Below are 126022 nucleotides of genomic sequence, written 5' to 3'. Positions count from 1 at the left end.
AGAAATGGATACCACCTCCAGAAAGATTTAGCCTCAAAGTGTTAACTAGTCCTGGGTCTTAGAAATTTATATTTGAATATGTTCAAATAATTGCACTAGGATTGGTGCTCTTCTTGCTCTATTCCCTAATACTTTTCCTTTCAAAATACAAATCAGCTTTAACCAAACCAACAAACATGTCCTACAATCCTCAAACTCCATCCTAATTAGCAATGTTCAAGAATTTGTCTTTCAGAAATGCCATCACCAAACATTCACTGAGAAGTCTCAGCTCTCAGGCAGGATCAGAGAGGTAGGTCTATTAGGTGGAATGTGCTACTTGGCCCCAGGCCCAGTTTATATTTTCCATCAGCAAGCACTACTTTTGCTTAGGGCGAATATCTTTAAGAATGTCTGTTGAGCTTGCCCTCTGTCAATTTGAAAGAGGTGAATTTTTGTGTGTGTGTCTTTTCCTTTTTAAAAAATTTTAAATAGTATAATCAAATTTTGAGACCCGAAATGGATTTCATTATATAAAGAACGTCACGTTTCATTTTGACATGCATTTACAAAAAAACCCTACTAAATAGTTAAACTCTGTTGGACACCATTATTAGAAAACACTTCAAGTTAATTTAGGCCCCACAAGAGGAGGTTTATTATAAAACTATATAATCTAGGGGGATCCCTGGGTGGCGCAGCGGTTTGACGCCTGCCTTTGGCCCCTGCCTTTGGCCCAGGGTGCAATCCTGGAGACCCGGAATCGAATCCCACGTCGGGCTCCCTGCATGGAGCCTGCTTCTCCCTCTGCCTATGTCTCTGCCTCTCTCTCTCTCTCTCTCTGTGTGTGACTATCATAAATAAATTAAAAAACAAAAAACAACAAAAAAACAAACTATATATAACCTAGGCACAAAAAGGAATGTTTTAAGGAAACCAAGGCAAGGTTTGATGTAGCTCGCCCTAAGAAAGACTACAACCAAATCGTTGAGAGCCCAGATACTATTTTCTTCCCATCCCTGCTTTGTCTGCTTCATTCTTTCTGAGACAGATTCCTTTGCCCCCCAGTCTTCTTGCAGAATATATTTGCCATCCAACCCCTGAGTTAACCCTGTACAGGCTTAGTTGCACAAAGAAACTCAATCTCTCTAGAATATTTTATTCTTCCTTAAATGATATTTTTTAAAAACAGTAAATAGATTCTTTCGGTTCAAAAAGGTACAGTGAAAAGTCTTTGCAGCCTTTTCCCTCTAGCTCCCTATTCTGTTTCTCCAAGGCAACCAATGGTACGTTTGTTCCAGCTCCTTCCAGACCTATTTTATGTATATATGATTAAATACATTTATCTATGTGTCTATCTGTTTAGGTATTTTTTCCCCACTAATGGCAGTATAATATATACACATTTTTACCAAGCAATTTATTCTGGAAACTGTACAGTGTCAGCATTCAGAGAATGCCATAGGATTTGATGTTGTAATGTAATATTTTTCACCAGTTCCCTATTGATCAACATCTAGGTTTTTCCCAATTTTTTTGCTATTACAAATAATGCTGCAGTAAAAACTGGAACACACACACACATTTAAGAGTAATCTTTCTTTTTCTGTGAGCAATCTTTTATGCTTTGTCTATTTTTTTCTATTGGATTATTGATCTTTGTCTTACTGATTTCTAGATATTTATATATTAGAGAAATCAGTGATTTGTCTTCAATATGAATTGCATTTTTTTTTTGTATATCATTTGATTTTTCTAATGATGCTTTTTTGTCTTTGTTCTAATTCTAAAATTTCCCAGGGATGCCTAATTGCATAAAGACACTCACTCTTGATTAATTCACTATGGCTGGGGAGGTGGAGTCTTTTTTTTTTTTTTTTTTTTTGATCCTGGAGTATACTTTTTGAAATGGGGGTAAGAAAACTAAAGCGGAAATTGTGAGTGACGAAGATATCCTAAAAGGAGTCTACTACATTTCAATGTGTATAGAACCTTTTCGAGTTACTGGGGATATGTCTTCTGGCTTTGGGGAAGACAGCTATCAGCTTAGTGAAGTTACATGATCCATAAAATCACCTTTGCTACTGGGTAAGAGAGGATATACAAATTGCTATGGGCATAGAGAAAGGAGCAGTTCATTATGTTTGGAGTATCTCGGAGAAACTTTAAGGGAGAAAAGGAATTTGAGCCAGATTTTTTTTTTTTAAGATTTTATTTATTTATTCATGAGAGATAGAGAGAGGCAGAGACACAGGCAGAGGGAGAAGCAGGCTCCCTGCAAGGAACCTGATGTGGGACTCGATCCCAGGACCCCAGAGTTCACCACCTGAGCCAAAGGCAGACACTTACCACTGAACCACCCAATTGCCCCTTGAGCTGGATTTTGTAAAGACAGAAGTAAATGAAAATGAATGAATGTTAGCCAAGGATTCAACATCATGGAAAGCAGGTTATATTGGGAAATGTATGATTGTCACAAATGCAAGAGTAATGTGATTGTCAAAAAGACTTCAACAGGGATGGTTATAGGATGTAATGGTTCCTTAGTGGTGAATGATATGGAATCTCAGAAGTTAAAAAAAAGCTGGAGCTACCACAATATGCTTCTGGACTGAAGTGTGGCTTCCTGTAAAAAATCCCCCACAAAGACAGAACTGTGGCTGCTATCATTATCCACCAGATTCTCCCAGGCATGAGAAAGCTAACCTTGCCATTCTGCAGTTCTAGTTCTCTTTGGGTTTTTTTGTTTTTGTGTGTGTGTGTGTGCTTAATACTTTCTTTGCCAATCCCATCTCCACCCTTCCCTGTCAACTTTGGAGACTGCCTCATGCCTTCCTACTCACTTATGGAGAAACTGGGTAAAACAAAGATAAATTTCTCAAGAGCATTCCTCAGGGTTTCGAGGCTTGAGGTCTATTTGAAGTCCATTTCTGTAGGATTAGTGTCAGATTTGGACGCATGGGCTGAGAGGCTGGGATTTTATCTTCAAACATATAAAGTAGTGTTTCTTACCAAAGCATGATATGAAATTTTATGCCCTGGGATACTCTCTATGGATAAAGATTTTTGGTCAAGTAAGTTTGGAAATGTACATATTTCCTCTCTTTTATAATGTACAATATCATAGTAAAAACTCTGAGAATTTTTTTTAAAGATCTTACTTATTTATTCATGAGAGACACAGAGAGAGAGTCAGAGACACAGGCAGAGGGAGAAGCAGGCTCCCGGCAGGAAGCCTGTAGTGGGACTCGATCCTAGGACACTGGGATCATGCCCTCAAGCCTAAGGCAGATGCTCAACCGCTGAGTCAGACCCTTAACCAGCTTATCCTAAAAACTCTGAGAATTTAAAGGACAAACTGCGATGAGAAGCCTTCCAGTTTAAAAGAAGCCTTCCAGTTTAAAAGAAATGTAAAATTTATTTACCCTCATTTACATATTTTCTCATTTCTTAAAATTTTGAGTAAAGCTAAAATAAATAGTGGGGGTCTGTGAAGTTTATGAGACACAGTCAGATTTGGGTTTTCATGAAGTTTTCACTCAGCCTGCAGTGCCATCGTTCTCCTTATTTTTTCTAGTTTCAGTTTATTTTTGTTTTTTATTTGCTTGCTTATTTTTTGTTATGTTGTTTGGTTTCTCAGTACTGGGTTGACTTTTTTTCTCCTCATTCTGCCCCCCACCCAGCTTTACTGAGGTACACTTGATAAAATGATATATACTCATGTGTGTACAATGTGATTTAACATATATTGTGAAATGATTAACACATCCATCACCTCAAATGGTTACCTTGTGGGTGCGTGCGTGCGTGCGTGTGTAGAATACTTAAGATCTATTCTCTTAGCAAATTTAAATTCTCAAAAGTTATCTCCTCTTGGTGGATGTTTTTAATATTCTATTCTTTCCCTCAAGATATTTGTTTCCATGTTAAAAAATTTTCTCATTAAAAATTTTTAAGCATAACTTTATGCCTTTTATAGACAATTATACAAAAAATAATTTTTCTTCATGATTGAGTCCACTAATATCTGCAAGTAATAATAACTACCATCTACTGAGTCTTTACTTTTACATGGTTTCATTATTTCAATTAGAAAGTGAATATAATAAATGCATTTGAGAGATGAAAGAACTGAATTTTAGAGAGGCTTTAAGTAATTTTCCCAAAGTCACAGAGCTTGCAGCTCTTGTTGAGCTTGATAAAGCAATCCTGTATAAAGATAAGTCCATCGATATTTTATTTACTTTAGATAACAGCAATATTATTACCCACTATCCAGTTTCCACCAAATTTAAAGTTGAAAAACCTAGGAGTCCAGCATACGTTGGTCCTACTTTCTTTTAGTCAAGTTCTTGCAACAATGCTATTCAAGAGGCGCCTAGGTGGATAAGCTGGTTAAGGGTCTGACTCTTGACAGGTCTTGATCTCTGGGTTGTGAGTTTGGGCCTAGTGTTGGGCTCCACGCAGGGTGTGGAGCTTGAGCTTACAACAACTGCAACAAAACAACAACGCTATTCTAAGTTTAATTGGGAATGAAAACAAGTATTTATCAGCTATTATGTAGAGGAAGAAAAAAATCCTGAGACAGATTTTCTTTGATTTGCCATATGCTCCGTTATAGAATAATGCTCACTCATTCTTTCATTCAGCAAATACCCGTGGAGTGTTTATTTTGTACAAGGCTCTGAGTTTGGCAGTGAGGAATAAAAAATTGAATGGGAGATGGAAACTATCCTTAGAATTGATGAACTACTTGGGGAAATTATAAATATGTAAATAATTATAATTAAGCAGAATGCTCTGAGTCAAAATCAAAGTATAGGAATGTGAAAGCATAGATTATTTTTGATTGGGAGGAAATCATACTTATGTTCTAAACATAAATATAAATATAAACAAGTAGGTTTAGTACTCAGCCATTAAATAGATTAAAGATGGCTTTAGAAAAATAAAACATAAAAGATTTATGATGCACTGGCTATTTTATTTATAAAAATCCAAGACATTTTCTAAAAGAGAAAATTTATTATTTCCTTAAAGGCCAGTCTTTCATACAAAGAAATGACAGTGTTCATCCTATTTAGAATATTAGGTGGTAGGCATTTTGTCATCCTTCAGATTCATCTGGCATTTTAGAGATTTAATATTTTAACTAATTAATTGTAATGTAACCAATTGGAAGATTACAGAGAGCCCGAGTGTGATCAGGAGTAGCAATCTGGTATTGAAGGTACATCAAGATACTCAATCATTCAAAGATTCTTAAATTTCTTCTCTGAAAAGATAGATGATCTTGAATGAGAATGAGCACGATAAACAATCTATTTATCCAATGTCTTAACCGAGGGCTGATGTCTCACCCTTTGAAAGATGTGTTGTGCTTCTCCTATTGGTCTAGAATTTAAACCAATAAGGAAGGAGAACATTTTTATAAATATTCACAAAGGAAGGCTGGCATTGTGAATGTTGAGTAAAAATTGCTTTGTTCTTCATTTGAGTCTGACTTTCAGAATTTTGTAATGTCGATGTTTTCCTTTAATTAGTGTAGTAAGCATTCGTTTTTTTAAAATTCAGGCTGGGTGATGTCTTGGCTTGAAATATGTTTTCCAATGTTAAGACACTTTGTTATTGTTCAGATAAGAAGTGATGAATCTTTAACAATGTTCAAAGAAAATCAAGAATTTTGATGTTTTTATTATCATGAACATATTTCATACGAACAAAATTAATACTAAGTTGCTAGATTTGTTTGAAGTTCATAATTACTAGGGTTCTTTCATTTCTGAGTGGCATGTATCACTGCTATTAGGTCTCTTAATCGCTCTTCACAGGCAGAGTTAATGTTAGGTTCTCGGCAATAGCTATTTGTATCTTGAGTTTCTGGGTACTTCATTAAAATTTTTGCTGTCTTGAAATTTAATAAAAGCACTAATAAAGGTTTTTATATTGTGATTTCTTTATGGAGACCAATAATACAGAAAATCATACAATTCATATTTTTGGGTCTAGTTGGTTTCATTAGAAAATTTACCATCCTGAGGCTCTCTGCTTAAGTATTTCTGATTCTAAAAAAAAAAGCAACAACAACAAAACCCAAAAAACAAGCCACTAGAATGTCTTCATTGAATGTGAGTAGGTATTCCAGTTAGACCCAGATGAAGATAAAAATCCACTTGAACTTTCTCCAAATTTCCACTTAGTTTAAAGCAATTACTACAACATTGACAGTCTCTTCGACGCAGAGGAATACTTGGTCAGGAGGCTATTTTGCTTTTCTGAAAAACAAGGAAGATGGAATGAAAAGTCATCGCAAGGGGAGTCGGTCAGAGGGAGAAAAAAACGGATCAGCAAAACCACCAGCACCAGAAAGCAAGGGTGAAAAAAACTCGGGTAGCTGCAAACACTGATTTCACGTCAGAACACAGAAACAAACAAACAAACAAAAAACAAAACAAAGAAAGCAGAGTTTAGGAGGAGAAATGGGGCAGGCGTAGGAGGCGGGCTCCTAGCACAGGGATCGCAACGGGGGAAGAACACCTCGTTGCTTTTCCTCGGCGTCTCAAAACCCAAGCTCTCCCTGGAGGGCAAAGGGCGGGGCGTGCAGTTTTGCATTGCAAACAAGTCCCCGTCTCGGGGCTGCCGCCAGCTGGTTCCGACCGCCGTCGGCGGCGCGGGTCGGGGCCCGGTTGGGAGTCCGTCCACCCCTTTGTCTCCGCGCTGCCGGGGGGCCGCTGCGCCCGGGAACCTCCGCGCTCCGCGCCGCGCGCGCAACCGCAGGGTTCGCGCGCCCGCCGCCCCCGCGGTCCCGCAGCCCCGCCCCCCGCCGCCCCCGCAGCCCCGCCCCCGCGGCCCGCACGCCCCGCCCCCCGCCGCCCCGCACGGCCTCGCCGCCCCCGCACGCCCCGCCCGCCCCTTGGCCGGGCGTCCGCAGCCCAGTTAGGCCCGGCTGAGGCGCCCCCGCTCGCCGCGCGCCCTCCCAACTTGCCGCCGGGACCCGCGCGCAGGCGGCCTCCCCCGCCTCGACTAGTACCGAGTACGACCTTGTGTTTCTGTTTTTGGTTTTCTGGTTCGGGAGCGTGTAGAGGGCCGGAAGCGGCTGCGGCTTCCCGCGCCCTTTACTCGGGCAAATACTTGGGGCCCCTTGCGGATCGCGTTCACGGGCTCTAAGCAGCTGCCCCCCCCCCCCCCCCCCGCAGCCGGACACGTTGAAACGGGCTTGCTCCTCCCAGGGGCCGCCCCGCCACGGAGGGGGAAGCGCGGGAGTTCGGGCGAGCGCTTCAGGGCTAGGGGGGCGCCGGGGGGGCGGAGGGAGCACCGGGAGCGCCCGCGGGCCCGGTCCCCGGAGCCACCCCGCGGGGCGGGCCGACGCGCCATGGCGGAGCTCGGGGACGAACCAGAGGTCGCGGCGGAGGGCGGCAAGCCGCCCGCGCGACGTGGCAGCCATTTCCTACTCCCCGAGACCCCTCCCCGTTCGGCCGCCCCCCGCCCCCCCGCGGCTGGCTGCTGCCAGGCTGCTCTTCCCGGGCCGGACGGAGAGCGGCAGTGTGTCCCCGCCCGGCCGTCGCCGCGCGTCTCCCTCCCCCGCCCCCCCGCGGCCGCCGCCGCCGCCGCCGCCCGCCCAGCGCCGCGCCGGAGAGCGCAGTGGCGGCGGCGGGAAAGGGCTGCGGATCCGCAGCGCCGCGTCGCGCGCTCGACGACGCGGCCCCGGCCTCGACGGCCTCCCCCCGCTCCCGGAGCAGGTAAAGGCGGCGGGGGGTAGGCAGGGCGGCGGGGCGGCGGGGCAGGACGGACGGGACCCCGGGGCCCCGGGCCGCAGCGGAGGGCCTGGGGCAGCGGCGGGCGGCGCTGCGACTCCAGCCCCAGCGCCCCAACGTGGGGGCCGCGGCCGCGCGGACGGGAGGGAAGTGAGGCGTCGGCGAGAGGCGGGCCCTGGCGCGCGGCCCGCGGCCGGCGGGGGCGGGGGCGGGGGCGGGGGCCGCGGCCGCTTCCCCGGCCCCCGGGTCCCGGGTCCCGGGCGGGCCTCCAGGCCCCAGACACACCCCTCTCGGCCCCGGGGGCTTCTCCTCGGCCGGTTCCCGCCGGCGCGCGACCTCGTGCCCCCGCGAGCGCCCTCGGCGTTTCCCAGGAGGCGCCCTCTGGGAACTTCGGGCCGCCCTCCCGGGCACGTCGTCGTAGCAAAGCCGCGTATTTACTCCTTCCTTCAAAATCCAGACACAGCCTTGCACTCCACGCGTTCCGATTGGGGGATCCTGCGGGCAGGCGGCCCGGGTCGGTGTTGTTTGCGCCTCCGTGACCCTCGTGCGCACCCGCCCCTCCCCCGCCGCAACTTTGATCCTCGCCGGGACCTTCCTTGAACCCTTCGGTCCCCCGGACTCGCTCCGAGATGCCCGTTTGGAAATCCGCCTTCGCCGGGCTCGAGTGAGTCACCTGCCCGGGGGCACCGTTCATGCCTTAGGCGCTAATGGCTTAAAACCGTAAATTGTGTGTGTGTGTGTGTGGTGGCCCCCTCCCCCCTGCCCCCGCCCGAGACCGAGCTGGGGTGACAAAGTGCACATGCCGGGTCACGCCTAGTGGGGCTTTTAAAGAAGCTTCCTTTGGGCAGCAGCCTTGCGAAGTAGGGATCTGGGATCTGCGGCAGGGACAGGTTTGTACACATTCTCGCCATGCAGTGGTTGTAATGTCTCCATGGCACAGTTGCGACTCGAAGGCGGGATTGGCTGGTTTTTCTACTCGACATCTTCGAGCCAATCAGGGCGCGCTGCTTGCCTGGAGACTGGTTAACTCCGGAAAGGTGGGGATTGGTGGAGCGCAGGGAAGAAAATCCTGGCTCCCAACCTGGTCTTGGGGGGTGGGGTGGGCTGGTGGAGAGGAAACGGGGACTGATTTGCGGATGCCTCTCTTCTCTCACTTTTTTCCTTTAATTAAAAAAAAAAAAAAAAAAGGTTATCTTTTCCTCCCGCACATCAGCCTTTTCGTTCCTTTCTTATTATCTCTATTGTCTTCCTCCCAAACATCCAGCTCTCTTTTGTAACTCGTTTTCACCATCCTTCATTTTTCAATGAAAGAATCCTCCTTATACGCTGTGAGATGTAAGCGTCATGTGTTTTGTGTTGTTGATGTAGTCGGCGTGGTTCAGTTTTCTAACGCTGCGCATTTTTAAAGGTCAGAGATTACATCCACGGTTTTTAGTACCGTACCTATGCTAGATAGAGCCGTTATCATTTAAGTGATGATCGTGCCAGGGTGGGGGGTGGGGGGCTGCGGTGGTGGGGACCCTGGGAAGAACAGGGAAGAAATGGCTGCTTTTGTACGGGGAGGCAACAATTCATGAAAAAAAGACTATATCGATTCAAACAAACAAACAAACAAAAAAACAAAAAAGAGAAAAACAAAGCCAGTACAAAATCCCAGGGCGGAAAGAAACCCACCGTACTGATGAATGTTAGTTTGTATACCTGTTGACTTTGATAGCTTTGAGGAGAAGAGTAAAGAGGGCTCAAGTATTGGACTAAATAGAAAAAGTGGGCTTAAGTTACTACAGAAGAATGTTTTTTCTTTATTCAAGTAGGCATAGTAGCTTGTACTCCTCAGAGGCTAAATAAATATCAGTGTAGGTGCATTTTAGATTATTTTATGTACCACTACACAATAAAAAACACAATTCAAAACTCCAAGTAACAGTGATATGCTATTGATTTTAGGATGTATCCTTATTGCAGAATTATAAAAATGTCTTAAAATTGATGATGTGAGGTATATTTTGTCACATAAACATTTTCCATCTATAATGAATAGTTCAATTTGCTTATATAAAACTATACTCGGATTTTTTTTTATATATATATGGAATTTAACATTATTCCATAAACTAAGGTTTATTGAATTTGCTTTTTTTTTTTTAAGATTTATTCATGAGAGAGAGAGAGAGGCAGAGACACAGGCAGAGGGAGAGGCAGGCTCCATGCAGAGTCCGACATGGGACTCCCATCTGGGGGCCTCCAGGATCACCGCCTGGGCCAAAGGCAGGCACCAAACCGCTGAGCCACCCAGGGATCCCCAAATTTACTTTTTTTTTAAAAAAATTTTTTAAAAATTTTTATTTATTTATGATAGGCACACAGTGAGAGAGAGAGAGAGAGAGAGAGAGAGGCAGAGACACAGGCAGAGGGAGAAGCAGGCTCCATGCACTGGGAGCCCGACGTGGGACTCGATCCCGGGTCTCCAGGATCGCGCCCTGGGCCAAAGGCAGGTGCCAAACCGCTGCGCCACCCAGGGATCCCCCCAAATTTACTTTTAAATATCTTCCTACCCACTGTACTCAAGTTTTAAAATATGTTTAGGTAGTCAGACTGTTGGAAGAATCTCAGCCTTGTTCTACATAAATTATTTCAGTAGATACATCTAGATTCAGGCTAACTAATTTGTGCTATCCAAACTTACATAGTTTTGAAAATAAAAAAAAATCTCATTAATTTCCATAAGGGAAGAAGCTAGCTAAGCCAACTAGGTTTTTAGAATTATTAGGGAAATTTGTAGCAGGAGGAACCCACATGTTGCACTTGGCTGAGCACTGGCTGTGGGTGTACCAGTTTCACTAAACATCACTCGACTGATGGTGGACACTATTTTTCTAAACATGGATTGTTCATGTCCTTTGATCATCTACTAGGTATGTTTCTCTTAAAATTTTGAGAATGGTCCAAATACATGGTTATTAGTGTCTTTTTTTCCTGAAAATATTTTTCTCTAGCTTGCTCTTCTACTTTTTGGTTACTTTTATTTGTCAGAAGTTTAAAATGTTCATACATGAATCCATCATTCTTTTCCTTTGTCATTGCTTTCATATTTCCTATTCATAATTTTATTTCAAATTAAAAAATTTCATTGTTCTACAGATGTGATTATTAGTTCTTCCTAATATTTGTAAAATTTGAATTTAGGATAAATTCTAAGCATAAATTCATAATTCCAAGGTGATACCATCTAATCGTTTTTACAAATACTGTTAAATCATCTTACCACTCTTAAAAACTTTAATCTTACCTTCTTGTTTTGGAAAGCCTATCTTTTACATATAAATTTTGAGAGGACTTTCTGGACTCTTGATTTTTTAAAATAGTTCCTCAGTCTTTTTTTTTTTTTTTTTTTAGTTCCTCAGTCTTTTATAGGATTTTTGTGCTTGTACCATTTAATTTTATTGTTACTTTCATAATATGCATTAGTTTGTTTTTTAGTAGGCTCCATGCTGGGAGCTGACTAAATGTGAAGCTTGAGCTCTCAACCCTGAGATCAAGATGTGAGCTGAGATCAAGAGTCAGTTGCTTAACCAGTGGAGCCACGCAGAGACCCCATCATAAAATGCATTAGTATTTAGAGAGAATTTCCCCACGTTACTTAAAAAAATTTTTTTTTATACATCCTTTATCTATTAAACTTAAGAATTAGTTTGGGAAACTGACATGAATAATATTTACTTTTTTGGTTCTGAAGCAGGGCATTTTTTTTTTTTTTTTTAAGTGGAGCCCAACACCGGGCTTGAACTCTCAAGCATGAGATCCAGACCTGTGCTGATGACAAGTCAGTAGCCTAACTAGTTGAGCCACCCAGGCGCCTTGAAGCAGGGCATCTTTTTTAATTTTTTTAAATTTTAAAATTTTTAATTTATTCAGAGGCAGAGAGAGGCAGGCAGGCAGATAGGCAGAGGAGACACAGGCAGAGGGAGAAGCAGGCTCTATGCTGGGAGCCTGATGTGGGACTTGATCCGGGGTCTCCAGGATCACACCCCAGGCTGCAGGTGGTGCTAAACCGCTGCGCCACCGGGGCTGCCCAGGGCATCTTTTTTTAAAAAAAAAAATTCTGTGTTTGAATTTTATTTCTCCTGCCTGCAGTGTTTTACTGTTTTCTCTGTCCTCCTCCCCCCTAACCTTTGAACCTTTGGTATATTTCCAGTATACACTTAACTGCTATGCTGCGCTCCTTCCTCCTCCTAGTAACTGAGCTTCACTGAATCTTCCTTTTGTTTCCTGCTAACACTGGTCCCAACCTAATTATTTTAGGTTTACATGTATTAAATAAATATTGGCATGAATAAAGGAGGTATTTTACTTTTAAAAATATTTCTCTCTGTTATCTGTATTCTGGTAATTCTCTATCTCCAACCCAAAGCTCTTTTCTTGATAAATGTACTCATGTATCATCTATCTTCATGACATGTCCATTTGTACGCTCCCCACAGGTACTTCAAACTAAGCATATCCCAAACTGTAGTCATTAACAACTTTATTCTCCCACCCTCAAACCAAAAATAGAGAATAATAGGCTGTTTCTTTTCAGTCTTTCTAGGGGAAGATTAAATGAGATAATGCATGTGTGATAAGAATTCAGTAAGTAGTAGACATTGCTAATAATAACTTGGCAGAAACGTGGGCTATTTCTTGTCCTCTCTTTTTGCTTTCACATTCTCATTGATCACTGAGCCCTGTTGGATTCTTTCTTCTTAATAGTTCTTGAATCTCTGCCTTTTCCCTGTCCCTAAGGTTACCTACCATCCTGCTCAAGGTTAGCATCCTCTCTCACGTGGATTGCTGCAATTGCCTCCTAAGTGGTTATTCTTGCTTTCCAGTCTTGCCTTCCAGTCCTCCTCCCTTACTCCCCGCATTGTAGCCAGAGAGATCTATCTGGCACATTAACTTCCTTGCTAAAAACCTTTTTTTGTGGCTTTTCATTATTTTTGGATAAAGGCTGAACTTCTTTATTTGGCATTCAGGATCCTCCTGATCTGGCTTTCTTTCTTTTTTTAAAAAAAATTTTTTTTTTAAAGATTTATTTATTTATGATAGACATAGAGAGAGAGAGAGGCAGAGGGAGGGAGAAGCAGGCTCCATGCCGGGAGCCTGATGTGGGACTCGATCCCGGGGCTCCAGGATCACTCCCTGGGCCAAAGGCAGGTGCCAAATCACTGAGCCACCAAGGGATCCCCTGATCTGGCTTTCTATTTCTCTCTTCATCTTCATCCTCTCTTACTTTCTCCCTTTGTCTTTAGTGTGCTCTTCATATTCAGTTACTTGGATTTCTTCTTTAAGATGCCAAGTTTGTTAAATCTAGTCCTGAGAACAGGAGCTTCTCTCTGTCTGGAATGCCTTCTCTAATTCTCTGTTTCCCTTCTCTTGGGATTTGTTATCTCATACTTGTCTTTCAGGTGTCAGTCAAGGTGATAGCTCTACGGGGAAGCTTTTTTTGATATCTCAAGGCTTGGTTTCATGATCATTCCATGTCTTCTGTTTGTTTCCCTAGCCAACTCTGTATTATCACATTATAGTAGTTTGCTTATCTGTTCTCTCACCATGTAGTAGTTAGGATGTAATGAAAAAGGTGAATTGACTGTCTTAAAAAATGATGTGATTTGCATAGAGGGAATTTACTTATTTCGGAGTTTACCTAGTAGGGAAGGGAAGGAGACACTATATCTGATAGATGAAAGTTTTCTACGTTAGGAAACGCATACTAGGTAGGCCCTTTTATAGCTTCGATGAAATCTTTACATAAAAATCTTCACATAAAATTTCTTTTTTTATTTTTAAGATTTTATTTATTCATGAGAGACACAGAGAGAGAGAGAGAGGCAGAGACACAGGCAGAGGAGAAGCAGGCTCCATGCAGGGAGCCTGACATGGGACTCGATCTGCGGTCTCCAGGATCAGGCCCTGGGCTGAAGGCGGCACTAAACCGCTGAGCCAACTGGGCTGCCCCTACGGAAAATTTCTATATGTTCAGTTTCTCGTTAGGACTTTTTGGATTGCAAGTAATAGAGATACAGTTTGAAATCGCCTATAGAGGGAAAAGTTACTGGTTTAATAACCACATAACAGAAATTGTATGGTTAGAGATGGCCGTGAGGGCTAAGGTAGGAACTTACCCATTGTCCTTCTTATACTTAAAATCTGCATACTGGTGCCATTTCTCCTATGATGGATATACTTCACATGGTGGGACCTGGTTCCTTCTTGCATAGGCTTATCTATTTAGAGCCTTATGTCTGAGGTTTTAGTAGATTTGGCCACATGTCCATCTCTTGACCAATTTCTGTAGCCGAAGAGATGAGGTGCTCTGCTTAGTCTAGTGTAGATAATGTTATGTGCTCATTTATGTGTCAGGAGTCTGCTAGCAGACCCCTGGTGGAGTAGGGTAGGTGGAGTTCTGGGCAGACACAAAGAATATTCATTATAATTCTTAACCATTCTTCTGATTATAAATTTATTTTCCTAGGTACTTTATTGTGAGAAAGAGATATTCAGTATTACATACGTGAGTATTCCAGGTACTGTAATGGAAAGTCTAATATTTTAAGAACTAATTTGGGTTTTTGGTTTGTGCTGCAATGTAACAAATACTTATTGAAGTCTTATTTGCCAAATAACATGCTACCTGGGAGATGTGTACTGACTAGTAGTCTAAACAAGTAAATACAGAGGTGTTAAGATAGAGGTATATCTAGGATGCAGCGGGAGCGGTGTCTAAGTCAGACTTTAGGATAGTGGAAAACTCTTCTGAAGGAAAGTTAATTAAGCCAAGAAATATGAGTTGGGTGGGATGTTATAGAGGGACTTTTGGACAGAACATCTGTGAAGCACAGAAATGTGAAGTGTCCTATATTGTTTGGGAAACAAATAATTAAATACAGAAATAATAAGAGAGTTCTGAGGAGGAATAGAGAAAGAGGAAACTAGGGGTACATAAGGGACCAGATCATAGAAGTCCTTGAGTGCTTTATCAAGGAGTTGGAACTTGATCTTGAAAGCTGTAGAGCCACTGAGGGATTTTAAGCTGGAGCTCTCAGACTTGAAGTGCCTATGTAATATCCAAGTGATTATGTCTGTCAGGCAGTTAAGTATGTTGGCGTTCTTTGCTGGAGTCTTAGTTACAGGTATTGAAACCATGGGGTTAGATGGGCCTAGAAAAAGCTGGTGGAGCAGAAAATTGGGGACAGAGTCTAGGGGAACAGTGGTATTGAAAGAATAAGCAAAAGGGAAGGAATCAATGGAGACTGAAAGGGCAGCCAGAGAAAAACCAGAGAAAAAGCTACAGGAGGAAAATTGCTTTGGATTAAGAGGTCAACAAGAAGTGGGAATTTGAAACAACAAATGTAAATTATTATTACTTTTTAAAAGATTTTATTGATTTATTCATGAGGGACACAGAGAGAGGGGCAGAGACACAGGCAGAGGGAGAAGCAGGTTGCATGCAGGGAGCCCGATGTGGGACTTGATCCCAGGTCTCTGGGATCATGCCCTGAGCCGAAGGGAGATGCTTAACTGCTGAGTCACCCAGGCGTCCCTAAATTATTATTTAAAAAAACTATATGCAGAGATTATTAGGAATTTGGTTAGTCTGAGTTAACCTGATGTTATCAATTCTGAGTGCATTGAGAAAATCAGATTTGTCTTTTCTTTTTATTTTAAGATTTTATTTTTAAGTAATCTCTACACCCAGCGTGGGGTTTGAACTCACTGAGATCAAGACTGGCATGCTCTACTGACTGAGCTAGCCAGGTGGCCTGAGAATACCAAATTTCTAAACAGTTTTTCCAATGGAAGAATTTGAACTTTTTAGAATTAGACTTTTTAGACTTTTTAGAACTAGACTTTAGGAAGGAAAAGATGGAGACTTTTGTGGTAGGTGATGGTTCATAGGAAAGAAGTGGTTGAGTAGGAGATGGATTATAGTATATGTATAAATTCTAGTAGATAATAGAGTATTTTGCATGTAGTCTCTGAAGCTATAAAGATCCAGTACATCTATTCTATCACAGGATGCAGAGTTGGTAATTGATTATGTAGTTATAACTAAATGTAGTTCACTTCTCAGGATTTCTATTTGTGATTTTCTTTCCTGTTCTATTTCTGACTCCAGTTCTCTTAGTGAGCATTTTTTTTCTTTGCTAAACACCTCTTATTTTTTTTCCCTTTGTGATTAAACTTAACCCTTATATATAGTTTTATTTAAAAAAATCCGTAAACATATACCATAAAATTTACTGTCTTAACCATTTTTAGATGAACAGTACAGTACTGTTAACTGTATGTACGTTATTATTACAATAAATCTCTAGAACATTTTCTTCCTGTAGAACTGAAACTATTCCTGCCGAACAACTCTGCTTTTCTCCCTTTTCTGCCCATGGCAACTATCATGCTACTTGCTGTTTCTAAGAGTTTCATTACTTTAGATACTTTATATAAGTGGAATCATACAGTATTTGTATTTTTGTGACTGGCCTATTTCACTTAGCATAATGTCCTCAAAGCTTATCCATGAAGGATTTCCTTTTTTGAGGCTACGTAATATTCCATCACGTTTGTTTGTATATACACCATGGTTTTTTTTTTTGTTTTGTTTTAAGATTTATTTATTTATTCATGAGAGAGACAGAGAGAGAGAGAGACAGAGAGAAATAGGCAGAGGGAGAAGCAGGCTCCTTGCAGGGAGCCCAATGCAGGACTCGATCCTGGATCCTGGTGTCACGACCTGACCGGAAGGCAAGTGCCCAACCACTGAGCCACCCAGGCATCGCACACCATGTATTCTTTATCCATTTTTCTGTTAGGGAACATTTACATTGCATGGACATTTTTAGTTGCTTGCACTCTTGGCTATTGTGAATAATGCTGTGGTGAACATGATTGTGCAAATATTTTGTGGGGATCTTGTTTTTATTTCTTTTTGATGTATACTCCAAAGTGAGATTGGTGGATCATAATCTATTTTTGATTTTTGAGGAAACTCCTATATTGTTTTCCATAGTAGCTACACATTTTATTTATTTAATTTTATTTAAAAAATTTTAATTCCAATATAGTTAACAGTGTTAAATTAGTTTCAAGTATACAATATAGTAATTCAGTCTATATATTACTCAGCAGCTGCCCATTTTACATTACCATTAACAATACACAAGGGTTTAAATTTCTTCCCATTTATTACCAACACCTCCCCCCCGCCTTTTTTTTTTGTTAGTGACTATCCTAACAGATGTGAGGTGATATCTCATTATGGATTTTTGTTTGTTTGTTTTTAAAGATTTTATTTATTCATGAGAGAGAGAGGCTGAGACACAAGCAGAGGGGGAGAAGCAGGCTCCATGCAAGGAGCCCAATGTAAGACTCAATCCCAGGACTCCGATCTCCAGACTCTGGATCATGCCCTTAGCCAAAGGCAGCCACTCAACCGCTGAGCCACCCAGGCATCCCACCCATGTTTTCTTCTAGAGTTTTATGGTTTCAGGTCTTATGTTTAGGTCTGTAACCCATTTTGAGTTAATTTTTGTATATGGTGTCATGTAAGGGTCCAAGTTCATTGTTTTGCATGTGAATATCCAATTTTCCAAGCAACCGTTTGTTGAAAAAACGATCCTCTCCACATTGTATAGCCTTGGCATCCTTGTCAAAGATTACTTGACTCTAGGGGTGCCTGGGTGGCTCAGTTGGTTAAGCAACTGACTTTTGGTTTCAGCTCAGGTCATGATCTCAGGGTCACTAAATCGAGTTCTGCGTCAGGCTCCATGCCCAGCGTGGAGTCTGCTTGGGACTTTTTCTGTTTTCCTCTCTCACCCCTTTGGCCACTTCCCTGGCTGTTGTTCGCTAGCTCTCTGTTTCCCTGTCTCTCTCTCTCTCTCTTTCAAATAAAGAAAGAAACAAAGAAAGAAAAAGAAAGAAAGAAAGATTAATGTGACTGTATATGTCAGGATTTATTTCTGGGCTCTATATTCTAGTGCAGCCGTTCTGTTTCTTTATGCCAGTGCCATACTGTTTTGATGACTGTAGTTTTGTTAATATGTTTTGAAATCAAGAAGTGTGAAGCCTCTAGCTCTGTTTTAATTTCTCAAGGTTGTCTTGTTTGTTCAAGGTCCTTTTCTTTCTTTCTTTCTTTCTTTCTTTCTTTCTTTCTTTCTTTCTTTCTTTCTTTCTTTCTTTCTTTTTTTTTTTAAGATTTTATTTATTTATTCATGAGAGACACAGAGAGAAAGAGGCAGAGACATAGGCAGAGAGGGAAGCAGGCTTCATGCAGGGAGCCTGATATGGGACTTGATCTTGGGACTCAGGATCACGCCCTGGGCTGAAGGCAGGCACTCAACCTCTGAGCCACCTAGGTGTCCCATGGGTCCTTTTCTTCATTTAAAAAATTAATTTTCTAACTAGGTTCCACACCCAATATAAGGCTTAAACTTAGAACCCTGAGATCAAGAGTCATAGGGTCCCCTGGCTGAGCCAGCTAGGAGCCCCTCCTTCAGTTTTATACTTTAAGATTTCTTCTTTCAGTTTCTTTCTTAGAGTGTGATTGAATTTTTCTTCTCAGGTCACATACGGATAGATAACCAGGTATAATCTTTACTCTGCTTTATGAAAACTTGTCATATTTGATTTAGAAATTCCAAATAAAGGGTTGGTATATTATTTAAAGGTTTTATTTATTTAAATGAGAGTGAGAGAGAGAGAGAGAGAGAGAGAGAATGCGTGCGAGAGTGCGCACATGAGAAGGGGGGAGGAGCAGAGGGAGAAGGGAGGCCAACTCAGACCTCAATCCCAGGACTCTGGGATCATGACCTGAGCTGAAGGCAGGTCTTAACAGATTGAGCCACCCGGTTCCCACAAGGGTTGGTATTTGGATTAAAAAAGGATTTTTTTTACTTTGTAAACAAACTGGTTTACTTGAAGCATAGTACATTTTAAAAACTTTGGCAAAAAACTTAAGCATATATAACAGAATAGTACTCATTGAACTCATATACACTTACCTCCTAGATTCAATAATTGTTAATAATTTTGCCACATTTACTTTACATATGTGTATGTATAAATTTCCTGAGCCACTTAAAAATAAAGTGAAATTTATTTTTTGGTTTTTCTTTTTTGAGTATTATAAGTGTATATTTTGGGCTTTGCTAAATTTCATTTAAGGATTTAATTTGAAATTTGCTCTTTTAAAAAAATTACAAGAAGGCATATTATCTTTAGTGTATATCTTCCAGGAAAAGGGTATTCTCTGATATAGCTATAAAACCATTATTATTCCTACCAAAATTATCAGTAATTCTCTAATATAATATTCATACCATAGTCCTATTTCTCCATTTGTTCCCAAAACAGGTTTTACTTTTTTTTTTTTAATTTACTTTTTTTAGGAGTGAAGGGGCAAAGGGAGAGGGGATAGGAAGAATCCTAAGCAGGGTCTATGGCCTGCATTCATCCTGATTCAGGGCTTGATCTTATGACCCTGAGATCATGACCTGAGCCAAAATCAAGAGTTGGATGCTTAACTGACTGAGCCACTGAGGCACCCCATTTATTTATTTATTTATTTATTTATTTATTCATTCATTCATTCATTCATTCATTCATTCATTCATTCATACCAGTTCAAATCAAGACCTACCTATTGCACTTCGTTATATCTTGAGTTTTTTTTTAATATGAAACTGCCTCTTATCTATCTTTTCACCACCCTCCCTCTCTTACTCCATGATACAGATTTGTTAGTTCTGTTGAGAATGTTGGACGTTTTTTATTTACTCATGATATAGTATAACTTGTTACTCTATTCCCTATATTTTCTATAAACTGGGTGTTAGGCGGTGCCTGGGTGGCTCAGTCAGTTAAGTTTCAGACTCTTGACTTGGGCTCAGGTCATGATCTCAGGGTCAGGAGATCAAGTCCTTCCTTGGGCTCTGTGCTGAGCATGGAGCCTGCTTAGGATTCTCTCTCCCTCTCCCTCTGCCCCTTCCCCCCCCCCAAAAAAAAACCCTTATTTATTTATTTATTTATTTATTTATTTATTTATTCATTCATTCATTCATTCATTCATTCTTTTTTTTTTTTTTCCAAAAAAAAATTTAATTGGGAGTTAGATCTAAAGGTGTTTCAGATTCAGGTTAAAGATTTTTGGAAGAGTACTTTATTTAGTTATGCTGTGTATGCATGTTGTTTCATATTAAGAGCACATAATTAGTTTTCCCATCATTCTGATGCTCTGTTTGATCATTACCCGATTATTTTATTGTAAAGGTATCTTTTTGTGGGTCGCCTGGGTGGTTCAGTGGTTGAGCATTGCTTCAGCTCAGGGCGTCATCCTGGGGTCCTGGGATCAAGTCCCACATTGGGCTCGTCTCAGGGAGCCTGCTTCTCCCTCTGCCTGTGTCTCTGCCTCTCTCTCTGTGTCTCTTATCTTAAAAAAAAAAATCTTAAAAAAAAAGTTATCTTTTTGCATCTAGTAAGTCCTCTGCGGTGGCACTTTGGCACCAGGTAATCTCTATCAACCTTAAACCTAATGGTGATTTTAGCCTTCATTGATTGCTGATTCTTGTTCAGTTACTTGTAATAAATATTAACATTCTATTGTTCCTTTTACATTCCTTTTGCATAGTCATCTTCCATGAAGAAGTTTCCCTCATTAGTTAGGGCTACTTTGTTACCTTGAAATAATGTTTTACCTGAAGAATAAATGCTTAGTTTTTTCTTTTAATATAACTATTTTCCACAGTGTAATAGTTACTTCCAGTGGTGGCAAATGAGGTTGATCTTTTTTTTTCTTTTTGCTTTTGTGTCTTTCTCTGTGGAATATTATATGTATTTATACGTATTACATGTTTTGAACTTTGATTTCATTTAGGATTATAGTTTGACATAAACTTAAATTTGCCTTTAGTATATACATAAAATATTTTATTTATTTTGGCAGTAAAGAAGACATGTTGGATAACAGGAAGAGCTATAGAGTTTGCAGATATCAACTGTGGCCTTAATAAGCAAGCACGTTAGTAGCATCAATGCCAGACAGATGGTAAGTATTGTTAAAGTCACAGAGTATGAATATTTTACACATAGGTTTTCAAGCATTTTTATTTGAGTGATTAAAAAAATCTCTTGGAAACTGTAGTCACAAATTTTGTTACTAAAATTTCTTTTTTTTTTTTTTTAAGATTTTATTTATTTATTTATGAGAGACACAGAGAAAGAGAGGCAGAGACACAGGCAGAGGGAGAAGCAGGCTTTATGCAGGAAGCCTGATGTGGGACTCTATCCTGGGACTTCAGGATCACACCCTGGGCCGAAGGCAGGCACTAAACCACTGAGCCACCCAGGGATCCCCCATGTTACTAGAATTTCTCAAAGAGCTTGTGATTGTGTAAAACAAGTGTATTATAGTCCTGGATTTCTCCTTTAATGTGTGCTTTAGTTTCTCTGCTTCTAAAATGCTTCTTCATATTTTACATATTCACCATCTGTAAATATTTGTGCACCTATTTTATGTGTGGGACTACGGCCAACTGCCAGATTGGAGTATATATCATAATCTGTGTTATTAAGGAATATGGCTAATGGGGGAAATCAACACATATAGAAGAAAATATGTTGGTAAAAGCAACAAGGCTCTAAAATAATGAAGCAAGACTAGTTCTGGCAGTAAGTAACGAAGGATTATAAGAAGTGTTGAAGAATTCAGAGAATAACACCTTCCTGGATTCTTTGGCCAAAAGTTGTATATTGTTTAACAACTAGCTTTTTTTTTTTTTTAAGATTTTATTTATTTTTTCATAGAGATGCAGAGAGAGAGGCAGAGACACAGGCAGAGGGAGAAGCAGGCTCCATGCAGAGAGCCTGACGTGGGACTCGATCCCGGGTCTCCAGGATCACGCCCTGGGCTGCAGGCGGCGCTAAACCACTGCGCCACCCGGGCTGCCCCACAACTAGCTTTTTCCCTTAAGAATATGTCTCAGAGATCTTTCTGGTTTCTCCACACATCTGGTTTCTTCATTCTATCTTAAACTTTTTAATAGCTGCCTAGTATCCTAAAGGGTGATCTTTTACTATAATTTATTGAGCTATACTGTTACCTATTGATATTTAGGATGTTCAATGATTAATTATAATAGTTCTTATGCCACATAGCTACATTTTAAGATTATTGGTTACCTTAATTTGATTATATTTTCTATAAATACTGTCTTTTTTAGTGACACACCCTTTGGTATCTTGATGTGATTTAGTATTTTATCCTTATCACAGTGGTAGCCTTAAAATCATTTTGTAGGTAACTTAATCCCCAGTAAAGATGGATTGATTGGTTTTGGTAGCATTTGCTTCTGAAAGAGATGTTTTTCTTTTTTTTTAAGATTTATTTGAGAGAGTGAGAGCGAGCAAGAGAGTGCACAAGTGGGAAGGGCAGAGGAAGAGGGAGCAGTAGGGGAGAGCCCTATGTTAGGGTCGATCCCTGGACCCTGGGGATCATGACCTGGGGATCATGACCTGAGTTGAAGGCAAACGCTTAACCGACTGAGCCATCCAAGTGCCCCTGAAAGAGATTTTCTTGATCTTGTTTGGGATAATGCCATGGTTAATTCCTATGATTTCAAATTATATGTTCCTTCTAGAGAGATTTTTTTTTTTTTTTGAGAGATATTTTTTTAAAAAATATTTATTTATTTATTATTTATGATAGACATAGAGATAGAGAGGCAGAGACACAGGAGGAGGGAGAAGCAGGCTCCATGCCAGGAACCCGACGCGGGACTCGATCACGGGACTCCAGGATCACGCCCTGGGCCAAAGGCAGGCGCTAAACCACTGAGCCACCCAGGGATCCCCTAGAGAGATATTTTTTATTTTTCTTTCTCTTTTGATGGTTTTAGGAACTAAAGTACTACTTTTCTTTTTTTTGGAACTAAAGTATTACTAATAAATTTGATTGTTAGTATTGATTTTCCTAGGCTTATTCTTTCTAGATAGTTGATATTGTGTATTAAATAGAATATCTTTCTTGACTGTTATAGAAATGTATTAATTTCTGATATTTTTCTATAAGGTAAGTTATCTAAAATTAGTAGTCCTTATATAAATATAGCAGAGTTACTCATAAAATGACATGGGAAATTTTTTAGTGTTAATATTGTGTTGATGATATAGTTTTCAATAGGAAGGTGTCTTTTTTTTGAAGTGGTTATTGGTATATTTACATTAATGGCAGTACTGACCACTGCCATACCACTGTTAGAGTTCGTGTTCACTTTGTTACTTTTATAAATTTCATGTAACCTGGATTTTTTTTTTTTTAAGATTTAAAAGAACATCTATCTTTATCTGTTAAAAACAAAACAAAACATGGAATTGATAAGACTTCTGCTAACCATGCTAGAATATTTTGATGATAGTCAATGAGCAAGCATGTATTGGTTAGGTTCTCTGTCAAGTAAAATTAAATAATAAAGGTAGAAGAGCTTGGAAAATGTGTATATGAAATTTATGTATTCATGGTCTCATTATTAACAGAAATTTATATTATTTGCTTTTAGGTTCTTCATTTGAGCCAGTTCTTTCACATTTCTCCATAATATATCAAACCTTACTTACCCATCCTTATTTCCCATATCCTTTTAGAATACACTCTCTCTAGGTCAGGTATGTATATGAAGAAGCTACATAATCTTGTTTACACTAGTGTATTAATAAGGCTCTCTTTATTGAAAAAGGAAGATGCATAAGTTCAGTTGATCCAATAACTGAACGTTACTCAAGTGAGTAAATGGAATTGAAATAATCTGGATATATAAAGTAAAACTGGTACTTGAGTGGTAGTATGTTTTATAGAGATTCTTCACTATACTAAATATTGGTTGGACACTTAAGCCACCTACATGTTTAGGTCTTTTTCCATATAAATAGACACAATGGAAAAAGTTAGAAGGGATTTATGGTTTGCCATCTGGAGGAAGTATAGAGGAAGTCTAAGATTCAGCTTTGATAATAGTGATTGTTATTTTTTTTCCCCTGATTGTTAAAGCATCTTTATATTAGAGGTTATTTGGAAAATACAAAAGTAGTATATAAAAACAGTAGTATGTTAAAAATAAAGTTACCTGTAATCCCACTACCCAGAGATTTCTTTTCCAGTCTAATATTACAGTTAATCTAACCTAATCCCATTTGGGTGTCTGTATAAATTATATGGAGTGTTGTGTCTTGCTTTCTTTTCTAACATTGTCTTAAAAAAGAAAAACCTCTCAAATATTCAAGATACAGTCTTTAATTAAGACTATAAAATTCCATCTTAGGAATCTAAAGGGATATTTTGTTTAGCAGAGTCTAACAAATCTGAGTTCAATCCAGTTTTGCTACTTAAGACCTTTAAGGTTTTTAAAAAATATTTTATTTATTTATTCATGAGAGACACACAGAGAGAGAGAGAGAGGCAGAGACATAGGCAGAAGCTGAGGGAGAAGAAGGCTCCATGCAGGAAGCCTGATGCGGGACTTGATTCCAGGTCTCTAGGATCACGCCCTGGGCTGAAGGCAGACATTAACTGCTGAACCACCCAGGCGTCCCAAGAGCTTTAAGTTTGATACTTCCCTTTTCTGGTCTCTAGTTTTCTTATTTGCAAAATAGGTATAATATTACTTACTTGATCTTAACATTCTAGCTGGCATATGTTAAGTATTTAATAAATAATACTTACTATGATCAGAAATTATTTTATCATTCCTTTCTTATACTACTTATTTTTAAATTTTTCTTTGTAAAAAATTACTATATTTTGAACATTTCTATATATTTATTTATATATGTAAATCTGATTATTTTTTATGATAAATTCCTAAAAGTGGAATTGTTGGATGAAAGAATATAAGTACAGTTGACCCTTGAACAACACAGGTTTAAACTACCTGAGATCCACTCACATGCAGATTCCTTCCTTCCTGCCTTCCTGCCTTCCTGCCTTCCTGCCTTCCTGCCTTCGCTCCTTCCTTCCTAAAGGAAATAAATAAAATCAAAGAAAGGAAAGAAAGGATTTTATTTATTTATTCATGAGAGACACAGAAAAAGAGGCAGAGACACAGGCGGAGGGAGAAGCAGACTCCCTCTGGGGAACCTGATGTGGGACTCAATCCCAAGATTTTGGGATTGTGACTTGAGCCGAAGGCAGGCACTCAACCACTGAACCACCCAGATGCCCCTCACATACAGATTTCTTACAGTACAGTACTGTAAATGTATTTTCTCCTCTTTATATTTTTCTTAACATTTTCTTTTCTCTAGCTTACTTTATTGTAACAGAACAGTGTCTAATACATTTATAAAATTTGTATTAATTGACTTTATATTCTAGCTTCCAGTCAACAATAGGCTATTAGTAGTTAAGTTAAAAACTGTCTGTGGATTTTTGATTCTATGGATGATCGGTGCTCTTAATACCTCCTTCACCATTGTTCAGAGGTCAGCTGTAATTTAAGGTTTCTTGATACATAGTGTCACTATGCTTTCTAGAAAGATTATACTAGTTTATTGTCATTATAATGTTTGAGAATTCCTATTTCACTATAGCCTTGCCAACAATGGCTATTCTTATTTTAAAAATTATTTTTTATCTATTAGGCAACTTAATTATTTTTGACATAACAGTAAAAAAGAAAAAGAAAAAGAATGGGCGTGGAGCCTAATGGGCTTGAACTCAGGATCCTGTGATCAAGACCTGAACTGAGATTGAGTCAGACTTTTTTTTTTTTTTTCCAAGATTTTCATTCATCCATTCATGAGAGACACAGAGAGGCAGAGACATGGGGAGAGGAAGAAGCAGGCTCCTTGTAGGGAGCCCGATGTGGGACTTGATCCGGGGACTCCAGGATCACGCCCTGAGTCAAAGGCAGATGCTCAATCGCCCAGCCACCGAGGTGTCCCAAAAGTCAGACATTTAACTGACTGAGCCACTCAGGCACCCCAGTAATATTCTTTTAATTCCATTTTATTAATGGGGTTAAACTTAAAATTTTTTTTAGTATCACTATTTTGTTTTAGAATTCTGTACCTATTGCTTTCCTGTTTTTATTTCTTTTTTCTTACCTTAATCCTTCATTTATCTAGCAGAAATTTATTTAGTGCTACTATGTGCTAGACATTGTTTTGGTATTAGTATATAATTTTGGTACTTATTATTTAATTTAGTGAGGGCAATGCAGGAGTGAACAGAATTGCCAAAAACCTTTGTCTTCTTTTTGTTTTTATTTTTTTATTTTTAAAAATATTTATTTATTCATGAGACACAGAGAGGCAGAGACACAGGCAGAGGGAGAAGCAAGATCCATGCAGGGAGCCTGATGTGGGACTCGATCCTGGGACTCCAGTATCACGCCCTGGGCCAAAGGCAGACGCTAAACCACTGAGCCACCCAGGGATCCCACCAAACCTTTGTCTTCAAAGAGTTTACTTTCTAGTGTCAGGGTAAACAGATTTTAAACAAAATAAACATCAAAATTATAGAATGATAATTTCTTTGGAGAAAAAAAATAATGAAAGGGAGATGGAGAGAACGTATATGTGCAGTTTTACATTAGATGGTTAGGGGAAACCTCTCTGCAAAGGTGCCATAAGTAAAGTCTTGTAAGGAGTGAGTCATTAAGGTATCTGTGGAGAGTACATTTTAGGCTATGAATTAAATATAAGGACAGTGAAGCAGGAGAATACTGGGTGAATTTAAGAAAGAACAAGAGGGAGAGTAGCAAGAAAGGATTTGAAAGAGTTATTAGGGAACCAGACTGTTTACTATCTTAACTAGGCCATTTTAAGAACTTTGATTTTTACTCTATATGAAATGCAGAGGTTCTGGAGGCTTTAAAGCAAACCTTTGACTTAGGTTTGAGATGTCTATTTAGATACACAAAGTGGAGATATTTAGTGGGTAGTTTGATGTGTGTCTGAGGTCAGGGAAGAGGTGCAGCTTGGGGATGTAAATTATTAGCATTTTGTTAATGTTTAAAACCATAAGACTAGGTGAGGTCACCAAAGAAGTGGGAAAAGGAGAACCTAGGGCTAAGCCCTGGAACACAACATTTTCCCAAGTTGAATAGTAAGAAAATTCTGATAGTGGCCCTGTTCTTAGAAGGTAATGTCCTTAGGGTGTTCTTTGAGGGAGGGATTTACGAGCTGTGTAAATACTGCTGATAGGTCTAGACCTTTAGATTTAATTTTTAAATTTCTAACTGCTAGTGGAGAGAAAAGCAGTCCAGCACTCTTACTAAATTACCTGGGTAATCTAAAGGATAATCTGTAGATTCTTTTGGATTTTATATGCACTCAGTTGTATTGCCTGTGAATAATGATAGTTCTATTTCTTTTTTTCCAATCCTTAACTTTTATTTCCGTTGCAAGTCTTAACATGCTGGCTGTGATCTCTGGTACAATGTAGTACTGTAGAATAGAAATGGTGATGGCAGTCATTTTGTCTTATTTCTGATTACAGAGAGTAAACTTAGCATTTCATAATTACGTATGATGGGTTTGTATGTGTGTGTGTGTGTGTGTGTGTTTTGTAAATGCCTTTCTTTATTCCCTTCTGTTTCTAGTGTGTGTAGAGTTTTTATCATGAGTGGATGTTGACTTTTTTCAAATAGTTTTTCTGCATATATTGAATTGATTATATGATTTTTCTTTATTTTGGTAATGTCAGGTACTGCATTGGTTAATTTTCAAATATTATTTTAATATTTTATTTATTTATTCATGAGAGACAGAGAGAGAGAGAGAGAGGCAGAGACATAGGTGGAGGGATAAGCAGGCTCCATGCAGGAAGCCCGATGTGGGACTCGATCCTGGGACTCCAGGATCACGCCCTGAGTCAAAGGCAGGTACTCAACTGCTGAGCCACCCAGGTGTCCCAATTTTCAAATATTAAAACAACTTTATAATCAAAAAATAAATTCAAGTTATGATATATTATTTTTATAAGTAACCAATACAATTTTTGGATTTTTTAATAACATATCATAATTTATATATTCCTGCTCTAATATTTTGCTTGGGAGTTTTACATCTATTTTCATGAGTGAAATAAGCCTGTAATTTTTTTCTTTTAATATCCTTGTAAGGTTTTGGTATCTGGGTTGGGTTGACCTCATAAAATGAGTTGTGAAATGTTTTTTCTTTTAACTAGTCTCTGAAAGAGTTTATGTAAGGTTGGTATTAGAGATTACTTAGTGGAATTTACTTATGAAGCCACCTAGACCCTAGGGTTTTCTTTATGGGAAGGCTTTAAATTATAGATTCTATTTCTTTAATAGATAAAGGACTAACATCTTATTATTTCAGATGTGGTATGATGTGCATTTTTAAAAAATGTGTATTCCATTTAAAGTTTAAAATTTATTGGCATAAAATTTTTCATTTTATCTCTTTTAAATGTGTGGATTTCATAATGATGTTCCCTTTTTATTTGTGATTGGTAATTTGTGTCTTCTCTCACATTTTTTAGTCACTCTTGCCAAGGATTTGTTATTTTTAATAGTTTTTTTTTTTTAAACTACTTTAAGTTTCAAAGAACCATCTTTTGATGTTGTTGATACCCTTTACTATGTATTTGTTTTCTATTTTGTATTTGCTGTTTGTTATTTCCTTTCTAATTTCTTTGGGGTGATTCACTGTTTTTTTTTTTCCCCTAACTGCTTATTGAATGCTTAGATAGTTGATTTTTCAGCCTTTCTTTTTTTCTAATATATGTTTTTGTATGCATCTTTTTCTGTGCATGACTTTAGTTGTATCTCACAGTTTGGATATATTTATTTGGTTAAAATATTTTCTATTACTATTAATTACTTTATTTTAAAATTTTTCATTATTTTTAATAAAAGATTTTATTTATCTGGAGAGCACTTGTGGAGGAGGGAAGGGCAAAGGGAGAGGGAGGGACAAGCAGACTCAGAACTGAGTGCAGAGCCGGACCTGAGGTTCGACCACACAAACCCTGAAATCACCATCTGACCCGAAATCAAGAGTTAGATGCCTAACTGACTGAGCCACTCAGGCTCCCCTTAATTATATATTAAATTGATGTTAGCATTTCACTAATATAGTAGAATTCTTCTTTGACTCAAGTATAGAAGTATATTTCTTAATTTTCAGACAATTGTGTTTTCTACTTATAGTTTAGATACTATTTCTTAGTAGAATTCCATGTGTACTTGAAAATAAAGTGTATTCTGTGGTTATTGGGTCCAGTGTTATATAGATACTAAGCTAAGTTATTTATGACATGGCTCAGGTCTTTGTGTCCTTATTGTTCGCCCTTCTTTTTTTCTCTGTTTTGTTGGGGGTGACCCTTTTTCTAATAGTTAATGGAGAGAGCAGTTTTACAAATTGAATACAAACTTAGAATTGTAGAATTACTACATCTTCCTGGTGAATTTTTTTTTTTTTTTCTTTTTTTTCTTTTTCTTTTTTTTCTCCTGGTGAATTTTATCATTGCCTTTTATCATTTACATGTACATCAATGGTGATTTAGGTAAGAGCAGTTTTTACTTTTTTTGGGAAAACTGTTGATTTATTTTTAAAGATTTTATTAACTTATTGAGGCAGAAAGAGCACGAGCAATAGGGAGGGGCAGAGGGAGAGGGAGAAGCAGGCTCCCTGCTGAGCAAGGAGCCTGTCCTGGGGCTCGATCCCTGGGGATCTTGACCTGAGCCACCCAAGCTCCCTTTTGGAAAATAATTTAATATCTAACATAAAAAGAACAACATAAATCATAACCAGGGAAAAATCAGAGCCTTTCTGGGCTTCTTTTTCACTTATTTTAATTTAGAATGGCTTGTACTTAGAAATGAATATGAGAGAAGGTACCAGAAATTTTTGATTGCTTAAGATCTCTAAAACTATATTTTTCCCTTAAAAGATGTTTTTAAAATTCAAGTATAATTAACATACAGTATTATATTAGTTTCAGGTATATAATATAATGATTCAATAATTCTTTTTTTTAAAAAAGATTTTATTTATTTATTCATGAGAGACACAGAGAGAGAGGCAGAGACATAGGCAGAGGGAGAAGCAGGCTCCATGCAGGGAGCCCAGTGTGGGACTCAATCCCGGGGACTCCAGGACCACACTCTGAGCTGAAGGCAGACGCTCAACCGCTGAGCCACACAGGCGTCCCAGTTTGTTCCTTTTTATTGCTAACTAGTAGTTCATGGAATGGAAATATCATAATTTGTTTAACCCATTCACCCATTGAAGGACAGTTGAATTGTTCTCTAATTTTTAACTATAATGAATAAAGCTGGTATAAACTTAGTGTATAGGTTTTTGGGTGAACATATTTTTCATTTCTCTTAGGTAAATAATATCTAGACATGCAATTGCTGAATTGTTGTATGATGTTGCTTGTTTAGTTTTTAAAAGAAACTGCCAAACTTTTTCCAAAGTGGCTGTACTATTTTATGTTCCCAGCAGAGCATATGAATCATCTAGTTTCTCGTTATCCTTGCCAGCATTTTGTGTGGTCGTTAGTTTTTATGATAGCTACTTTGATAGATGTGGAAGTAATATCATATTGTACATAGTTTTTTTTTTTAAATTTTATTTATTTATGATAGTCACACAGAGAGAGAGAGAGGCAGAGAAAGAGGCAGAGGGAGAAGCAGGCTCCCTGCACCGGGACCCCGATGTGGGATTCGATCCCAGGTCTCCAGGAGCGCGCCCCGGGCCAAAGGCAGGCGCCAAACTGCTGCGCCACCCAGGGATCCCATATTGTACATAGTTTTAATTTGTATTTAATACCTAATGATTTTGAACATCTTTTATGTACCTGTTTGTCATTTGTATATCCTTTTGGAGTTTCGCTTTTTGCGCATATTCTTATTGAATTGTTTGGTTCTTACTGTGGAGTTTTGATAAGTTCTTTATATATTGCAGATATTAGTCCTTTGTTGGATATATGGTATGCAGATATTTTCTTTAGTCTGTAACTTGTCTTTTCATGTTCTTAACAAGATCTTTCACAAAGCAAAATGTTTAATTTTGATGAAGTACAGTTTATCTGTTTTTCCTTTTATGGATCATACTTGTAGTATTTTTGTTTAGCTCTAGGTCCTGGAGATTTTCTCCTGTTTTTTTTTTTTTTTCTAAGATGTTTATAGTTTTATGGACTTAATACGTTCTTGATCCATTTTGAGTTAATTTTTCTACAAAGTACAAGACTGAGGTCAAGGTTTATTTTTTTTAAGCTGTGGATGTTCACTGCTGCAGTTTCATTTGTTGAAAAGACTATCTTTTCTCCGTTAAATTGCTTTTGCAATTTTGGCAAAAGTCAGTTGGGCATATTTATGTTGGTTTATTTCTGGTATATTCTGTTCTGTTTCCAGATCTATAATCTGTTTCCAGATCTATATGTCTGTTCCTCTACTGATACCATACAGTCTTGTTTAGTATAGTGACATAACAAATCTTGAAATTGAAGTTGACGATTCCTCTCTTTCAAAATCGTTTTAGTTATTCTAGTTCCCTTGTCTTTCCATTTAATTTTAGAATAATCTTGTCCATATCCAGAGAAAATCTTGCTGGGGTTTTGATAGGAGTACTGTTTGTCAATTTGGGGAAAACTATGTTTACTATGTTCAGTCTTCTAGTCCACGAACATGCTGTGCCTTTTCATTTATTTAGATCTTTGATTTCTTTCATCAGTGTTGTATAGTTTTCAGCATACAAGGTTCTGTAGTGATAACCCTTTATTCATTCCTGATACTGGTAATATGTGTCTTCTCTCTTTTGTCAGTTGTGTTAGATGTTTGTCATTTTTATTTTTAAAGAACTATTAGTTTGTTTCACTGATTCTTCTTTTTTGCTTTTCTGTTTTCAGTTTCATTTGGTCCTGCTCTTGTCTTTGTTATTCCCTTCCTTTTGTTAGCTTTGGATTGGTTTTGCTTTTCTTTTTCTTGGTAATTGTGGTGAGGGCTTAGATTATTGATTTGAGACTTTTTCTCTTGTTGTATGCATTTGGGTATAAATTTGCTATAAATTTCCACCATTGCTGCTTTAGCTGTGTCCTGTAAATTGTGATATGGTATATTTTCATTCATTTCAATGTATTTTTAAATTTTTCTTGAGACTTTCTTTTTGACTCATGGATTATTTAGTATATTGCATAAGTTTCAATGTTTGGAGCTTTATCGGTTATCTTTCTGTTAATTGATTTCTAGTTTGATTCCATTCTGGTCAGAGAATACATTATATGATTTCGCTTCTTTTAAGTTTGTTGGGATTTGTTTTAAAGCCTAGGATATGGTCTTTTTCTGGTACCTATTTGGTGGGCACTTGAAAATAATGTATTCTGCTGCTGTTGGGTAGAGTGTTCTATAAAGGTTGATTATTCTTAATTGATGGTATTACTGTGTTTTATATTCTTGTTTATCTTCTTTGTTTATCAATTCTATCAATTGTTGAGAACGGGGGTTTGAAATTTCTAGAATTGTCAATTTGTTTCTCATTTCAATTCTGTCAGCTTCTGCTTCACTTATTTAGTAGCTCTTTTGTTTGGTACACACACACACACATTTAGGGTTGCTGTGTCCTCTTGGTGCTCTGTCCCTTATGATTACATAATGTCCTTCTCTGTCTCTGGCATTTTTTTTTCCTCCTCCAAATTCTACTTTACGTGCTATTAATAGAGAAAGGTATAATTTAATTTAAATTAATTTAAATTTAAATAGGCACATGTGGCTGGTGGCTGCCATATTGACAGTGCAGTTCTGGAAGATGGAGAGAGCTATGACACAGTAAATTTAATTAAAAGGTAAATTTTATAGTATGGGTGTTAAGGGCAATGGGTGGTTAGAGGAAAAGGAGATTGGGGCAGAGGGAGTGGGGGACATGATTTTAAATTGGATAATCAAGGAAGAAATCATTGATTGTGACACTTGAATAAAGGTTTGAAGGATTCTGGGGGAGAGTATATCAAAGGCCAGCAGGGAGGTGGGCCACTGTAAGAATTTGAGCTTTCACTGAGTGACATAGAGAAGACTTTGATTCTTTCTGACTTGTGTGTTGTTGTATGTATGTATGTTGTATGTTGTTGTACATAGATCATTCTGGCTCATGTGTTGAAAATAGACTGCAGGAGACAAGAGTTGGAAGCAGAAAAAGCATTTAGGCCCCTGGAATATGAGTGAATGAGAACAGTTGCCAGACCAAATGGTTAGAGCAGATTTTGGGGAGATTATCAGACATTTCTTTTGGGATATGTTAAATTTGAAATGTTTATTAGATACATCTAAGTGGAGAAAAGCAAGTAGACTATCTGAGGTTCTCTAGATCAATGAGTCCCTGCCCTTGTGGAGCTTACTTATACTGTACTTGAATATGGGTAGTAAATACAATAAAAACAAATAAAACATATACCGTGTTAGAAGATAAGACTTCTGAGAAAATTCAAGTAAGGGAAGAAGGATAAGTGGTGTTGGAGACTGGCTTCTGGAGTGGGTGACATTTGAGTAATGATAGCAAGGTGTTGAGGAAATAGACTTTATACCTGAGAGAGCAGTAGTTTAGGAAGAGGGAGCCAAATGTAAAGTTTCCCATGGGGGAGTGTGGCTGGTGTGTTTGAAGAACAAGGAGGTAAGGTGTGGCTAGAATGACACTGAGCAAGGGAAAGAGGTTTAGGGATGACAGTACAGAAGTAACACATGTCTGGGTTATAGGCCATTTTAAGGGTTCTGCGTGAGATGGGAAGTCAGTAGATAGTTAAACAGAAGATACATGTGATCTGACCTATAGTTTATAACTGAGTCACTCTGATCGCTGTGCCTACATATAGAGAGAGACTGAAGGGAGATTGATTTGGGAACTTAATTCAGGCGACAGGCTGTGGTAGCAGTGAGATAGTGAGGTAAGGTCATATTCTGGATACATTTTGAGGGTTGCATTGACAAAATTTGTTTAGTGGTTGGATGTGGGATGAGAGGAGTTAGGAATTATTCTGAGATTTTTGAGTTGAGCATTTGGAAGAACAGAGCTGCATTAATTGAGATGGGAAAGACTGGGAAGAGCGGATGTGGAGGAGGTGATCAGGAGCTCAGTTTTGGACATGTTAAGTTTATGATGCCTATTAGACATCCAAATGTATGTGCTCAGTAGGCATTGTCATTTATGAATACTGTTTTTAAAAATGAAATAATGACATTGAAACAGTGTGCTCACTGTTGTGAAAATTCATTTTATTTGTTAATATCTTAATCTTTTAACATGTTCAATCCTGGCAAAACTTGAATATTTTGGAGAAAGTGTAAGAGGTTGTCTTACTGCTTTTTGGCTTTGCTATCAGAGTTGATGGTACTTCCGTAGTGTTAAATAAAGATGTCATTCCGATCTTAGAAATGGAAATACAACTATATAGTCTGAGTGTTTTTACTTGCTTTCTATTTTAGGTCCTATTACTGCTGGATTGTACAAGATATTTAACCGTGTTTTCTTTGAGGTATGACTTAAATATCAAACATCTTAAATAAGAAAAGGGGAACATTTTAGTTTTGGAAGTCAGAATGCCAAGGAGAAAGAAAAATCTTGGGGGAAATCCTTTTCGGAAGACTGCAAGCTCTCAGGAAGTTGTATCCAGTGTGGCTAGTCGTGAGGAGCCACCCACTACTCTTCCTTCCATGTGTGAGACAAAAGTTGATCGGGAGGAACTCTTCACCAGTATCTCAGAGATGTTTTCTGATCTGGACCCCGATGTAGTGTATTTGATGCTTTCTGAATGTGATTTCAAAGGTGAGAAAAAGTTTAGTTTGAACCCTTTGCATAGTATAAGAAGCCTTCATGTACTTTACTGCCAGTAGTAATATAGAAAAACAACTGCCATATTTCTCTTTTGTTAATTTATCGAGCACCTGCTATGGGCAAGGTACTAAGTTGGTATTGTGTTATGAGAAGAAAGCAGTTTTTTCTGCTCTCAAGAAATACACAGTTCTAGGTGTAAGATATATGTATAGATACTACATTATGTGTTTTATTTCTTTTTATCTTCCCTCTAGAACAGGTTGGCACTATTAACATTTTGGACCAGATGATTCCTTGTTGTGAGTGGCTTTCCTGTGAATCATAGGATGTTTAGCAGCATCCCTGGCCTATACTCTCTAGTTGACAGTAGCAACCTTCAGTAGCCTGTTGTGGCAATTAAAAATGTGTCCACCTATTGTCATATGTCCCTGGGGGACCAGAATCATCCCCAATTGAGGACTGCTGTCTTAAGATGTAAGCTCCATAAAAACAGATTTTATAAAGTTTTTACTGCTGTATCCCCAGTCCCTAAAATAACAAATGATTCATACAGGACCTCAGTAAATATTTATTGAGTGAAAAGATCATTGTAATTGTGGGAATGAGAGCTGATTAGAAGTTGATATTATAGAGTAGTGTTTCACAATACTGGCTTTGGAGTCAGGAAACTTGGGTTAGATTTCCAGTTCCGCTACTTAACCTCTCTGGGTCTGTTTTCTTATCTTTAATGAGAAAAATAGTAGTATGTACCTCATAGGACTTTTTTTGGTAAGAACTGAGGGATTTTTTTGTTTTTTTTTGGTTAAGTTTTCAATTTAGTATTATTAATAACATAATAAATTGATTAGAAGTATGTTGACAGACAAACTTTCAAAGTTGACTGAGTAAATTAAATATTGATGCTTAGTGTTACTATTGGCCATGATTAGTATAAGATAAAATTTTTCTAGATTGGAGAAGTTTTGCTAATGCATGAAAATTCATTTTTATTCATTACATGGACTGTGAGGAGAATATATTAACTATCCTGTTATGTGTGCAAAAAAACAGTTTTCAGCAGTCCACATTATGCTCAAAAATGATACTGTATAGTTTTATGTATGACTTTTTTTTATGTACTACTTTTTTATTTCCTGTTGTTGAGGTGTTTAAAATTTGTTTCACATATACTAACCTAGTAATGAGGAACGACAAGAAAAATATATTACCCTTACATCCTAACAGAAAACATTTTTCTTTTCCAGGATCTTCTCTACACCTTATTTATAAATACTGATATTTTGAGTAGTCTGAATAAATAGTGTTAATGAAACTACATATTCTGCTTTTTAAACCTAACATAAGCATTTTTTTCAGTGTTGCTGTGATCTTTGTATTTATTTTTAATAGCTTTCTAATATCCCACTTAATTGTGCTCTGATTTTTAAATTATATATAAGTTTTTCATGAATAATTAATACAGCAGAGGACATCTTGGTACAAATCATCTTTCCCTTCTTTTGGCTTTTTTTCTTAGTTCCAACGTTTTATTTTCGTATGTCACAAGGTAAGAACAGTTTTCAGTTCTTGGAAACATACCCGTAAATTGCCTACCAGAGAGGTGTGCCCTTTCAGCATTTAGTATTAAAGATTTTAATAGGAATAAAATTTTGCTTTTTCCTTTTTTTTTCCTTTAAATAAACAAGGTTATTGAGCATTTTTGTAGATGGTTGTTTATTGATTTTTATGTTCTTGTGTGAATTGTTTATTCATGTATTTTTTGTTTTATATCATTGGTTTAATTTTTTCCAACACTCTGTGTAAAGACTTTTCTTTTGTGATATATATATATATACATACATATATATATATATATATATATATATATACATATCATGATCTTTTGCTTATTTTTACTTAATACTGTTTTTTATTATATACATGTTAATTTTTTTGGGTTGATCTTGGGGTTTTTCTATTATATAAATTTTCTTCATAGAAATACTTATGTTTGCTTGTGTGCTTGCTTCCTCCCCGCCCCCCCCCCCCCCCCCCCCCCAAGTATAGGGCTTCTAACCTTTGTACTATTGCTATAATCTCCTAACTGGTATCTTTGCCAGGCTTGTCCCTCCAATCCTTCTTTGTTTTTCTTCTTAAGGGAACATTAATTGGGTGCTTACTAGGTGCCAGTCCTTGTGCACAGCACATTTTCATGGATTATCTCATTTAATCCTCACAACAACCCTATGAGGTAGGTACTTTTATTATCCCCATATTGCACATGAGAAAATCAAGGCTTTGGAAAGTTCAGTAATTTGTTCAAAGGGTCATAGCCAGCAAGTAGGGATTGAAGTTTGGTTTTCTGAGTCCAGACCAGAGCTGTTACTCCTGTGCTGTGCTTCCTTTCCCTATTTATTTTCCTTAAAACAAAACAAAGCACAGAAATAAGCAAAACTCCAAACTTCAAATGCCTAACAATTCTAATTCTGTATTTGTGTTAGGACAGAAAGAGCTCAGCATTGGAGTCAGACATACCAGTCCTGGCTCTGTCACTTAATATATGTGTGACTTGGGTTAAGTTAATGTACTTTTCGAACTTCATTTTCTTCATCTATTTGCTAGAAATACTATACCTCACAGTATTATTTGAGGGCTCTTTGAGGTGATACATACAAAGTGCCTAGCTCAAATTTGGTGACAGGTAGTTTCCCTAGAAGGTAAAATTGGTATGTCCTACCATGACATATAGCACTCTTGCCAGTTCCACTTGCTCTTTTTTCCAGTTTTGTCTCCTTTTATTACCATACTACTGTGTACACACATTCCAACCAACTTCTCTTAATACCTTAAACATGCTTTGTGTTTTCAAGATTGGCTTTCCCTTTCCCTTCTTTGTCTGACAAGTTTCTTCTTAATCTTCAAGTCCCAGATCACATATTACCCTATGTGGAATCTTCCTTATTCTCTTATAAGGCTGCTATGGCATTTGTGTATTACTAAAAGTATGCATTATTTAATCTATATTATATTATAATGTAATTGTCTTCTAATTTAATTATCTTTAATTGCCTCTGTTAGACTGCAAAAAATCCCGTAAGTGTAGTAAAAACTATGTCTTATTTACTTTGAACAAAGTATGTCTGAACGTAATACATGCTAATAGCTTTTTTTGGTATTAAATGAAATTCATTGCATAAACTATATAAACAAATCAGATTTACAGGAGAGTACTTAAAAATGCTTAATTTTTAAAAAGATGGGCAATAGCTAAATTTTGAATAAATTAACGGATTTTTGGGTCTTTTAAAAGATTTTTAATTTTTATTTTTTGGTGTTTGGGTCTTTATAAGTAACCATAATATATGCAATTATAGATACTTATAGTTTATAGATATTATTCTGTTTTACTTACATTTATCAGGAATTGTCTACTTGGTGGCAGTTTATTATCCTAGTTTATTTATTTATTTCTTTTTAAATTTTATTTATTTATTTATTTATGATAGTCACAGAGAGAGAGAGAGGCAGAGACATAGAGGGAGAAGCAGGCTCCATGCACCGGGAGCCCGATGTGGGATTCGATCCCAGGTCTCCAGGATCGTGGCCTGGGCCAAAGGCAGGCGCCAAACTGCTGCGCCACCCAGGGATCCCTATTATCCTAGTTTATTATAGTTTGTCTGATAGTAACATCATTGCATGACTCCATCATTCAAACTTTACATTGATACAGACTTGTGTATTAGTAAAATGTTAATTAAAAAATGAGTTGAATATTTATAAATTTCTGTATTCCATTCAGTACAAAAAGTATAATTTTTCATGGATTTTATTTACTGTTTTCAATACAACTATTGAATACTATTGAATATTGAATACAAATATTGCTCTTCTTGTACAGTTGAAAATGCAATGGATTGTCTATTAGAATTATCTGCCACTGATGCCAAGGTAGAAGAATCATCTTCAAAAAGCTTTGTTGCCTCCGAGAACCAAGTAAGTGCTGTGGGACGTGAAATAATGGAAAAATATACTCCTGAAGAAGAGAGGGAAGATTCAAAAATGGATTCATTTTTGGACATGCAGCTAACTGAAGACTTGGATTCCTTAATACAGAATGCTTTTGAGAAATTGAACTCTTCTCCTGATGACCAAGTATACTCATTTTTGCCTTTGCAAGGTGTTAATAGTTTTAGTGACCCGAGTGCATTTATAAATTCAGATTCAAGTAATATGACTCCCATTCTTTCTACACAGAATATGGATTTGGACAGTGAAAATTTAGAGAATTCTGCCTCTGCATTAAGTTCAAACACCTTAATTTCACATTCTGTTTCTGATGAGTCCAAAAATTTTATAAAGGATGACGTATTGGCATTGGAAGATCCTCTTCTCAGTAGTTCTTTAAATGTAGCAAATGACACTATGGTGAGTAGTAACAATCTCAGTCAAAGGCAGAAAGAGCTTTTAGAATCTGAGTGTGTTGAGACTCCGTTCTCTCAAGCCCCTGTAGATTTGGATGCCAGTGAACCTCAGGCTCCTTTAAGCCTTACTGCGCAAAATTTGGGGCTTGATTTACTAGGTACAAGTGAGGATCAGAAATCTGCCTCTGTCCCCGATGCATTTGTACCTTCTGAAGAATTCAGTTTCAAACCACATAAACATGCTGAACTTCCGTCAAAGGGGAAAGATGTGAATTACTGTCCTGTACTTACCCCTCTCCCTCTGCTGCTGCCTCCTCCTCCACCTCCACCAATGTGGAATCCAATGATTCCTGCTTTTGACCTCTTTCAAGGAAATCATGGCTTTGTAGCTCCTGTTGTAACCACCGCTACGCACTGGAGACCGGTCAGCTACACGTTTCCCCCTCCAGTTATTTCTCACACTTCCCCAACAAAGGTATGGAGAAATAAAGAGGGAACAAGTGCTTATCAAGTACAAGAAACCCCAGTTTCTCAGGTCGTAAGAAAGAAGACATCATCTTATGTTGGACTAGTTCTTGTTCTCCTCAGAGGGCTTCCAGGATCAGGAAAATCTTTTTTGGCAAGGTATGAGGTTTAATTGAGTTTTTAAAAAGTATAATACTTGAACCTGAACATTTATGATGGAGAATATGAACATGTGAAATCCTTTTGTTTAATAGAGATGTTAGTAACCGCTAAGATCTTTTCTTTTTACTATTTTTTTCTTTGTAGCTAATATCAGCATTCTTTTCTCCAGAAATTTTTATTGAATTCTTTTATCTTAGAATATCATTTTGGGAGATAAGAAAAATTTAAAGATAATTCCAAGATTACGAGCTTCTGAAATCAGTAGAAATAGCTTTATGTGAAAGAGAACTAGTTTGGGAAGAAAAGAAGTTCAACTTTGATTATAGAGTTAAAAAGCCATGACTGATTTTGAATTCAAGGAATAAAATAGACTTGTTTTAGTTCAGTTTTCTTGGGTATCAGACTTCTGCCTAGAGGTTTTCCAGTATGATTTGTCTGGATATTCTTATATTCTTACTTTTAAGTAACAGTACAAGTTCTTTATTTGAATTACGGCTTTGTAAAAATTAGGAGAGGGAATTTAGAAGAAAAATTAATAAAAATAATTCCATTTGTCATTCACAGGACTTTGCAAGAGGATAATCCAAGTGGAATTATTCTTAGTACTGATGATTATTTTTACATAAATGGGCAGTATCAGTTTGATGTAAAGTACCTAGGAGAAGCACACGAGTGGAACCAGAATCGTGGTAAGAATAGACAATAGATTTTGGGTAATACTAAGAGCAATATAAAATATTTGTATTTTGAGAGATACACAGTTTTTAGAAAGTTACAATCCCCTTCATTTTGTTTTAAAAATTTTATTTTTTTAAATTATTTATTCATGAGAGACAGAGACAGAGACAGGCAGAGGGAGAAGCAGGCTCCATGCAGGGAGTCTGATGTGGGACTCAATCCCGGTCTCCAGGATCACGCCCTGGGCCAAAGGCAAGACGCTAAACTGCTGAGCTACCCAGGGATCCCTCCCCTTCATTTTTTTAAAGATTTCATTTACTTGAGAGAGAGAGAGAAATCATGAATGGGTGAGGGGCAGAGGGAGGGAGAAACAGACTTCCCGCTGAGCAGGGGCCCACTCTGGGCTCCATCCCAGGACCCCAGAGGTAGATGCTTAACCAGCTGAGCCAACTAGGTGCCCCCTCATTTAATTGTTAAACTGAATTATTTATTCAACTATATATAACATAAAAAATTATAACAAGTTACATAGCAAGAGGTGAAAGAGGTAGTCTTATTTTTTTTAAAGATTTAATTTTATTTATTTGTTCATGAGATACACACAGAGAGAGGCAGAGACATAGGCAGATAGAGAAGCAGGCTCCCCTTGGAGAGAAGCAGGCTTCTCACAGGGAGCTTGATGGAGGACTCGATCCCAGAACCCCGGGATCATGACCTGAGCCAAAGGCAGACATTCTACCACTGAGCCACCACCCATGTGTCCCAGAGGTAGTCTTATCTCACAGAATTGTTATGAGGATTAAACAAGTTAATTTTTGTAAAATGCTTAGAACATGGCATGGCATGTTTTGGTTTTATTCTTTATTTTTTTAGTTTAATCAATGGAGATGTTGTCAAAAGTGTATCAGATTTTCTATATGGGTCTCAGAATAGTTCAAGATGTCTCCAGTTCTCTGGTGTGCTTTGGTTCCTATTTCCTATAGGAAATATTTCCTGTGTTGCTAATCGCTACTCTTTCCTAGATTGATTTTATTGTTATGGGGGGGGACAGTGGGAGAGTAAAAATAAAAACAGCTCTCCTCAAACTGAAGAGTAGGGAGCTTAACTTAATTAGATTATTTGTTTTTGGAGTGTTGAGTTGTATAAATTCTTTATATGTGTTTGGATACTAACCCTTTATCAGATATGTCCTTTGCAAATACATTCTCTCATTCGGTAGGTTGCCTTTTAATTGTGTAGATTGTTTTCTTTTTCTTTGTTTCTTTCTTTTCTTTCTTTTCTCTCTCCCTCTCTCCCTCTCTCCCCCACCCCCCCTTCCCTCCCTCCCTCCCTTCCTTCCTTCCTTCCTTCCTTCCTTCCTTCCTTCCTTCCTTCCTTCCTTTTGTAGATTGTTTTCTTTGGTGAGCAGACACCTTTTATTTTGATGTAATCCCAATAGTTCATTTTTGCTTTCATTTTTCTTGCCTCAGGAGACCTATCTAGAAAAATGTTGCTACGGTGGATATCAGAGAAATTATTGCTTGTGCTCTTTATGGTTTCAGGTCTCACATAAAGGTTTCTAATCCATTTTGAGGGTTTTTTTGTGTGTGTGTGTATGGTGAAAGAAAGTGGTTTAGTTTCATTCTTTTGCATGTCATCCAGTATTTCCAGCACCATTTGAAGAGATTTTTTTTCTTACTGTATATTCATTTCTTCTTCATTGAAGATTAATTGGCCATATAATTATGAGTTTTATTTACTTATTTATTTTCTGTTCCATTGACCTGTGTTTTTCTTTTTATGCTAGGTCCAGACTATTTTAATTACTATCACTTTGTATTGTAGTTTGAAATTGGAATTGCGATACCTCTAGTTATGTTTCTGTTTTTCAAGATTGCTTGGCTTATTTGAGGTCTTTTATGGTTCCATACAAATTTTAGGATTTTTTGTTTTAGTTCTGTGAAAAATGCTCTTGGTATTTTGATAGGGATTGCATTAAATCTGTAGATTGCTTTGGGTAGTATAGACATTTTAACACTATTTTTCTTCTAGCCCGTGAGCATGGAATACCTTTCCACATTTCTTTGTATCATCTTGAATTTCTTTCATCAGTGTTTTACAGTTTTCAGAGTATAGGTCTTTCACTTCTTTGGCTGAGTTTATTCCTAGATACTGTATTGTTTTTGGTGCAATTATAGATGGGATTGTTTTCTTAATTTTACTTTCTGCTTCATTATTATAGAGTGCAGCATGTTTCTGTACAGTGAATTTGTATTTTGTGACTTTGCTGAATTCAGTTATCAGTTCTGGTAGTTTTTTGGTTTTCTATATATAGTATCTCATGTCATCTGTAGATACTGTGATTTTTACTTCTTCCTTATAATTTGGGTGCCTTTTATTTTTTTTTTATTTCTTGTCTGATTGCTGTGGCCAGGACTTCCAGTAATATGTTGAATAAAAGTGGTGAGAGTGGATATCCTTGTCTTGTTCCTGATCTTAGAGCAAAAGCTCTCAGTTTTTTAGCATTGGATATGATGATGGCTGTGGATTTTTCAAATAAGGCCTTTATTATGTTGAGGTATATTCCATTTAGACCTACTTTGCAGATGACTTTCCTTGTGAATGGTTGTTGTACTTTGTCAAATGCTTCTGCATCTATTGAAATGATCTATGATTTTTATCCTTTCTCTTATTGATGTGATGTTGATTGTTTTGCAAATATTGAACTACTCTGGCAACCCAGGAATGGATTCCACTTTATCGTGGTGTATGATTTTTTAAAAATGTATTGTTGGCCCCCCCCTTTTTTTTAATGTATTGTTGGATTTTGTTGAGGGTTTTTGCATTTATATCCATGAGTGATATTGACTTGTATTTCTCTTTTTTTGTGGTGCTTATCTTATTTCAATATCAGGGTAATGCTTGCCTCATAGAATGAATTAGGAAGTTTTCCTTCCTCTTCTATTTTTTGGAATAGTTTGAGCAGAATGGGTTTTAACTATTCTTTAAATGTGAAGCCATCTGGTCCTTGACTTTTGTTTTTTGGGAATTTTTTGATTAGTGATTCAATTTCATTGCTGATAATTAGTATGTTCAAAATTTCTATTTCTTCTTGCTTTAGTTTTTGTTAGGTAATATGTCTCGAAGAATTTATTCATTTTTTCTAAGTTGTGCAGTTTGTTGACCTGTAGGTTTTCTTTTTTTTTTTTTTAATTAATTTTTATTGGTGTTCAATTTACCAACATACAGAAAAACACCCAGTGCTCATCCCGTCAAGTGTCCACCTCAGTGCCCGTCACCCATTCCCCTCCAATACACCCGCCCTCCTCCCCTTCCACCACCCCTAGTTCGTTTCCCCGAGTTAGGAGTCTTTATGTTCTGTCTCCCTTCCTGATATTTCCCAACATTTCTTTTCCCTTCCTTTATATTCCCTTTCACTATTATTCATATTCCCCAAATGAATGAGAACATACACTGTTTGTCCTTCTCCGATTGACTTATTTCACTCAGCATAATACCCTCCAGTTTCATCCACGTTGAAGCAAATGGTGGGTATTTGTGACCTGTAGGTTTTCATAATCTGAAACAGTTGTTTATATTCTTGTGGTGTTGATTGTTATTTATTTCTCCTCTTCCTTACATGATTTTGTATATTTGGATCCTCTCTTTTTCGATGAGTCTGGCTGGAGGTTTATTAATTTTGTTGATCTTTTCGAAGAACCAGCTCGGGGTTCATTGATCTGTTCTATTATTTTTTTAGTTTCTGTATCATTTATTTCTGTTCTGAACTTGTCATTTCCTCCCTTTTGCTAGGTTTGAGTTTTGTCTCCTTTTTCTAGCTTCTTAGTCTTTGTTATTTTTATTTTTTTTATTTTTATTTATTTTATTTTTTAAATTCTACCATTTTTTTTTAAAGATTCTATTTATTTATTCATGAGAGACAGAGGCAGAGGGAGAAGCAAGCAGGCTCCATGCAGGGAGCTCCATGTGGGACTGGATCCTGGGACTTCAGGGTCAACGCCCTGGGCCAAAGGCAGGTACTAAACCACTGAGCCACCCAGGGATCCCAGTCTTTGTTATTTTTATTTTTATTTTTATTTTTTTTTAAGATTTTTTTTTTATTTATTCATGATAGTCACACAGAGAGAGACAGAGAGGCAGAGACACAGGCAGAGGGAGAGGCAGGCTCCATGTAGGGAGCCCGACGTGGGATTCGATCCCGGGTCTCCAGGATCACGCCCCGGGCCAAAGGCAGGCGCCAAACCGCTGCACCACCCAGGGATCCCTCTTTGTTATTTTTAAATTAGGTTTTTTGCTTTCTTATTATTGAGTTGTAAGAGAGTACAGGGAACTTTTAAAACCCACATAATTTCCTTGTAAGGCTTATTTATTGTGCTTCATTGTTAATTTTGTGAATGGCCTAATTCCTTGGGAAGAAAGGTAGTTTTTTGAGAAAAATCTCTTGTACAACACTATAGTGTTTTCTTTATTTCAGATTAATATGTCTTTTTGCATGTGTTTGTTTATATTTTGTGCTTGTTTGTTTTAAAACTTTATTTTGGAATAATTTTTGATATATGGGTAGGTTGCAAAGGCAATATGGAGTTACTGTATACCTGTCACCCATTTCCCTCTAATGTTAACATCTTATTTAACCATGGTACATTTGTCAAGACTAAGAGATTAACAATGGTGTACTACTGTTAACTAATATTAAACTCCAGACTTTATTTGAATATTAGTTTTTATTTAAAAATTTTTTTTAAATTAATTAATTTTTAAAATAATTTTTGTTTTTAATTGGGCTCCATACCCAACATGGGGCTTGAACTTACAACTCTGGGATTAAGAATTGCATGCTCTACTGACTGAGGCAGCCAGGCACACATGGATATTAGTTTTTCTTTTTTTCTTCCTTCCTTTTTCTTTTTTTAAATATTTTATTTATTTGAGAGAGTGAGTAAGAAAGCACAAACAGGACGAGTGGCAGGCAAAGGGAGAGGGAGGAGCAGGTTCCTTGCTTAGCAGGGGTGTGGGACTCTATCCCAGGAACCTGGGAACCTGACCTGAGCTGAAGGTAGATGTTTAACTGACTGAGCCACCCAGGTGCCCCTGGATATTAGTTTTTCTACTAAGGTTCTTTTCCCATGTGGAATCTTATAGAGGATACCACATTGCTTTTAGCATAGTTGTTTTTTTTTTTTTTTTTTTAATTAATTTTTATTGGTGTTCAATTTACCAACATACAGAAAAACACCCAGTGCTCATCCCGTCAAGTGTCCACCTCCGTGCCCGTCACCCATTCCCCTCCAACACCCGCCCTCCTCCCCTTCCACCACCCCTAGTTCGTTTCCCCGAGTTAGGAGTCTTTATGTTCTGTCTCCCTTCCTGATATTTCCCAACATCTCTTTTCCCTTCCTTTATATTCCCTTTCACTATTATTCATATTCCCCAAATGAATGAGAACATACACTGTTTGTCCTTCTCCGATTGACTTATTTCACTCAGCATAATACCCTCCAGTTCCATCCACGTTGAAGCAAATGGTGGGTATTTGTCGTTTCTAATTGCTGAGTAATATTCCATTGTATACATAAACCACATCTTCTTTATCCATTCATCTTTCGATGGACACCGAGGCTCCTTCCACAGTTTGGCTATCGTGGCCATTGCTGATAGAAACATCGGGGTGCAGGTGTCCCGACGTTTCATTGCATCTGAATCTTTGGGGTAAATCCCCAACAGTGCAATTGCTGGGTCGTAGGGCAGGTCTATTTTTAACTCTTTGAGGAACCTCCACACAGTTTTCCAGAGTGGCTGCACCAGTTCACATTCCCACCAACAGTGCAAGAGGGTTCCCTTTTCTCCGCATCCTCTCCAACATTTGTTGTTTCCTGCCTTGTTAATTTTCCCCATTCTCACTGGTGTGAGGTGGTATCTCATTGTGGTTTTGATTTGTATTTCCCTGATGGCAAGTGATGCAGAGCATTTTCTCATGTGCATGTTGGCCATGTCCATGTCTTCCTCTGTGAGATTTCTCTTCATGTCTTTTGCCCATTTCATGATTGGATTGTTTGTTTCTTTGGTGTTGAGTTTAATAAGTTCTTGATAGATTTTGGAAACTAGCCCTTTATCTGATATGTCATTTGCAAATATCTTCTCCCATTCTGTAGGTTGTCTTTTAGTTTTGTTGACTGTATCCCTTGCTGTGCAAAAGCTTCTTATCTTGATGAAGTCCCAATAGTTCATTTTTGCTTTTGTTTCTTTTGCCTTTGTGGATATATCTTGCAAGAAGTTACTGTGGCCGAGTTCATAAAGGGTGTTGCCTGTGTTCTCTTCTATGATTTTGATGGACTCTTGTCTCACATTTAGATCTCTCATCCATTTTGAGTTTATCTTTGTGTATGGTGAAAGAGAGTGGTCCAGTTTCATTCTTCTGCATGTGGATGTCCAATTTTCCCAGCACCATTTATTGAAGAGACTGTCTTTCTTCCAATGGATAGTCTTTCCTCCTTTATCGAATATTAGATGACCATACATTTCAGGATCCACTTCTGGGTTCTCTATTCTGTTCCATTGATCTATGTGTCTGTTTTTGTGCCAGTACCACACTGTCTTGATGACCACAGCTTTGTAGTACAACCTGAAATCTGGCATTGTGATGCCCCCAGCTATGGTTTTCTTTTTTAAAATTCCCCTGGCTATTCGGGGTCTTTTCTGATTCCACACAAATCTTAAAATAATTTGTTCTAACTCTCTGAAGAAAGTCCATGGTATTTTGATAGGGATTGCATTAAACGTATAAATTGCCCTGGGTAACATTGACATTTTTACAATATTAATTCTGCCAATCCATGAGCATGGAATATTTTTCCATCTCTTTGTGTCTTCCTCAATTTCTTTCAGAAGTGTTCTATAGTTTTTAGGATATAGATCTTTTACCTCTTTGGTTAGGTTTATTCCTAGGTATCTTATGCTTTTGGGTGCAATTGTAAATGGGATTGACTCCTTAATTTCTCTTTCTTCAGTCTCATTGTTAGTGTATAGAAATGCCATTGATTTCTGGGCATTGATTTTGTATCCTGCCACACTACCAAATTGCTGTATGAGTTCTAGCAATCTTGGGGTGGAGGCTTTTGGGTTTTCTATGTAGAGTATCATGTCATTGGCGAAGAGGGAGAGTTTGACTTCTCTTTGCCAATTTGAATGCCTTTAATGTCTTTTTGTTGTCTGATTGCTGAGGCGAGGACTTCCAGAACTATGTTGAACAGCAGTGGTGAGAGTGGACATCCCTGTCTTGTTCCTGATCTTAGGGGAAAGGCTCCCAGTGCTTCCCCATTGAGAATGATATTTGCTGTGGGCTTTTCATAAATGGCCTTTAAGATGTCGAGGAAAGTTCCCTCTATCCCAACACTCTGAAGGGTTTTGATCAGAAATGGATGCTGTATTTTGTCAAATGCTTTCTCTGCATCTAATGAGAGTATCATATGGTTCTTGGTTTTTCGCTTGCTGATATGATGAATCACATTGATTGTTTTACGAGTGTTGAACCAGCCTTGTGTCCCAGGGATAAATCCTACTTGGTCATGGTGAATAATTTTCTTAATGTGTTGTTGGATCCTATTGGCTAGTGTCTTGTTGAGAATTTTTGCATCCATGTTCATCAGGGATATTGGTCTGTAATTCTCCTTTTTGGTGGGGTCTTTATCTGGTTTTGGAATTAAGGTGATGCTGGCCTCGTAGAATGAATTTGGAAGTACTCCATCTCTTTCTATCTTTCCAAACAGCTTTAGTAGAATAGGTATGATTTCTTCTTTAAACGTTTGATAGAATTCCCCTGGGAAGCCATCTGGCCCTGGACTCTTGTGTCTTGGGAGGTTTTTGATGACTGCTTCAATTTCCTCCCTGGTTATTGGCCAGTTCAGGTTTTCTATTTGTTCCTGCTCCAGTTTTGGTAGTTTGTGGCTTTCCAGGAATGCGTCCATTTCTTCTAGATTTCCTAATTTATTGGCGTACAGCTGTTCATAATATGTTTTTAAAATCGTTTGTCTTTCCTTGGTGTTGGTAGTGATCTCTCCTTTCTCATTCATGATTTTATTAATTTGAGTCTTCTCTCTCTTCCTTTTAATAAGGTTGGCTAATGGTTTATCTATCTTATTAATTCTTTCAAAGAACCAACTCCTGGTTCTGTTGATCTGTTCCACAGTTCTTTTGGTCTCGATATCATTGAGTTCTGCTCGAATTTTAATTAACTGTCTTCTTCTGCTGGGGGTGGGGTCTATTTGTTGCTTTTTCTCTAGTTCCTTTATGTGTAAGGTGAGCTTTTGAATTTGAGATCTTTCCAGTTTTTGAATGGATGCTTGTATTGCGATGTATTTCCCCCTCAGGACTGCTTTTGCTACATCCCAAAGATTTTGAACGGTTGTATCTTCATTCTCATTAGTTTCCATGAATCTTTTTAATTCTTCCTTAATTTCCTGGTTGACCTTTTCATCTTTTAGCAGGATGGTCCTTAACCTCCACGTGTTTGTGGTCCTTCCAAACTTCTTGTTGTGATTAAGTTCTAATTTCAAGGCATTATGGTCTGAGAATATACAGGGGACTATCCCGATCTTTTGGTATCGGTTCAGACCCGATTTGTGACCCAGTATGTGGTCTATTCTGGAGAAAGTTCCATGTGCACTTGAGAAGAATGTGTATTCAGTTGAGTTTGGATGTAAAGTTCTGTAGATATCTGTGAAATCCATCTGGTCCAGTGTATCATTTAAAGCTCTCGTTTCTTTGGAGATGTTGTGCTTAGAAGACCTATCGAGGGTAGAAAGAGCTAGATTGAAGTCACCAAGTATAAGTGTATTATTATCAAAGTATTTCTTCAGTTTGGTTATTAATTGGTTTAAATATTTGGCAGCTCCCACATTCGGGGCATATATATTGAGGATTGTTAAGTCCTCTTGTTGGATAGATCCTTTGAGTATGAGGTAGTGTCCCTCTTCATCTCTCACTATAGTCTTTGGGGTAAATTTTAATTTATCTGATATAAGGATGGCAACCCCTGCTTTCTTTTGAGGACCATTTGAATGGTAAATGGTTCTCCAACCTTTTATTTTCAGGTTGTAGGTGTCCTTCTGTCTAAAATGAGTCTCTTGTAGACAGCAAATAGATGGGTCCTGCTTTTTTATCCAGTCTGAAACCCTGCGCCTTTTGATGGGGTCATTAAGCCCGTTCACGTTCAGAGTTACTATTGATAGATATGAGTTTAGTGTCATCATATCTATTCAGTCCTTGTTTTTGTGGATTGTTCCACTGAACTTCTTCTTAAAGGGGAATTTTAAGAGTCCCCCTTAAAATTTCTTGCAGAGCTGGTTTGGAGGTTACATATTCTTTCAGTTCCTGCCTGTCTTGGAAGCTCTTTATCTCTCCTTCCATTTTGAATGAAAGCCTTGCTGGGTAAAGTATTCTTGGTTGCATGTTCTTTTCATTTAGGACCCTGAATATATCCTGCCAGCCCTTTCTGGCCTGCAGGTCTCTGTGGAGAGGTCTGCTGTTACCCTAATATTCCTCCCCATAAAAGTCAGGGACTTTTTTTCTCTTGCTGCTTTAAGGATCTTCTCCTTATCTTTGGAATTTGCAAGCTTCACTATTAAATGTCGAGGTGTTGAACGGTTTTTGTTGATTTTAGGGGGGGATCTCTCTATTTCCTGGATCTGAATGCCTGTTTCCCTTCCCAGATTAGGAAAGTTTTCAGCTAGGATTTGTTCAAATACATATTCTGGCCCTCTGTCCCTTTCGGCGCCCTCAGGAACCCCAATTAAACGTAGGTTTTTCTTCCTCAGGCTGTTATTTATTTCCCTTAATCTATCCTCATGATCTTTTAATTGCTTGTCTCTTTTTTCCTCAGTTTCCCTCTTTGCCATCAACTTGTCTTCTGTGTCACTCACTCGTTCTTCCACCTCGTTAACCCTCGTCGTTAGGACTTCTAGCTTGGATTGCATCTCATTTAATTGATTTTTAATTTCTGCCTGATTGGATCTAAATTCTGCAGTCATGAAATCTCTTGAGTCCTTTATGGTTTTTTCTAGAGCCACCAGTAGCTGTAAAATAGTGCTTCTGAATTGGCTCTCTGACATTGAATTGTAATCCATATTTTGTAACTCTGTTGGAGAGAGGGCTGTTTCTGATTCTTTTTTTTGAGGTGAGGTTTTCCTTCTAGTCATTTTGCTCAGTGCAGAGTGGCCAAAAACAAGTTGTATTGGGAAAAGGAGAAAAAGAGAGAGAAGGAAAGAAAAGAGAAAAAGAAAAAAGAGAAGAAGAAAAAAAGGGGAAAAAGAGAAGAAAAAGAAAAAGAAAGATAGGAGAAAAAAGAAAAAAAAGGGTGGGGGTGGGGGAAGCAATCAGAAATCAAGAAGAAAGAAAAAAAAGCACAAAACAAAACAAAAAAAACAAAAACAAAACAAAACAAAAAAAAACACGGGGGAGTATCTTCCGATTCTGTACACTTTAAGTCCCTTGACTTCCCTTGGAACTGGTCCGTCTCCTTGGTCTTCTGGGGGAGGGACCTGCTGTGCTGATTCTCAGGTGTTAGCACTTGGGGGAGCTGCTCTGCCCCTGCCTGGTGCAGGGCTCGGTGGGGGTTGTTCGCCCCGTGAGGCCCCGGGAGGAAGCCACAGTGGCGGGGGCAGCTCTGGGACCCTGGAGTCAGCTGCCGCAGTAGCTCCGGGGCTCTCCGTCTGCAGGGCCTGGGGGCTCCCGGGTGGGGCCGCTGATCTGCTCAGCTCCAGGCAGGAGCGTCCTTGCTGTCCTGGACCCTCCCAGCCTCTGCCTGTCCCTGGGGGAGGCCGGATCCTGGGCTGTGTCCCGGCGCCCTGTGCTCCGGGGCCTGTGCTGTTGGATTCGCGCTCCCGCCCCGCAGCCCCCTCCGCGGAGCCGCTGCCCGAGCCCCTCCGAGCTGCTCCGGGTCCCGCCGAGCGCTGCAGCCCTTAGGGAGCTCGGCGCATCTCCCGGGGCGCAGTTCCTCTGTTACTGTCCCCGGGAGCCCGAGGGCATCCCCGCCTTTCTGGGGATCCTGCTCCAATTCCCCGGGAGGCCTTTCCCCCGGCAAGGTCGGTGCAGCTCCTGCTCCTCCGGGACGGGGCTCTCCTGTCCTGGGGACACTCGCCCCGGCCTCAGCCCGGCTCCTCGCGGGGCCCCTCCCCCTTGGAGGCCTTTTGTTTATTTCTTTTTCCCCGTCTTCCTACCTTGAGAGAAGCGCGAACTCTTCTCACTGTAGCGTTCCAGCTGGTCTCTCTTTAAATCTCAGGCCGAATTCGTAGATTTTCAGGATGATTGGATGGTTTTCTAGGTAATTTGTTGAGGACAGGTGACTTGGAGACCCTGCTCTGCCGCCATCTTGCCCCTCCCCCCCTAGTTGTTTTTATGATATGATTTTTTTCCCGCATTTATGCTGTTTATATATGTAACACATAAAACTTAGTTTTATAAAAAAAAAAAAAACAAAAAAAAACAAAAAAAAACTTAGTTTTATAATTTTCTCTGATTATAACTTTTTTTTTCTTTTTAAGATTTTATTTATTCATGAGAGACATACGGAGAGAGAGAGGCAGAGACATAGAGGGAGAAGCAGGCTCCATGCAGGAAGCCCGATGCAGGACTTGATCCCAGGACTCTGGGATACACCCTGAGCCAAAGGCAGAGGCTCAACTGCTGAGCCACCCAGATGTCCCTGATTATAACTTTAGTATTTATTACTTATAATCCAATATTTACTGGTACTTTAATTTTTTATATGCTCAAAAGTGATTTTTAGAAGGAGAGTTTGGGGTGCCTGGGTGGCTCAGTTGTTTACACATTTAACTCTTGATTTTGGCTTGGGTTGTGATTTCATGATCGTGGGATCAAGCCTGGCTGGCTTTGGACTCTGAGCTGGGTGTGGAGCCTACTTGGGATTCTCTCTTTCTTTCTCCTATTGTTCCTTCCTCTCTCTTAATAGAAAAAAAGAAGAAGTAGGGTTTTGAGTAAAGTTAGTACATATCTGTGATTTTCAAATTATGGAGACAAGATCAGATTTTTTTTTTAATATTTTATTTATTTATTCATGAGAGACACACAGAGAGAGAGGCAGAGACACAGGCAGAGGGAGAAGCAGGCTCCATGCAGAGAGCCCGATGTGGGACTTGATCCCAGGACTCCAGGATCATGCCCTGGGCCAAAGGCAGGTGCCAAACCGCTGAGCCACCCAGGGATCCCCAAGATCAGATTTTTAAAATTTCAACAGAATATACTTAATACTGTTATAAAGAGTGATTTGTCATTTTCTGTTTGTGTTTTTCAGCAAAAGAAGCATTTGAGAAGAAGGTGTCTCCTATAATAATAGATAATACAAACCTACAGGCATGGGAAATGAAGCCATATGTTTCTTTGGTTTGTACCATAACTTGTCATAAGTCTATAGAAATAAGTTTGAAATTGTTGGGAGATGTTAATTATACAAGTGAATCTCTAGCAAACAATCTTTGGATGGTCTGTAACTGATCTTTCTCTAGTCTTAAGCAAAATAAGAAAAATAGAAATAGTTTTTGCATAAAGCTAAATTTATTCAGTTTTCAAATTAGGAGATTTAGTTTTTAAATCCTGTGATTTCATTTTTGATGTCTTTTATGAAAAAGTAATGGTATTATGATTTTATGTTTGTGTGTATATACATAATAAATTATAATTTTATGTTCGTATGAGTATATATATATGTGTGTGTGTGTGTGTGTGCGCATGTATATGTATGTATATACACAGAAAATATTTTTCCTTATTGCTGTTACTTGGCAGAATCAATATTGGTGGATCTTTGTAGTGACCAAATTTCTTTTGATTTTGCTCTTCTGATAAGTTCAGACTTTTTTCAGCTCTCCAAATTTGCCAAGATTTTTTTTTTTTTTTTTTGCCTTGCTTTGATGTCACCTTTTTCAGGAAGTTAGTATTTTTTAACTTACTAAAAAGCTCTTTCTGTTTTAATGGCACTCTGGTTTACTTCTGTGATACCATTAAATATGCTGCTTTTATCAGTAGGCCATGGGTTGGCTGACTTTTTTCTATAGTGTCAGATAGTAAGTATTTTAGGTTTTTGTGGGCCACATACAGTCTTTGTTGTAGTATCTCCTTTTTCTTATTTTTCTTTTTAAATAATCCTTTAAAGACATAAAAACTATCCTTAGTGCCTAGGCCGTAGAAATACTGGCTGATGGGCTAAATTTGGCTGTAAGCCATCTGTATATTTTTGAGGATAGGTCTGTTGTTTTATTCATCATTGAATCTCCGTGGTATAGCACTGTGCTTTGGCATATAGTAAATATATATTTGTTGAGTTAAAATGGTGAATGAATGAACCTTTTGTGATTATGGGGAATTGTTTATTCCTCCAATATTAGCACATGTCTGGCACATTAAAGCTCAGTTTATGTTTTTTCAGTTAATGAATGTCCTTCTTTTATGTCCTCAGCATATCCAGTCTGTACCTTCTTTGCTGTCTAGTGCACTTGTACTGTTTTGAAGGTGTGACTCTTCATTTTTTGAATAAAATTAATGTCCTTTGAGAGCAAATGAGATTTTACTTCTGTGCGGGGGCAGTAGAGGGAACAAAGACTCAATTTTAGTACATCGGGAATTGAAATTCAGTTTGCTTTCTGGCCTCAGGAGTTCCTGATTTCTAGCCTAACGTATTTATCATGGGTAATATTTTCTCCCTTAACCTTACTTGACTTTTCTGTAAGTTTCCCTTAGCTTCCTGCTGTCATCTTAGAAAGTTCTTTAATATTCATTTTTCTATATAGAAAATAAAGAAGGCTTTGCATTACTGTGTTACTGATTTTTATTTAGCCTTCAGGCTTCCATAATATTTTTCTTATATAATAATTGAAATTATGAAGCTATTTTCCAATATTGATTCCCTTTCTCTCCCCAACTCTATTTAGAAGTATGAAGAACTGCTGCTTATCATAGAATATCAAATTCATTTTTTTCTTCAAAAGGAAGTAGCTATAACAGTTACTGTAGAGAAGAGGATCGCTTTTTGCTCCTTTTGGTAGCAAGATAATGAGAGCTGTGGGGGAGTGGAATAGATTGGCGATAACAGTCTATTACTATCATGACTATCATTTACAAAAGTAGTTAAGTAGTGAGTTGGGGTTAAGTAGCAAGCATTCAGATCTGCTTAGTGGCACCTGGCAAAACTTACTACTTTGCTTTAAATATATATATATAGTTTCCCTTGTGAGCTATTATATAGTTTAACATAAATCACAGTCCTCCCAAGTAATATAACATTATTAAGATTTGCCTATTGATATGGGAGTTGAAAAAGTCTTTATATTCATAGCCCCCCCCCCATGTATGTGTATTCATTTAAAATTAATTTGATCCTAAGAGCTGTAGGGCACTCCTTTAGGTAATTAGAGACCTGGGGTTTTGCCAGCCCCTGAATAAAGTATATAAAATTTGGTACTGAGGTAAGGAGATGAAAGTGAGTAGAGTCATTACCGGATGTTATGTCACTTACCTAGGTTGATTGGGGGCTTTTCTGTCAGAATGACAAAATAGCAATGAATTCTTTGCATCTTGTCGGAAAACTGAGGGGATCAGTAGTGGGAGATGAGGTCAGAGGTGTAATGGTAGTTGGGAGAGATGGTAGGGCACATTATAGGGTTCATTGGCTCATGTAAGAATTTTAGATTTTTACCTTAAATGACATGGAAGTTGTATTCATCTGCTCAGGCTGCCATAGTAAGATACCACAGACTGTGTGTCTTAAACAACAGAAATTTGTTTTCTCGCGGTTCTGGATGCTTGAAGTCCTGGGTCAAGGTCTGACAGGGTTGGTTTCTGGGTGAGAATTGTTTTCCTGGCTTATAGATGGTTGCCTTCTTGCCGTTTTCTCTTATGGTGAATAATGAATTTTGATGTCTCTTTTTATTAGCATACAAATCTTGTCAGATCAGAGTTTTAACCTTATATTCTCATTTAACCTTAATTATCTCCGTAAAGGCCTTATCTCCAAACACAGTCACGTGAGGGGAGTGGGGTTTCAACATACGGGGTTTGAAGGGACATGGCCATTTAGTCCATAACAGGGTTTTGAGCAGAGTAATGACATGACCCAGCTATTAACAGGATTGCTCTAGTGCAGTGTTCAGAATAGACTTGGGGTTTGGGCAGTAGCGAGGACGGAAGCAGGGAGACTAATTAGAAGACTGTAGTGGTAATTAAAGTAAGAAATCCTATGGCTTAGACCAACATGGTGGCAGTGTAGATGACAGTGAATAGTGGTTAGATTCTGGATATATTTTGAAAGTAGAGCCAACTGAATTTCTTACTAGATTGATATGGATGTGAAAGAGAGGAGTTCATTGTGACATACAGGTTGGTTTTTGGCCTGTGTAATTAGAGGTTGTCATGAGCTGAGAATGATAGAGAAGGGTTCAGATGAGATAGTTTTGTGGTGGGTATGGGGTAATGGATTTCCCAAGTTTAGGTTTGAATATGTTAAATTTGTTGAATAGGTCTTTGAATCTTTGAACTTGGAGTTCAGGAGTGAATTCTGAGCTAAAGATACGCATCTCAGAGTTATTACTATATGGGTGATACTCAAAGCCAAGGAATGGGATAATACTACCCAAAGTAGTGAGTATAGATTCGAGTAGAGGATGAAGGATTAAGTCAAGGACTAAGTGGGAAGAGGTCTGGACATAAAAGAAGGACTAGCAAAAAAGAGTGAGAACACCCTTCCAGTGGGACAGGAGATAAAACCAAGAGTGTAGGAAGAAAGTGTCAGGAGAGGGAGTGATGAACTGTGACAAATGCTGCTGAGAGTCAAGTTAGGACTGAGAATTAACCATAGCATTTTTCAGTGTGGAAGTAATTTGTGATCTTGATGGGCAGTTTGAGAGGGATAGCCAATTGGAGTGGGTTGGTTTTTTTTAAAGATTTTTATTTATTTATTAGGGAGAGAGAGAGAGAGAGAGAGAGAGAGAGAGAGAGAGAAGCAGGTTCCTTGCAGGGAGCCTGACGTGGGACTCGATCCTGGGTCTCTAGGATCACGCCCTGAGCTGAAGCTAAACTGCTAAGCCACCGGGGCTGCCCTGGAGTGGGTTTAAGAGAGGTGAGAGGAATTGGAGACAGTGTAGTAATTATTTTGAGACATTTTCCTACAAAAGAGAACAGGAAAATGGGGAGATCACTGGCCAGGGGAAGGAGATTAAGAATAAGGTGGGAGAAATAACTGAATGTGATGAGACTGATTCAAGGAGGGGGTGTGTGGAATTAATGCCACCTCAGAAAGAGGAGCCAGTTGCTAAGCTCAGTTACCCTTGAGGTAGAGAGGAGATGGATCTAGTATACAAGCGTAGGGCATGGCTCTTAGATTATAGCCATATTAGAGGTTTGAAAAATAGAATAAGCTATTATTTAAAATAGGTATTTTTTTTTTTTTTAAGATTTAGTTTATTTATTCATGAGAGACCTGGAGTGAGTGGCAGAGACAGAGGCAGAGGGAGAAGCAGGCTCATGCAGGGAGCCTGATGTGGGACTCAATCCCAGGACCTGGGATCATGCCCTGAGCCAAAGGTAGATGCTAAACCACAGAGTTTCCTAGGTGTCCCTAAAATAGTTTTAAAATTATAAAAGTAGTACATGTATGGTATCCAAATTATAAAAAAGAATGCTAAAAAGTCCTACGGCCTCAAGGTAGATGCTTTTAACAATATTTTTGAGAATCTTTCTAGAAGTTTTCGATACATGTAAAAATGTGTGAATAATTCTTTTTTACCCAAGTGGAAATTCTGTATCCTACTTTCTTAACAGTTTTTATTGGGACCTTTTCTCATTAACACATACAGCATTTTTTAAATTGCTGTATTTGCATTGTATGGTTGTACCTTCATTTATTTAGCCGGTTGCATATTTATAGTCACTGTGTTATCTTCTTTTGCTATAAAGAATAATGGTGAACTAGATATCCTGTGTGTGTGTGAATATGTGTGTGTATTTACACTCTTAAATAATTATTTTAGTAGCCTAGCTTTCTGGAAATTAATTGCTGGGTCAAAGAGATTGTACCTTTTGCCAGTTTAACAAACTCATGACAATTAGATAATCTTTTAGATTCTTTCAGTTTTACGTGCTGTGTGTTTGGAAACAATGCATTTAATTTCATGAAAGTATTATTTTTAAGTACATTTGTCTTTTTTGTATGTAGTCTCAAAAACATAAATATAAAGTCCTTTTCCGGGAACCAGACACGTGGTGGAAATTCAAACCAAAGGAACTTGCGAGGTAAAATTTAAAGACTATCTAACATGTTTTTAATTTTATGGCAGTGATAGAAAGTTCATCTAGATTTTTTCTCCCTATAAATAATGAAACAAAATGGATTAGATTGCAATGTTGTTAACAAATTTTGTATTTCTTGTAGACCTTTTTTTCAATTTATGAAGAGTTTTTGTATCTTTTTGTTCTTAATACTGAGTTAATAGAAAAATTCCAATTGTCTTATATACTCAGTACTTTATTACTAACTAATAGTATAATGTCAATATCTGAAATTAGAACAGACTCTGGGGTTTGGCATACCTGAACCGTGTATTACTGGGAGGAACAAAATCATTGTAGTTGCCTAGTGACTGAGAATACTGAAAGGAAGTGAGAAAACTGTAGGTGGAAAAGGTAACAAATGTCCAGCTGTGCGGGTATTGTACAACCCTCCCCCTTCCTTGCCCTTCTCCCAAAGGTTATACTTTTTAATATGATTGTTTGACTTACATGAAAGTGTTACTTAGCACATGGACACACAATGTATTTTGCTTTGTGCTTTGTATTCCCTTAGGGATAATCCTAACTTGATTTTTTTTTTTCCTAACTTGATTTTGGTTGGTATTTTCTTCTTGGTCATTTTAGCTAATTTCTTTTTTTTTTTTTTTGAAGGTTCTAGTGTAGTTTTATTTATTTAGAACTGTGTAGAGTTGTCATCTTTCTATCATATGTATATTATACAGTAATATTCAAATACCTACACTAACATAACTTACTGACCCATTCTAATACTAAACACAGACTAATTCTATAATAACAATAAAAACAAAGCCAGCGAGTTTATTTTAGAAAGTTTAAATTCAGGACATTATTTCACAATTTGGAAATCTGAGTAATCCAACTTTAAGATGACCTTCTCATTCCTGAAGTTTGCTCTGTCGATGTGTGATTTGGGACTTCCTTTTGTCTCAAGCCATTCCTGCATAAGACGCACTTTGGAGATGGGACCTTGCAATTGTCCTTGCACTGTGCCCTGGTCAGTGTTCTGGACCCAGCCAACCAATCCCAGCTTTTTACCCTCAGTCTGAGTGTACTTGCGGAAAAACACCCCTTGGACCTTCCCAAAAATTTCATAATCCACTGCTATCAGGGTGTCCCCTTCTGCCATGTTCATGCCCACACCCTCCTTGTCCTCCTCTCAGGCATTCGGGACAGCAGGGCCGACCAGCACGCCAACGGTTCCCACTGCAGGGTAGCCTCGGCCCATTTTAGCTAATTTCAATGCTAATGAAAGGACAACCTAACTTTAGTATATTCATTATATTGTGCAACCATCACCCCTATCTTATTAGTGTATATTTCCATCAGCTCAGAAAGAAACCCCATACCAGTTTTTGGTTACTCCCAATTCTCCCTTTCCTTTGGCAACCGCTAGTTTGCTTTTCTGTCTCTACGGATTTGTCTCTTCTGGACATTGCATATAAATGGAGTCATATAATTTGTGGCCTTTTGTGTCTGGATTCTTTCACTTAGCATCATGTTTCAAGGTTCATCCATGTTGGAGCATTTATCAGCACCTCATTCCATTTTATATGTTTTTGATACATTACTAGATTTTTTCCCCCAATATTTTGCTTAGGATTTTTGCCTCTGTATAATTGAGTGAGGTTGACCAGTAGTTTTTTTTTCTTTCTTGCCCTTTCTTGCCTGGCTTTGGTATCATAGTTTTAGGTTGGTAAAAGTAATTGGGAAGTATTTCTTCTTTTTCTCTTTTCTGAGTTTATGTAGGTTTGGATATTTGATAGAACTTACTTAGGAAACCTTGGACCTGGTGTTTTCTTTGTGAGAAGTTTCAGTTGGAGTTTGTCCATTACACCTAAGTTTCCAAATTTATTAAGACTTTATTAAAACAATTATAGTATTCACTTAACCATTTACATCTCTGTTGCATCCATACTTAAGTTCCCCTTTTTAATCTGAATATGTTTATGTGTATCTTCCTTCTTTTTTTCTTGATTATTCTCACCAAAGATCAGATTTTTTTATTAGCTTTTTCAAATAAACATTCCTTTGCTCCTTTGATCTTTCTATTATAAGTTTGTTTTATATTCAGTTCATTTTTGCTTCTTTTTTATTCTACTTTCTTTGCCTTTAAAAAAAAATCTATTTTGCTTTGTTTATTGTTTTTTTTTTTAAAGGTTTTATTTATTTATTCATGAGAGACACAGAGAGAGGTAGAGACATAGCAGAGGGAGAAACAGGCTCCCTGTGAAGAGCCTGATATGGGACTTGATCCCAGGGATCATGCCCCATGCCGACAGACGCTCAACTGCTGAGCCACCCAGGCGTCCCCATTCTGTTATTTTTTATAAGGTTTCACCTGAAGGTTTAGGCTATTTTCTTCTTTTTTTTTTTTTTAAGGTTTTATTTATTTATTCATGAGAGACTCATACAGAGAGAGAGAGAGAGAGAGAGGCAGAGACACAGGCAGAGGGAGAAAAGCAGGCTCCACGCAGGGAGCCTGATGTGGGACTCGATCCTGGGACTCCAGAATCATGCCTTGAGCAGAAGGCAGGCTCTAAACCGCTGTGCCACCCAGGGATCCCCTAGGCTATTTTCTTACTTGAGCATTTGATGCTATAAATTAGATGCTCCTAGAATTTTAATATATAATATTAATATATCATACTTTCTTTTTATCATTTATCCTCTAATTTGCATTATGGTTGATTTTACTTTTTAACCCTTGGGTTATTTAAAACTATGTTTTTAAATTTGTGAACAGATGGTGTTTGAATTTTATTTTTTAAGAGATTCATTTTCAACCTAACTGTAGTAGTTAAGATTTTGCCATTTGTGTGATTCTAATTCTCTGATATTTTAAAAGATATATTTTATGGCCTAGTTCATTGTCATTTTTTATAAATGTTTCATGTTTGCTTGATAAAGATGTATAGTAGTTATATATAAATCATGTTTATTCTGTTGGTTACATCTTCTATAGCTTTACTTTTTAAAAAATTTGCTTGATTAGATTAGTGCTTAAGACAGGAATGAGGAAATCTGTATGAGAAGCATGTGTTGAAACCTCCTTCTATTATGTTGAGTATGTCAGTTTCTTACAAATCTGCCTATTTTCACTTTATGTATCCTGAGGATATTTTTTGATGTGCTTATAAGCTTAAAGTTTTTGTATCTATTTGAACCTTTTATCTTTGGCAAGTGACTTTCTTTTATCCTTAATATTAACTTTTAATATAAAGTAATTTGTCTAATATTAATAGAACTATACCAGTTTCCTTTTAGGATTTGAGTGTTACTTCTTTTTTTCATACTTTTACTTTTCACTTTTCTGTGTCTTTACATTTAGGTGTATCTCTCTTTTTTATTTTTTAATGATTTTATCTATTTATTCATGAGAGACACAGAGAGAGAGAGAGAGGCAGAGACACAGGCAGAGGGAGAAGCAGGCTCCACACAGGGACCCTGATGTGGGACTCGATCCCGGGTCTCCAGGATCATGCCCTGGGCTGCAGGCGGTGCTAAACCACTGAGCCACTGGGCTGCCTTAGGTGTATCTCTTATAACCAATATGACTGGGTTTTGAAAAATCCTCTCTGTCCATCTTTGCCTTTTCATTCCTAAGCTTAATTGTTTTTTGGTTATTCATATAATTGGTCTTGCTTCTTACTGTCTTGCTCTACTTTCTCTTTATCTCACCTTTCCTGTGATTACTTTTCTCCTATCACAGATAACTATATTTGATTTTTCCCCTTTTTATCATGCCTTATTTTGGATTTTTTTCACTGAATGCAGACTTTCTCATTTTTTTCTTTTCTTTTAATTTGGAAATGGTATATGCTATTTTTATCCTTTTAGTGATTACATTAAAACTTTGATCATGCGAACTTTAAAGTCAAACCATTTTCTTAGCCTTCCTTCAAACATTTTAACTCTGATACTTAACCTCCTTTCCAACTTACATGCTATAATTATGATTGTCCAGGATATACAGTGTGTGTTTTCACTCATATAGAGATTGCTTTGTGCTTAACTTTTCTTTTATCATAGATATTTCATCTGGAAATTTCCTTCTGTCTGACATTCATCTTTTAGGATTTTCTTTACAGTGTAGTTCTGATTCATGTCAAACTCCTTTTTTTTTTTTTTTTTTTAAAATCTTAAAATTCTTTTATTGCTTTCCTTCTTGTAAGATACTTTCACTGGGTGTATATATTCTAGATTGACAGTTTCTGTTATTGAAGATAACATTTAATTCTCTTTTGACTTCCATTATTGTTAAGTCAGCTGTAATTCTAATACTTCATTTCTTTGTAGATAACTAGGTATTTTTTCCCTTTAATTTTTGGCTGCTTTTAATATCCTCTCTTCATCTTTCGTGTATGACTACTATTTCAGTACCATGTTTCTAGTGGATTTCTTGTTATGTATCTTGTTTGGAATTTGTTGGGCTTCTGAGATCAGGGGATTGATATCTTCGATCAGTTCTGGAAAATCTGAGCCATTTTTCTTTAAATTGCTTCTGTCTCATGAACTGTCTTTCTGGGACTTGGATTAGATGTATACTACCTTTTTGCTCTGTCCTCTATGTCTATGTCTCTTAACTTCTCTTTCATATTTTCTATCTCTTTGCTTCTCTGTGATCTGAAACCAGACAAGATTGAGGTAGGTAAATATGAAAGCCAGATTTGCCCAGGTGGCAAATACTAATATTAGCCCTGGGATCCAGACATTAAGCCTTGGATCCAACCCAAGGAAAGAATGTTGCAACTGAGATGTTTTCATTAAGACAAGATCCTTGAGGGACTGAAGCATACCATCTGGCCTCTTGGCAGATGCAAATCCACATGAGGTATGAAGGAAAGCACCCCTAGTTTAAGGCCTAAGGATTCTTACATATTAGGTTCAACTAAATATGAGTTCATAAACAAAACCCACAAAGAAGCTACCATGAGTGAGAGCACAAATGTAATAAATTTCATATTAAGACATCCAGAGACTTCAAATACCAGCAATTTTTTTCCTTTGCTTCAACTTAAACTGTATTAAAACATAAGTTTGCTATAATTGACTTGGAATCCAGTTTTATTTTAACAGGAGGGCCCTTTGGAACTCTAGGCTGCCATAGTGGCATAAGTAGAAGACTGTAGCGGGATTTTTTTTACTTACTAGTTAATAATTAGTCTTAAAGTGATGGTCATATTCTTATGAAATGTTTTTTGCAGAGTTTGGGAATAACTTCTTTTAAAGTTATTTGGATCTGCTGGTTTTTTCCAAGTTGATAAATGATTGGAAAAGATTGTGTGGAATTATTAAAGAAATGGTAATTTAAGACCTCTTGAATAAGATGAAATTAGCATCAATAGTATCTATTGTGTTGTAATAAACCAGCTTAGATATTTTTACGTATTAGAAATAATATCATTTTTTTTTTGACATTTCATGTTCCAGTCTTAAAAAAAACTTAATTACCGATATTTCTTCTATTTTTTTCTTTCCCGGAACTTTTAGGCGTAATATTCATGGGGTAAGCAAAGAAAAAATAACAAGAATGTTGGAACATTATCAGCGTTTTGTTTCAGTGCCAATAATTATGAGTTCTTCAGTTCCAGAGAAAATTGAACGTGTTGCGTTGTGTGCATATTCTTGTGAGGACAGAAATACTAGGTAGGTTAAAGTTCCTGTGTACAAAAATTTAGTTTGAAATATAATTTAAAAGAATTAAAAAAAAAGAATAATTTTGGAGCTTGTGAAATCACTGCCAAATAACTTTAAAAATAAAAGTAGATGTATATTATTTATAGAGCTTAGATATAGTTTTACCTACAGCAAGGTGTATATGGTTAGCAAGAGAACTGAAGGTATATATGCAATGACATGGGAGTTTTTACATTGTCCTCAGGGTTTTGTGAGTCCATATTTATACTGTGAATACTCCTGTCTTCTTTATGTAACTGCCTGCTATTCCAGTATATATCTGTTATTGCCTATTGTTATTTTATATATAGTTACATCACTTCTTAATTTCTATAGGTATTTGTAAAAATACTCTTTCAAATTAGTATTATAAAAATTAATTATTAATGGTATACCCTAAGTAATACAAGTCATAGCCTTTTGAAAGTTTGCAGTCCAGCATAGTACTGGTTCTATTAAACATTTGGGATATATGAACAATTAAATAGATAGGTGAGTTAAGGAATAGCCTTAAATATAAGGTAGAAGTCTAAATTGCCCACACTTTTTGTTGATAAGGAATGGTGGTTGAGGCTCCGTTAAAAAGGAGTTGGGAAGAGAAAATTCATAAATGCTCTTTTATTGAAGAGCAGTGTTGCAAAGTGGTTTAGATAGAGCATGCGCTCCTGAGCTATGAGTTTCTGGCTTTGTAATCTTTGACAAATTAGAGAGTGTCTCTATACTCAGCTCTTCATTTCTAAAATGGCAGTAACACTTTGCTCTTAAGAATCCCATAAGGATCATGAATTAATACTCTAACGAGACAGAATAGCATCTGGCATATAGAAAACTCAGTGTTATATGTGATTTCATTGAAGAAGGCTTCATGGGAGAGTTGGGACTTCGAGAACTCCTGGAATAAAGAAAGAAAGGGGCTCAGTTGGTTAAGTGTCTGACTCTTGATTTCTATTCAGGTCCTGATCCCAGGGTTGTGAGATTGAGCCCTGCCTCTGGCTCTGAGCTTAGCTGACTGCTTGAGAATTCTCTCTCCCTTTCCCTTAGTCCCTCCCCCCCCTCTAAAAAGAGAGAAAGGAAGATGAGCTGATAAATTGACTAAGGAAAAAGCACTGAAATTAAAAGTGTAATGATTAGGCAAAAGTGCTTTAAGTCTGAGGTTAACATTGAGGATGGTTTTAAAAAATTTAACAGTTGACATTTCAAAAGACAGCTCTCCTCCCTTTGTCTCATTTCTTTTAGTTGTGCACATCATGTTGACTCTTTGTCACTTTGTAAATGAAGCTTAAGCATTTTCCTCTGTAGCAAATGACAAGTGTTATAAAGACATATATATTAAATACTTTTGAAAGAAATCATGGAGCTGGTGTTCCCTCTAGGAACAAATTTAGATTCTTAACTTTAATATTTAATGCACATGAACACCTTAACTGAAAATCTCATGCTTATTATTTAATTTGAAAAAAGTTTGAGTGCTTCCTACATGCCAAGCATTGTGTTAGGTGTTGGGGTTACAATAAAGTGTTCTAATGTACTAGGTAAAGATCAGATGAGCTTTTGTAATTTAATGTAGTTTATTTATAGAAGTTTTAGAATAAATGTTAAGTGCCTTGTCTTTCAGTTGAATGCTTCTTTAAATCATAATGTTAATGACCACATTAAGAGACTTCCTTATAATACTTTAAAAAAAATCTTACAGCCCAAGAGACAATGAAGATGTTACCTCTGAAAAAGAAGAAAATATTTTATCCTCATCTTTGAAGCATCTAGAGTTAACCGAAGAGAAGAAACTTGAAGTGGCCAAAGAAACTATATTACCTGAGAATGTTACATATCTCTCTAATGGAGATTTAAACAAAGGAAGAACAGAAATAAGTGTTACGAATTCTCAGAATCAGAGTGCTTTTATTCAGGAAGTTTCAGACGTGTATTTTTCTGATTCTGAAAGCAAAGTACAAGCAACAGAAAGTAAAAGAGAAGAGCAAGTAGAACTGGCTTCTGAAAAAGATTATAGTAAAACTGATGCAGATAGTTTTGTAGAGAGAATGTCACCGAGTACTTGCTGTGGTGAAAATAATCAAGAAGACTATGATCTTTCAGATACTGTGCCATTTCAAAATGAAAAATCTTCACCTGGTGAAACATTAGAAGAAAGAGCCACAGTAAGGAAAAAAGCCTTTGGAAAACAAAAAAGCAAGTCAACTTTGGAAAAGTTCCCAAGACATGAGCTATCAAATTTTGTCGGTGACTGGCCAGTTGATAAGACTATTGGTCAGAGGGCCAAAAGGAACCGAAAAACTGAAAAAGCTTCATCTATACAAAGTGACAAAAAATATAATCGCCCTCAGTCACGCAAAGTATTAGATAATACTCTATCTGCAAATATAGATCATATCCAGCAACGAGAATCTCCAAATGAAAGTACAGAGGATGACAAGAAGTCACAGTATGATGATGCTTCAGAATCTTTCAATTCCTGTCAATATGATACGTATAAAGATACTGAAAAACAGTCATTTAACATTGTGGGTGACTGGCCTTCATCTGATTCCTTAGCTCAGAGAGAGCACAGGTCAAGAATGCCAAAGGATGGTTTAAAGGAACCCAACCTAGAATTTGGAACTAATGACAGTATGAATGAAATAGCCTTCTACATAGCACATGAGACCTGTTGTTGGGGCACAAGCCCTGAAGAATTAAAAACCCTGGGTAGCTCCACTCTAGGGAGTTCTGAAACACTACCCAATAAAGTGACCTGTGAGAATAAGACCTGTCCAAGTAAAAAGATTCATAGACAGCACACATCGTCTCTCACTAGTACCAACAGTGGGCCAACTTTTCCTGGAGTAGTAGGACCACAAACTTCAGTTGAATTTCCAGAAGGAAAACCTAATATAGTCCCTGGAATAGAAGAAGGCATGTGTACCCAGACTGAACCACAGGATTTTGCTCTCTTATGGAAAATAGAAAAGAATAAAATTAATGTTTCAGATTCTGTGAGAGTGTTAACAGGACAATTAGATGGATTTAAACCAAAAGCTTTCAATATTAACACAAAGTTAGATGTTCAAGAAACAATTCCATATAGGGTAATGTATGATAAGAGCACGTATGTTGAAGAAAGTGAGCTTACCAGTGCTGATGAATCTGAAAATCTTAATATTCTTTGTAAACTCTTTGGGTCCTTTTCATTAGAAGCCCTAAAGGACTTATATGAGAGGTGTAACAAAGATATTATTTGGGCCACAAGTCTCTTGTTGGATTCTGAAACAAAATTATGTGAGGATACTGAATTTGAGAATATCCAAAAATCATACGATGAAGCACAAATTGGGCCATTTTCTCTGGGATTAAATTTGAAGGAAATTATTAGTCAAAGAGGAACTTTGGAAAATTCTAGTTCTGTGCCAGAATTTAGCCATGGCACTGCTGTTAATAACCCTGATGTACAATCTACCTGTGATTCAGAAGAGGGAAACTCAGAGCAGGCAGAAATAAGAGCTATACCTACTGAAAAACCTGTGTTAATAACAGGTTTATTTCCTAATGCCACTCTAGATCTAAAGAATAATAATGAAGTACTTCCCAGTAGTCAGGTAGAACTTCCAGGTCTATATAACATTAAGCAGTCTTTCCCAGGTACTCTAAAACCAACTCTTGCTAAAGATATGAGTGAAATGGAGAAGAATCTAGAAGCCACGGAGATTGGAAACAGTATACATTCTTCTTTGAATTTGTCTGATATTTTAAACTCTGTATCAAGCACTTCAAATCTTGAATTAAATGAAGAAGTTGACTTTACTGACTCTCTTGAAATAAAGAAAAATGAAAATCTTCCAAAGGATTATATGAGATTTCCAAACACTGAAGAATTTATGAATGAAGATGAACAGGAAATGGAAAAAATTCTAATGGCTGAGAGTACTTTCTCAGCTGAAGTTAGTGAAGAAGATAAAACTGAGATGTTGAATCCCATGCCAGTGATGGCCAAATCACTGACCATAGACTGTCTGGAATTGGCATTACCCCCTGAGCTGGCTTTTCAGCTCAATGAATTATTTGGCCCTGTTGGTATTGATTCAGGTAAAGAAAAAACAGATTACCTATATATATGTGTCTTTGTGTGAATAGGCTACAGATTTAGGGTTCTGACATAATTTTAAAATAATGTCATATGTTAAATGAAAAGGAATTTGTGTTGCCTACCTTATTTTTGACACATTTTTTTTTGTAGAGGATTTTTAAAAATGTAATTTAAAGAAATAGTATTTATATGGAGTTTGTGTTCATCCCATGCATATGTTGAAAGTTTCCTGTGGTATTTACCTCATACTTATTTGCACAGATGAACCTTTTTGAATCTGTGGTGCTCCTCCAGATATGCTTAAGGCAAGATTAATTTCTTAGAACACACTTCTTAAAAAGTCTTGACTAATGGAAATGAATATATACATTTAGACTAATGGACATAAATAACTTAAATATATGAAGAACTGTATATAATTACACATGCCAAGAAGTGTGAAAAAAGTGACATACTACATAAACAAAAATATTCCAAGATATTTAGAACTAGAAACATAGTTAGTAATTAATAATACAAATGGTTATAAGGTGGTTCAGTATGTTTTCTGAAAATGTATAATGAGTAATGATTATATTTTCTTTTTTCTTTTCCCCTCACAAGGGTCTCTAACAGTTGAGGATTGTGTGGTTCATATAGATCTGAATCTGGCTAAAGTGATTCATGAGAAATGGAAAGAATCTATAATGGTTGGTAGGCTTTTTTTTTTTTTTTTTTTGAAGAGCTCCTTTTGTGTTCACCTTTGCTCTTAATAAAATCTGTTGTATGAAAGAAGTTTATTGAATTTTGACTTTGAGAATGAACTTTTACTAGTAAGCAGGTTACTGATATTTTTTTCTCTTTCCAGTATTTTAGATTATTTCCAAACTGGCCAAATTATATAACTAATGATGGAGCTCCATATATTGATTGCCTTTTTTTTAAGAGAAAAATCATAAGTAGTTTTTTTATTCTCTAAAGACTTGTAGTGCTAATTGATTAAATTTCAAAAACATTCTAAAATTACAGCCTAAGAGCTCTATAAGTAGAAAAAATATATTGATGTAGTCATATTTCATACTCTTATCTGATTTTATTGTTTTACTTAGATTTACAAGAATGATAGTTTTACAACGAAAACTTATTTCTAGAGAAAAATAGTATAATCTTGTTTTTTAATATACCCTCCTTTGCCAATCCCCTGTCCTATATTTGTGTTTAGGAGCGACAAAGACAAGAAGAGGTATCCTGTGGCAAGTTTATGCAAGGTAAAGCATATATTTTTTACTTCTGATGTTCTTGTCATGATATTTAAATTTGGTGTATGTGTATGAATTTTAACTCATCATTAAATGTACTTCCAATAAGTATGTTACCCAGGAATTCTGATTTCCAATAAAAATTCTTTTAAAATATTTAACATTTAATATTGACATAAGATTAGAAGAACTGAAAAGCACCTATGATTAACTTTTATGAGTGCAGTGGAAGACCCTAGGTGTACTCTAATACATATAATCAAGGTGTTTCCTTTTTAAGATTTTGCTTTGAAGGAACGAAAACTTGTTCTGGTTTGAGAACAGTAAAATGTTCATTTGATTGTTTGAGAGCATCATTCAGCTGTTACTTGGTTATTCAAAAATTTTATTGATGTTAATTTTATTAGAGCACAAAAGTCAGTTTGCTTTTGGAACATCAGTCAAATTGAAATATTTGATTCCAAGACATCTTAGATAGCATTGTCCTCAGTGATTAGTGCAGGGTGGCAGAGCTGTTAACAGGGGCCTCCTTTTGTGCATGTTTCCTTCACGTGACTCTTTTGTCCACTCCACACCAGGACTCCAGGTTGAAGATTCTTTGGGTATACTTAAGTTGCAGCTTTAAGAGCTAAAGCAGTTTGAGAGCTAGAGGTGCTGAAAGGGTATCAGCGTTATGTGGATGGCAGTATCTGCTGTGTTTCTTCACTCTCTGGGAAAGCAAAGGAATATATCAGAATGTGCGATAGCCCTTAGAGATGCTGAAATACTATACATTAAATCTTGTGTTTATGAATTTATTAGAATGTCCAGTTTTTTCCTTATGTTGAATATCATTTGTTCAATATTTGTTGTGTGCCTCTAATGGGTTATGGATTTGCCAAAATATTGATCCTCTCAGTCCTTGCAGTGGCTGAGCAAGGCTGAGCAGAACTGCTCTAGCTGGTTGCTTCCACCTGGCTGCAGTTCCCTTTGTTTACCAGTGTATGCATGTGTTGTTCTTTCTGTGTCAATCAATGTGGTTTAAAAAAGAGTGGGAAGCATTGAGTTGATTTACAATGATACCCTGCTCATTGTAATATTTCTACTTTTATACATATTTCTTGCTTATAATTATGTGAAGATATCTCTTGAAACATCAGAGTTATATTATAAGCAAGAAATAAAAAAATCATGTTTCTTTGGTCTTTCTGACATAGTTGTAACAGAATGAGTAATGTTTAATTTATATGTTTATGTTGAGGGCCTGATACTATTTGTGCTGCTTTTGTAGATCCTTCCCTGGTTGGGCATATTGGTCTTGATAATCCAGAACAAAAATCATCTCAGAGAACAGGCAAAAAATTACTGAAGACTTTAGCAGCACCTGAAATGCTACCCTTATTGGATCATTGGAACGCTCAAACTAAAAAAGTCTCACTCAGAGAAATAATGTCAGAAGAAATTGCCTTACAGGAAAAACATGATTTGGTATGAGTTAGTATAACTATTAAGCCTTTGTCTCTGACTCTAGGTTGATTGTATGTTTACTTTGTGATTTTCATTTGATTCTGTATTTCAGGAGATTGGGCTGTATATGTTTTTTAACTTTTAGCATTTATCTTTGTAAATTTTTTAATTCTTGAAAAACATGAATGAAATCTTTCATTTAAAGATAACTTTATTAATAAATTAGTAAAAAGAAATGTCTGTCTTGCTATTAAATATCCAACCTCAAAACAATTTTTTTTTTAAGTAGGCTGCGTGGAACCCAATTCAGGGCTTGAACTCATGAGCCTGAGATCAAGACCTGAGTTGGAGACCAAGAGTCGGTTGCTTAACTGACTGAGCCACCCAGGCACCCCAAAACAAAATTTTTAGAGAAAAATTTAAAAACTTATGAATTTGAATTAAAAAATTAAATACTCTTCTTTTTCTAACTTTTCAGTCAAACAGTTCAAACAGAAATTTTATTTTGAACTTTATTTTTGTTCCTTATCCACCATAACAAATTTTGTGAAGGTGTAAGTCAATTTGGTTTCTTTTGCATTACTTCTTAGCCTTTTTTGGAGTTCTGAATGTTAGTATCAGAATTTCAGAATCAAAAAGGAAAAGACCCGGAGGTTATTTAGTCCAATTCTCAAAGAGAAGAAATTATTTGTAGATGGTGATCTTAAACATTTTACTTTCTTACTCATTTGACTACTCAAAGGAGCACCTGTATATTTGGCTGAAATACATAGAATTGGGCCATAGGAAGAATGATGAGATTCCTCCATGTTCATACTTATTTTCCCCAGTTATCTTATTAATTAAATTGGAAATAATGCTACCATTTTACCATTGGAAATAATGCTACTAATGGTAATGCTACTATTACCATGTTTACATAATCCAAGAATAGTCTCTTTGGGTAGGGTCTTACAATGTAGTGTTGTTTCAAATATCCTCTTCATTTATATGCGTAATAAATCAGAGAAATGCATTTTCTTAAAAAAATAAGGAAACTTAGTACTTATGTCCAAATGATGTGACACCTTTTGTTGAAATGCCATTTTTTACTACTGAAACTCTGAAACTTATCTTTGTGGTTTTAATCTGCCTTTTAATCTCTCAGTGTAATAGTGAAGAGATGAGTATCTTTGACTTCCCAACTTAATTCATTTTTTTTCTATCAGTGATTTTTGCTTATTTTTCTATGGGTTAGGTAATAGAAGTTATACTTATTTGGTCCTAAGGATACTTCTCCCTAGGTAGAACTTCAGTAAGAAAATTTCTTGATGCTTTCTTTTCACTCTTTGTCTCCAGAGGAGAAATACACTTTGTATTTTTTTAAGCAAAGGATATAAAATAAACATTAGGCATAATATATGAGTAGAATAATTATAAGATGGTTAAGATTGTAAGTTTTCAGTTTATTGATGAGACCTTAAAATTTGTGGTTTAGAAACTCTTTGACCTTGTAGAGTGCTAGTAAATCTGATCACTGAAGTTTTAGTAAGTTCAGATTATAATGCTTATCATGAAATATCTTTAATTCTTGAGGTGGCTTGTTTCTATTATTTACTCTTGTGACATGTTCAGCTTTACCAGGCTCTTCTACTGGTCAGATTGTCACCTATTGTGGATCCTCTTTTATTGTTTGGTGTTACAAATGATCTAAATATGTTAGGCTTCAAAAGCAACAATTGTTTTATGGTTGTTCTAGATTATTATGATTTTTATATTATTGAGTCACCTTTGAGATTTTATAGGAAGTTATTCTTCAAATATTAGCATCTTTGTAGCAACAAAAATATTATGTACTTATATCACAATGTCAACAAATTGTCTTAGAGTTAGCAATCACTTTAGAAATGTTTACCATAATCCTAGGTTAGAATTCAAAAAGCACATTTTAGGAAAGTTCTTTAGTTTGGCAATTTAAACAGATCCAATCATGACTTGTGAAAAAATAACAATCAGTGACAGTTCTCATGCAATTATTTTGGAGTAAATGTTTGTGAAAATTTTTTAAATTGTGAATTTTAAGATTTTCTGTCAACCTGAATTTGCAACTTATTTGTACGTTGTAGTTTCTGCCCATTGAGGAGAATATGTTTTTGAGGACGTTGTTCACAGCATCACACAGTGTCCATTTTATGAGGACCCATGGGAGAAATTTCTCTCAGGTCTCAGTACCAGAAAAAGCTGTACTTCTCCTGAGCAACTGGTTTGTTTTTATTTTATGGACACTGAGAATCTTTGTTTCCCCCTTTGCTTTGGCCACTAAGAAGCTCAGAACTGAATTTGTGGCCCACCTTTAGCAATTGTACAGGATTTTGTGGCATGCATTTATATACTAATTTTACTTGCTAGCTTTTTCCTATATTCTTACTTTTATTTTCTCCACTCTGACTTCTTCATTTATTTATATCCTGTTTATATGTTTATTTATTTTTATCTTTTTTATGTAATATGACTGTGCTGGGTGTGTATATGTGAGAGTATATATATATATATATATAAATTAACAGCTTCAGATACTTTGCAAAAAATGGGATATAAATAAATAGTGCAAGAATACTTATATTACTAATTTCAGTCTTTAATCAGTGAAGAAAGTCTGTGATTGCTTTTAAATTACTAATCTTTTTGCAACAAAATAACCATGCTTTTGGATCAGCGTAATTAGTTTTATGAATTCTGTCTGAAGGATGATTTTTATCTCTTTTGTTTGTTTTAGAAAAAGGAGGCACTTATGTTTGAAAAAGATTGTGCCACTAAACTAAAGGAGAAGCAGCTCTTTAAGATATTTCCAGCCATTAACCAAAATTTTCTGGTGGACATTTTCAAGGACCACAAGTGAGTGATAGGATTATATGTAGTTTCTATTGTGATGTCATTGAAAGCGTATCATTTTAATTTTTCTGATAATTCATAGAGGTATATTATAAGTCATTTAAATGCAGTGTACATAATATCGGAAGTGAGCAGGTTTGGGCAGTTGGTTCATAGTCTGCTAGTGTGTATGTGCTTGTGTGTGTACCTGTTTGCTTTTGTGTCTATATATAAATATGTATTTCACCAAAAATAGATGGTTTTATATGCTGCTTTTTGTTGGTATTTATTTTTCTAGTCCATACTTAGTAATAGGTTTTTTTTTTTTTTTTAAATAATTTTTTATTTATTTATGATAGTCACACAGAGAGAGAGAGAGAGAGAGAGAGAGAGGCAGAGACACAGGCAGAGGGAGAAGCAGGCTCCATGCACCGGGAGCCCGACGTGGGATTCGATCCCGGGTCTCCAGGATCGCGCCCCGGGCCAAAGGCAGGCGCTAAACCGCTGCACCACCCAGGGATCCCGGTTTTTTTTTTAAGTCCATAGAATATTCCACAGTAATCTTAAAGTGATTTTTAAAAAGATTTATTTTGTTTGTTTGTTTTCCTTTATAATGGTCATCTCTGTTGTAAAAATCCAGAAATAAAATGTATCCCTTCAGCTTTTCCAACTTTTCTTTTTTACAAAAATAAAAAAGGCACATAAAAAACCTTCACTGCTGCCATTCCTATATAGATAGCTGCTTTCCCCCCAGAAGTACCGTAATTTGAATGAACATACTCCTCTTTATGGGCTTCTTGAAACCATGGTGCACTAAGCTTCCTTGAATATACATTTTTGCACACATGTATGAATACTATTGTAGGCTAGTTCCTAAAGTGAAATAGCTGGTTTGGAGTGTATGCATTGAAACTTTTTACAGCTAGGGAAGCCTGGGTGGTTCAGTGAATAAGCGCCTGCCTTCGGCCCAGCACATGATCCTAGAGTCCTGGGATCTGAGTCCCACATCAGGCTCCCTGCATGGAGTCTGCTTCTGTCTCTGCTTGTGTCTGCCTCTCTCTGTCTCATGAATAAATTAAAAAAAAAAAAAAAGAAAATTTTTACAGCTAATGCCAGTTTTCTTTTTTTAAAGGACTTTCTGTATTAATTATATGTACTGATAGTATAACCCATCTAAGTATGTAGAATTCTAAACATGTCACTTATAACCCATCTTGGATAGTATAATCATCTAGGATAAGAATCTTTAAAACTTTGGCCATCCTGATAGGTAAAATATTTCATTGTTGTTTAAATTTAAAATTTCTTGATTATTAGGAAAGTTAAGACTTTTTCATTAATTTCTTTTTCTACTTATTACTTTTTGCCTGTTTTCTCTTTGTTTCTTTGTATTTCTTTTGATATTTGTGAGAACTCACTATATATTATGTGTAGTTGTCTTTGTTGCTATAGGTTATAATTATTTTTCTACACTGATGTTTATCACTTAACTTAGTTTGGTCTTTTCGGGCATATACATGTTTTTATTAACGTGTTTTATCAGAAAATCATTTCCTTTATGGTTTCAAAGTTTAATGTCATTTTAAGAAGTCTCTCCTACCCTAATATTATGAAAATATTTTCTTCAGTATTTTTAATAGTCAAAAAGTTTTAATTTAGCACTTCCCATTTACCCATGAGTTTAAAATTTTCTAAATTATATGTGTATGGTATGAGGTAGAGATTTAACTTGTTTTTCCAAATAATTAACTGGATGAATAGATCATCTTTACTCACTCATACAAAATATAACCACTACTATTTGCTCTTTTCCAAAATACACATTTTTCTTTTAAAGACTTCAGTTCTTTTGAGCTCTATGTTTGGTTCTGGGTTTCCACTATATTGTTTTAATTATCATAGTGGTACAGTGTGTTTGATGTGTGGCATGTTTGGAATACTTCTGGTTTGAATAGTATATATTTCAATCTTACGTGTTTCTTAAATTTGTATTTTAGCGAGAGAGTTTTAAATAGGTGCCTTTTTATAATCGCTTGAGAATCTACTACAGATTTTTTTTTTAGTTTATTAGTGTATTTCTTTTTTTTTATTAGTGTATTTCAATCATAATAGTGGATTTCTAGGATAAAACCTTTACCTTCAGATTTTTGTTTTTGATGGTTTCTTTTAAAAAAAAAAAGTTTATTTATTTAAGTAATCTTTATATTTAACATGGACCTCGAATTCAGGACCCCAAGATCAGGAGTCATATTCTCTACCAATTGAGCCAGCCAGACACCCCTGATTTTTTTTTTTTTTCTTTAAATGCAGGGTAGGAATTAATTTTATGATTTTTGCAGCAGCAATTAAATGAGATTGGTCTATGATTTTCTGTTCTTGGGTTATCTTTGTCAGATTTCGTTTCAGGGTTTTATTTGGCATTAGTCTTAATAAAATAATCTGGAAAGACTGCTATTTTTCCCTATGCTCAAGAAAGTTTAAGTAAATTAGTACTTGGAGGTTCTGGAGTTGTGCCTTTTCAGACAGAAGGTCTTTAGAATCTTTCACTGTCTTTTTAAGGTTATTACTTTGTTTAGATTGTTTTTTTCATGAGCCTTTTCTGGTAGTTTGCTAAAAAATCAATTTTACCTTAATTTTCAAGTTTATTATTGTTATATATAATATACTTTGATAATTAAAAACATTGTTTTGTATTTGGTTGTATCCCTTTTTCCTTTCTGGATGTTTTTTTTTCTCTGTGCTCTGTTTTGCTCTTTATCAGATTAGCCCTTTTAAAAGAACAAGTTCTTGGTTTATTGATCAAAGTCTATATTATGTTCTCTAATCATTTATTTTTGTCTTTAATTTTGATGATTCATTTTCCTTTCTGTTTTTGATAGTTCCTTTTTCTTTCCTTTTTTAAAAAAATATTTATTTATTTGACAGAGAGAAGGGGAGAGAGAGTACAAATAGGGGGAGCTGCAGAGGTAGAGGGAGACACTGGCTCTCCACTGAACAGGGAGCCTGTTGTGGGGCTTTATTCCAGGACCCTGGGATCATGACCTGAGCTGAAGGCAGACACCTAACAGACTGAGCCACCCAGGCCCCCTTTTCCTTTTTCCTAAAATTTGTTGATGTATTTTTAACTCTTTGGTTAGTTTTTTTCCTTTCAGTCTTTAATTTAAACAAATACATTTAAGGGTATGAATTTTTCTTTGTATAGCATTTTTGATATATATAATATTTTGGTTTTGATGAATAAATAATATTTTCATTTTCATTATTTTTCAAATAATCTCTAATTCAAATTGATATTCTCTTTTACCTGAAAGCTTTTATATTCTTTTTTTTTTAAAGAGTGTTTAATTTTCTAAATGGTTTGATGACTTCATGGAGAAAGAGTAAGGATTATTGTTTATTTTGTTTTGTTGTATTGAGGTAGAAGAATGTGACCTGGAAGAGTTCTTTTTAGGATTTACAATTATTACATGAATGTGCCTTTGAAAAAGAATATTCTCTGCTAAGTATGTAGAATTCTAAACATGTCACTTAAATCAAATTTTTAATGGTATTATTCCAATAAATATTTGCCTATTTATTTTTGCTACCTAACCAGCTTTTTTTCTTAGAATTAAGTTTAAAATCTCCCAAGGGGATAGGGATTAGGGGAGTGGCACTGGCATGGCAACTCTCTTTTCTGGGGACCCTGGTGTAAGATGGCCTGATACGAAACAACCCAGAGTTCTGGGACTGAGTGAGTCCCTTCCTGGGGATGCCCAGAATGATGGGAGTCAGCCAGGCCCTTCAAGGTAGGTGGTCAGTTGCCTCCATTTGTTGGCCAGCAGGTGGATAATTTTTTCAGTTAGCAGTAGCTTCACCTTCATCCTGGTAAGAAGGGTAGGGGGTAGGGAGGTTTAGTTACTGATTATATATATGCCTATGGTGTAATTTTCCAGGGCCATCCTCCTCTAACCCCACCAGTGGTGTACACTGCTTTCCAGCCCCATGAGTAAGCAAGCCTGTGATTTTAAGGGCTATTTAGGATAGATAATTGCTGGTAGCTTCTAGCCCCTAGGAACTTCTATTTGTTGAGCATATCTGAGGCAGCAAGATAAGAGGGCTAGTGTGGTAGTCCAAAATGGTTCCTCATCAAGAGTTGTCTTTACTAAATTGAAGAATAGCAAAATATCACAGTACTTTGGTTAACTTTTTATCACATTTCATAAATATTCCTTTGTGGTCAGCTCTTCATTAAGTATACATGTTATGGAAGAGATGAGAAGCATAAATAGCCTGAAATAATGAGCAGTATACAATCATTTATAATTTGCTTTGGAATGAGTACCTTTAGAAATTGAAACATGAGTTTCAAGTCTTTGTCAATTTATAGAATTTGATGTTACATATTATATAGAATCACCATGAAAATATGCCTGAATAATTAGGGGTGAGAGGTAACATAGTGTTTTACTTTTTCTTTTTTATGTCCTTGCTTAGAATTTCTTTGACTAGAACCTTATAGTTTAAATAAAAAGTGAAATTTCAGTGTAAAGATATATTGTCTGTGCTTGATGTTTAAGGAAACTGAAACCATGTGTGAATCTAATAAGAGACCTAAGCAGTGTAGGTGATGAGTTAAAAGTAAGATTTGTTGTAGGTAATCTACCTGGAATAAAAGATCAGGAAATGAATTAATTAACAATATATAACTTTTCGCATTCATTTACAAAAATTAGTTTTTGAGTGCTTATTATTTAATAGTTTCTTTCTGGTCATTCTTGATTTTGAAATACATAAAGAACATATAATGTCAATGTTTAAAACTTAGAAAAAAATAAAACTTAGAAGTAAGCAAATTTTTCATACTCTAAAAATGTTTGAAGGATTGCTTATGTTAATGTTTCCATATAACTTTTATTTTTTTAAGTGACATTATATTTGTAACTCTCTACAGCTATTCATTAGAACACACAGTTCAGTTTCTAAACTGTGTTCTTGAAGGAGACCCTGTAAAAACGGTCGTAGCGCAAGAGTTTGTTCACCTAAATGAGAATGTCACTTCTCATACTACACAGAAGTCTAAGGAGAAAAAGGTATAGAAAAAAAAAGTATAAAGTTACTTATTTTACTATAATGGTAAATCATTGTATATGAAAATATAATTGGTTTATTGATATAATTTGATGATTATTTCTCACATTTTAACCAGATTGGAAATTTAACCACCAATAATATATTTGATTTAGGTTATCTGTTTGCTCAAAATAGTGAATTTATAGTTGGTCATGCTTTTTTCTTCAATATCATTGTGTATGTCAAGCACTTGAATTTCTGTAACTTTTTGTGTATAGGCTCTATTACAGTAGAGTATGAAACTTAATTGAGTAGCAGTGGGGTGGTAATGTGATGGGTTTTAGGGTGTAAATATGTTAAATATGTAGGCAGAAATTTTTAACCATTTGAGAAACTGCTAAACTTTTTCCCCAAAGTGGCTGTAACATGTTCTCACCAGCAATGTATGAGCGTTACAATTTATCCACATTGTCTCTGACCCTTTTTTGAATTCTGATGATAGCCTCCCTAGTGGGTGAAAGTTGTCTTAAGGGTACCCGGGATTTGTTTTAATCAGGTATGTTAAGGAGGAAATTTATTATACTCAATAGATCTCTAGAAACAGGAGGTGTGGCCTGCCACCCAGGACCACGTGCAGAAGCACCAGAGTCAGTGAGGAGACAGAGGGAGGAGAGGGGAAATGTGGGCAAGAGCCTTTTTTGTGGTTTCTGTGGAGAGGAATGGGTGAGGCAGGGCAAGTGGGTTTGGGATTGGCTAGTTTGAACATTCTTGGCAGGCACCAGAGGGTAAAACTGTCCCAGGTTTTCTGCTGTCTGGTGTGGGTGATTAGGCAATGTGAATTGTGGCCCTGAGAGTGAGAACCCCATAAAGGAAGTGGTTCAGACTATGGGCTCTAGATTGGTTTACATAGCAGATGAGTTGTTTGCTATTTCTAGGAATTAGCCAACCTCAGGGTTGAGGGTACTGTCTTTCCAGGGGGTAGCAGGGACCCAGATGTCAAAGCATCAGGAAACAGGAAATAAAAGAAATGGGTTAATAAAGAAGTAGTATCTCATTGTCATTTGGATTTGCGTTTCTCTAATGACTGGTGATGTTGAGCACTTTATCATGTGCTTATTGGTTATTTGTATATCTTCTTTGAAGAAATGTTTGCTTGTAATCTTTGCCCATTAAGACATTTATGTATGTATATATGTATTTATTTATTTATGAGAGACTATGCGCACATGCAAGCAGGAGTCGGGCAGGGGTTTGGGGAGGTGCAGAGGGAAAAAATCTCAAGTGGATTCCCCACTGATTGTGGAGCCCTACTTGGGGCTCCATCTCATGACCCTGAGATCATGACCTGAGCCTAAATCAAGAGTTTGATACTTAACCCACCGAGCCACCTAATTGCCCCTTAAAAATGTATATTCTGGATTTGTAGTTCTTTTTATATTCTAGATACAAGTCCCTTGTCAGATATGTGATTTGCAAAATTGTCTTCCATTCTGAGGGTAGTCTTTTTACTTGTTTGATGAGGTCTTTCATTTGAGGCACAAAAGTTTTAATTTTGATGATGTGCTATTTATCTTTTGTTACTTGTACTTTTGGTGTCATATTTAAGAAACTGCCTTGGGCAGCCCCGGTGGCTCAGCAGTTTAGCGCTGCCTTCAGTCCAGGGTGTGATCCTAGAGACCCAGGATCGAGTCCCACGTCGGGCTCCCTGCATGGATCCTGCTTCTCTCTGCCTCTCTCTGTGTGTCTCTCATGAATAAATAAAATCTTAAAAAAAAAAAAAATGTTGCCTTCTGAGGTCATGAAATTTTTTTTTATGTTGTCTTTTGTTATGTTTTTTGGAGTTTTGTTTTTGTTTTTTTCTAAAATTTTATAATATTAGTGCTTAGATTTAGATCCTTGATCCATTTTGAGTTAATATGGTGTGAGATAGGGGTCCAGGTTCATACTTTTGCATGTGGATATCCAGTTGTCACAGAACTACTTATTACAAAAACTGTTTTTCCCCCTCTGAATTTTCTTTAGCACCCTTGTCAAAAATGAATTGACTGTAAATTTATTGCTAGACTGTCAGTTCTGTTCCATTGATCTGTATGTCTGTCATCATATCAATACCACATTGCCTTATTATTGTAACTTTGTAATAAGTTTTGAAATTAGGAAATATAAGTTTCCAACTATGGTCTTTTCTTAAGATTGTTTTGCTTCTTCTGGTCCCTTTGCAGTTCCGTGTGAATTTAGGATCAGCTTACCAATTTCTATAGAGAAAATGGCTGGATTTTTTTTTTAGCTTGCTTATTTATTTATTTATTTATTTATTTATTTATTTATTTATTTAGTCAGTCAGTCAGTCAGTCAGTCAGTCTAGTCTCCACATGTCTAACATGGGGCTCAAACTCACAACCACAACCCCAAGAAGCGTGTATTTCACTTGGCCCTTGTTAATGGTGTTATAGTAATAAACCACATCACTATGAAATGGATATAGAAATAAATCATGGTTTTATTTTATTTTGAAAGAGAGTAGCTATTTGAGAAAGCATTTCTCATATACTATGTTTTTCTTTTTCAAGAATAAGAAATGAAGCGTCTCTTCCCAGAGAACCGAATGTGATTTGCATTTTTTAGTCTGAACGCCAACAGAGACTAATGCTAGGAAATACTTATGTTCATACTGTTAAGCACTGTGACTTTTCAAAAGTCATAGAAAGCATTTTCATTATCCCCTTCTTGCAAAATCTTTGATTTTTATTAGAGATGCAAACCATATATTCATAGAAATTTAAACATAGGGCAGCCCAGGTAGCTCAGCGGTTTAACGCCACCTTTGGCCTAGGGTGAGATCCTGGAGACCCAGGATCGAGTCCTGTGTCGGGCTCCCTGCGTGGAGCCTGCTTCTTCCTCTGCCTGTGTCTCTGCCTCTCTCTCTCTCTCTGTGTCTCTCATGGATAAGTAAATAAAATCTTAAAAAAAAAAATTAAACATTAATATGAAACAAGCTTGTTATTAAGTACTGGTGAGAATGATATAAGGATGTAAGTCTATGAATATTCTTATGTGAGAGAGAGCCTTGTGTTCTTTCATAAAGTAGATTGAGTATTGGGACGCCTGGGTGGCTCAGTGGTTGAGCGTCTGCCTTTGGCTCAGGGTGTGATCCCTGGTCCAGGGATCGAGTCCAACATCGGACTCCCTGTGAGGAGCCTGCCTCTCCCTCTGCCTATGTCTCTGCCCCTCTCTCTGTGTCTCATGAATAAATAAATAAAATCTTTAAAAAAAATAGATTGGGTATTTTGCAAAAATAAATCAATTGTTATTTACAGGTTTTTTAAAAAGATTTTATTTATTTGAGAGAGAGAACGAACAGGTGGAGGGGCAGAGGGAGAGGGAAAAGCAGACTCCCTACTGAGTGCAGAACCCAACACTGGGCTTGATCCCAGAACCCTGGGATCATGACCTGAGTTGGTCAGCCACTTAACTCACTGAACTACTCAGGCACCCCTATTTATAGATTTTTGACTTTGATAATGAATTAGAAGTATGCGGATACCTTTATTTTACTCCTTAATTCGTGTTTTTTTTTTTTTAATATTTATTTATTCTTGAGAGACACAGAGAGAGAGAGGCAGAGACACAGGCAGAGAGAGAAGCAGGCTCCATGCAAGGAGCCTGATGTGGGACTCAATCCCAGGCCTCCAGGATCGTGCCCTGGGCTGCAAGTGGCACTAAACCGCTGAGCCACTAGGACTGCCCCTTAATTCGTTTTAAACCTCTATAATTCTTGGGGTTAAAGAAAAAGTGTAATGAGTTGAGATTACACAATCAACTATTATATATTAGACCAGTAGTTTTTTTTTTTTTTTTCCCAACCTTTTTGTGACTTTGGGATTTGACTAATAGGAAATTTGAAACAACAAAAAAAAGATCAATTAGTAATGTATGTATTATATAATATATATAATATTAATATAATACTTAGTATATATCAAATGATACCACCTTAAAAATTAAAGTGGCATTTTTTTTAAAGATTGTATTGTAGAGTATATTATAATCTTTGATAATATTTCTATTTTAGTGACAATTTTCAGCTTTTAGGAATTTAACAACCTGTTTAATTTACTTTTAATTAATCATATCAGAAAAGCATGATTTGTTTAGGAAATTTAAGATTATATTTTAGGAGGAATTTTGGGATTGAACTTTCATAAAATGTTCATTAAATTACTTGGTATGGCACCTGATACTTGGAATTTTTTTAAGCTTTTAAGAAAATCCACTTAAATCATAATAATTGATCCCTATTCCCACACCCCAGTGACATGCTAAAAAATACATCAGATTGCTGTTTGCAAGCAGTTTTCTGCAAATAGTACTTTAGAAATGGGATAAATGAAAAACCAAAGTGGATATAGAAGTCACTATATTTTGCTGTTTTTTAAAAACACTGACTTTTAATATTTTAGAAGTCATCTTCAGAAACCTGCAATTTTCTGTTTGGTGGGGAGTATTGAGGCATCATTATTATTTTCATTACTTTGTGTTTTAGAATTACTTTTGCTTGTTTGATTTTAAGGGTCTTTTGGAAAGTTACTTGAATGATAATTTGGAAGGCGGTTACTTGATTGATAATTTTTCAAAAAGCTCAAAAGTCTACTATAGTGGCTGGTTGGTAGTAGTCAGCTGATTGAAAACTGTCCCATAAACCTACTTATGATTTTTAATTTTTACTTTTAGGTATGGACATTGCATGTGCCTTTGTGTTTTATTTTTTTATTATTATTTTTTTAAAATTTTTATTTATTTATGATAGTCACACACACAGAGAGAGAGAGAGAGAGGCAGAGACATAGGCAGAGGGAGAAGCAGGCTCCATGCACCGGGAGCCCGACGTGGGATTCGATCCCGGGTCTCCAGGATTGCGCCCTGGGCCAAAGGCAGGCGCCAAACCGCTGCGCCACCCAGGGATCCCCGTGCCTTTGTGTTTTAAAAAGAATATTATTTAATTATTGATCGTTTTTTAAAACATATAAATTGAAATATACCATTATTACTTTCAGTGACTAGACTCTATAGGTTTACAAACTAAAATTTGGAAAATTTTGCATTAGCTAATTGAGTTTTATTCTTTGAAGATCTTGTGTTTTCTTTTTTGGTTTGATTTTGTGACCTAATTATATTTTGATAATTTTAGAAAACTTTTCAACATCTTCTAAGATAAGAGTGACTAAAGAAGAGGTACCTTATAGCATGAAAAAGTTAATGTAGTTGCTAAGTGCATGACTTACTAGGTAGACTTTGGGAGAGTCTGTTATCTGAGAAGAAAGGTAAAAAATTGTGGACCACAGTTTTCATATACATTTTCTGAAGGAAAAGCCTGTATTTTTTTACTTTATTTGTATTTTATTTATTCTATAACATCTTATAGGCAAAGAAATCGAAAGAGACTGAAGATATACCAAGTGAACCATCTTTCCAGGATTTTGAGTACCCAGAGTATAATGACTACAGGGCAGAGGCTTTTCTGCACCAACAGAAGAGGATGGAATGCTACAGCAAAGCGAAAGAAGCTTATCGGATGGGGAAAAAACACGTTGCCACGTTTTATGCCCAGCAGGTAAAAAGGAAAAGTGATTACTGTTTCTTTCTTTGTCACTTAATGATGTATGAATAGTGTCCTAAAGCAGGTAATACTCTTATTGTACTAGATTAAGTTATCTGGGGAATGTAGCTTATATAAGGGACATAAGATATCCTAATGTATAAGCAATGTAAGGTTCTGAGAATTACCTCTCCTTTGAAATGCTCAATTTCTATGGTTTCTTTTGCATTTATGGCTTACATGAATTACAGTTTATTCTGACAGTCCATATTTTCCTTAGGATAAATTCTGTCAGTACTGCTTCTAAACAGATACAGGTTTTCTGAAGGAAAGACAACAGAATGTTAATCTTGACCATCTCTGGGTAGAATTACAGGGGACTTGTGCTTTCTGTCATATTTGAATATTTAGTAGTGTATCACTTTTATGGTCAGGAAAAGAGTTACATTAATGTCTTTCAAGGAAGTAAAATTTTGACTCAGGCTCATTGGACATGGTATTACAAGAAACTTGTCTGATTTCCTTTTTAGCTTTTGTGGTTCCATAATGGCTTGCTTTTTTGATAGAGGGGAGAAAGGTATCAAACTGGTATAACCCTGTGAGCCCCAGTAACATACCTTGAGGAAAGGCTTCGGGGGTAACCACAAGGTGTTGAAAGGAATGAGACCAGGATTATCAAAAGGTAAACTGATGGATTCCTTCTTGAGATAGGTGATGTTTATTAAGTCTTCCTCTTCAGTGATTTTTAGATCAGAAAATATATTAGAAATGATGATTTAGTATTTTAAGAACTATGTTATTAACTCACTAAAATTCACCTAAATTTTGGTGCATTCTTGCATATTAGCCCATTGCATTATTTAAAATTTTGGATATGTTATTCCCTTTTTTTATTCTACCTTTTATTTGGGGTACTGTTTGTTTCCTTATTGCCTTCTAAGTAGCAAATACCAAAAGTTTTTACTGGTGATCTGTTTATAATAAAAGGGTAGTCTCCATGAGCAGAAGATGAAAGAAGCCAATCACCTTGCTGCTGTGGAGATCTTTGAGAAAGTCAATGCCTCCCTGCTGCCACAGAATGTTTTAGACCTCCATGGGCTGCATGTGGATGAAGCTATAGAACATTTGATGACAGTTTTACAGCAGAAGACTGAAGGTAGGACTGTAGTAATGACAAATTTTTAGTATAGAATATGTATTTGCTTATATTAGTAAACTTGCCAATTCAGGAGAATCTGAATTTGCAGGATATATGTGTCATATTTATAGATGTTTGTATTAGGCTCACTCTTGAAGGGGGACCTTCTTGGAAAAGAATCCTCATTGACATAGTCATTAACATTTTATTTTCCTATTTCATATTTGTTTGTTTCAGAAGTTTTTATTTAAATTCTAGTTAGGTAACTCCCTATTTCAGTTATATTTGTATTCCTTTGCTGTATTTATTAAAGGGAGGGCATGGTATAATCTGAGAATCCTGTGTGACTTAGAAATGGAACCTTTCAGGAATATCCTACATCTCTGTTCAGTAGACATTTATTAAAGCTAATCGATATTTTTTAAAAAGATTTTTTATATATTTATTCACGAGAGATACAGAGAGAGAGAGAGACAGAGACATAGGCAGAGGGAGAAGCAGGCTCCATGCGGGAAGCCTGATATGGGACTTGATCCTGGGACTCTGGGGTCACTCCCTGAGCCAAAGGCAGACGCTCAACTGCTGAGCCACCCAGGCATCCTGAAGCTAATAGATATTTATGAGATGTCAGTTGTTTGATAGGTATTTAATAAAATGCAGAAGTAAATAAGGTGATAGTTTTACAGAATTATTATAGAAGTTAGGCTTTCTGAGTGTTTGTACTATGGAGGTGCTCCCTTCCTCCCTTTTGCTTGTATTTGGTCTTCACAGGTCAAGGAAGGGCCCCTGCTTCTTCTCTACTTCTCTAAGTTCTTATTCCCAGGGCTTTGGGTGAGGATCTTTTTCCATCCAATATCATGTACTTCATATACATTAAAGTATCTTGTTTCTTTTTCATTATCAGATGGTAGCATTTAGAAAAATTCAATCTGTTTTAGTTACTCCAGACTCCAATACTAGAAGTCATCTCCTTTTATCCTTACTAGAGTATTTTTTAATTCTCAGTTGACTTTTTCTTTATCTTCCATTTTATTTTGGAGACATGGAGTCCCATGCTTCGGCTATGACCTCGTAGCTCCATAACCCTGCCCTCTCACTGATAGCTATATTTTTCTGGTTAACTTATACATATATAATATTATATGTATAATATGCATATAGGGAGGCTTTGTACTATACTTTATACAGGTTTATCAATTGAGCATATATCATTTGTAATTAATTAAATACTTGATTAAATATGATTGATATAGAGATTGGGAGTTCATCTGTTTATCATAAAAACCATGTTGAAAAGTTTATAGTAATAGAATAAAACACCTAAGTACCCATGAATCCAAGTAATAACATTTTACCATGTATGCTTTACATTTTATTTTTACTCTTCCCTTTGTATTCTTTTCCAGGTATTTTTAAGATTTTATTTTATTTGCTTTTAAATAATCTTTACACTAATGTGGGGCTTGAACCCACAACCTTGAGGCCAAGAGTTGGCATGCTTTACCAACTGAGCCATTCAGATGCCCCCTTTTTTCCCCAATCATTTTCTCTTTCTTCTCTTTCTAGTGGAAATAAACATCTTTCAGTTTGGTTCCTGCCTAGTTTTTAAAGTACCTTTACTATAGGTAGACTCATCAATAATCAATCTATAGTATTTCTTTTGTGCATTTTAAAAAGTGAATATACGTGGTTTCACACTATATCTTAAACCAAACTTTATTTTTACCCAATATGGTTTTCAGGATATACTCTTGTTGATGGTCTGACTTTATTTATTTATTTATTTACTTATTTATTTACTTATTTATTTATTTATTTAAACATTTTATTTATTCATAGAGACACACACAGAGAGAGAGAGAGAGAGAGAGAGAGAGAGGCAGAGGGAGAAGCAGGCTCCATGCAGGGAGCCTGATGTGGGACTCGATCCCGGGTCTCCAGGATCAAGCCCTGGGCTGGAGGCGGCACTAAACCCACTGAGCTACCAGGGCTGCCCTGGTCTGATTTTTAAAATTGTAACTGCTATATAGTATTCTGTGAGTGCATCGTAATGTATCCATTCCTCTCTCACATTTAGTTATAATGTCACAGTGAACTTTACTTTGCATATCACCATGTATATTCTTATTGCTATCTTTTTCCCTGCCTTTTTGTATTAAAAATTATGAACCCATAGAGAAATTGAAATAATTATAAAGTAAACATTCATATATCCTTTACCTAGATTGATCCCTTGTTAACATTTGGCCACATTTGTTTAATTTCTTTAAAATTGCTTTTTGCTGAGCCATTTGAAAATAAGTTATTAAACATCCTGGTACTTTACCTCTAAATACCTCAACATGTTTATCTCTTGAGAACAAATCCATTCTCCTACATAATCACAGTACCATTGTCACTTTTAAGGTCATTTAACATTGTTAAAATAATATTGTCTAATACGCAGCCCACATTCATTTTCCAGCTGTATGGCAATGTCTTATGTAGTTGTGCCATTTTTTCCTCCTTTAAGGCAGGATCTGGTCAGACATCACATGTTCCAGTTGATTGCCCCATATCCTTCAGGAATATAGAAATTGTTTGGGGTACCTGACTAGCTCAGTCAGTAGAGCATGTGACTCTCGATCTTAGGGTCATGAGTTCGAGCTCCACATTGGGTGTAGAGATTACTTAAAAAAAAAAAGGAACAGTTCCTCTGCCTATTTTTGTCTTCTATGTTGTTGACATTTTTGAAGACTCTCAGCCTCTGGTAGATTGACCTATAGTTTTGTCTGATTCTTTCTTCATGATTAGATTCAGTTAATTTTGTTGGTGAAATTACATAGGTGATGTTGAGTTATCCTTGGTGAACACATCGAGACACACACACACACACACACACACACACATAAATAGTTTGCCCCATTATTGGTGTTAAGTTTGATTTCTTAGCTAAGGTGGAACTCTAGAAATCAAATGGATTTCTCTGTGTAAATGTCCTTTTTCTTTGTAATTAACTAGTAGTTTTTGGCAATTGATACTTGGCAGCTGTGTGAATAATTGTTTTCTTGCAGTATTTCACCTAGTAATATTAGCATCCATTAGTATTTCACCTAGTAATATTAGCATCCATTAGCATCACCAGTAATATTAGATGGTCCTTGAATGAATCAGTTATTATATTGGTGGTTATATAATGGTGTTTTGCAATTTGTGTGCATTTTGTGTTTATTATTGTTATTTTTTTAAAATATTTTATTCATTTATTCATGAGAGAGGCAGAAACACAGGCAGAGGGAGAAGCAAGCTCCCCGCAGGGAGCCCGATGTGGGACTCGATCCCTGGTTTCCAGGATCATGCCCTGGGATGAAGGCAGGCGCTAAACCACTATGCTACCTGGGCTGCCCCATTCTGTATTTATTAGCAGACATTCCTTGATAAAGGATCTCTATCCCCTGGTGTTTTTTTAAATAGAATTTTGGAAACCTTTGAGAAAATCTAGAAAACAGTAATAATAAAGATTAGAAAATTAAAAATCTAAGCAGTTTAAATATATTATTTAATCTGGAGAAAAGAAAACTTATATAGAAGTATTATAAGAGAATATTCTGTCTATAGAGGATGAATAAATAATTTCCTCAATAAAATTTTGATTATCTTCTAGGCATCAAGGATAGAGCAGTTAAAGAAACATGGTCCCTATTTTTATGGAATTTGCTGTCTAGTAAGGTACATGACAGTGAACAAATAGTTACAAAGTAATTAGCATTGCGATACAAAAGTACAGGTTGCCATGTTACATTTAGCATAAACTCCCAAATCTCTATATAGTCTCCTCCTTGCCTACCTCCCCATTCTCATCTTGTATTTTGCTCCTTCTCCTTTTTTTTTTTTTGTTTTGAAAGTTTTAAAAAATTAGAGAGAGCATGCAGGACAGAGGGAGGGGCAGGGGAAGAAGCAGACTCCTCACTGAGTAGAGAACCCAGTGTGGGGCTCAGTCCCAGGACTCTGGGATCATGACCCTAGCCAAAAGCAGATGCTTACCTTAATGAGCCACCCAAGCACCCACTCCTCCTTTTCTGACTACTTACCTACACTGTCATTTCTTGCTGTCCAGGTTCCCCATTAACAGCCTCTTGCAGTTTTGTGTATCCCAGTATTTCTAAAATGCTTATTATATAGTTGATTATTAAAATCTGTCTTTTATGGCCAGGAATTATTGAATCATCATTGTTGAGTTTCATTCATTACCCCCCAAAAATTTCTAAATAAATAAATAAAGGGTAGATATTCTTTTCATTTTATAGATGAGGAAACTAATGACTTAAAAAGTTTAATAAAATGTAAAATAATAAATGTTAGTAAAGATGTGGAGAATTGGAACCCTTTATGTTGCAAGTGGGAATGTAAAATGGTGCGGCCACGGTGGAAAAGGTTGGCATTCCTCAAAAGCTTAAACATAGAGTTACCATATGACCCAGATGTTCTGCTACTAGTTATGTACACCAGACAATTGAAAACATCATTCATTCCTACGTAAACTTGTACATGAATGTTTACAATAGCCTAAAAGTGGAAACAACCAAATGTCCATCCAGCAACTGATGAAAGGACAAAATTTGGTGTATCCATACAATGGAATATTATTCGGTCAGAAAAAGAAATGAAGTAGTGGTTAATATGCTACAACATGGATGAACCTTGTAAACATCTTTGTGAAAGAAACCAGGTACAAAAGGGCCACTTTTTATATGATTATCATTCATGTGAAATGTTCAGAATAGACACACCAATAGAAACAGAAAGTACATTAGTACTTGCTGGGGCTAGAAAGTATGGAATGGGGAGTGACAACTAACAAGTATAGAACTTTTCTGAGATGATAGAATGTTCTGGAATTAGTGTTTATGGTTGCGCAATATTGTGCTATACTAAAAACCACTGAACCATACATTTAAAAAAAATGAACTTTATGGTATATCAGTTGTATTTCAAAAAAAGATTACAAGAAAAAAAAAGTTAAATAACTTGTGTAAGGTGATACTTGGTCAGACCCAAGATACAAACCTGTTCTGAAGCCAGGACTAGCGTTATCTTAGTTGCCACCTGTGGTAGTCTGTAGTTGCTCTCAGTCACCACCAGATGGTAGTATTGTTGAATAGAAATACATGCAGGGGAAATTTGGGGCTCCCCTGTTGCTTTTAGTTATAAAAGATGATTGTCAAACTTGGGGGTGAAAACAAAAATATATCTGACCCTTATGGAATATGCATCACCACTATCTTTGCAATTTTCCTACTTTATAGGGATTTACAGGGAACAGAGGAACAGGTTAAATGGCACCATCAGGATACACTCAACAATATTCAGACTAAAAATAAACGATCCAAATTTTTCAACAAACCATAAGGAAAATCCCAGGGTGGGGGGAGCATTTAGATTAAAAATTACTTCAGAAATATATCAACCAAATGTGGTGTGCCAGCTTGTTTCAACCACGATTTAGGCAAACCACTGTAAAAACATTTTTTTGAGGGAAACTTTTAGCTATTTTTAGAAACATGATATTACGGAACTGTTTTTAAAATACAGCATGGGTGACATTGTGATTTTTTTTTTTTTTTAAAGAGTCCTTTTGGGATCCCTGGGTGGCGCAGTGGTTTAGCGCCTGCCTTTGGCCCAGGGCACGATCCTGGAGACCCAGGATCGAATCCCACGTCGGGCTCCCGGTCCATGGAGCCTGCTTTTCCCTCTGCCTGTGTCTCTGCTTCTCTCTCTCTCTCTGTGTGTGTGACTATCATAAATTAAAAAAAATAAAAAATAAAAAAATAAAGAGTCCTTTTCCTGGGAAATCCCTGGGTGGCTCAGGGGTTGAGCGCCTGCCTGCCTGCCTTTGGCCCAGGGTGTGATACTGGGGTTCCGGGATTGAGTCCCGTGTCGGGCTCACTGCATGGAGCCTGCTTCTACCTCTGCATGTGTTTCTGCCTCTCTCTTTTTCTCTCTCTCTCTTTCTCTCTGTGAATCTCTCATGAATAAATAAATCTTAAAAAAAAAAAGTCCTTATCCTTTTGAAGTAAGTACTAAAATATTTATAAGTGAAATAAATCTGAGCTAGGATTGAAAATGGTTTAAATAGTGTTTCTTTAAGATTTTATTTATTTATTTGAGAGAGAGAGATAGTGGGAGCAGAATAGGATGGAGAGGCAGAGATAGAAGCAGGCTCCCCACTGAGCAGGGAACACAACTTGGGGCTTGATCCTGTGACCCTGGGATCATGACATGAGCCAAAGACAGATGCTTAACCTACTGAGTTATCCAGGAGCCCCTAAATGTTTTTTTTTTTAAGTGATAAATGTTAGGAATAGCCTGAAATTTGGGAACCTTTAAATATACACATTAATTCATTCAACAAACAGCTACTTTATCTCAGGCATGTGATTCAGCTGTGGAACATTTTCAGAGCAGTGAATTTAAAAAGGAGGTGGTATAAATGACTGCCCTCACTGATAAGGGGAGCAGCAGTGAAAGAGTGATGAGAGTGAATTATGGGTAATGACTGCCCTCACTAATAAGGGGAACAGCAGTGTGAAAGAGTGATGAGAGTGAATTATGCGTACTTATAAGATTTGAGGTTTTTTGTTTGTTTAAAGATTTAATTTATTCATGAGAGAGAGAGAAGGAGAGGCAGAGACATAGGCAGAGGGAGCAGCAGGCTCCATGTAGGAAGCCCGATATGGGACCTGATCCAGGGACTCCAGGATCATGCCCTGAGCTAAAGGCAGATGCTCAACCACTGAGCTAGGAGTCCTGTCCTGAGTTTTTTTTTTTTTTTTTTTTTTAAAAAGTAAACCTTCTAATATCACAACCTTAAAGAACAGTATACAAGTAATAATTATATAGAATAAAGATTTTTTACAAAGTGAGTACCCTATGTGGCCAGCACTCAGGAAGAGTTGAATTTTGAACAAAATGTTGCTTAAAGTAATGGATATGGACTAGAGTAGAAATGGGGATCTTAAGCAAAGAAAGAATTACAAATGCAAGAGCAACATACCTCCTAAAGTTCTGGGCTAAACATTACCTGGGAGATACGAGACTTGAAAAAGTATCTGTGGATCTGTAGGAGTCTCAGGGCAACTTAATGAGCAGAATATAGAATATATTATGTGTATATGTATTTTACACTAAAGGTCAAAACTTGTGCTCTTTATAACTGAGGAACACATTTTTTTAAAAGAGATTTTATTTATTCATTCATGAGAGACAGAGAGGTTAGAGACATAGGCAGAGGAGGGACTTGGATGCGGAACTCGATCCCCAGAACCCTGAGATCGTCCCTGAGCCTAAGGCAGACGCTAAACCACAGAGAGCCACCCGGGCATCCCGAGGAACAAGTATTTATTAAATTCATTAAGTCAAGTCTTATTTAACAGTGTTTTTGTTATTTTTTTGCAGCTGTTATCAACTTTTTGGGTTTATACACTTGGTTTATAACTTTGGGTTATAACTTTTCACACGGTCATATCCAAAGCTGGAGCTGTATTCATATAAGAGGCCTAGGCTCATTTGATATTTAAAAAGCATCTCTTTGGAGGAGTTTCTTCTCCCTTCTTTTTTTTAAGTTTTATTTATCTTTTTAGTAATCTCTATATAGGACTTGAACTCACAACACTGAGGTCAAGAGTTACATGCTCTTGACTGAGCCAGCCTGGTGCCCTTGGAAGAGTTTCTTAACAATTGATTATCTCTAACAGTAAGGCTATATCCCATTTTACTGATAAGGAAACAGGCACAGATAGGCTAAGTAACTTGTCCATGGTCATACCACACAGTCATTTGGTGGCAAAGCTGCTATTCAGATTAGACCAAAGCTGGCTGGCTTGAGAGTAATTAAAAAAGGGTCATTGTGAAGATTCTCTGTTAATAAATATAAGTTACTTAAAGCAATGCCTGACTCCAAGTATATAATAATTGTTAGATATCATTAATATTATTATTGTCATTATCATTACTTTAGAGAGAAATTCTGGTAGCACACAGAAACCTCCTTCCCCACAGGGGAAGAAATTTCACTTGTGTTTAGGTGGATGAGTTGCTTTGAGGTTGCCATACTTAAACAGTATAGATGAAACATACATTTAAAAACATCAATTTTGGGGACTTTTTGAATTTATAAGTTTTTAAATCCCCATGAAAGTAGTTTCACGGGGATAGAGTGGCCAGCGGCCTGCAGAGCAACACGCCTAAGTTTTATTGTGTCTACTGCGACACATATCTCACCCATGAATCTCCATCTGTGAGAAAGACACACTGCAGTGGTAGGAAACACAAAGAGAATGTGAAAGACTACTATCAGAAATGGATGGAAGAGCAGACTCAGAGCCTGATCAACAAAACAACTACTGCATTTCAACAAGGAAAGATGCCTCCTACTCCATTTTCTGCTCCTCCTCCTGCAGGGGCAATGATCCCACCTCCCCCCCAGTCTCCCGGGTCCTCCTCGCCCTGGTATGATGCAGGCCTGCCATATTGGGGGCCCTCCCATGATGCCAATGATGGGCCCTCCTCCTCCTTGGATGATGCCAATGGGACCTGCTCCTGGAATGAGGCCACCTATGGGAGGCCACATGCCAATGATGCCTGGGCATGAGACCTCCTGCCCATCCCAAGATGGTGCCCACTTGGCCAGGAATGACTCGACCAGACAGATAAGGAGAGATAGGAACCTCTTTATATTCATTTTATATTACTTGTTCTACTTCATCAGGAGATCATGGTGCTGTGACTCTGGGTGTTTTCTAACAGCATGACAAGGAAGACTGGCTTCCCCTTCCTATCAGAGAATAGTTTTTGCAGGGGAGTAGTGGGACCCAAAAAAAGGCACAAATTTTCATTTGTATTGTGAAATGTGAAAATAAAATTGCCAACTGTTTTAGTTAAAAAAAAAGTAATTTCACATGTGTTTGAGTAAAGTTTGTTTCTATTGAGAACGTAAGATAAATGAATTTTAACTCTTCCAATTCCTGTTATAACAGAATTTAAGCAGAATGGTGGTAAGTCCTATCTCTCTGTGATTACGGGGAGAGGAAACCATAGCCAAGGAGGAGTTGCACGCATCAAACCAGCCGTCATTAAATACCTCACAAGCCATAGCTTCAGGTGAGTATAGATTTCTCTTATTGATCATGGCAATTGCCATACAGATAGTAAACAATAATAGTATGCTCAGATGATTTGTTAAAATAGCCAACTAAATTTAACCATCTGATTTTAGTCACAGATTCATACTTAAATTATGATATAACATTCCCTGATGGATTTATGATGTTCAGAAAACTAGAAATGAAAGAAAAAATGTGTTCCTTTTTGAAGTTACCTGACAAAACTATTTCTATCATAAATTTAAAATCTAACGGAAAGTATGTATAGTTGTATTTCTTTGATAATGTGTTATCTAAAATAATTAGATTATATATCACCAGTGTGTGTGTATGTGTGTGTGTGCACACACACACACCAGTTTAAAGTTACTATTATTCCCTTGTGGATTTTGGAAGACATTGGAGGTTTCTGCTAAAATATGATTATAATTTGGATTTTTAAAACTTTAGCAGAAGTCAGTAGTAATTTATACATCTTCATAAGTCAAGTGCCATTAATGATCTTAGCTGATAAACATGAAATGTCCTTTTTCATTAAGGGATTATAAGTCAGTAACAGGAAATGACAAGAAGAGTCCAAGAATAAAGGTCTGTTGATGGATAGATTCCTTGAGGATGTTTATAATTAGGTACCAACCTCCCCCCAACTTCTAATTTTAGTTAGCGTAGCATATTTTGTTTATGCCATGTAAAAAATGTTGTTTGGCTACATTATAGAAAATGGTAGCATTAATTCTGATCATGAAAACATGACATCTTAGAGTTTCTATTACAAAAGGAGTAGTTCAGGACTAGAACATTATCATGTTAGTATTAATTATCTCTTGTAAAGACCAGTGTTTTTTAATTTCACACTGAGGGACTTGGAAGCATATCATGGCCTGATGAATTAGATTTACTGATTATGTTAGAGATTTCTTTTTAGTGTTCAATGAATAGTAAAATAATTTAATGCAGACATCATCTTACCATTGATACAGCATGCGCTTCTTCAATGAAGGTCAGATTCAGGCTTGAGAGTTTTGAGAAGTCTTAAATAACTTCTAGGTTAGGAGTAACCCCTAGCCTTAGGATTATTTATTTTTACAATGGATTATAAGGTCCATAAGCATAGATAATGGTCCTGGATGATTGACTTAAAAAGGAGAGTACTTTGATAGTAAATATTACATTTAGCAAAGACATTTGGAATTGATTACATGCATGATATATTCCTTAACCAGTTTGAAATTTTTACCTAAAATAACTCTTTTTTTCATTTCTGTAGGTTCTCTGAAATTAAACCAGGGTGCTTGAAAGTCATGCTAAAGTAAAAAAAACAAAACAAAACACATCCTTGATTTAGAGTGTGAAGGTTTGTAGGTTAAAATTAGTTTATTTGTGATAATTTAGTCAATTTCCTGTAAATATGTGTTTATTATTAGAAATGTCCAGTTGTAACAAAAACATTATGATGATGTTTTTCAGAATTCAAGAGAAGTTTAATTTTTTACTGAATCAAATGCCAAATAGGTTGTCTGTTAAAAATATTAAAGAGAATTTTTATTGATTATAAAATGTCTAAGAAAATTATCAGCTGCAATTTTAAAGTTTGAAGTGCTCTGATTCTTTCTCAGAAAATGTTACCTTTATATTAATTGTTGTTTAACATTTAGTAAAATTCTAAAGGCATCTTTGAGAGGTTTTTAAAGTGCTTTGAGACCTGGTTCATGCCCATCAAAGCCTCGTATTAAAAGAAGAAGGAAATCTGACAAAAAACACTTTTGAATACTTTTGATTTCAAAACTAACTACAAAAAACCATTTCATTTTGCCATATTCTACAGGAAGGAAGACATGCTGTTTTGCACTTTCTTCTGTTTTGTATATATCTTGATCTCTTATGTTGCGTGTGTGTGTGCATTTTTTAGGAGGAAAGTTGGAGCCTGAGATTATATTACACTTTTATACTTTCTGTAGACAGAAAAGTTTTTAGAGAAGGAGAAATGATGAGGTATCGACCAAGTATTGGTGTCTTACTGAACTTCTAGAGCTGTGTAAGTGGTTTTCAAGATGATACTAAAGAACTATATTTTATATTTGAGGCATATGATTTCTAAACTGCAGTAGGTCAAAGTCCTATTAATTTAAAACAAATATAGAAAACATTTTTGATATAATCTTTAAAAGAATCTTTACAATTTAAACGTTTTTTACAGTTGTTTTTAAGATGAGCCAACTTTCTGAAAGGAAACTTTCATTGACTTCTTTTTTGTGTGAGCTATAAAAAGTCTTGTTAATATGTCAATTATAATTTCATTTACACGAGTTTAGTGTGGTAAAGTATAATTTTCCAATATGAAACAATGGTTTGAGTAAATTTGACTTTGGATATAGAGAATATTTCCAATATATGTAATTTAACAAATGGTTATGTTGCTTTTTTGATAAGCTTAAAAGTCATTTGGATCAGGAATTGAGTTGTTATTGAAAGAATCCTGAATTACAGAATGGTTTCTCAAAAGAACAGACATTTTAATGAAAATAAAACTCAAAAACACATTTTTACATATCATGAAAGCATGCTTTTAAAAGAGCTGTATCATTAAATTTCCACAAAAATAAAAATGTTTATTATTTAGAAACAGTGAGTGGTATTGAAAAATTATTCTTGTTTGATAATTTGTTAAAAAAATCCAACAGTTTAGCATATGTTTTTTATAATATCTAGAAGAGTTGTATACATTAAAAATAAAGCAGTTCAAGAACTTACTATAAAAATATAGTTAATGAAATAAAATATTTCTATGTATAAATATGATTTAAGAAATGTGAATAACAATGCTAAATCTGAAGTTATTCAAGTGTGTGCAGCTGCATACTCACTTTCCATGTTTTCATATTTCTTCACCCAGTTTTAAAAAGCTTCACTTTTGTGCACTTCAGCTAAATTTATTTCATTGTTATTATAATTATGATTAATGTGGGAGCAATCAAAAAGAACAAGGGATGAGGTATTTTGTGGGCAGAAACCAAATGAAACAAGCTATGTTTTTTGCTGTACCAACCTTAATTTTAGGCTTTATTTTGGTAAATCTAGGGTATTTTTTTCTCTTTTTAAAGATCTTATTTATTTATTCTTGAGACCCACACAGAGAGACAGAGAGAGGCAGAGACACAGGCAGAGGGGGAAGCAGGCTCCATGCAGGGAGCCTGACATGGGACTCGATCCCGGGTCTCCAGTATCAGACCCTGGGCTGAAGGCAGTGCTAAACCACTGAGCCACCCGGGCTGCCCTAGGGTATTTTTTCTTAATCATCATTCATAAATATGTAGGCAAATTTTGAGTATCTCAAGTGTTTTTATGAAGTTATTCAATCCTAAACTGCCTCCTGCCCTACTGACTAGCATAGTTTAAACAACATGTAATTATGAAAGAAACCTTTATAGTTTCTCCTTTCTTGTTTTGCCCATTTCTAAATTCTGTATGCCAAAGGTAAACATAGTTTGGGGATTATCAGATTCTTCTCTTGCTCATTCCAAACCCTATATGTCAGAAGTAGAAATTGTAGGGAGTTATCAGTTATCAAAGTTTTCAGGTATTGGTATATTTGTGCTAATACATGATGACTCGTTAGAATGGCTCTTCACAAGTGTATCAGTGTTCTAAAAGTACACCACTTCTGTAGTTTGGAAGGTCTTGGTAACAATTACATCTTTTCAGTAGTCTTCTCTTCTACCAGGAGAAAAAAAGAGAACTAATGTAGAAACCACAGGGGAAAGGGGGTTGGACTAAGGAGTCTCTCTCTCTCTCTCTCTCTCTCTCTCTTTTTTTTAAAGGAGTCTCTTTAACAGTATTTTCAAATCATCTACTTCCTTCAACATGAGACATGGAAGCATGTTATCTTGGATTTATTGGCTGTTATATATCTCTATTATTTTCAAGTTGAGTTTTTTCCCCCCAATTTATTAGTGTTTCCATACTATTTACAATTCTATGGCCTTTAAATATAGGACATATTATGTAGTAGAAATTCGGACTTACACTTTTAAAGTGTCTTTGGTATTATAACACATTTTGAGAGGAAAAGCTAAACAATTCTGTTGGATCGTTTCCAATCCTTATTTTGGTCTTTCTCTTTTTAAATTCAAGTGTTTTGTGTGCTTAGAAAAAGGAGGTTATAATAGCAAGATTGGTTATTTCTGAGCTGGAAATTGGAAACTCTTGAGACTCAGGAAATTGCTCTGACAATGTTATAACTGCTCTCAATTTAAGAAAATGACAATATGTATTAAAAAAAAAGACACAAAAATAATGTGTGCTGTTTTTCCAAGTGCTTTTTCTAAGTGCTTTTCCATTGTGCAATGAAGTGAAGTTTGGTAATTTTCTGTGTAGTGGTTAAATATTGCTTATTTTTATTTACATAGTAAAAATGTGTGTACAAAAAAAGCGTCATTTCAAAGGTAAAAGTAATTTATGTAGAATGTATGTTAATGGTGCTTATTTTTAAAATGTAATTCAAGTTTACATATTACTTAATGCCTCTACAGAATTTAGTAGAGAAGCAAGGCTGGAATACATGGATATCCCGAAGAGCCTTTTGTAACTTAACATTATCTAATGACAGACTTTATTATTTTCCTTAAAGTTGAGCAGTTGACTTTTATGGTCCAAATGATGAACCTGTTATTAACAAATGATTGAAATTAACCACAAAACTTCTCATTAAAATGTAATATTGCAGCTATCAGTTGGAGAATATATTATAAAATTTTCAGACAGTATATCAGAAATGAAATGTTTTTATTTGTACTATAAAGAAAATGTAATTTTGCTGTTAACTCTGTACTTTTTTATTGAAAATGTTTTATAACTTTGCTTTTAAAATTTCTTATGAAACCATTTGCAAATTACATACTTAATTTAATAAAGAACTTTAGCCACAGTCCAGTGTGAGGAAATCCTTCATTTGATATGGTAGGGTTAGTAGTTTAAGTATTAAAATATGTCTTTTATAAAAAAAGAAAGAAAAGAAAAGAAATGGGCAGCCTGGGTGGCTCAGTGGTTTAGCGCCACCTTCAGCCCAGGGTGTGATCCTGGAGGCCCGGGATTGAGTCCTGCTTCGGGCTCCTTGCATGGAGCCTGCTTCTCCCTCTGCCTTGTCTCTGCCTCTCTCTCTCTCTCTCTCTCTCTGTCTCTCATGAATAATTAAACGAAATCTTTAAAAAAAATATATACACATAAAAGACATTTTTAAATACACGTAAAAAAACTTTGTAATTTCAAGGGAAAGAAGAAGGTCATAAAAATTTTATTTCTGTACCACAGCTTTTATTCTTATTTAAATTATTTTGTTATAGCAAATTGGGATCCACTTTTGAACCAGATAAATGTATTAGCTAGGTTTATCTTTTCACACCTTTGTATCTTTTGACTGATGGCAAAATTAGGAATTGTGGCTCTGAGAAACTCAAGTAATACTTTAATTAATAAATATTAAAGACCTTTGAACTTTATTCACTCCAAAGCAGAATAATTCACTCATTTGGCAAGGACTTAAAAATATCTCTTCAACAAATATTTATTGAGTACTTGTTACTGGGGATACAGTCTGAGATAGAGTTTCTACCTGAAGGTATCTTATAATTCTCATCAACTATCTGTGTATAGTTATTTATACTATGAAACACTTCCATATATGTTATGTTTTAAGGCTCAAGAATATCTTACTACATAAGTGTCTTACAAAGCCTTAGAGAGGTTGACTTAGTTGCATGTTAAGGACAGATAAGACTCGAACCTGAGTTCTCTGACTCCTATGAGAGAGCAATTACATTTTTCATAAGAGTAAGAAAAGAAAAAATACCTTATTATCTCCAACTAAGAGAGATGTGGCTCCACAGTGTATGTCTTTGAAAAACTGCCACTTGTAAATCTGCCTTCCTCCTTCATACAAAGGAAGCTCATATCATGGAGTTTTCCTGATGATAAAGATAAAAGTTTCTTTCTCTCTTAATATAAAATTCCAGAGATAGAGACTCCAGGACTTACGGGCATGCTCTTTTCCATGAAGTTTTTGGAGATCAAGGACTCCTATCATACCCAAGGTGTAGCTTTCAATTCCTAAACCATGGTGTGTGGCTAGAGCTCAAATAATCGCATCTGCATTCTGTTGGTGGAAGGACAAAGACGACAGGAGTGATGGGCAAGTGCCAGTGATCTTTTATAGATGATTTTTGGAAGTTGCCATACAACACTTCCATCTAAGTCTTATTGGTCAAAACTTAGTCATGTGCTCACGTCTAGCAAGAGATGCTGGGAAGTCATCCTAATTCAGTGTATGGTCAGCTACAATTTGGGCGTTCTCCTGGAGGAAAGTGACTGTGTGTTAGGGGAATTCGTAGTTTCTGCCACATCATTTTTGATTGTTGGGTGCAAATAATGTGAAAATCAGTTCCTGCTGCATTCCTTCACCGTATCTTTGTCAGTGATTACCTGTGCTAGGAATAATAAAGAGGAAATCATAGTTGTATTTATTTTGACTTAAATATTCAGATGATACCACTAAGCAACATGACTGTTTAGGTAGGGTAGTGGTTGCTGCAGGTTGGGGTGATTGTAGCAATTTCTTAAAATAAGGCAAAAAGGAAGTTTGCTGCATTGATTGACTCTTCCTTTTATGATGATTTCTCTGTATCGTGTGATGCTGTTGGATAGCGTTTTACCCATAGCTGACCTTTCAGAATTGGAGTCAGTCCTTCACACCCTGCCATTGTTTTCTCAATGAAGTCTTCTTGATAACTAAATCCTTTGTTGTCATTTCAACAGTCTTCACAGCTGCTTCACCAGGAGTGGATTCCATCTCTAAAACCACTTTCTTTGTTCGTCCATAAGAAGCAACTTCTCATCTGTTAAAAGTTTTATGACATTGCAGCAATTCAGTCACATCTTCATGCCCTACTTCTCATTCTCGTTCTCTTGCTGTTTCCACCATAGCTATGGTTACTTTTTCCACTGAGGTCTTGAATCCTTCCATGTCATCCGTGGGAGTTGAATGTCCCAAACTCCTGTTAATGTTGATATTTTGACCTCTTCTCATGAATCAGGAATGTTCTTAATGGCACTGAGAATGGTGAATCCTTTCCAGAAGGCTTTCAGGTCCATCAGAGGAGTTACTATTTATGACAGCTACTGCCTTATGAAATATGTTTCTTAACTAGTAAGACTGGGAAGTCAAAATGACTCCTTGATCTGCAGAATGGATGTTGTGTTAGCAGGCATGAAAACAACAATAATCTTGTCCACCTCCATCAGAGCTCTTGGGTGAACAGGCGCATTATCAATGAGCAGTCATATTTTGAAGGTTATCTTTTCTAAGTAGTAGGTCTGAACTGTGGGCTTAAAATATTTAGTAAACCATGTTATAACAGATGTGCTGTCATTCAGCTTTGTTCCATTTAGAGAGCATAGGGAGAGTAGGCTTAGCATAATTGTTAAGGGCCCTAGGTTTTTGGAATGGTAAACAAAAGTCTCAACTTAAAGACACCAGCTGCATTAGCTGTTAGAAGGCTGTTTTATTTACATCAAAACTCTGTTGTTGAGTGTAGCCACCTTTGTTAAGGGTCTTAACTAGGTCCCCTGGGTAACTTGCTGCAGCTTCTACATCAGCATTGGCTGCTTCACTTGCACTTTGATGTTCCGGAGGCAGCTTCTTTCCCTAAACCTCATGAACCACCCTCTTCCAGCTTCAGACTTTTCTTCTGCAGCTTCCTCACCTCTCTCAGTCTTCATAGAATTGAAGAGTTAGGATCTTTTTCTGGATTGGGCTTTAGCTTAAGGGAATTACATAGTTGGTTTGATCTTCTACAGATCACTCATACTTTCTCCCTATCAGCGCTAAGGCTGTTTCACTCTCTTACCATGTTTACACTGAAGTAGCATTTATACTTTTCCTTCAAGAACTTTCCATTTGCATTCGCAACTTGGCTGACTGGCCCAAGAGGTCTAGCTTTTGGCCTATCTTGGCTTTTGACAAGTCTTCCTCACTTAATCATTTTTAGTTTTTGATTTAAAGTGAGTGACTCCTTTCATTTGAGCACTTAGGGGCAAACTGTAGGGTTATTAGTTGGCCTAATTTCAATATTGTATCTCAGGAAATAAGCCCAAGGAGAGGGAGAGAGATGGGGGAGCAGCCACTGGGGACAGTCAACACACATAGAACAATTACCAATTAAGTTTCCCATCTTTTTTTTTTTTTTTTAGAGGTTAATAACTTTATTGGACACAGAAATATTTTGCTGCTTCTAAGGAGCTATATTTATTTATGAGAAACACACACACACACAGAGAGAGAGAGAGAGAGAGGCAGAGACACAGGCAGAGGGAGAAACAGGCTCCATGCAAGGAGCCCGATGTGGGACTTGATCCCAGGTCTCCAGGATCACATCCTGGGCTGCAGGCGGTGCTAAACCGCTGCGCCACTGGGGCTGTCCCTAAGTTTCCCATCTTATGTAAGCCCCACAGCTCATGGTCCTCAAAAACCATTATAGTAGTACAAAGATTACTGATCACAGATCACTGTAACAAATAATAATAATAATAATAATAATAATAATAATAATAATAATAAAAGCTTGAAATATTCTGAGAATTACCAAAACACGTCAAGGAGCTACAAAATGAGCAAATGCTGTTGGAAAAATGGCACCAATAGATTTGCTTGATGCAGGGTTGTCACAGACCTTCATTTTGTAAAAACACAGTATCTGTGAAGTGCTTTATAGCAAAATGAAATGAAATGAGATATGTCTTGTAGTTGTCCATCTGGTTGAATGCACAATATAATGCTTTTTGTTTTGTTTTGTTTTTGTTTGTGTTTTGGTAGCTTCTACTATCCCAGAAATGTATCTAATACATAGAATTGGGGACTCAAAAATCAGTGGAAACAACTAAATTGAACCTAAATCTGATCAAGCCTTAGAGGCAATTGTACATAGATCTTAACCAATTTATATGAATTACAGAGGATAGAGGACTATGTCAACACCATGGGATGTAACCACCAAAAGACAGACTGTGGGATGCTCTAACAATATAGTTTCTTCAAATAAATTACAAAGGAAAAAAAGCACAGATGGAAAGGGAACCTAAACATTAAGATGGAAGAGGCATATCAACCAATTGAAATTTGTGGACTTGACTTGATCAGCAAAAATCTTAAGTTTTTTTTAAGTAAGATGATGGCAGTGTAAACATTGGACAATTATATTAAAGACCTATTTATCCATTTATCTCTTTATTAATTTTAGGGATGATACTGTAAGCATACTAGGAAAAATCCAGTTTTACCCCCTCCTTTCTCTTTCTCTTCCTTGTGTAGGGAAAAACCCAGTCTTTCCTCCTGGTGTTATCTTTTCTGTGTCTCTTTACTACACACACAAAATACCTTCCTCTGTTCACCAAAGTGTGGAGTTTCTCCCCACACCAAGCAATTCTCTTGACACCAGTTGGGTGTCTACAATTCAGCTCGATTCATGTACTATCTACCCAGAGAAAATGTCCACAAGTTAAGGATTCAGTCCCACAAGACTGTCAGACTGTCATCCCACCTCAGTTACCAGTTGCAAGTAGTAGGTCTCTAGGTTACCTACAACTTCTGTCCAACTTGGCTGTAAATCATAGATTCCCACAATGCCCCCTCCCCCCATGGTTTGATACATTATCACCAGAGTGGCTCACAGAACTCAAGGTAACACTTCCTTATGTAAACCAGATTATTAAAAGATATGATAAAGGACACAGATGAACAGCCAGATGAAGAGACACCTACGGTGAGATCTGGGAGGGTCCCCAGTGTGGGGGCTTCTGTCCCCATGGAGTTGGGATGCATCACCCTTCCTATTTGGATACGTTCATCCATCTGGAAGCTCTCTAAACCCCGTAGTATTGGAATTTTATGAAGTCTTCCTCACATAGGCGTGATCAATTATTAACCCTGATTGCCAGCCCCTTTCCTGCCTCTGAAGATGAGGGCTCGGACTGAAAATTCCAAGTTTCTGATCATGGTTTGGTTTTTCTTTCTGGTGGTCAGCCTCTATCCAGGAGCCCACCCCCAGAGTCACCTCAGTAGAATAGAAGATGCTGCTAGTGCACTTATCACTTAGAAACATGGGCTTTAGGAGCCTTGGGGTCAAAGACAAATATCAGAACAAGAGATTCTCCTAGTGTTTTTATCACTTGGGAAATGAGTGCAAGGGTTTCAGGAGCTCTGCCAGGAAATACGGGCAGAGACCAATATATTCTTTCAATGGGATTATATTTTTTAGAGTCTTTACTTTTTGAAAAAGGGATAGATGCTAAAATACATAAAATGATGCGATATCTGGAATTTACTTAAAATGAAGTGTGCGGGGGTACTTAGAAAATAAGATTGGTCTAAATTGGTAAATGTTGAAGCTGGGGTTTCATTAATCTTTGGTTCTACTTTCGAATATGTTCAAAACTATAATAAATATTTTTTAAAAGTCGGTAGAAGACCTAGAGGGGTGAACTCTAGATTTGATCAGGAAGTGACTTCCAGGGCACTGCAGAATTAACCTCCTGCCACCTCTGCCATGATTAAAAGTCCACCATGGCATCATTGCCACACCTGGCTCTCCGTGTACTCAGAACTGGTGACTAGACACCAGAAAACTTGCTGTGAAAACCCTGACCTCTCCATAACTTGATGTTTTATTGGAATGAGACATAGTAGGTGGATAGCCTTCAACTTACTTCTGCCTCCGCATTCCATAAGAGTATTATCTAGTTGGTGTAAACTATTTTGTATCCAGATTTTTACCTGCTGGAGAGGTCTAGGATATGTAGTTTTAAACTTCTCAGTTTCTATAGTACAAAAAGGCTAATTAGAAGAAAGTGTTGCCAGAGAATGAATAATCAAATGTCCATATTGACAATACTAGTGGTATTTGTCATCTCAGACACTAGAAATAAAATGGGTTTATGCAATTATTGCAAAAGCTTGTGTGTCAACTGGGGTATGTAGATGTATGCCAGGGACTACCACAAGTCTAGGATAAAGGTGGCAGATCGTTCAAGAGCATTAGTTTCACTCAATGGCAAATAACGCACATTATTATTTAATGTATCTTATTTGGATATTAAAACAAAAATGGATAAATTGTGGAGAAGAACAGGCAATTTTGCCCCCAATTAAAAAAATCAAACAGTAGAATTCAAAGAGATTCATCTTTCAGCTATGCACCTGGATTCCCTTTCCCCAAGGCAATAGTTTACAAACTTTAGTGGACACAAGAATCATCCACACAAGGCTCAGTTAAAATACAGATTTTTGCCCTCCTTTAGACTTCCTGAATCTCAGAAGGTAGGGACCCCAATTTTAAATAAATACTTCAATGATTCTAATGTAAGTGGGCCACACCTTAAGAAATGCTACCTTAGTGGGATAGCCCATCAGAAAGACTTTATTCTTTTTTTGGCTACTCAAGGTAATGTTCCTTGGCTTCTACCCCAAACCTGGTTTGCAGGTCCTCAACTATAATCAGCTCTGCCATGGGACACAAACCTATTTAAAAAAAAAAAAAAATATATATATATATATATATATATATATATATATTTCTTAATTATATATATATATATTTAAGCTTACACACAGCAACTTATTTAATCCTTATAAAAAATCCACTGAAGGAAATTGAGGCATAAAAAAGGTTAAGCAATTTACCTAATGTTACATAGATAAGAGGTGATGGAACCAGGATTCAAATCAAGGCAATCATGTTCCAAAGTTGCATTTAACCATGATGCATATGGTTATGCACGATGCATATTGCATTTAAATGCATTTAAATGCATTTAATGCATATTGCATTCCAAAGTTGCATTTAACCATGATGCATATTTCAGCAATGGTCAGACTTAAAACTTATGGAGGAGAAAACCAAGATACATTTTACCTGGTCTGTCATAGTAAATTCATGAGCCTTCCCACCCTCACTGGCAGTCCCTTCAAGGCCCTTTAAAGTCTTCACTAATTCTCTCATTGAAGTGCTTTCAGCTTCTGTCCACTGCCAAGTTAAAAAGGCTATTCTTTCATTTTAAAGTTTTTGTTAGAGCAGAACTCCCATTTAATACCCAAATCTGTCTTATCGATTGTTGTGTAAAAAGTCATTTCAAAACTTAGTCTTAAAACACCAAAAATTATTCTCAGTTTCCCAGGATTCTTGGAGTGTCAGGCAGGGATCATTCTGGATTGGAGTCTTTCATAAGATTGCAACCAAGATGTGGCTTGGTGCATCTGTTTGTTGAAGGCTTGACTAGGGCTGAGAAATTCACTTCTAAGGTGATAGCTCATTTATATGGCTTGTAAGTTGGTGCTGGTTGTTGGTGGTAATCTTTAATTTCTCCCTGTGTGGGCTTCTCCTTAGGCTGCTTGAGTGTTCTTACAACATGGCAGCTTTCTCCAGAGTGGGCAGTCCAGGAGAGCAAAACAGAAGCTGCAATGCCTTTTATGACCTAAGTGTTGGAAATCTCACACCATTATTTTTGCCAAATTCTATTTGTTGGAACTCAGTCACTAGGTACAGTCCATATTCAAGGATAAGGGAATTAGATCTATTTTTTGAAGGAAAGAATGTTAAAGAATTTGTGGACATCTTTAAAAGCCCTCAGTCTGCCATGTGCCAGATATCACTAGGTACTTTACAAATGTATCCACTATAATCTTTATAACCACCCTGTGGAGCAGATATTATTGCCCAAATGACAGAGGTTGCTGGCCTACACAACAGGTATTCTTTCTATTGCAGTTTTTTTAAACAAGTATCTGGTGGCAAAATGCTTAGGAAAGCTTGGCCCCCCTCTAGCCGCAGAAAGTGAATTATGATTGGTTGAAAAGGCAATCATGGTAATCCCATTTCCTTTTGCCAGTGATTGGCTAGACGGTGGGTATTTGACCAGACAAAAGGGACCTAAGGAGAATTCTAGGAAAGGTTTCCTTTACAAATACAGAGAGGAGGCACATGGAAGGAGGTGCACTCTTCTTCAGCAAGACTTGGTGTCTATATGTGATGTCTGGAATTGCAGTCACCAATGTAGTAAAATGAAGAGATATGCCTAACAACCAAGTCCATGAGCTGAGGATGGTGGAGCATAAAGAGGAAAGAATCTTTGTTCTTGATGACATCACAAAGCCACTAAATTAACCCTGGCACTGATTTTTAACCAGTTTATTACGGGAGACAATAAGCTACTTTTTACTGGATTTTCTGTTACAGCTCCAAGAATCCTAATGGATATATCCCACTTTATTGATAAGGAAACAGATGTTCAGAAACATTATGTTGCTTGCCCAAACTTTCTTAGCTAATAAATAGCAGAACCAGGTTTTGGATTGCGAGCTGTATATCCTAAACACCTGATACTTGTTTATTGTATCAATTAATTGATTTTTCTCCAGCAATTTTCAGAAGGGAAGAGAAACACACATCAGTTGTGTTAAGCAAAGTTAGTGTTAGGTATAACAGGGAGTCAGTGTGGAAAGGAAGGGAGAAGGAATTTAGGGTGTTGTATGTGTGAAGTTGAAATGGTTGACTATGAGATACAGACTAGATTAGGGGTCAAGTGGATTCAAGTGGAGGGAGCTGATAGAGTGGGGAAATGGAGGTGAATAAGAGAAGGTATGGTGGAGATAAAGAACAGATTCAGAAAGTGTCCGAGAGGGAAGGTGGAAGGAAGATGTAGGAAGGGAGAGAATATCAGAGTTCAAGATATTAGGACTGTGGATATTTTTTCCCCGCATAGTTTGATTTGTGGCTGAGCATGGGGATGATGGTTATCAGCATGAAGAAGGTCACAGAAGGGATATCAAATTTCTGGATCATCCATTTTAGGTACATACTGTACAGAAGGTGACAGGCAGTGAAATAGAGGGGAAGATTTAAAGCCATCTGCCTAAAGTATGGATGGATTAAAACACGTTTTCTTTATTTGCATGGTCCCCATCCTTCACACTGATAGGATCTGACTCAACACAGCTCCACTTTGAGGAAAGATTTATAAGGATTATTCTGCTTTAATCTACTGTTTTGCACATACTGAAGGGATGAGATGGATGGGGTCATCGGGAGGAACTGAGAGGATTATGGGAAATGAACAGTTTCCTAGGTCTTTGTGAAATAATTCTTTGCAGTAGGACTTCATTGTTTTGTCTGAACACTTTTTTCCTGATCATTTATCCATCTGGATATAAAAAACCAATAAAATATATTTTAAAAATTACCCACTATTTTGGTTTATCTTGGTTTCTCTGCTTGTATAAACAATTGAGAATTGATGGCACTCTCCTGAATCTCTTTGCTAAGATTCTGATGTGGATGGAGCTGCACAGTAAGAAGCTCACTGTCTTTTTAAGCTCTGAGTTAAGTTTTTCTTTTCATTGTTAAGTCTTTTTTTAGGTAAAATTAATTTCTTCCTTTCAAAAGTAAGGTTTGGCATTTGGTTACTTAGGAATCTGTTTTTAAAGTACCTTCTTGGGATTCCTGGGTGGTGCAGCGGTTTGGCGCCTGCCTTTGGCCCAGGGTGCGATCCTGGAGACCCGGGATCAAATCCCACGTCGGGCTCCCGGTGAATGGAGCCTGCTTCTCCCTCTGCCTATGTCTCTGCCTCTCTCTCTCTCTCTCTCTCTCTGTGTGTGACTATCATAAATAAATAAAAATTAAAAAAAATAAAGTACCTTATTAACTTTATTACATTTATGCAACGAAACCATTAGCTAGAATTTCTGAATATAGTTTCTCTGTTAGCCCTTTTACTTTTTGGTCTTATCCTTGGAGTCATGTCAAAAATTTGCCTATGATTTTATTGTAAACGCATTCAAATCTTTGCAGGAAGTAGGCAGGGTATAACTCAATCCATATATTGAAGGGGAAAAGAAGCAAGGTGCAAAAATGTATTTACACTTTTGTGTTATTTATTTATTTATTTATTTATTTATTTATTTATTTATTTATAAAGATTGTATTTATTTATTCATGAGAGACACATAGAGAGAGGCAGAGACACAGGCAGAGGGAGAAGCAGGCCCCACGCAGGGAGCCCAATGTGGAACTCGATCCTGAGACTCCAGGATCACGCCCCAAGCCGAAGGCAGATGCTTAACAGCTGTCCCACAGTTTTGTGCTTTTTAACAGGTGTCCCACAGTCTTGTGTTTTTTTAAAAGAGGATATATGTGGGGGTGCCTGGCTGGCTCAGTCAGTGAAGCATGTTGACTCTTGATCTCAGAGTTGTGAGTCCAAGGCCCATGTTGGATGTAGAGCTTATTTAAAAAATCATAATAAATATTTTTACAAAAGGATACATGTGGGTAAATATTATATACTATACATTTTCTAAACGCATGTACATTCATCTACACACACATACATGAATGCAAACCCACACATAAAACGAACAGAATAGATCTTGGGCCTCAAATGACAGTCTCTGAGGGCCTTGTGCTTATGAGACAGTGAAAGCAATTCTAATCTTTGTATTCCTCAAAAAGCTTAATTGAAACATATTTTATCCAACAGAAGTTATATAAAACATAATTTGCATGAGCACCTCTTTATGTCTGCATATCCACATAGCCTTTCTGTCCCCCACTGTCTCATATCCTATAGATATTCCAAAGTTTCTGTTTCCCCCCTTTTGCCAAAACTCTCCCTAATGTCTCTGCCAGTGCTAGGCCTCATCTATCATCCCTCTACCTTTCTTTCCATTTCTTTCTTTTTTTTCCTCCCTGTAGCGAGTGGGTCTGGGCTTTTGGAATATAAATCTTCTACCTCAACTTCTTTGCTTCTTCATTTAGAAGTCTCCCACTTCTGTTTGTCCCAACTGCATAATAAGGCAGTGGGAAGTAGGAATGTAGGAGGTGGGAAGGGATCAGGGTGCAAATGTCAAAATTTTTTGTTAGTAGGTATGAGCATGGAAAGGAGCTATGGATACTTCTACAGTAATAATTTTGTCCCTGTTATACATGAAGAACTTCTGAAAGCTTTTGTAAGAAATTGTGAAGAGCAGGTTATCTTAGGGATAAGGGTGGGCCTGGGGAGTCAGAGGTAGAAGATGGAGATTTTACTTTCATCATCTGAACAGATTTTTAAAAAACTGTGTATATTGCTTTAAAAGTATTTTTAAAAATAGACACAATTAAATTAATAGATGAACATTTTAAAATATAGTGAGAAAAGCCAACTTTGAGTTATCTAGTATACAAATGATATGTATATTATTATATTTCACTTTAGGCTATAGTGTAGTAACAAATGTTATAATTAGGTAAGTTAGCTGGTCTTGGTGATGATCCAGTATTATCAGGAAAAGCATTAATAACCTTTTCAAATTCTTAAATGGGTACTTTAACTTCTGGAAGAAAGAGGACAAATCCAGAGATCTAATATGTGGGTAATAGGAGTTCCAGTGTGAATTACAAGGGAAAAAACAAATTTAATAGATGCAAATTTTCCTGAGCTGAATGAAAACTTGTATTTGCAGTTGAAAGTGCCATGAAATTTTAGGCAGAATTGATGAGAAAAGACACACACTTTAAACATTTTCTGGCAGCATTCCTGAATCCTAAGGTTGAAGAGAAAAACCTTGCAAATTTCCAGACAGAAGGAAGTTATTTACCAATGGAAAAGAATCAGACTGGCCTCAGACAATGGAATAATATCTATCCCTATTAGGAGAAAAGGAATGTAACTCAATTGGTAGGTTTCTTTCCAGCCTGGATCATTCACCTGCTAGGGGGAAAGGAATGAGAAAATGTAAGGATTCCAAGAATATAGCACTCATATGCCATCCAAGAAAACTATGAAAAGAGGGCTGTAGCTAATCAACAAATTAATAAGAATAGAGATCTAAAGAAAGGAGATGGTGAAGTAGAAGGGAAAAAGTGGTAAGTGAGCAGTGAGCCTTGTAATGTATGTGGATAATAATGGAATGACTGGGAATATATACTATATGTGTTAAATAAAGACTCCTAACATAAATGTGACTCTACTAATGAGAGCCTGGAAGTAAAAGTTGCAACATTTGTCAGCAAAATCCAAAAAGTGGGGGTGGAAGAAGAGGAGTGGAAAGTAAAAGCATTCAAGAAGTATTATCTTACTGAAGTGGAGGGGAAAGATCAGGAAAATAGACTAACATGGTGGGGAAATTGTAGCTTTTCAGAAAATAAAAAGGAAGGTAAGCATGGAATGGGAAAGTATATAATTTTGAAATTTATAGTAAGGGGAAAAAGGAAATAAATTATAACTTGAGCATACTAGTGAATATAAATGAAATAGGGAAATTAAGTATGTTCAATGGTAAGCAAAAAAAGAAGGAATAAAATCAAGAATATCAGAAATTATATTAAATGTAAATGAACTCAGTTTTCATATAAAAAGATAGAGATGGGACTATAGATTAAAAGCAAGCCCAGCAATACATTGTCCACAGGAAACACAACGTAATAAGGAAATAATCTAAAATTTAGAGATTGGGAAAGCACACAAATGCAAGCAAACAAAAGTAGGAGAGGCAGTGTTAACATCAGCCAGGTGAAACTATTAATGAACAGGAAGAAGAACATTTCCTATGAAGGGTGTAATATATGAATATATGCATTGAACAACATAGTAGTTAAATATATGTATATATATTTAAGTATACAAATATATGTAAACTAGAATATTATTAGTAATGTAAATACAATTTCATAAAAATGAAATTAGAGTGGATTTGTCCTATACTGTTTTCAGAAATAGATGGAGCTAGTAGACCCCCCCCAAAAGTAACATAGTACAAAGGCACATGATCAACATATACACTTTAATAAATATATATGGAATCTTACATTTTTTTTCATGATCTTACATTCTTTAGATAAGGATCACATATATTTTTCCCAATGGCCATTGACTACTTACAAAACTGATCATAAAGTTTTCCACAAAAAAAAAACAATAAAAAATTTAGAAGTAAAGACTTTTACAGGTCACATTATCTGATGAAATTAGAAGAAAATCAGTGAAATTAGAAATAGATTTTGAAAAGATAATTTAACCAATTATTTGAAACTTAAGACTATCCTCCTAAATAATTTCTTAGGTCAAATTAGAAACTAAAATTGAAATTATAAACTTTTTATTTTTTTTTATTTTTTTTTAATTTTTTTTTTTAATTTTTATTTATTTATGATAGTCACAGAGAGAGAGAGAGAGGCAGAGACATAGGCAGAGGGAGAAGCAGGCTCCATGCACTGGGAGCCCGATGTGGGATTCAATCCCGGGTCTCCAGGATCGCGCCCTGGGCCAAAGACAGGCGCCAAACCGCTGCGCCACCCAGGGATCCCGAAATTATAAACTTTTTAAAGCAAAAAAGGAAAACCTAGCATAACCAAACCTACAAGACCCAAAGAAAGCTATATGCAGGGTGCCTGGGTGGCTCAATGGGTCAAGGGTGTGACTATTGGTCTTAGCTCAGGTCTTGATCTCAGGGTCATGACTTCAAGCCCTGCATTGGGCTCCACACCCTGCATGGAGCCTACTTAAAAAAAGCTGTATGCAAACAAGGATTAAAAATACAAGAACTCAAAACAAACAAACAAAAAAACAAAAAAAACAAAAAAACTCCCCAAGAACTCAATGTTCATCTTAATAAATTAGAAAATGAACCATAAAAGACAGAAGAGAAAACAAAGATAAATAAAAGCCCCTTCACTCCACCGAATAAACTTCTTATGAACCAGAGTAAGAAAAGAAGTAGTAAAAATAAAAATATACAGCAATTCTACTCTACAATTCTCATGGAAATAAAAACATCTCAAAATATATATTCAAGGATATTTATTGAAGTAATGTTTGTAGTAGCAAAAACAGGGAACAAAGTGAACACCTTGCAAATGTAATTATCAAACCAGCCATATTATATAGCATGCTATAAAACACTATGCAGCCACTAGAATAGACAAGTCGATTCTCTTCCAGTAATCTATTGTAATGAAGTTCCCCCAAAACTTACTGACATAAAACAACAATTTTATTATGCTTGTGGATTCTGTGGGTCAGGGATTTGGGTGAGGCACAGCTGAGACTCCAAGCACAATGGAGATGTTTTGTCGGTTCTCCATGGTGTCTGAGGCCTCATGTAGAAAGCCGAGGGGAACTTCATGGAAGGATCTGGAATTACTTAAAGACTCATTCACTTAACATATCTGGCAGTCTGGCTTATTGGCTGAGACCTTAACTAGAGCTGTCTACTAGAAGTTTTGCACATGGGTCCAAGAGTAATTTGAACTTCTGCACAACATGACAGCAGAGAGAGGGAGAGAGGAAGGGGAGGGGTAGGCAAGAAGGAGAAAGAGGAGGAAAGAGAAAGAGGAAGAAGAAAGGGGAAGAGGAGAGGGAGGTGAAAAAGAAAGAGATAGAAACAGATTGAAGCTGTATCTTTGCTAACCTAGCCTTAGAAGTCACACAGCATCACTTCTGCTACATTCTATTTGTCAAGACAGTCACAGGCCTACCAAGCTTCAAGAGGAGGGAAATAGACTCCACATTTAAATTTTTTATTTTTTTGACTTCACACTTTTTATAGGAGAGTGGACAGTTTCTGGAATACCACGTGGGACAGGATATATTGTGGCTATTTTTGGAAAATATAATTTGCTACAGATGCATACCAGTAAACTTTGAGGGCATTCCATTATGTGTTATTGTTAAGTAGACAATAAAATCAGTATATATATATAATTCTATTTCCATACCAGTGAATGACAACTCTGAGATATGTGTATATTATGATTATATGAATGGAAAGAAGGCCATGTAGAGATGAACAGCAGGTAGTTAACTTTGGTTGAGGGCCTAGATGGAGGGCGGAGGTAAACAAGATAAAAGTACACACATAACTTACCTGCATACATACAAATACAAGAAAGTGCTTGTAGTAGGGATAAAAAAATAGAAAGTGGGTGTGGTAATTTTGCATGTGTATGTAGATTCTGAAGGACAAAATCTAAGACAATGGGAAGGGCTGTGATTTGGAGCAGATGTAGGAAGGAGCAGCATCTCTCTAGAGGTTTTGTAAGTAATATTGGGGAATTTCCAATTTCAATGCCTATATTAGCAGAAATAGACAAGTCAAAATGATGATCCTATTAGGGAAAGTAGTTTTGTTTTCCTTGAGAAAGATGTTTTCTCTCCAAGTTTTATATTCTGCTATTATTTCAAAAAATATGTTGTCAATCTTTCTCTGCAGTGGTGTAATGTCTGGTCAGTGTCTTAATGGTTACATTCACTTCATGGTTTCAAAATTTTAAATCTGCCTAGTTATATACCATAGTGAAAGGATTACTTTCTAACGTCTAAATTTATATTCCTCTTAGTATATCACCATTACTTTTTGTTTCTGAAAACAATTTATTATATATGATTAAGTGATATGTCTACACTTACGAGCACTCATGAGTGGCAATTATCCACACCTTTCTTTTCTCTCCTCACTTTTTTGGGGTTTTCCCTAATCACTAGCACTCTGAAGAGGTTGGGGAGAGGAAGAGAAGAGTCTGAACTATTGCTTTGTCTGGAGTTGTAGGATAGGCTTTCTTGAAATTAGCATTTAAATGGAAGTCAGCCAGTGAGTTCACTAATACCCTAGAGTCACCTAGGGTCAGAGATCGGAGCCGTCTGAAACTGTGGTTGACGGTCTTCCTTTTAATCTTTTATAGATGGATTCTCTCGAATGGTGGCAGTAATTCAGGCTGGAGTATAATAATATATATTTGAGGATCTTATTACAACTTTACCACTAGAGGTCAGAAATTAGTCCATGAATACTTTACAAATTCACCAAGGGAGTGCCGGTAGTTAATGCTTTATGTATTTTTCATTTGGTTCATACTTCTGATGAGGTTCAGAGTACTAATCAGACACCTTTGAGATTTAAAGGAAACTTCTGCATCTTTTTTATACCAAATTTTAATAACTGGATTACTTGGAGTCTTTAATCCGTCATCAATCATTAAACTTAAATTTAAATTAATTTAATTTAATTTTGCCTATTTACTGAACACACGTACCACACCAACATAAGTGTTCATTGTGGCAATATATTTAAAGGTTACAAATAAAACAGAAAATGAACTAGGTAGACTTCTAGTAAGTATACATGCATGAGCTCAGCAGATCTCACCCATTTTTGTTTTCTGTTGGAAATTTATATTTTTTCCAGCTGTATCTTTTTGGCCAGATGCTACCAAATGAGATAATTTCTTGTTTAATAGCTATATCAAGTTACGCATTAACTTAAATGATTGGGTTAATGTGTCATGAGCCATTTAAGATAGTGCAACTATATTTAAAGTATCCTCATTTTGTTCAATGACGTCTTTTCTACGTTGGTTCCTATTTGGTGTGTTGAAAAGTGATTGAAACAAGGGAATAAGTATTATAAAATATATATTTTACATGCTTACAGTTGAGAGATTTAAGTATTTTTTGGAATTTGAGAATTCAGTTTTAATATTTCAATAAAGCAGATTGGCATATTTTATTTAGCGGTGCCAGCTTACTGATTTTATCAGTTATGTTGGCATTTGGGAAAGGCATTTAAATATTATGTTTAGCCTATCTTGCTGGGTTGTATATTTAAAGGACTGGGCTTCAACTTTGCTCCACCTGTCTTCTGCGCTTGGCAAAGCCATCCAAAGTGAAGTGCCAGGACATGCTATCATAAACATTGTTTGCTGTGGGGCTATCCCTGCTGCCGGGAACTAGACAGGAAAACAGGAGCCAAGCTCTAGGAGAAGGCTGCCAATCCCCTTGGAAGGATGAGAGTGCCATTTTGTACCTAACCTATCGCTGCTATGATTGGTGTCTCTGCTACCTCGCTCCCAGGGATAATGCTTGGTGACAGTCCCTATGCAGTATGGCCCAGAGAAGCAGTCCAGGACTGTCTGATGACATTTAAGTTTACCTTTGGATTATCTGTTAGATGTGAGTGGGTATTAAGTGTTGGATCATATCCCCTCAAAATTCATATGTTAAAGACATAATCCCCAGTACCTCAGAATGTGATCTTATTTGGAGATAGGGTCTTTACGGAGGTAATCTGGTTAAAATTGGATCAAATGGGTGGGCTCTAACCCAATACACTGGTGTCCTTATCAAAAAGGCAAATTTGGACACAAGGTTGGATATGCAGAGAGGGTAGACAATATGCAGAGACACGGGATGAAGATGGCTATCCACAAGAAGAGAGGGGCCTGGAACAGATCCCTCCCTCACAGCCTGTGGAAGGAACCAAACCTGTAGACATCTGATCTCAAGGCTTCCAGCCTCCAGAACTGAGACAATAAATTTCCGCTGTTTCCGCTGTTTAAACCACCCAGTCTATGGTGCTTTCTTATAGCAGCCCTAGCAAACCAATACAGTGGGCTTGAATCAATTCAACTCAGCTGTGTGTGTATAAGTCTGGGAGTGTCATTTCATGTACCCTTCCCCACAGCATGTATTTATCATATAACATCCCAATGTCCAGCACGTGGCCCAACCACAGTAGTAGTAATGTTTGTTGACTAAATGAGTGAATGATTATATTGACTCTATGATGTTCCAAAGCTAAGAACTTCTTTGTCTTTTTGCAAAAGCACCATCCAGTATTCCCTGTAGGTATCTACGAGAATATGTCCAGGTAACACTACCCCGATGCTGCCCATTTGCTCCCCTAATCTCCCCCTACCCCAGCACAAAGGAGGGACTTGACCTCTATCTAGTTCTACTTTCACCATCAGTAGAGGCTTCTCTTACAATCAGGCCACCTCCCCTCATCTCAGAGGGGCTGATTTAGGAAAACTGTCTGTTTTCTCACCTCAGTAAATTGCTCAGATCCTGGATAGAAGCAAATTTACACCCAAAGTTGCAAAAGGCAATTGGCTGTACTATTCCCCTCTACTTTCTGGAAGGTACCCCACAATGACAAGGAGCCTTGTTTTTTATATAGTTGTATGAGGACTCAAATGTGACTTTTACCATGCTAGGTACTGTGGGGATACAGCCCCTGCCCTCAACCATTTCTGGAACAGCAGGAAAGACAACAGCATGCATGGTTGCTATGCTATGAGGCAGCATTTATGATAAATACTACATTAGAGGTATGGGGAAAAGGCTATCAGGAGACAGAAAGCAGCTTTATTTTGACTGGGACAGCCAGGAAAAACTTCATGGAAGAGGAAGAACCTATGCAGGGTTTTGACAGAGGGAGTTGGAGGGAAACATGTTCTCTGAAAGTAGACCATGTATTTAAAGGCTCCAAATGGTGGTCAAGATATTCCCAACACCTTCCCTTATAAAGTGAGCCTGCAAGCTGGCTGATAATCAGTGAGCATACACCAGTGTGAGTGGACCTGTTAGCCACAGTCATCCTGTGCTCTCATTGCAAGGAGTCTGGGCCAGACTCTCATTAAATATTTTGAATATCACCAGTACTGATAAACTAATACTTCCTTGTCTCTGAGTTATCACTTTCTCCTTCCCTTCCCATCTTCCTTTTCGTATTTCTTTTTCTTTTTTCAGAACTGATCATAAGAAATAGAAGGTACAGATTTGAAGTTTTTACCTATAAACACTTCTTGATTTATGTGTGCATATAAAAGCAATAATGTTGGTGAGCAAAACACTGAAGGCACAAAAAAGTGTATAAAAAGAAAAATTTAAAACTCTACATTGGGCAGCCTGGGTGGCTCAGCGGTTTAGCGCTGCCTTCAGCTCAGGGCGTGATCCTGGAGGCCTGGGATCAAGTCCCACGTTGGGCTCCCTACATGGAGCCTGCTTCTCCCTCTGCCTGTGTCTCTGCCTCTCTCTCTGTGTGTCTCTCATGAATAAATAAAATTTTTTTAAAAAAATGAGTGTTTAAAAAAATAAAACTCTCCATTAATCTCATTCAAAACAAAAAATCTGCCAGCATTTTGGTGACTTTCCCCTCTAACCTTTTTGTTGCATCTATACATGAAACATTTAAATAGTTGAGATCATATTTTATACATATTTTTGTATCCTGAATTTTGCAATGAAAGTTAAACCATGCACTTTTTCTCATGTTATTAAAAGTATTAGTTGTCATAGTTATAAACATACTTCATAATGTGAATTACTATAATGTAATTTATTATCTTATTGTTGAACATTCATGCTGATCAATTTTCATCACTAATAATGTGGTGAACATCTGTCCTCATTTCTAATTATTTCCAAACTAGATTCCTAGATTCCTTTTCATCTTTTGTTATTTCCCCCTCTTCCTCTTTGATTGGATCATTGTTTATGATTCTAGGAGTGGAGAGTGTATAATTTTAACAAAAAAACCTCCCAAGATGATTTCGATAGACATACCCCTGTCTCCCCCAACTTTGGTTAAGAACTGCAGGATTAAGGCAATGAAGTCACTCTGTGGTGACTGGGAGAAAATATGAGGACAGGAACCATAATAAGGACTCATAATTGTGACATATCTTTTTTTCACTGAATTAACTTTCAATTATTTAAGCTCCCAGTGCTTGCATCTAAAATTCACAGTCAAAGCAGGTGTTACCAGTAGCCAGCCTTATTCTTCTGCCTTCTGGAATTCTCCAGTTTCCAATCTGAAAGGAGGAGAAGGCCTGGGCCAGTGCTTGGCTGAAGCTCAACTTTGAAAACAGAATTTGCATGGTATTTTGGACATGGGCTGATTGTGAAAGGAAAGAGTTAACTGGGTTCTTTGTGGGATTAGAGGTCATCTGCTATCAGCAGAAGGAAGAAGGGAGGGAAAGAGGTTGATTTGCTTTGATTTTTAAGACTTCTTGCTCAACAAGAGCACAAACTCAGTGTGAAGATATCCAATTTTTTAATATCAGACAAATTATCTCTTTGTCTGTGATCAGAGCCCCCCCATTTGTAGGGCGCAGGACTTTTGGCTCTTTTGGTGGCTGCTCCCAGTTCTAATCTTCTACCATTTTCTCCACACTCACCTTTACTCCGTTTCACCATTTTCTCACACAGGTCTTTTTTGAGAGCACAACTCTACTTTTATAAATCATTTGTAGTGTAGATGTTTACTGAGGTCACTCTGTCCTTTGAAATTCAAATAAAATTGCCATAACCAAAGGCTTTTATTACGAAACAAGAGTAACTGAGAAAAAAAGACTGAAGATTTCACTTGAGCAACCAGAAAAGAAACAACAGATTAAATCAAAGAAAGTAACAGGGGGATGAATTGCTTGCTCAGGAATGAGTACAATTCAAAAGCAGTCTTGAGGCGCCTGCGCAGCTCAGTCAGTTAAGTGATTGACTCTTTTTTTTGTTTGTTTTTAAAGATTTTATTTATTTATTCATTAGAGACACAGAAAGAGAAGTAGAGACATAGGCAGAGGGAGAAGCAGATTCCCTGTGAGGAGCCTGATCCAGGACTCAATCCCAGGACCCAGAGACTACGATCTGAGCCAGAGGCAGACTCTGCTCAACCACTGAGCTACCCTGGTGCCCCATGACTGACTCTTGATTTCAGCTCAGGCCATGGTCTCAGGGACATGAGATGGAGCCCCATGCAGGGCTCTGTGCTGGGGGTGGAGTCTGCTTAAGATTCTCTTTCTCCCTCTTCCCCTCCCCGTTGTCCTTGTAGCTGTGCATGCATAGGTGTGCTCTCTCTCTCTCCAGGAAAAAAAAAAAAAAAAAGCAGTCTTTACCTTTATGTTGCCTGTCTGTATCAATACAAATGAAATAGCTAAAATCAGAAATAAATAAGCAAATAAAAATATAGTAAAATCAAAAGCTATTCCTTATGATATATAAATGCTATAGAGAAGATCCTTGCTGACTCATTAAGAAAAAGAAAAATAAATCATTCAGCTTTAGGCACAAAACAGGTACTCACAGATAGGGAAGAGATTCAAGAATTAAAAGATGAACTAGCAGTGTGTGGGCAGCATGTGCCTTTCTGGAAATTCCAGTGATTATTAACACAACACAGAATCATGGTTAAAATAAAAAATGAGCCATCTTGGCCTTCCAGCCGCAGTGCTACCAAGGACAATGATCAGGCTCTCTAAACACAAGGTAGTGCCTGAGACTTGCTAAATGAATCGGTTACATGTGTAGGAAGTGAGCTTGCCTTGAATGTGAAGGGCTCATTGGCCTCACATAGGATGGGACAGGTTTACGCAACTGCTGTTTGAGAGCCCCTCCAGGGCAACACTCACAGGTAGAACATAATTCCTACTGTCTGTCCTTCTATTTCCTTATAGCTGGTTGAGTTTTGTGGCTGGTACTTCTGCTTGATTTGCTGTGTGGCGCCTTGCCCTTCTTATTTGCTGTCTTCAGTTTTCTGTCTACAGTTGCTGAGTTTCATTTTTCTGATAGAGGCAGGTGGCAGAAAGGTTAAGACCATTATAAGAATTGGATGCATTTCCTGGAGTGTTTATTTGTGGGCTGTTTCAGATATTAAAACAGTCTGGAAAACTACTGTCATTAAGACATGGCAAAATATTATTAGCTAATGTTTATGGAAACTTTCTGTGTTGCAAAGAGTGTTCTGAGCAGCGAGTAGATACTGACTCATTTAAGCCTCACAAGAGCCTTATGAGGAAACCAAGGCATTTAGAAGTTAGATAAATTTTCCCGAGGTTGTATAGTGTCATTAAGATTTGAACTCAGGCAGTTTGGTGCTAGAGACTGTACTCTTAATTATTACGTTATTGCCATGTAATTTTGATAGAATGATAAGTAATAAAGGAAAAAAATCTCGTTTACATTTTGGAGTGGCAAAATCTTTCTAGGTCACTTCTTATTTTATTTTTTAAAGATTTTATTTATTTATTCATGAGAGACACAGAGAGAGGGGGAGACATAGGCAAAGAGAGAAGCAGGCTCCTCCCAGGGAGCCCAATGCAGGACTCAATCCCAGGACCCCAGGATCATGACCTGAGCCAAAGGCAGATGCTCAACCACTGAGCTATCCAGGTGCCCCTTCTTCTTCTTCCTTTTTTTTTCCAGGTGCCCCTTCTAAGTCATTTCTAAAATTAAGATCTTGGGCATGGCAAAAGACACCACAGACAAAATTAAAAGACAAATGACAGACCAAGAGATACTTTTGTTAAATGTATATTGACCAATTATTGATATCTGTAACACAAAACAGTTTTTTTCTAAGTAAGTCTAAAAAACTAATTCAATAGAAAAAAATCAGGCACAAGATAGAAATATGCATTTCAGAGAAAAAATGTAAATGACCAGTAAATATGTGAAAAGATGTTAAATCACACTAATTAATTAGCATGAGACCACTTTACAGGTGACAAATAGTAAAATGTTTTATAACATCTAGTGTGGTGAGAGTACAGACAGACAAACAGGCTCTCCTGTACATCACTGGTAGTCTTCTCTGGAATGTAATTTGGTAATAGCTACTCTAATAAGAAATATATCTACTCTGAAACCTTAAAAAGTCTCTTTCTGTCATTTATTCCAGGAATATTTCATTGTTAATGCACAATTACATTCAGGTGTGCAAAATACATTATTTTGTACAAGTATAGCGCTGTTTGCAATAACAAAAAAGGAAATTTACATCAATATGGACTAGTTAAATTCATTATGGAGTTTCCATATGATGGAATATTATGCTATTCTTAAAGGATGAGGTTAATATATTCGGAAAGATTCCGGGGCATATTGATTTGTTAAAACAAAACAAAAGTAAGTTGTAAAAGGGTACGTCTAGCATGATTATTTCTGGTATAAAGAAAAATGATATTCAAAACATACATATAAATAGCTTTAAAACATGCTAATATATGTACAATATTGGTTCTAAAAAATGGTTGCATTTTGGAAATACAGCATTTCTACCCCCTTTTCTGGGGATTTAGGGAAGCTTTTGCTTATTATAAGCTCTGTTTTCAGCTTCCTCTGAATGTACAGCCTTTGGTGTTGCACTTATGCTGTTGTTTTATCTGCCTTGACCCCCCCCCTTTTTTTTAAAGATTTTATTTATTTATTCATGAGAGACAGAGAGAGAGAGAGAGGGAGAGACACAGGGAGAGGGAGAAGCAGGCTCCATGCAGGGAGCCCAATGTGGGACTTGATCCTGGAACTCTGGAATTATCCCCTGAGCCAAAGGCGTCAGACACTCAACCACTGAGCCACCCAGGCATCCCTTTTTTTTTCCTTTAATTTTTCAAAAAAACTTGCTCATGCCAGGCTATTGTGTATATTAGATTTTTACTGAGAATATGGGAACATCAGGGAATTACATTGTAGCAGAGTATAGGAGGTGACTTAATATTTCATATTAGTCATTGTTATTCATCTCATGGTCCAAGTTGGTGTTCAAACTTGAGCATCTAAGAAGGAAAGGACAAAGATGAGAGAGTACCTCTTCCCACTAAGGACGTTCCTGGAGGTTGCCTGAAGGTTGCCCACACTGCTGTAGCCAGAACAAAGCCATTTGACCACATCTAGCTGAAAGGAAGGCTGGAATATACAGCCTTTATTCTGGGCTGGGTAAATTATTTTCTATTACTGAGGAAAGGGATTTTGGAGAATGACCATCCATCTTGGCACAACTAGCAAGGCTTATCTTGTACACAAGGAAAGGCTTTTCAGGCAGAGGCAAGAACACAGAGGAAGCAGGAGTATTCGCTGTGGCTGGAACTGGACATGGGGTGGGAGGCGGGGCTAGAAGGGTAGGCAGGAGCCAGGTTAGGAAGGGCTTTCACAGAAAAACTAAGAAGTTTGAGTCTGCTAAAAGGGAGCCAACCATAGTCTTGTATTTGGTATTAATTCTTCCAGAGACTTATATTGACCATCTATATGAGTTGCTTTATTTAATTTTTTAAAAAAGATTATTAATTAATTAATTAATTAATTAATTAATTTATGAGAGACAGAGAGAAAGAGAGAGAGAGGCGGAGACACAGGCAGAGGGAGAAACAGGCTCCATGCACAGAACCTGACACGGGACTCGATCCTGGGACTCTAGGATCACGCCCTGGGCTGAAGGCAGACGCTTTAACCGCTGAGCCACCCAAGGATCCCCTATTTAATATTTTTTAATGTAAAAATTATAACCCATGAAGTCCAATATTTAGAAAATAGAAGAATGGATAAAAACAATTTATTGTCAATCCTATTCCCCCTTCCCTCCCCCCACGAAGACAATTCCTGTTAATGCTTTGGGCTTGTTTTCTCACAGTCTTTGAAAACATTGTTGTAATCATAATGCATGTATAATCCCAAGTTGTTTTTCCTTTTCCTTTTATTTTCACTTACTCTTACACTGTGAGCATCTTCTCGTGTGGTCACACTGTCTCCCTAAATATTATTTTTAAATGACTGTATAATATCCCTGTAAAATAATCTAACCATCTTTTTATTTTTCAGCTTTAATGAGATATAGTTGACATATAAGATTGTGTATCCCTAACCTATTTCTGTATGACACTCCACACTGTTGGCCATTTAGATTGGGTATTGGCTAACATTTTTTTTATATTCTGTAAGATGTTGATAGTTTCAACTTCAAATTTTTGTTATGTGTTACTACATCATTAAAAGACATTCAAAGGCAAGTTTTAGAATAACAAACTGTGTCTTAGATAATGCAGGCAGATGATATTCACACATAATAAAAATGAAGAGGTGGTGAGTGGATCGACAGTGTACTGGTTCTGTGCCTCTTTAGTTTTCTTGGCTTTCCCTCTCGTCCTAAGATGGCTGCTGAAGCTCTCAGAGCATAGCATTCTCCTATGACAATACCAAAGCATGAAAGAAAGGCAGGTGCTTTCTGATTATGTCTCCCTGATCTCACTGGTGAGGAACATCGTTCCCAGGAACACCCAAAAAGATTTTTTTGAATATTTTATTGAGTAGGACTGGGTCACATGGCTACCCAGAGCTACAAGGGAACTGGGAAGCCAGGAACCAGAAGATTCTCTTTCACAGTTGGACATCACGGTTCATCCCCTGATTTGGGGCACTCTGCCCATCCTGAAATACAGGTTCTTTTAGCATGGAAAAGGAAATGGCTATTGGGTAAGTAGTCATCCAAATTAACAGCTAACATTGGGACATATTATAGAGACAAAGAAAACCATAGAAATGTTTTTTTAGGTCACATTCTCAAAACTAGCCCTGTATTGCTAAATGGGCTCTAATAGAGGGCGAAGTCCTCAAAACACGGTGCTATGATTTCTCATTACTTTTTTTTTTTACATTGAAACCACAACTGCCTTTTTTTAAAATAAAAAATTTACAGCAAACCAAGAAACTGAAGTGAAACAAATTACATTATAGTATCACTAAAGAGAATAAACTGTATGTTTATAGTACTTTATTAACAACAGCTTACGGTTTTTTTTGGTTATAGAATTAATCCTAACTGTTAAAAATTTATAGAGTACAAAAGATGAAAGGAAAATAAGTGAAAAAATTATCTTCAATTTCACCAATTACTATTATTATTTGATCTAATTATTTTTGATTTTGTTAGACACATGAATACATTTTTTTCATATAAAATTAAGATTTTAGGGACATCTGGGTGGCTCAGTGGTTGAGCAATGCCTTGGCTCAGGGCGTGATCCTGGAGACCTGGGGTCGAGTCCCACATCGGCTCCTTGCATGGAGCCTGCTTCTCCCTCTGCCTATGTCTCTGCCTCTCTCTCTCTCTGTGTCTCTCCTAAATAAATAAATAAAATCTTTTAAAAAAATAAATAAAATTAGAATTTTTTTGTACAGATACTTCAGTTTTGTATTTTTAGTATTAATCTATGATTTTAAGGTAACAGATTTTCTTTTTTTTTTTAAGATTTTATTTATTTATTCATGAGAGATAGACAGAGAGAGAGAGAGAGGAAAGGAGGGGAGAGACACAGGCAGAGGGATAAGTAGGATCACGCCCTGGGCTGAAGGCGGTGCTAAACTGCTGAGCCTCCCGGCTGCCTGCCCCGTAACAGATTTTCTTGACTTTTTTGCATTTCTCTCTCCAATGTGTACCTTTTACTGTGTTAATGAATCAGTTGGGAAAAATACTTTGTTTTCTTGTAGGGAAATGCTGTAGAAGTTAGTTGATCTAGAGAGTCCTCTCACTCACTGGCTCTGTGGCCTTGTATAGAAGTTGCTTAACCTTTCTGAACTTCACTTTTCTTATTTATAAAATGAAGATTGCTGAGAATAATAATAATACTGGGTTTTGCTATTTTATAACAATCTTATGAGGATCAAATATGATAATATACATAAAAATATTTTGTAAATAGTAAATTAATCTGAAAGACAAAAATTCAAAGTTAAAAGGAAATTAGTAACTTAATGTTTTCCTTCCTTTTTTTTTTTTTAAGATTTTATTTATTTATTCATGAGAGACACAGAGAGAGGCAGAGACACAGGCGGTGGGAGAAGCAGGCTCCATGCAAGGAGCCCAATGTAGGACTCAATCCCGGGATTCCAGGATCATTCCCTGGGCAGAAGGCAGACACTCAACCCCTGAGCTACCCAGGCGTCCCTAATGTTTTCCTTCCAAAGCATTAGAAAAAACTTTTTAAAAAACTGCATTATTTTATATTTAGAAGATTAATTGAAAAGACAAGAATTACAGAGAACAAAAACAATCTTATTTCATACTTCAAATAATAAACATAGGAAAAAAAATACCATAGAAAGGTTTGCTCAAAATTATAAAAACCTTTTTTTTTTTTTTTAAGATTTTATTTATTTATGCATGAGAGACACACAGAGAGAGAGAGAGAGGCAGAGACACAGGCAGAGGGAGAAGCAGGCTCCATGCAGGGAGCCCAACGTGGGACTTGATCCCAGATCTCCAGAATCACGCCCTGGATTGAAGGCAGTGCTAAACCACTGAGCCATCAGGGCTGCCCATAAAAACCATTTTTAATGTTTTTTTTAGAAGATTTTATTTATTTATATGATAGAGAGAGAGCACTAGCAGGGGTTGGGGCAGAGGGAGAGGGAAAAGCAGTCTCCCCACTGAGTATAGGGTCCCCCATGGGGCTCCATTCCAGAACCCTGAGATCACGACTTGAGCTGAAATCAGATGCTCAACTGACTGAGCCACCCACTGCCCCCCCTCACCTTTTTTACTTTTATAATGATGTTTGATTCTTCTTCTTTTTTTGATTCTTCTTATAATAAAATCAATAAATATTCTTATGATAAAAAAATTT

At 36.9% G+C, this 126022-nt stretch overlaps 1 protein-coding gene and 2 pseudogenes across 4 annotated transcripts; 2 read left to right on the top strand and 1 right to left on the bottom strand.

Moving 5' to 3' along the window:
* Window positions 1-7581: 7581 nt before the first annotated feature.
* Window positions 7582-98709, top strand: N4BP2 (NEDD4 binding protein 2). Of its 4 annotated transcripts, none has more exons than XR_011997195.1 (19): window positions 7582-7718; window positions 20710-20811; window positions 34205-34544; window positions 38431-39577; window positions 40145-40269; window positions 52566-52654; window positions 57477-57553; window positions 63062-63217; window positions 64941-67324; window positions 67929-68014; window positions 68527-68572; window positions 69834-70030; window positions 72115-72251; window positions 72765-72883; window positions 77793-77931; window positions 83334-83522; window positions 84495-84663; window positions 93660-93783; window positions 95053-98709. XR_011997195.1 is itself a non-coding variant. In XM_072737851.1 (18 exons), the coding sequence occupies exons 3-18, from the start codon at window positions 34319-34321 to the stop codon at window positions 95096-95098; spliced, it is 5319 nt and encodes a 1772-aa protein (XP_072593952.1). In that variant the 5' UTR covers window positions 7582-7718; window positions 20710-20811; window positions 34205-34318; the 3' UTR covers window positions 95099-98709. The 4 variants fall into 4 exon arrangements, 2 of the variants coding, with proteins under 2 accessions (XP_072593952.1, XP_025853714.2); XR_011997194.1 differs by lacking the exon at window positions 72115-72251 and adding an exon at window positions 84038-84189 and having other exon boundaries at window positions 95053-96408; XM_072737851.1 differs by lacking the exon at window positions 72115-72251.
* On the bottom strand, window positions 58203-58736 carry LOC112919500 (acylphosphatase-1 pseudogene; annotated as a pseudogene).
* On the top strand, window positions 89315-93472 carry LOC112918525 (U1 small nuclear ribonucleoprotein C-like; annotated as a pseudogene).
* Window positions 98710-126022: the final 27313 nt, after the last annotated feature.

This window comes from Vulpes vulpes, chromosome 14 (genome assembly GCF_048418805.1).
Source record: "Vulpes vulpes isolate BD-2025 chromosome 14, VulVul3, whole genome shotgun sequence".
NCBI lineage: Eukaryota > Metazoa > Chordata > Mammalia > Carnivora > Canidae > Vulpes > Vulpes vulpes.
Note: the sequence above shows the minus strand (reverse complement) of the source record. Positions and strands in the feature narration are given on the sequence as shown.

Excerpts from the sequence above, each read along its gene's own strand:
- N4BP2 (XM_072737851.1), top strand. The coding sequence starts at position 34,319 with ATGCCAAGGAGAAAGAAAAATCTTGGGGGAAATCCTTTTCGGAAGACT. Across the intron at positions 67,325-67,928 it reads CCCTGTTGGTATTGATTCAG|GGTCTCTAACAGTTGAGGAT; the intron begins GTAAAGAAAAAA and ends TCCCCTCACAAG. Across the intron at positions 68,015-68,526 it reads AATGGAAAGAATCTATAATG|GAGCGACAAAGACAAGAAGA; the intron begins GTTGGTAGGCTT and ends ATTTGTGTTTAG.